Below are 142,149 nucleotides of genomic sequence, written 5' to 3'. Positions count from 1 at the left end.
GATTAGTTAAACCACAAACAATTCTATGTAAACATCCATTCAAAATTAAAGCTGCTTTTATTTTAGTCAATGTTATTTTATTCTGAAAGCGAGTTAATTTAAATCAAATTGCAGCCAGTTCTGTTGTGAATAAGAGCATGCAAACTGAGTTTCAATACAGTTCACAGACACTTTTAATTTACACCTTTTGTTAATTAAATTAATTGTCCTGAATGTCTGAGCTCACATAGGAAGTGTGCCAAGGTACAAAGAGTTAAGGATGCGGCGCTCAGCTGCAGGGTTTGTCCTCTCCAGCTGCCCTTCCTTGGGGTGCTGTTCAATCACGCTCGTTATCACCAGACAGTGGGAGCCAGAGGAGGTGTTCTGTCTTTCTGTGTCACCTACAATGTAGTGACAGCTCTCAGGGAGAGCATTTCATGCTCTGGACAAACACGCAGCACCTATTGACTAGGGGCCAGGAGGAAGCACTCGACCCAGGAGGGTGCATTCATTGACCCCTGTAGGCACTGAAAACAGAGAAGCAGTGTGACACACTGCAGGAGATGCAGAGTTACATTTTCTGTCATCAGCCTAAAATCCCAATAGTCAGCTTCACTACTTGACCAAGATCAGATTTGTGGAGGTGTAGCTCAGTGATAAACATTAAAAGTTGTTACTTAGAAAGGTCTATAAATACTCACTGCATCTTCCTTCCTACGTTTTTTTCCTCCATCATCTTTAGCTTAAAATTTATTGTAGCAAGTCTTTGTGCACTTTTTATCCTTCCCAAAACTGAAGTGATCTACTGGAGTGATTGCATCCATCTCAGGGAATTGCAATTTTAGCAGTATCTGTGGGGTTATTGTACTACCACAGGAATCACCTGTGGATCAGGCCCTACTGTGATCCATTGGCAAAAATCCTACACCCCAGCTAATAGTCAAATGCTCTTACACAATACAGACCTGCATGGAATGTCATGCATCCACTTCCACCTGTGTGTAGCCACTGTCTAAGCAAAGCCACGTTTTAAAGACTTTTTTTTTTGAGCATTATTTCATTCAGCTGTCACACGTGGTTTACTCAGCTCTCTGCTCTTTCTTCAGTCTGTCCATCCCACCTTGGTATGAATGTGGCCAGAAACCATTTTAATCATCTATTTACAATCACATCAGGGAAAAAAAATCAAGGAGGCATTTTCTCTTGTTTTCCTGGCAGTTAGTGATGAGTCCATCAAGAAAAAAAAAATAAAAGCCAAAAAAAACCCCCAAAAAAACCCAACAAAGCCAGTATCATGGTCCACAGTCCATGAATGGGAATTGCATTTCTCTCCTGTTCTCAAGAGTTTCCTAATAGAGAAAGAAACTTAAAAGTAGTAGAACAGCTATCCCCAAGAGGCTGCTTACTGAGCGAAGGATGCAAATGGCTTTTTAAGAAGGAGACAGTAAAGTTTAAAAAAAAATCCTCAAAGACTTGGAGTCCGAGTACCTACCGTGTTCAGTAAAGAAACTCGGGACGATCTTGAGTCCCCTCGAAGAGAGCTGCTGAACAAAACTTCAGCTCCTTCAGAAGGCCATGCACATTTTAAAAATAGTCTCTGAACTCCCTACTTAATCCTAAACGGCTCACAGAGACGTGTAAAATCCTGAAATCTCGGGGATAGGAAATTTCATTTTCGGGAACGGAGCAGAAGAGAGTCACTTCCCCACGGGAGCCGGCTCTCTAGACGTAGCGAGAAATGTAGTGCTTTGCTTACTTGGCAAGCCGGCTCTGGGAGCGCCCCCACGGCTCAGCGCCTGTCGGGGCCGGGGCGCCGGGCCGGCCTCGTGTGACCCACCAGGCCCCGCAGGCACCGCCAGCACCACGAGAGTAAAAACAAACAAACAAAACCCCCAAACAACAAACCCACAAGAAAGCAGGAAGGAGGGAGGGAGAGAGAGGGAGCTGCTCGGCCTCCCCCCGACGCCCCCCGGCCGGGACAGGAAGCCTGCGGGCCGGGGAGCCCTCACCGCGGAGCCGCCGGCCGGGGCCTCCTCTCCCGGGAAACGCTGCCGGGAGATCCGGGAGCGAGGGGGGCCTGCAGGGAGAGCTGCCTGGCGTGGGTGGTGGGTGAAGGCAGGGGCTGTCCCGCGGCCTCCAGGCTGGCGGGAAGCGGCGAGTCCGCCCGGCTTTTTCCCTTTGGAGGGAAAAGCAACGGGGAACGGCGAAAGATGCGTTTCTCTGCGCTTCGACTGCGCGGCTGTCAGCGCTGCGTGCTGCAGCTGAGCGGGCAATGCCGCCGCAGCGAGGATTCCCGGGATCCTCGCTGCGGCCACTGGAGAAAGAGACACGTGTGCCATACAGCCAGCACCAAAGCACACCAAGAGGCTTGGCCCGTGGGTCGCGGTGCTGGTGCCGCGCCACGGAGCCCCTGCCTGTCGCAGCGCACCTGCCGCAGGGAGAGCCTGACACCGGGCAGAGGTGCAAGGGCGTGCCTTCCTCGCTGCCACCCGGGAAAGGCCGAAATTTCTCACCCAAGGAGCAGGCAGATCTCTCAAAAATAATTAAAAACAAAACAAACAAACGAAATCCCTTATCTGGGCAAGAATAAAAAAGAAGTTTCCCGGAGGAGGGCCCTTAGCGAGGCTGCCAGGAGGATTTAGCAGCCGGATCGACGACGCTGACATAAGCTCTGCTCGGGGAGGTTACCATAGGATAGCTCAGGTTTCTGTAGGAAAACAGCATGCGGGAGTTGTGCCCCAGGGGAAAAAAATACCATAAAGCAGCAGGAGCTATTTCCAGAGTGAGCAGAAATTACAAATCCAGCGGCACCGACGCGTGACATGAAAGATTTCTGTGCAAAGCCCCGAGACAGCTCGGAAACGCACCAACATCCCCGGGTGATCCGCGTGCTTTAGCGGCGATTCGGACACCCACGCTCGAGCCTGTGTCCCCCCTCCCTCCCCGTGTGTGCAGGCGTCTCTCGAGCAGCTGCAGCCCAGGCCGGGTAACTCGGGCTCAAAGTCAGACCTGCCAAACCTCGCCCTGCACTGAACGGCGATGTCTGAGGAGGCAGGGCAGCAGTTCCCGGCCGCTCCCGGGGCGCCCAGCACGGGGGTCCCGACGGGAGCAGGCCCTGCTCTCTCAGGTCTCCCTGTGTCGTTACAGCACAGACAACGAAATATAATTTGGGGTGGTAATTTTTTTTGTTGTTTATTGGGATTTTTAAAATATTCTAGAAACTCCGACGTCGAGCACTGAAACTGCTGAGCCTAATCCCAGATTCCTAAAGCGTTTGTGCTTCAGATTGCAATCGGGCGCCACAGGCTGCTCCTGCTAGTCCACTTCTCCCGAGAGATCCCGATACATTTTAGGGTTGTTTGTTCCTGGGGATTTATTTCGTGGGTTTGGGTTTTTTTTTTTTTTTTTGTTTTTGTTTTTTGGGTTTTTTTGTGTGTGGTTTTTTTTTGTTTGTTTGTTTGGTTTTTTTTGAGGGTGAGGTTTGTATTTTAGTTTGGTTTGGTTTTTTGTTCAGATCCCATCAAAGGGGCCATTGTGGGGAATGCGTCCCAAGTTCCCTGGAGCTGTCTTCGCCATTCCCGCAGACGCTCTCTTCTGTTGCGAGTGAGCAGCCGCGGAGCTTTTAGTAACTCTGCAAATACGGGCATGAAAAGGATGTCCCGGTAGGGCAATGAGGCATGAAATCCCGCTGTTCCTTTACATAGTAGCAACATCCACATGAAAGGGCAAACACCCGACGTGCCACCAAATATAATTGCGGAGATGGCGGATGTCGGCGTACAAAAGAGCTGGCGCGGGTTTCTCATTCGCAACGGCCCTGTGCCGCACGCACACCCGCGAACGAACCAAACCACCTGTACCTTCCACGGGATTTAACCGAGTGGAAAACTGAGTCACTGGTACCGTCGGCTGCTAAATATAAAGCAGCCGGGGCAAACTCCGCCCGCAGGCAGAAGCGGCACGGGCGCTGCCGCGCGGGTCCGCGCCGGGAAGGTGCCCGCTCCCTCCGGCCCATCGAGCTCGCAGCCTGCCCCGCAAGGAAAGCCGGAGTCATCGGCCCCTCCGGCCTTTCTTCCCTCCCTCCCTCTGTCCGGAGCAGCGTCGTGCTGTCGCCGCCTGGAAACCCGGAGAGGCGAGAGCAGTGCGGCCACGGTGAGGGTGGCGGGGCCACGCCGCGCTGAAAGGGAGACTCTTGGCCGCTCTGTCATTTTGCGGCGACGCCGGCAGCTCCTGCCCGCGTCTCTCTCTCCGGCAGGTGCTGCTTGCCGGAGCCCCGAGCGGCCAGGCGGGGCGGCGAGGGGGCTGCCCCTGTCCCGACAAGGCACCGAGTCATAGCAAGGGCAGCTCCCTCGCCGCTAGCCTTCAAGTCCTCCGGGCTGCTGAACGACCGCCGCTCCGTGTGCCGCCGAGAGCCAGGATAAGGCTGAGGTGCCCAAGCTGGTGCCGAACCCTCCCGCCCCGTCCCGGCCCCTCTCGGCCAGCGTCCGACAGCACGGGCGGGAGAAAAACGTTCCTAGGAAGGTGGCAAAGGGGATGCAGGGGGGAACAGGCAGGCAGGGGCAGTCGCCGCAGTTGAAAGATTAAATTTCTGCGGAGAACATACTACTCCGAATGTATTTTGTCAGGAATCCGGAATTTGAAAACACAAACAAACGGGGTGGGGAAATCCCAAACAAAAGCAAAATAAAACCCGCCTGCTGCAGATCCTCCCGTAAACGAGACGCTAAACTTCCTCCCAAGTCGTTCCCAGCAGGGATTATCGCTGTGCTTGGCTCCCGGCCCTGCAAGCGCCCGCTAGCCCTCGGCGCGCCCGTGGAACCCAGCGGGACGGGGCGGCCGGGGAGGCGCGCCCAGCCCGGGGGGATTTATACATTTCCCGGGACTTACACAACTCTCGAACGCACTCCCGTGTGCCCGATAACACAACTCGCGGCACCGCAAGAAAGGAGACCGGGGCTGCTGCCACCGCCGGGGGCTCTGGAGCACTGGGCAGGGGGCTGGTCCGGCTCGTGTGCTACGGGTGGAGGGGAGCAGGATCGTCCCAAATGCCCGGTGAGAGACAGACAGCGGGGCGACACCGGCCACCCTTCTTCTTCCGGCAGCATCGGACAATCCCGTACTGCTCCTTCTCCCCGCAGGGCGAGCTCTGAGGATGCTCGGAACCCCGCACCCCTCCCTCCCCGGCCCCGTGCCGGCTCCGCTCCCCGCCTGCCGTGAGCCGAGGGCGGCGGGGCCCCCGCCGGGCGGCCGCCGCTCCTCCGCACGCCTCCGCGCCCCGGCGGTGGGCGGCCCCCGCCCGTCACCCTCGGCAGGGCGGGCCTTGCCGGGGGCGGGCCGTCGGGCTTGAGGCTGTGCCGCGGCGTGGGAAAGCGCCTCAGAGAGGGTTTGCTCTGCTGGCGGTGCGGAGTCGTGCTGTGCCGAGCTGTGCCGTGCCCGCAGCCCCCCCGGATTTATTTATCTTTGCCTCCGCGCCGTGCGCACGATGAAGCGACCTTGCGAGGAAACTACCTCAGACAGCGATATGGACGAGACTATAGACGTGGGGAGCGAGAACAACTATTCGGGGTAAGTGGGGCACACCGGGGGCCGCCGTCTCCGTCGGGGGCGCGGGCCGGGGTGCGCCCCGAGCTGGGGCAGGGCGAGGGGGAGACCCGGACACCCCCTTGGGATGGGAGTGGGGGCAGCGGCCCCCCGAGCTCAGAGGTGTTGTGTCCCCCTCCAGGTCAGCTGGCAGCTCGCTCGTAGCCCACCAAAAATTAGCCCCGCGCTTGGAGTGCCCGAGCCTCGAAATTACGCGCAGCGCTCCAGTAGCTGTATGAGCCACCGGGCTGCGGTTCATTAGCTCCGCTTAATTTGCCATTTGCAATCAGACCTTTTCCAAAATCGTTCCTGATCAGGCCGAACAACCTCATTTCCCACGGCGCCAGTGGGAAATGAGCCGTAGAAAGTAAGCAGGGATCCTGAGCAGCTGAACTTCAGCAAACCCGCCGTGCGAGCCGAGGGCGGGCAGTGTTTGCCCAGGGAGGGTCGGGCTGGGCGCTGCGGGGACGCTGAGGGGCTTCAGGGCTCCTCCTGCCAATTTAGAGGTTCATGACCAGAGCCCTATCTCTTCCTCATCGATGGCTAAATAAGTATTAAAAGATACTGATTTTTTTTTTTTTTTGCGCGCTCATGATGAAATAAGAGCACCTTTGTACTCGTGGGTAGTGTAGTTTTAAAAGCAGATTTTGAATTCTGCTCCTGGACAATGCAGCAGAGCCAGGCTGGGCACCTGGCATCGTACTGACCATCTACTGACTGTGTAGCAATGGGCAGCAATGTCGAAACCCAGCAGGCCTGGCAGAGGTTGTGTCATCGGGTATGTCCCCTCACCACTGCTGTTGCCATACAGAGATGGTTCATGTGGATTTGGGCCTGGTTCTTCAGCCTCTGCTTGGTAGGCAGGACTTTATATGCGAAGAAAATGAAATCTGCACTGGATAGTAAACTGTCTACAGAAAAGGACTTTATTTCCTACAGTGTTGGAAAATTCAAAACGTCACTTCAAAATGTATGCTGGGGTAGTCAAAACTGAAATGTATTGCTGCCTTCAAAAACACTGTGCAACAAGGCACTTCTTAAAAGCACTGAAAATGGCATTAGAGGGACTATGCATACGTAATATGGTGACCTAAGGTGTCTTCAAAGAGCGGTGTCAAGTTGAGCAACACCTGATGTGCTTTTATTGTTTCACAGGCAAAGTAATAGTTCTGTCATTCGATCAAATTCCCCAACAACAACATCTCAGATCATGGCCAGAAAGAAAAGAAGAGGGGTATGTTTCATTTAATTATTTTTGCATTTGACAATTTGTATGTTGTATATTGTGATTTTGCCCTTCATTTTTATAAACTTAATGTGTTTTGTTTTTTTGGGAATAGATTATAGAGAAAAGGCGCCGTGATCGTATAAATAACAGTTTATCAGAGCTGAGGCGGCTTGTGCCAACTGCTTTTGAAAAACAAGTAAGCTTTTTTTTTTTTTTAATATAAATTCTGTATCTCATCTGGCAATGTTAGTTCTCTTGTAAATCTCATTAAAATAATACTGTATGTGTCCTGATCTGGCACAAAGCAGGCATTTCAATAAAATGCTTTGTTGTGGCATAACTATTAGAAACATAATTCATTATAAGGCTGAAAAACATTTCCATTCTTTGGCTTGTTTTTCCCTTAAGGGTAACTGTGTTCATGTTGCCTCTGTTCTTTCGATGAATTCCAGTAGTGGTTTTGTTAAAAATGTGCTTTACTCCATATTAAATAAAAAATAAAGATACACAAACCCAACACAAGTCCCTAAACCTGTATGTAAATTAGCTTTCTGTCTAAATCTTTAAATATAATTTACTTTGTCACTACTTTAACAGACCTTTTTTTCTCAAATCTTTACTTTCCATTGCAAGCAAATCAGTCCAATTTCCTGAAAAGGGAGCAGACAGTCTGGATTATTCATGTTTTAAGATTACTCTTTAGAACTAGTGCATTAGGAGGTGGAATAGGCCCGTGTTTGTCAGCTAGTGAAGTCAGTGATATATTCAGACTTTCAGTGAGAAAGTATTTAGTAGGAAGTCTGAAAGGATCCAGTTAACTTCAACTCAGCTCCTTGGTCAAGAAATTACAGACCAAGAGATTGGAATACAATGTTTCATTAAAAAAAAAAAGGCTTTTTGGTTTTTCCATTCAAATTTTTTTTTCCATATCTTGAATTTTATTTTTTGGGCTTTGATTCAATATTCAGCCTTGTTCCTGTTTTGCTAGAAGTGTCTGAAGATTGCTGGATATATGCAAGTGACACTATGTTTCAATAAAAATGAAACATATGAAAATAAATAACCTGACTTCCTTGTAATAGTAAAAAAAGCCCAGAAAGTAAAATCTGAGAGCAGGATTGGGAGGTGCTGAATATAAGTAGTAACTACGTGGCAAACACCGCACCGTGTTAGGCCTGTTTCATCCCTGGCCTGAGCAAAAGCTGGCTGAAAAAAATAAATTTGAAGTGTTGGTTGAGAGCATCTCTTGTGTCACCTGCAATATGATTTTTAGTAACTGGTAGTTGTCACTATGCCCTTGCGTTGGTTCTGGCAAAACAGTGACAGGGATATTTTCAGCTAGATAAACAGGGGCAAGAGACAACAGTTGTTTGTCCCATTTTATTGTTTATTTCTTGAAAACCACAAACATTCTAAAACAAGTCCTACAGAGCCTTTGGAAATTACCCAGCACCATGCAGTTTTCAGCTATTAGTCACTCTCACTGAGACGGCTTGTACTGTGTCTATGGAAAAGATGAAGTCTGAGAAAGTTACAGGATGTAGCTGCATGTAAAACGGGGAATTCTGACCAAAAATTCACACGCACATCAACGTTGGTATGTTGAGAGCAATAAGCAGATTGAAAAAAAGGCACTGCCATAAAAATGAGATGTGCTGTGTTTGAATCAGAAAGTCCCACCATTTTCCCGCAATATGCCAAGGACAAAGTCATCAGTCCTTGCCCAGCTCCTTGACATTCAGCTCACTGAAGTTTCCAAGTTGGAGGTTTAGTTTCGCTTCCGCCTCCCTCCCTTCCCAAGCCACCGTGCTGCTCCCGAGTGTGGCAGAGATGAGCGCTCTGAAGCACGGCTGCACAGCGCCGGGTAAGCTTTGCCCAGCTCAAAAATGGGCAACCTGGGAGAAGCTGGCTGAGACAGTGAGGTGGCCCAGGTGATAACTAAGAGAAAAAAAATTGGCTGGTAGGATGTGATGCGCTGGTGGCTGCAGCTTGCGCGGCCCTGATTTTAACTGATGCCAAGGGATGATCTCTTGCACTGGAATAGCATTTGTGTTGTCTGGGTGTGTTCCAGATATCCAAGGGAATGCTACCAAGCAAAATAGTTTTATTTATACATTGATCTATCAATACTACCTTTTGAGTTCTATTTTGTACTTTTCCAGTATCTCTTGTAGCTCTGTGAGCCACTCTTAGTGTCAGAAAATATTTTTACTGACAGAGGAGCTACACTCTTTCCCAGTATTTAGTCTTTGCAAAGTAGGCCTCTCACTAACTTAAAATACTGTGGACTGCGTGGCAGTTTTTTAATTTAAAAAATAAGAATGGAATATTCAACAACCAAATGACACATTGCAAATTAACAGGCCATGAAGAGAGGGACAGTGCTGGGTGTGTGTCCGCAGGGACACCTACCGGTAATAGCACAAAAAGTAACCTTGCAGCAGGGTCCTAACCTGTGGCCACACATACCCTCCTGCCAGCTCTCCCCTTGTGTTTGTTGTTAAAAGGGAAGTCCAGAAAGTTGCGTATTTCTCTCATTTCTTGAAGATGTCATCTCTACACTGCCTTCAAGGCCAGAGCTGTGCTGAGGTATAGCCCTAATAAAGGGAAATTAGGGAGACGGTATTAGTCCTTAGACCAAGTCTGGGAAGCAGATGCTCACGAAAGAATTAAGCAGAGAATGTCCTAATGATAGGGGAAATTGAAACCATAAGGCTGAGCTCAGTGGAAAGTATATCAAATTGAAGTTTCTAGTACTCGTAAGCCTTTATTTATATGTTTCTCTTATCTCAAAGGGATCAGCCAAATTAGAAAAAGCGGAAATACTGCAAATGACAGTGGATCATCTGAAGATGCTGCAGGCAACAGGAGGGAAAGGTAAGGAGCCAACAATTTTTTTTTCTAATATTTGGGGAAATCTCATAAAAAAAAGTGCTTTGAGGAGCTGTGATAGGCGTTTCCAGATTAAAGGAGTGGAAATCAATGCTAATGGCAGGATTGAACTCGTGGGAAAGAGCTACTGGGACAAAAGAAGCACTTGACCCTGGGCTTGTGTTTGCTTTCATAACACTGTGGGAGTAAAGGCTTCATTCACAGGCAGCCCAGTCAGAGATTTGTTTGGGGTTTCCAAAGAGCACTGAAATCTGCACAGGGAGACAAAACAAATACACAAACACCAAACATAAACAGGAGGTTTGTGGCAACAATTGTGTAGCAGAAAACCTGACGCTAAACCTCATTATTGAGCTGCTATACTGAAGTAAGTGAACGAAGAAGAACTTTAATTTATGTTTAAATATTTTCTTTGTTCTGGAAAGACTTTTCAGTTCCAGGTTAGACCATCTCATTCACCTGAACAAAACCCAGTCTTGCTCTGTGCATCTCCAGGTATCTGATGAAGTGGGTAGGCAGGCAATGCTCTCTGCACTCCCATTTCTATGCTATATTTGTGTGTCAGAGGCTGGCATAGCTCCCTGTTAATGGGTGCTGGCGTGACGCAGTGGCTGCACTCGCTGACCCATTAGATCAGCCGAGCGCCGGGAGTCGAGCGTACCTCGCTTGTGCAAGCTGACAGTCCCAAGGCTGGAGGCCAGATGGTTTCAGCCACCCACGAGGTGTTCTGTGTAGTCATGATTTTGGAACTTATTTGGAGCGAAAAACTTGCTGGCATTCCATAAGCATGGTCCCGTGCCATCAACCATGATCATGCTTTGAATTGTTGTAATGGGAGCCAGCTGATTCTTCACTCACCCACTATACCATATAGGTAAAGGCTAGAAAAGAAACTGCTGCTGTCTCTCTTACTTGTTTTTTGACCAAAGTTTTTAGTGTATGACTGAATTATGCTCCTCTCCGTACCTTGCAGCAATTAAAAACTCAGCTCAGAGTCAGTGCGTGCCTAACAGCAGATGGCTATAGGAAAGCATGTTAAAAGCTGGTGTTTTGTTATTTGTGAAAATTAACGCCAAGCTGACACACCTTTTCGGTAGGTGTTAAGGAGTTTTTTCTAGGAGTCTATTTAAGCTTAAAAGTTATGGGAAACTTGTTTGATAAGAGATGAAAGGAATTTTATTGCCCATCAGGTAACAGACATGTCTCTTGATTCCTCAGGAAATGTACTAAATTTAAAGAAGGTTGACATATATGTAAAAAGTCCTTGAGAAAGCACTGTAGTTGCTAAAGATACACTCTTGAAAGTTATGAAATGCCAGAATTGATCATGGCTGTGCAGTCTGTGTTCAGGTGATTCGGATCCTCTGTGTGTCCGAGTGATGGTGCCTTCTCTGAGTGTGTGGCTGTGTGCTGGTTCCACAAGCTCTGTCTCCCTTGCTGCAGGGAGCACAGAGTGCTTGGCTGCTGAGGGAAGTGGTGGCTGTTTCGTTTCACCCTCCCCATGCGATGTGTGGCTCAGCTATCCCAGCCTGACCCCCGCGTCACGCTGCACATTGTTCCTCTGAGGAGCTGCAGCAGCTCCCAGCCCTCCAATGTTTGCACCGACAACGGGACAGCCAGGAGGTGAACCCAAATGGAGACCTCAACTATCAGGAAGCTTCCTTCCCCAGCTTCCCTGCCCAAAAAAAGTATGCAGAGGATTTTTATATAAATGGGTCAGGTCAGGTGGCCAAGTGGAGCAGGGGATGAAATGCCTGGGATGGGAGCTGTGGGACAGAGAGACGTGTTGGTGGAGCCCAGCCTCTGGCTCCAGTTGGACAAACTGCATGTTGCTAGCAGTCCCAGGCCTTGCAGTCTCTTCTCTTCCTTGGTTGGTCTCTGCTCCATGTCCCTCCTGCCCCAGCTGACACTGGCATAGCTGTGGCAGTGCGGGAAAGGATGAATGTTGTGGTGCAGGGAGAGGCAATACAGGCTTATTTCTGCTACTGCCTTTCACACCACGATCCACAGTGGGTGGCCCATCACAATAATACCTGATCACTTCACAAATACTACAACTTTATCTGCTCCTTCTGTCCTAGAGATAAGAGTAATCTCACTGCACAGATTAAGAAACTGTAAGAAAAAGAGGTTTGAGAATGAGTACTGGGTAAAGTTTAAGCCTGCATTTCCTGCTTTCTTAGTGTTTTACTTGGCAATCTAACAGTTTTAAATATAATTTCTAAGAGTATTTTTAAAGTAGATATTTGTTTTATTTGTATTGATTTCCCTCTTTGTAATTCATCTTGTGTGCCAGAGGATTTTTTTTTGTATCAGCAAAAAAATTAGTTTCTTCATTTTTACCAGGGACAATCACTTCTTTCTGAGGAAAGGAGAAATGGGTCCTGATACCCATTTGCTGCCCTGCATTAAGGACTGTCCTCTTCCTCACACAGAAAGGAGGACATCCATGATGGGGAGTGGGTGGGACTGGGCAAGTTGGGATGGGCTTGGCCACCACTCAGCACACTGATCCCGAGGTGGGCAGTGCAGGTGAGAAACCCAACACTGCTTCTGCCCCTTCTTTTCAGAGCTGCCTGGGCAGGCAGGCAGGCAGGCAGATGCCTCTCAGGTCCTGTGCAGGCTCCGTGTTTCTGCCACCCTGACGCAGGTGTGGACAGTTCTGTGGACAGTCTTCTATTCACATTGAGCTATTATTTTGGCCAAAGGCCAGGGCTTTTTGCTGGTGGTGCAAGCAAGCACAGGGGAGGAGTGATTTATCAATAGTGAGTTGCTTGCAGAGAACTCAGTGTGGTTTTATTGAAGCTTCACTACAAATTTATCTTGAGTGAATGACACCTGGGTTCATGTAGCTTAAGTGACCTGTGTGCAGCAGGTGGGTTACCAGGACAGATGAGGTAAAAACAAGAGTTCCTGTTCACTGCAAAACACTGGCATGTGCACACCGTGGAGGATGTTTGTGGGTTGGGAAAGAAATGAGAAACAACATTTTTAAGTCTCTCTCAGAAGGGGGAAGCTGATGAAGGGGAAACCGGGAAAAGATAACCATCAAAATATAATGGAGCCTGGGAGTCCCAGATCTCATCTAGCCTCTGTTTTCATGCCTCGGCCACCATAGGAGACTGAAAGGGAGCCAGGATCGCCAGGGCTTTGGGATGGCTTGTCACAGAGCCAGCAGCTCAGACTCAGGGGAGGCTGGTGACAACCACATCCCCCACATCTCTTCCAGTCCAGGAGGGAGGGAGGCCGGGAAGCCCTGGCTTGAGCCGAGGGCTCTCAGGACTCCCAGGCTGGCTGACTCGTGGCCAGGGCTGGGAAGTGGTTCTGGCTCTGCGTCAGCCCCTCTGAAGCTGCTGGAGTCCTGGAGCCTCCGGCACAGCAGCAGTCCCCACACCAGGCTGACTGGCAGCTGAGAAGGTGCCCTGCTATCTATCTCACTGCTGCTGGCACGCCTGGCCACGTTTCTCAGGAGCTCGCTCAAACCTTTGGTCGCAGTGGACCCGGCAGGAAGAAAGCTGTGAGGAGTCAGCACTTGAGGACAGGAGTCCTCAACTCCTCACGCTCGCTGATCTGCTGGCTGCGCCAGAGTTTCACTCAGGTTCAGATGAGCAAGTAGGCTTGCAGCAAAAGCACCGTCGTGATTTGGCTAGAGGGAGTGTATAGCGGGCAGGGGATTTGGAGCAACATGGATAAATGTGCCTGAGTTAATTCTATAATGTGGGCATGCAGTGGTGGAAGTGCTTCTTTCTAGCCTGAAAATTGATTAAAATGAAAAAAGCCATCTAAAGTGCTAGAATTTTTCAGAAAGGCCGAGATTATTTCATGACAGAGTACAAGGCATTGCTGCCACGTTCCACCGTAAGAGGGGCACTTGATCTTTATATACTGACACACATCACATACCAAAAAATTTTTGTTGAAAGTGAGAGGAAAAACACCATGCCAACTTGGGAATGGATAGGATATGATTCCCCCAAGGAGACAACATTTAAACTAAAATAGGAAAATTCTAAAAAGTGGAATAGGTTTTTGTGGTTCAAGAGCTGCAAGTTAAACGCAAGATTTTATGCTCAACCCTTTATCCTTTCATGTGCATTTAATAAAACTTTTTTTTTTTCAAATGCTTTTTTGTCCCAAGCCTATGGAGCTCCAGTTGCTGTTTGTTGAAATACCTCATGGGCCATATGACTGTCAGTCTTCCATCTCCAAATTAGCAATGGCATTACATAAAACGTTTTCTCAGTAAAGCTTTTTATTGTGTGTGTGCAGAGTCATCACAAGATGTTTTTTGTTTGTAGTTAAGCAACACCGTATGTCATATTGTCTTAATGACTCTGTGAAGTAGATGGGACCCCAGCAGCAGCGACAACAACTACCTCACCATGTCAAGAAATAGTTTGAAAGCATTAGGATGAATGCCAGTGTAGGGAAGAAAAGGCAGGGTAGTACATGCAAGCTCTCTGATCTCCAGCCTGTTTCTTTGTGTGGATAAGCATCTCATTCACACATACAGGATCAACATTGCACTGCAGCAGCTTGCTGAGGAATTTCAGGAGAGGCATCATGTATCTTTTTAAGTGTCTTATGGACTTACTTCTTTTCATTTGTATATGGTCTGCATAAACAACTGCAGCCTATTACATTACAGGGATGGTCACAGAGATCATTTTACAGACCAGAGAACAAACTTCTGTTGCACATCTTAACCCACAAATGGCAAACGGGAAATGCGGTGGCTGAGCCAGGGTTCGGTTGGCCAGATCCATATTCAACACGTATTTTGCCCTCCCCTTGCAGGTTATTTTGACGCCCATTCCCTGGCCATGGATTTCATGAGCATCGGCTTCCGGGAGTGCTTGACAGAAGTGGCGAGGTACCTGACCTCGGTGGAAGGCCTCGACACATCCGACCCTCTGCGCGTTAGACTCGTGTCCCACCTGAGCACCTGCGCCTCTCAGAGGGAAGCTGCTGCCATGACCTCCTCCATGGTCCACCACCACCACCACCCCTTGCACCCTCACCACTGGGCCGCCGCCTTCCACCACCTGCCGGCCGCTCTGCTGCAGCCGAACGGACTCCACCACGCCTCCGACGCCGGCCCGTGCAGACTCTCCTCGGACGTGCCCCCTCACGGCTCCGCCCTGCTCACGGCCACCTTCGCCCACGCCGATGCCGCCCTCAGAGTCCCCTCCGCCGGCAGCATCGCTCCCTGTGTCCCTCCTCTCTCTACCTCCCTCTTGTCCCTGTCGGCCACTGTTCACGCCGCGGCAGCAGCAGCCACAGCCGCGGCCCAGAGCTTCCCCCTCTCCTTCACCGGCACCTTCCCCATGCTGCCCCCCAGCGCGGCCGCCGCCGCCGTGGCCGCGGCCACCGCCATCACCCCTCCGCTGGCCGTGTCAGCCTCTGCCAGCCCTCAGCAGGCTGGCACCGGCGGCGGCACGAAACCCTACCGACCCTGGGGGACTGAAGTTGGAGCCTTTTAAGTCCCCCCCACCCCGGCCACACACAGCTCTTCCCACTGCAGCTCCCTCCTCTCCCTGTCAGCACGCGTGCATGTGCTCACAGCCACGAGCCGCCATCCCCGCACCCAGCCCCGGCGCTGCCGCGTCCTCCCTGCTCAGCCTCACCCGAGGGGCCTGAGCGGTGCCGGCGGGCCCACCGAGGAACGGCGATTACCCATCCTCACTGCCGGTGTCGGAGAGGACATGGGGAGACGCCTTCTTCTTCTTCTCCGTTTCACTTGCTGGAGGCACCTTGAGGGAGCAGCAATGGCTTTCATAACAGTGTGACCATGTCGGCATGTAGAGGTTTCCTGCAACATACGTAGGAATACGTAGACATTAGAACTAATAGTTCTCCAGCTATGCATCCTTGTTTGGCAGAGAGGTGAGGGTTGCATCTACCAGATCTCCCCAGGCTAGAAAAGGAGTTCCAGTTTCATAAGTGCCTGACATTGAAAAAATAATAAATAAATATATATATATGTGTGTGTGTGTTCTGCTAAAACAAATAACATTGCACAGGTATGAATATGGTATGGGAGAGAGGGGAAGTTTTGCGTTCAGCTCCAGAACTAGGATACTTTTCCAGGGCAGATTGTGCTCTTGAAGGAGAAAGGTTTTTTTAGCCAAAAGAATGCCGAGGAAGAATGTTTAGTTTGACAGGCCTAGTTCTCGCTTAGTTCACTTTCTTTGTACAGACTTGCCAAATTGTGACGTCTAGCATAGCATTGGCAAAAGCAATTATCTTATCAGTGCTGGGATTAATGAACGTTTCAGTACTGCCTGTGAGCCCTGAGGCACCCATTTTTATGGCTTAAACTTGGTGCTAGCTCCTATCTGCACAAACAGTGAATTTGTCATGCACCCAGAAGTAGCCACCTATTGAAAGTGTGCACACTTGGATAGAGTTGATTCATGCCAATACAAGAGATTCAGTGTTGTAAGAGTTCAACTTAACTTATTTAGCTGTATTTGGACATTCACTTATAGCCGATTCAGTGCAAGATCCCTCTTCTTTTCACTATCAACTTCTGGGAGAATGATCACTCTGGGTATGAATGAAGTTATGGTAGGGACGACTTTTAAATTGGCTACTAACATGCCAACATTGTAATGTGGGTTTGATTCCAAACCAAAATGAATGTATTAATGGGATGTGAGTAAATTATTTTGTCAATACCCAGATAACTAGTGCTGCATAAAATGGTTTGCGTTCATTTTTATTACAGTGACTTAAAATAACCTAAGTATTTTAATACAACCAGTCAAGAACTAGAGATTTTATGTAAAAAAAAGAAAAGAAAATAAAAATAAAACACAGCATGTATTATTATGCACTTGATTTCTCTGCTGTGTGGAGAAAGCAATAAGCATTGAAAATGTTAAACATTATGCAAAATATACTTTAAAATATTTGTTTTAAAAATACTGTACCTAGTCGGTCTTTTATGCATTACTTTGTTAACCTTTTTTCTATGCAAAAGTCTTTACATATCACTAATTAAATGAAGTCCTTTTTGACTGCGTTTTATGGATGATTTGTTGCAGTATTTGTTTGCTTTTGAAGAATACTTGTGGACTCAGAGTTGTTTTCTGCCCCTGGTAACAAGCCTGTTGGCTGCTCTGTACTCTTCTGCTCCCCTTGCTCGGCCAAGAAACCCACCTTCTCCAGCGTTCTCTGGAATAGGCAGGGGAAAACAGCAAAGCAGCATTGGTTTTCAGGCTTGCAAACTGGCCCTGCATTGATGGTATGCTTAATGATGCAAGCATATCTGTTCATCCTGGAGAGCCCCAAAAATCATTGAGGTTTCTAGATGCAGTTTTCCGCAGGGTTTAGAAGGTGAAAATGTTAACCCAATGACATCATTAATCCATAAATATATGGAATGAGAGGAGGTAATTTTTACAAGTTCTGGTCTTCTAATTTGACACTTCTCACTGAGGCAAGGGTTTGTTATTGTTTCATCAGACCTGCTAAGCCCCTCTGTGGAAAGTGTGGAAAGCTCTGTTTATAAGGATGAGGACACAGTCTTACATGTCTGAATGCCAAAATAACAGCTGGCAAGACTGAGACACAGAAAAAGGGGATCACACCACAGCCAGCCAGACGCTTCACTCGTCACCAAAAGACTCAGCAGCCTCAGCTCAGTGGCTCACTCTCCTGTCATCCTTTCTCCCAAATATTAAACCTGGAACTCATCCCTGCCTCAATTAGCTGGTCTCTGGCACTTAAGTGAGGAGAGGTTGTCATTCACCTGAAAAAATGAACAAAAGAGGGGGAAGAAGTCTTGTAACCCCTACACAACCTTGATATTATTTGAAATAGTGTTGTTTGGGGGAAATATGACTTTTTTTTTGTTAAGGGCAGAAATGCTGTGCTGCTGTTCTGGCATATTTAGCAGCATACAGATGAGGTATCATTCACTTTCTAAATGTGTATTTTCAAGAAAATAGAGGGCATTAATGGCTGGTAGATAAAAAGTGGGGTTTATTTGCATGAAAGAGCAGGTTGCAGCCCTGCTTCACAGTAAGCTATTATCTTGCTCTCAAAGAGCCTGGTAGGAGGTCTCTCAGGCATGTATCACCTTAAAAATAGGCACCCACTGACTTGGTTCCACCTAAGGTCTTCAGTCTAATTGATGTGCCTCAAAACATCATTTGTTTCCCAAAATGCAATATTCTGCCTTGTTCTAAAAAAATGTCAGTTTGAAAGACACTGATTAGGTACACGGCACTGACAGATTTGTGCAGCCTGTTTGTGCTTATCCCGTTTTCACTTTCAAAAAAAACCAGTTGCTGATGCATCCTCTATTGTTTTTTTGTGTGGGCTTTTGGTCTCTACTCTTTTTTGTTGTGTTGTCTTTTGGTTTGCTTTGAATCAAATCACATAGAAGACATGAGGAGCTGATCCTTCATGCCTGCTTTTTCCTAGGCTGTTGGGAATGTTACCTCTTTGAGAGTGGATGAAGATTTCCCAAGTGAGAAATTAACGATGAAGACACATATTTGGTGTGTGCTGTTGGAAAGACATGAGAGGGTAATAGCTTCTGGTGGCTTTGGCTGTAGCTGTGCTAACAGGTCAGAGCTGAAGGCATCTATGCAGTCTTTAAGGAGCAAGGGAAAGCTCTTTCCTTGGCATAACCAAGATGCAAAAGTTAGGACCCATGACTGTGCACATGCAACCTTACTTCAGCCTTTTTCTATCTTTATTGTGCATTCAATGAGGAGTGGACCTGGATGAAGGATAGTAAGAGTAATTTATATAATTTAAGAGTAGATCATGGCACATACTACAAGAACACAATTCAGGCTGCTTGTTCAACTGTCAGCAGTTGGCTTTGACTAACTTTTCAATGGGTGGGTTTGCAACTTTAAATTCCAATTATCAGGAGGATCAAAGCAGGTTATGCAATTTCCTAGAATGTTTTTCTTAAAAGGAAAAAACTAAAAACCAATTCTGTCACTCAGCATTAGCAGGCTCAAAACCTTAGCCCTCAGCAATGCAAATAAAAAGCACTTAGACTGCTGAGAGAAGATTATTACCCTAGAGAGGAGACAGGCAACTGAGAGGCAGTGCTGCCTCTCCTTCCTTTGCTGTGATTGCAAGGGGAGGAAATCCGGCATTAGGTATTGCCTAGAAGAAAAACCGGCTACTGTGGCCGAGGGCTGAATGCATATATTCAAAGCAGAATAATTGTCTGCGACTACCTCTGCCTGAACAACTGCCAGGAGGTGCCAGCTTATGCTGCTGCCTCCATAGTGTGAACCTTGAAAATGTTTGCAGAATTTTGCAAAATGTTTTGAAAGATGGTACTTCAATCAGGATGCCATGAGAGAAGTCTGCGACATGGATTTTGGCAAATTCTTATGGCTATTGTAAATGAGGAATGTGTGCTTTACAACAGGAAAAGGTCACAGGCCCCTTTTAGTCAAAAGATAAAACATAAGAAAATACTGATATGTGAAGTGGATTTTACCAGCTCTGTAGTCACCAGCCTCATTTCTCATCTGCTTCTGCGGGCAGATAGCCTGAGATCACACAACTGAGGACCTGAGGGATTGAACTGGTAGTTTTGCTCAGAACTAGAAAAGATGAAGGCCTTGATATAGGTTTGTTCACAAGCTTCATGTGTCCAAGCTTCATTTGTGTGAGGCCACTGCATGAACCTGAGTTAATTTTACTCAACACTGAGTTTTCTACTGTGCACTGTTACTCTGCTTCATCATTTGATCCAGCAAATACTTAAACACTAGTGTGTAAAAATCTCAAAGGAATGAGTGCAGCAACACGTCTGATCATAAATAGAAATTATAAGTAGAGGAGCACTAGGCAGGTGCTAGAAATGCTGAGATCTCCACTAAAGGGTAAACCAAACCTCTCGTGGTTTATAAATGAAATAACATTTTGACAGATAATTGACAGATAATTTCCATAAAATACACGTGATTTTCTTTTTTGGGAAAAGGTGTGTTTGATTTTGATTTGGTTTTTTATCCTGGTAATTGCTTTTACTGGAAGTTGTAAAGCGCTATGAATGTGCAAACACAATCACTTAGTCATCATTCAGTTGTCTAAATGTTTGCCATGTCCAAAGTTTGGCTCCAGCTGTCACTTTGGAGGGGGTAGGTCTCCCTTGTGTACTGTGTCACCTCTGCCAGTCCTGTGCAGATGCCTGGGAAGTACAAGTTGCTATGTGTTAGGCCAGGCAACTGAATTTCTCTCTGTCTTGCATCATCTTTGGAGATACAGGACTTGAAGCTTAATAATATTTTCACATATGATCTAATTTTTTCAAAGAATCAGACACCTCACCAGAAGAAACAATAGAATAGTATCAAAATCATCTGGTGATAACGCATTATCATCTGTCACTCCCATAGAACTAAGAGCAGTCAACACCTCAATCAGCATTAATTTTAGAACTTCTCTTAGTGCTCTGACTTCAGCAGTGGTGATGACTGTAAGATGACATCAATATAATTTGTTTGTAAAGGCATATTTTTCTGCATTCATAGTGGCAATGTAAATCTGGGACACATGATTTAGTGTTGTACCCTAGATACTCAAATACCAGAAGCAAAAGGAAGTGATTATGGGAAATAAAATGAAATATGTCTGGTTGAATTATTTTCAAGGTCTGAAGAGGCAGATTCCTTTTCTACAGATATACAACTGCCAATATTGAATTCAAGCAAAGCTAATTGTTTTAGACAATGTTTTAACAGTGCTATTACTTATTCTACAGGAAAGTCTTCTGAGTTAGTGCCTGAATTTTGCTTTCCACTCAGTTCATTTTCAGGATTTTTCTCTTCTACAAAGAAAGTTTTCAGGATGAAAAAATTCCTGGATGCAACACTGAAATTGTGGTTGCAAGGAAATTTTCAACACTGCCTATGTGAACTGCAAGACCTCTGCACCCACTCCAGGAAACAGTGTCCAGTGTCCCAATGGAAGATGTAAAGGAAATGGTTTTACCTGTAAAGAATACCCATAGATATTACTACATGGGAAGTGAAAATCTAACAAATTAATACAAGGCAATATATAAACCCAAGGAGACAAAACTGTAGTTATATAAAGGCCTACATACACTTTTCCCCCCTTACTTTTGATTTAACTCAGAATGCTGTATTTTTTTCATATCTCAGGGAAAAGTGACTTTAATTTTCTTGAGAAAAAGGACTTTCTTCCTCGATGAGTTTAAAAGAAAAGTTAAGCATTTAAGGTGCACTTTCACAACTTGATTAACAGGACAAGGTCTGTTGTGTGTGGATTGTTCACGTAGCTCTTAATGTTACTTGCCAGCACAGCCCTTGGTTTTTTAATACAAGCCCTAAAATAAAATAACATTGTTTTTCTCCCCACCCCCTCTCCCTCTGTTGCTTTCAAAATGTATTTTGGTGGAGGAGAAGGAAGTTTATTTTTCTTGGCTTTTCTGGGGTTTGTTTTTCTGAAGAGGCACCAGGGTGGCAAGGGGGAGTGGTGGTGGGGACTCTGGCTCCTTGGGCACCAACAGCATCTCTTTCCCTCTACCAGGCAAAGCTGCTTCCTCTCCTTTTCCCTCCCCTGCCCTCTTTTTGGGCAGCTGTCCCACTGGTTGTCCCCCTCCCTCCTTTCCCAGCAGAAAGGGGATGCAACCTTTGCAAACCAGGCAGCCACCCCAGCAGGGGCTGGTGGCGAGGACCAGCTGCCAGCCTGCGGTTTCATGAGGCTGTTTCAGTCCCTCTTACCACACTTTGTCATTTTGTCCATCATACAAGCTGAAGTGAATGTTTTCTGATCATTATCTCAGACCTTCAGCCACAATCTACTGTGGCCAATGTCTGTCTGCTTCCTTCCCTCCTCATGTTATCAAGAATCTGATACCTGCCCTGCTACAATGACTTTGACCCTTCAATTTATTATTGCATTTAGTGAATCAAAATGCTCCCAACAGGAATCTCAAAACAAAACAAATAAAACCATTTCTTGATGCTGCTGAAAACTGACCTTCATGTGTCACCCTGTCCTCCTTCAAGGCCTGCTAAACCGACAAAAAAGATTCCCGTTAGTAAATCACTATTGGATCATTAAACCTTTTTAAGGCAGTGTGTGCCTTACCAAGAGAATGAGGATTACGACACAGCAGTGGCTGCTGCCCACCAATGATCATGGGAACCGACCTCAGTAATAAATCCATTAATTATCTGCCTCACTTTGACTGGTTCTCACGCCAGAGCCGCTCCTTTGATGTGACCGTCAAAACCCAAGGATGCCCGATAGCAGTAGCCACCAACAAAACAAAAGAGAAGTAATAATTCAATATAAATATGTAAGACCTGCTTGCCCATATGCCCAGCTTTTGCAGTGGAGTGTTTCTGTGCCTGTGGTTCAAACTGGAGGCAAAAAAAAAGGGGAAATAAAGCTCTTTTTCTCCTTTACATAACCTTTAAAGTAAAGAAGAAGTAGGCATGTTAGAGAGATTTTTTAGGTATTGTTGACATGAGTGACTTTTTCCCTGTTGCTTTTCAAAATCAGTGTAACAGTTCATCACCAATATGACTTATCCTGCGAAGGAACTAAGGATGTCCTTCTGAGGGAAACAGGGGAACTCTTCCTCTTCAGTGTGATTATTTGTGTGAACAAAATTCTTTATGCTTTTAAGCCCCCTGCAGGACCAAAACTTTATAGAGGATGAATTTTTGTCCAATTTTTAAAAGTTTTGGGTGTCAAGCTACTTTTTCAGGGTTTAAATACATAGGAAATACAACTTGTTTGTTAATTCCCTTCTTGGCTACTCACCTGTAAAGTGGGAATAGTGTTAATTAATATTTGTCCTTGATCTTGTCTAATTAGACCACAGACCCCAGGGGAAGGACTAGTTCCTAACTCATCATCACCTTAGGAGCACTTTTAACTCAAGTTTCTATCCCTTACCATAAGCCTTTGATTAATAGAAGATAGTAACTCTCCTGGAGCCCGGGTGCTACTGAGGGAGGCAAATTTCTGATGGCATAATGAATGACTTGGAAGGAAAGCCCCTTGGAATGTATGACCAGAAGAGAAGTAGAATTCATGCAATTGCATTTAATCATTTGGCTTTTTTTTTGTTTGTTTTTGAGGATCAGCTAACTGTAATAAGCAGTAGTTACATGAGATTTTAAGATACCTGGTTTATCTTTAAGATACCTGGAATTTGCCTTCATCCACAGCAGAAGCACCAGCCACTCCTTTCCCACCAAAGACACACTTAAGGGGATCATGATGGTAAACCCAAGAGAGACCACTTCAGAACTGAGTTTGGCATGTGCACAGAGGCTCCCTGTGAGCCTTGTAGCAGGCAGGGGGAGTCATGGTGACAGAAGCTCAGGAGCTCATATTCATCTTCTCATGTGCTTCACACTCTTCTTCAGCCTGGTAACTTAAGGGAAGATGAGTGCAGTGTGGTAGGAGGGATGAAAGCCCTTGCAGGCTACAGCAAGGAGCTCCATTTTGATTGAACCAAGGCCACAGTCCCGACAAATCTGAAACTGAGACTTACTACCTGGCTTGGGGTAGAGAATGAACAAACTGCAAAACGTCATCCTGATAGAATTAGGCAGGTGGTTTCTTATCTGAGCAGACAGGGAGATCATTCCTGTTTTTTCATTTATGTTGCTGGTTCTCTTGTGCAGAACTGCAGGTTACACAACACAAATTATGCCAGTTATGGAATACAAAGTTTTAATTTCTGTAAAAAAATCCCTTGCAAAGGGTGCAGGGGCAGTTTGGGTGGACAGCCAGAAAGGCACCCTGCTGTGGCCACCCTCCATCAGCCCAGCTGCCTTGTCCTTGTCTGGGTTGCTGCTATTCCCAGCTACATGCAGCAGACAGCACCACCAGCCAGAGCATGTGTTGTAATACCAATTTATAGTCTGTTATTATTTTCCTGCTTTGGGGGGAAAACTGGAATCTCCCAGCTCTGTTTTCCTGCTAGCAAGACAAAAATTAGGCACAGCATAATAACGTTGTCAATATAGTTTACTAAAGTGTGATTATTCAAAAGAGCACATGGGAAACAAAGCATGGAAAGGCAGAAGGTAATGATTGACTGTAGCCACAAGGCAGTATAAAAAGGATCTAGAAAGCAGATTTGCAGCATGCAAGAGAAAAACTCAGACTTTTAAAAGGATCAGAGCTTTCATAATTTCATGATCAGAGTACTTCTTAATAGGACATGGCAACTGCTCCTGTAAAAGGACTTGCTGGAAAATAGTCCTTGGACAGTATTATCTAGATCTGGGAGTGGTAATTAAATCTGTATTGGACTTTCAATAACATTACCTTAAATAAACTGCCTTGGCTTGCATAAAATAGTTTCTCTTTAAACATAATTTAGAGTAAATTTTCCAACTGTAGTTCTCAAGGAACAGTCCTGGCAGGATGTGCAGTGAGATTGTAATATTTTTTTTATCTTATTGTCTAGAACGTGTTTCGAAGTGATTCTGTAGCTTGGGAAGAAATTTACAGTTGTGTTTTATGACATCAATATTATATAGAAAGAATATTGGGATAGATAACAGGACGGGGGGAAAAAAGCCCGGAAAAAGGATTGTGTGCCTGAAAGCATCTTTTGGGTTTGTTTTTCCTTCCACTCCACCAGTTTAATAAACACTTTGTCTTGTTTGTGTCCTTTGACTGCCATGGTGACAGCACTAATATTATAGCACAGACTGCTCCCATGGCTCACCAGCCTTGTGAATCCGTGCAGAAGGGAAGGGAATGAAACCTTATCTTGTGTCCTTGGGCAGCTGATGCCCCGGTATCCTGACCTGGGATGCAGAAATTGTGGTTCCCTTCTTCACCTTGGCACAAACTTTGTGCATGACCTTCAGTTCAAAACCTACAGGTGAAAAGCAGAGGTGCTGCTGTGGGGGTGAAAAACAGAGTGGCTCTGGGGGTGAACATGTTCAGGGACACATGGTCTTTGTCACTCTGGTAATGGTATGTGTCCTCACTGTATTACTGCCACAGACAGGATGAGGTGATGGAGTCCGAGTCACACTCCTGATTATACTTTGTGACCTTGTTTTGTTTTTTTTTTAATGTTCTATTGACTGTTTAAAGACAGCTTGTAAAGTTTCCATATACAGCATTCGACTCAGAAACTATGCCGTGATTTGCCTTAATAAAAGCTTCATTTGTACGTGAAATTTGCTTCATCAGCAAATACAAGTCCTACATTGCTCTGTAGCTCGTTGGAATGAAACGGGCACAAGGTTAACTTAGGGAGCTGGCTCTGAAACCTCCCGAGGAGGGGCTGCTCTGGGAACCGCGGGCGGGGGGCGGCAGACAAAGGACCGGGATGCCACCTCGTGGCGTGTTCCTACAATATTTACATCGCTAGGCAGAGAAAGGCTCCTTGCCTCGGGGAGGATACCACGGAGCTGCACTTGTTTATATACACAGTAAAACAGACAAAAAGGCGATAAGTGGCCAAGAGAATGTCCTGGGAACAGAATAAATGTAACGACTGCATGACTCTATGCCCTTCAAACAGAAGTGAAATATGACGGCAAGTAGAAAATACGACTATAAAAAAAGAGTGGGAACTTCCATTTTCTAAAGAATTGCTAGTTGTAAAACTCATGCAAAATTTTATGTTCACTCACAGCCAAGATACTTCAATATAAGATTGGAAAAAACTTACAAAGTGGAACTAATGTAGGACTATAACTTAAAGGAGGTAGCAAGAAAGAAAAGTTGACTCAGCTGCTGGTTTAAGTTGATCTACAGTTCAGGTATTTTCCTTATGTTCTTATTTCTTCTGCAGTTCATTTCCATACCTTTGCAGTTCATTTCCAACCCTTCCACAACTTTGCTGTGACATGGAAAGCACTTTGTCACCCTTATGATGAAGAACAGACATGAAAGTGAAAATATTTGCGAGCCAGTATCTCAAAATCTACCACAGTGAGAAGCAAATTCAGCTACACTTTGAAAATGTGTTATTCATAATCTTATATTTGTTTGAAATACCTCTGCTATTGCCAGATCACTTCTGTCATGTGCTTTTGATGGCTCTGCCAGTCCTGGGTGCGCAAATGTCCTACTACAAAATGAGTTAAAGCAAAAGGAAATGCTTATATTGTTCCTATTCTGTAAAGCCAAATATATGCCTTTTCTGGGAAGGTAGTCAACACCTGAAGTTCATTTTAGCTGCTTCTAAATTGCCCATTATTTTCTGACATAGAAAGCAGCAACTTCTTCCACCAACTTGATAAGGCATTTCACTGAGATCAAAGAGGGAGAGAAGAATCTCAGAGCTCTACACGGTTCTAATGAGCAGGTAAACTGTTAATTATAGGGGAAAGTGCAGGATGAAATAATATAATTGTGACTTTCAGGATCTTAGGAGATCCACTGAGCCATTCCCCTTGCCCAGTCTGAGAGACTTGATAACTTGTCCAGCCCACTCTCAAGAACCTCCAGCCATAGGAATGCAATAATTCCTCAGGTGACAACCTGTGGACCTGGTGTTTAACTATAATTTGGTGGCACATTTTCTTTATATCTTAAGGATGACAATAGCCCTTTTGACTGTTTGCTTTCTGCCTTAGAGCAAAGGTGATCCCTTCCCTTTGAATCACCTTGAAGATTCTTTTTCATAAAAAATATAGTGGAGAATCTTTCCCAGGAGACACTCCTGTCTGCAGTGGAGGGCAGCCTAGGCTCTGGCACGCCCTGGGAAAGGCAGCCAAAGCCATTATTTCCAGTGGTCCTTTTGCATCAGGCACCCTAAGGAGAGCCTGGCTCTATCCCCTTGGCACCTCACTTCAGGTACTTGCAGACATTGATGAGGTCCTGTCTCAGCTGTCTCGGTCAAGGCTGAACAGGCTCAGCCTCCTCATCCTTTCCTCATAAGAGAGATGTTCCAGCCCCTACTAGGTCCCTGCTGCTGTGGCTCAAAGATTCATGATAGCACTAAGCGACCATTCAGCTCTGGGGAAGGGGGGGGGGGGTGGGGTAAGGTGTGGGAGCACCCTAAGCTGTTAGAGAAGTCAAAAAAAAAAAAAAAAAAAAAAAAAAAAAAAGGAGTTATATTATTTCTAAATGCATGTGGCCCTCTAGGCAGGCCTCTGCTGACTTCCAGAATCCGTGTGGGTGGGCATGGGGTGTCTATAGGCAGTGCTGTGACTGACTGAAAGATTTCCAGGCACTTGCTAATGCTACACCTTCCCCTGCCCACCAGCACAGGGCGCTGACACTTCCGGCACGATTTGTGCACGGTTGCTCCAGGCTGTCAGGTGCGACCTGCTACCCCCGCGCCTCGGGCTCGCACAGCAGCCGGCCGATGGTGCCAGAATTGTAACAGCAGAAGGAGAGGACCGGAGAGAGTCTTAAAATAAAACAGAGATGAAAGAGGGGTGGTGGTAAAGGTAGGAAAAATGGGTGGTGGTGGTAAAGGTAAGAAAAGTAAGTCTTCCCTGACCGGGAATCGAACCCGGGCCGCGGCGGTGAGAGCGCCGAATCCTAACCACTAGACCACCAGGGATCCTTGACACACTCCCTACACTTTTTTGTAAAGAAGCAGTGATAGTCCACTCTCCTTTCAATTACCTTCTGCCTCTGCTTTCTTCTTGTGCTCCTACCTTCCAGGCAGTACCAAGTCCTGGAAGCAGGTAGATATGGAGAAGGACGTTGTATTCCACCCCACGGAAGAGAATAGCGGCGGCATGCTGGGGAGGAGAGGGGGCCGCCCAGGCGAGGCTGGTGAAGGGCCCTGGCCGTGGGCGGAAGGCGGGATGGTGGAGGGGCAGCGGGCAGGACGGAGCCTCGGGCGGGAAGGAGCGGCCAGCCCGGCGGTCCCGCAGCGGGAGCGGGGGCGGCTCCCACAGCGCCACAGGCAAGAGCTGCGCGGCCGCGGCAGGGCCGGGGGGGCTCGCAGGAGGGCGCCGGTGGCCACTGACGGGTCTCCGTCTCTTCTTCCGCCAGCGCTCTTCCCGTGCCCCCAACCGGCGCGGGCTTCGCGCGGTTGTTTTCCCTCATTTCGCGTTGCCTTTACAAGCCGGTCGTGACACCGTCGTCTGTGTACGGGGTGTCGTTGTCGCGGCTGTCAGCCGAGCGCTCTGCGCCGCACATCCCGGCGGCGGCTGCCGGGAGCGGAGGAACGCGGCGCTTCCCTCCGCGCCGGCCTGGTCGCTGCACGGGCAGGCTGTGGGAACACCTCAGCTTGTCCGGGTTTGCTGCTCGGCCAGCAGGGAAAAGCGGCTCCAAAGGCCTCTCTCAGCTGGGATCCACAGAGGGGATCGAAGTTGGTGTTTGCTGGCCTTGCTCTGCCGCGGCCTCCTCACACGATATTTATTAATTTGTGAGCTTGGTTTTTTTGGTAAGGTCTGTGTGAGTGGAATCAAAGTGGCCAGTGCTGTGGATGACCTCTGTGTAAAAGCTCTTTCCTCTGGCATGTTGTTTTCATGAACATAGAAGATCTAGGAGCTGAACTAGCAAAAATAATATTCCCTATTTAGGCAGTGTCCAACGATACAGGAGGGCTGGCTCTGCCCGAGCAAATTTCGCTAGTTCTGAAACCCTTTGCCTCTAAAATGCAAAAACCTTTCTGTGTTACGATAGATAAGCTTCAGACTGTATGCTTGTCAACTGTGCAAATATGCATTAGCTGATCTTCAAAAGCTTCAGAGTCTGAAAACAAATTTAGAGGATAATTTTCTTCTGGGAGAAGCGAAGGAGGTGGAAGGTGTTTGGTTTCCATCTCATCAACATCCCTGTTAAGCTGATGGTTCGTTTCATCACAAAACATTTACTGTAGCAGTCTAGAACAAAATGGATGTCTTCATTGTGATGAAGCTTTCTTTGGTCTAAATTCAGCAATTTTACTGTGCAGTGAGAGAGATAACAAAATAGGAGGTGAAAAATGTCTTATATATGCAGGAACAGCTTTTCTCATAAGATTGACAGCATCCCCTTTGGTAAGACAAAAGCATTTCAGACCCTGAGGAGCCAAAGCTGTGTGGGGCTGGAGGCTGAGGTATCACTGTGGCCTGAGGCCACTTCACAGAGGTGGGTCTGCTTAGGTGAGAGAGGTCAGCTGGTCCCAGCAGGTAATCTGTGCCCATTGCTGAAGAGAAAGTGAAGTGGGACCTGGTTTCCTACAGAGTGAACCTGCCAGGAACACCAGCCAGATATTGAGGTGGTTATACTGCAGAAACTGAGTTAGCCTTAAGAATTTGTATACTCCACTAAGTCCACAGTGTTGTGTTTAAAAGCATAGGCTTCTCCACTTGCTGTGCATCTCAGGTGGGTTTTGGAGGGGTACTTACTTCTGTGGCTGTGATGTTAGCAGCACTGCAGACAGCTAGGTTAGAACAATTCAAGGCCCACAGCAGCTGCATTGGCAGGATTGAAGATAAATGTAACAGAGTGGTCATTGCCACCCCTAAGAGTGTCTCTGTTATGTGACACCACAGGGGAAGGCAGGGGTGAGTCCCTTGGTTCTTAAGGTGCCTCAATGATGGAGACAAAATACTCCCCCTGACGATTTCAGAAAAGTCGCTGAGCCTATGAAAAATGTGATCTTGTGCCGATGGCAGGGTGGGCAAATGTGTTTTGCCCATGCCCTAGGTAGCTGTTAGATGTAGAAGCAAAGCAATCTTGCTCTGTTGTGCTTGACAGTTAGCAAACCACTTTCCAAATGAGTAATATATCGTACTAAATTTCTCTTGAGTAGTGGAAGGGTTGTTAATTACAGCCACAGGAGCAGTGAGAACTAAGGTATGTACAAGAGAAATTTACTGAAATAGCAAATATTTTCCTTGATGTTAACCTCAGAGGTGAGGGCTGACCACTAGACCATCAGGAAAATAGCACTGAGAGTCATATGCTGCCTAGTTATTTTTAGAAATGGCTTTCTTTGCTGTACAAGTCATGTGCACTGACAAAAAAGATTGTGCCTCTCCTCTGGCTTCCTGCATCCGATAGAGAAGTGCATCAGTGAAACTGACAGCGATTCAGCCTCCTGCCAGCACAGAAGCAGCCAGTGCCTGTGCCTGCATCCCTGAGATGGTAGCTGGAGAAGAATGATCTTCCCAAAGGCACTAGGAAAGGAATGTCAGAGGCCCATGTTTCTTTTCACCTAACGCTGGTGTGCCTGTGAAACCGAGTGAGTAGCATTCAGTGTTAGAGGTGCTGGAGCACAGCTGTCACATTTTGGTCAATAAGGCTGAATTTTGGAACCTGAAAAATCAGGGCAATTCCTTTAAATGCAAGTGGTACAGCAGCGTGCAATTAACTTGTCTGTTCCATGTGAATACATTGCATATTATTATAACTTTAATTTGACATGCTGATTGATGTGTGACAGTAGGCTTACGGTGTAAAAATGAGTAAGAATAACATCAAAGTAATATGCTAAGTTATGGAAAGTATATAATTTGAGTATGTATGTAATATATAATGGTAAGTACAAATTTTCTTTAGTACCTGGGGTACATTCTTTAGCTATAGTGAAAACCCTTGATCTGCATAGAAACTGCATTTATCAGTCCTCTCTTTCCTCAATTGTGTGTTTCATATGTAAAGTCTTGGTATCAGATTTTCATCTGTAAGTTCGCCTGACTTGTAATTGTACATCATCCCAGTTTGAAGGAAGTGGAAAGGAGAAGGAAGGAAGAGATGATGCACAGTCTTTTGCTATTTTATGTTTAATTTCCATGTATGGCCAGATTGGTGACCTAACTGTTGGATTATAACAATTTTCTGGAGGAAAATGCTATTGTACTTCGTATCTTATTATATCTGTTTTAACCGCAGTAGTGTTTTGATGGAAATGAAGTGAGGAGAACCTGCAGAGGCGTTGTGCAGAGGTCCCAGCTCCAAGAGCAGATTCCCGGCCGTGCGGTGCCTGCTCCCTGTGCCTGCAGTGTGGCGCTCGCCGCGCCAGGGGATGCGACGCGGGGACGGGCAGCGCCACGGCTCGGGGCCGGCAGGGCGCGGCAGTCCCGCTCCTGGGGCATATTTTAATGGTCCTGAACAACGAGACGGGGAGCAACCAGCAATATTTTACAGGACTTACTTTACAGAAGTACTTTCACACGTTCTTGTATTCTTTTTCTTCAGCTGCCGTTCTTCCCCTGGCACTATATTTCATCTAGTAAAGCCTGGGCCAGCTTCTTTTCCCTTTTAGCCCATGTTAAAAAATGCACGTGATTCTGGGGTTTGGGATAAAGTGTGGCAGTGAGGTGCTTCATGCAGTGTCCACTGAGCTACCTTAGCTGAAACAAATAGGACTTTTTTGTCATCTCCTCTTGTATTGCAGCAAATTCTATTTCTTTTTATAGTCTTTCTTCGGTTGAGCATTTTGGGAGCTACTTCTGGTTTGCTCTTCTAGACAGAGAAATAGGTGCACAGAATCAGTTATTAGGGGAGAATTTATTATAAAAGTTTCAAGCTATGGTCTCTTTCTCAGTTTTTGTAAAACTTGTGGAAAATTTCAATACCTCAGTCACATTGAGTTATATCTAGACAATCAATTCAAAGTTAAAGGGTGAGTTGGGGACACTCTGAAAATTCATCATTACATAAACCAAAGAAACCAGGCTAAGAATAGCCCTCAGTGCAGAAGGATCAAGCAGAGCCTCAATTATGTATGCATAAAAGTCTGTCTGTAAGAAACCTATTTTGTGACTACTTCATGGTGAATAATGGTAGGAGTAATGGGCAAAAACAGAAGGGATAATGGAAATAAAAAGGAAGATTGGTGTCACCTTTATGTTTGTATTCTTTCAAAACTGGACTGTTATAACAGTCGAGGTTGTCAGTGTAATTTTTTATGGCAGGTTGTCTTTCTTAAATAAATGAGCTGTAAGCTAACAATTGCAGATGTAAAAAAAGAAACAAAAACTACATGAACTACACGGCAGTACAGTATTTTTTCTGCTATTAGTGTAAGCTGATCTGAATGCAGGCCACATACAGTATGTTTACTGTACCTCTAGCAATTTTTTCTCTTGAATGTAACTCTGTTAATGTACACTGAAGCAGAAGATCAAAACCCATACAAATGTAGTATTTCAGTATCCCAAATCTATTCTGTCTGTCATGTGTGGTTATACACGTGTGTTTGTGTGAGAAATATTTTTCTAGGATAAAAATTCACAATTTGGAAGTGATGAAAATAGCAAATTTACATTTTGTCTCCATCAAAATAATGCAAACAGTGATAAAACAAATGTGCCCAAAACTGAAAACATGAGCAACTGATTTTTACTGAGCAACATGAATTTAAGATTTTCTCTGGTAAAGATATTCTAAGCATTGATACCATGAAGTAAATGAATCAAATGGTGTTAGAGCACTTGTATTCAAATGAATTGGCAAGGAACATATTGCCATGGGAAAGAGCAAACTATTCAGACTGTCTGCTATACTGCAGTGAGACTAAAACTAAATTTTATTTCAAAGGTGATGTGTGTGTGTCTAATTTACCTATTATCTGCCTATGTCATGTTCATCATTGCAACAGAGAGGCAGGCATTACTGAGTACTTCAGAGTCAGTAAAATAAAAGAGTGTGTGACGTGTCACTCACATAATGACTTCTTCCAGTGACATGAAGTCTGTGGGTTTGAGCCACAGGCAATGACCTACAGTGCCAAAACCAGAACTTGTACAGTGCTTCTGTACCAGTCCTAGCCTGCTTATCCTGCTGCTCTGACAGGAATTTGACTGATTTCTCACCCATGCCATCAGTCTAGAATGTGTATTTGATATGCTCAGGGTAACATAACTACTCTAGAAATGCACAATTTCTTTGCTCTATGGAGTTCATGCATTGTCTTCATAGAGCTTTCTACACTGTACAATAGAGGTGACTGAGCTGGAATGATGATGGACAGCAGACTGGTACATTAGGACAGGGATAGCTTTTCTGGAGCTAAAACAAGCTGTTAGTCACTGTCACTGTTGTGCAAGTGCAGCTAAGAGATAAATAGGGCTTCCACCACTTTGATGGATAGGGCTTCATAGCTCCTGCAATTTGGCAGAGGTGGTTGGGTAAACAGTATTACTATTCTTTCTTTTTTTTCCCATTTTTGTTATCTAAGCGCTGCTAGAAGAGTAACTGAGAGCAGGGCCCCTTTCTTCTGTGTTGTGGTAGAGAATCCTTGTGCCAGTGAAGTCTTTGAGATTTTAACCAAAGTAACTTTGGGTTTGTCCATCTTTTGCTGGGAAATAATAAGATGTACTAACTTCAGTGTATTACCAGAATGTATCCTTTAAGCAGCAGACTGTGTTTTAAAGAAAATCTGTCCCTTGTAAAAGAAGCTGGTTTGGTAAAAAAAAAAATGAGATGGAAACTTCAATTTTAGCTAAAAATGCAGCAGCAAATTTAGTGGAGGAGTTGAGACAGTTGCTGTTCCAGTAGTGACACTGAGTGGTAGCAAGCACATGCTACAAATAGGATAATGGCAATGGTGGGAGATGGCTGTGTCTGTATTGAGATGTATTTGGCCCTGAAAATGACACGTTTTTGAATTGAGTCTTCTAAGCAGCTGTTAAGTTAAAAAAAAAAACAAAAACCAAAAAACAAAAAAAACCCCAAAAAACAAGCCTCTGACAAATCTCTTACTTAAAACTTGTTGGATTCATAACATTGTAACTACTAAAAATATTATTCTTGAGACCCCTGTGCACCATTTGTTATTTTGACACACTCTCTTAGCATCTCTGTATATATGTGTACCCGTTGTGTATGCTTTTCATTTATGCAGCTATCTGCTTGACATTTTGTCTTGCAGAGTTTGGAATTTAATGGTGTTATAATGCCTTTGTTCAAATGCTCGAAAGACAATGCCCGAAATCAGTCTTTCAGAGCTGATTACTAACCTGAGGAAGAAAAAAAAGAAACTAGATGTTGTTTAGGCTAGCCACAAGCATCTGGAAGGGTTACCTGCAGTTATCTCGGGTAAAGCAGTGGAGTTTCTGGTAAATGTAGCGGCTGTTGTTTTCTGGGATTGGGTGAAGAAGCCTACTGGCGGACAGTGTAGAAACAGCGGATGAGGTATCTAGGCTTTTCAGTTTCCCACGGATCTGAAGGCTTTGGTTAACCTCAATTTCCAAAACTGACTGTTTTGTTTTTAGCGCCCGCCCTTGAGATAACTGCCATGCAGAGGAAGATGCCGGCGCTTGGACTCTACGACTCGTAGGAGTTCAGGCTCCGCAGACCGCCCCCTTTGCCCAGGACAGGGCTTAGAGCGCCAGGAGCGCGGCCGCCGCCCCCGGCCCCGGGGCCACCGCGATCCGGCGGGGCCAGGGCGGCCGGGCGGGGCCGAGGGGAGGCGGGGCCGCCGGGCGGGGCGGGGCGGGGCGCGGCGGGGCCGGCGCCGCTGTGGCCGAGCGGAGAGCAGCGCAGAGCGGTGGAGGCGGCGGCGGCGGCGCTCCCGGAGAGCGCTCGGGGCGCGGCGCCGGGCCGGGCCCGCCATGCCGCCCGCCCGCAGGTCTGTCTGTCTGTCTGTCCGTCTGTCTGTGTGTGCGCGCCGGGCCGCGGGGCGGGCGGGGCTGCTCGGGCGCGGCCTGGTGCCCCGGCCGGGGGACGCGGAGCCCGGCGGGGCGGGGACGGGGCCGCGGCCGGCGCTGTGGGGGCAGAGGAGCGCTTCGGCCGCTCGCTGTGCGCGGAGCCAGCCCGGCAGCGCGGCCCCGAGGCGGGGGCGGCCCCGCGGGCGCGCTGTGTCCGTGCGGGCGCGGCCGGGGGGCGGGCGGCTCCGGGGACCTGCCCGCCCGCCCCGGGTGCTGCTCCTGGGCACCCGCGGCGTGCTCCCGCTACCCAGCCGGTGTCGCCGAGATGGCTTTCGCGGCTTCGAACCTCGTTTATTTCCTCCCTCTCAGAGTCTTGGATGAATTACTGGAATGTTCCAGACCCTCTCTCTCTATAATAATTTGTATAGCCTTTAGTTGTCATGATTGCGAAGTGCTGCCGGGTTCCAAAGGTGTGTCAGTAATTGATTTTTGTGTCTTTAATCAGTGCAATGGACTTTCCTCTCTGTCCTTCATCATACACTGCTTCAGAGTTGGTTTACGGGTGGAGTGGCGTACTTGTATCTTGGGTGATGTGTGTGCAGCATCGTGGTGCTAAAGGATGTAGTAACTGTTCATCCCCTAGGTGATGAAATGAGATGATGAACGCTTCGACTCAGTAACAGGCTTTTAGCGTGTGTTTACTTTACATGCTACAATTGCTGTTCTCCCATTAAGTAGTCATACATTTCTTGTATTAATGCGCAGTGGTGGACTTTTAAGATGGGTAGGTGCCCATTAATCGATTATGGTTTGCTTAAAATGCTATGACCCAGCCTAAGGGCCTGTGTTTGTGTGATACTTAAAATGTGTGTTGATGAACTCTGCCAGCCTATTGTATCAGCCAGTGTTTACACAGTATGGAAATAATAATTTCCTGATATTGTTCCATCTGACACTTATGTGTACACACACAGACTTTCAGAAAATTAATGGAGAGGGCGGTAGAAAATGCCAAGAATATATGTATAAGTATGCGTGAATATATACTTTCTGAATGAAAATTACTTTATCAGGAATATATTTTTAAATGTAAACCATGATGAAAAATATGTAAGTTGTAGTGCTTTTTAGACTGCCTTCTCTTTCATCTTTTTACCTGGAGAATGTCCATAAAGGTACGCAAAATCTTTTAAGCACCTAAGTAGTCAAGTAATGTTGATCCTTTGAAGAGTTGTATTGAAGTACATGCCTGTAGGCAAAATGCTGTCTGATGGCTTTCTGGCTTTTTTTTTTGTTGTTGTTTTGTTTTGATTTTTTGTTTTTTTTTGTTTGTTTGTTTGGGGTTTTTTTGGGGTTTTTTGCTTTTTTTAAAGTAGTGGATCAAAATCTTGGGCTCGGAGGGAAATTCTGTGTCTTTTGCTTTGCTTTTTTTTTCCTTGTTGCATATTATGTTATGGGAAATAAACACTACTGGAATACCTGATTTGTCCAAGTTGTTTATCAGGCAGTCTCTGGATTTCATTCCTTGGCTTTGCCCAATGCCCTGTTCTTACTGCAGCAGTAGCCATGCTCACATTTGGACGCGTCACATCTGCTGCTGAAATGATAAGTGATTCCCTTTGGAGATGAAGTGAGTTAGAATTGATTGGAACAGTCCTTGTCTTGTTAGGAATATGGCTTTGTTGCTTTGTGTATCCATGATTTTGAAAGAGAAGGTTGAAATTGGTTGGAGGCTGACTCTAGTAGATATTTGGCTACCTTATGGTCCTGACTTCAGGGGACAGCTGGCAAATCTCTTTTAAGTGTTAATGAATAAGCCCCTCTATTCAAAAAGAAGTGAATTCCCTTGAGAGTGATTTGGATGGGAGGATAACGTGTCTTCAGAAAGGTAATTGAAGAAATTGTGGTGATCCTGTGGCTATTTACTGCAGCCAGAGTGAGTCTGCAGTCACCCTTTTGGGTGAGTGTTTCAAAGGTGAGAACATAGTGTGAGCCTCTGCAGCGGGATCTGACACCAGAAATTGCTGTTCTAGGCAGCTGGAGCTGCTCACAAACAATAATTATGGAAATGAAGGACAAAGGGACTCAGTTTCCCTTTGCTATCCAGCAGGCGTGAAAGGAAAGTTGGAACATGACCAATGCTGAGAAAAGTAAAGCTCTCTGTCCAGCACCTGCCTTGTGCCCTCTGTGTCTCAGCGGGTGCCCAGTTCAGCAGCAGGCAGTCGTGGTCCTTGGCTCATCTGGCAGAAGAAATTCAGTGTCATCACCCAAAAAGCAGCTGACTGATAAACCTTTTCTTTGTCATGATCAATAAGCCAAAATAGTCAAAGGCTTTATAGGTGTAACTTTTGTTTTAGTGAGGTGGTGCTGGTGGAGTTACTGATGGTGGGGGTGGCTGCCTGCCACAAAGTTGATGGCTTCTCACTCCCTCTTGTGAGGGATCTGCACCCTCATGGCAGGAGATGCCCAAGTCATGTTGCTGCCACTTCTGCGCTGAGTTTGTCCTGGGGGTTAAGATTGCTTTCCCATAAAAAACAAAATGTAATGCTGCATTTGATGACTGAAGTCAGCAGTAAGCATGCTCACTCAAGTGACCTCCTTTGACTAGGAAAGAAAGCAGAGTAGGAGAAACAAGTCTTCAGTTCTTCTTCTCCTCCTTGTTTTCCTTTTAGAAATCTTATTCCGTTGTCATTTTTCCCTAGCCAGATTTATGAGTTATTGACAAAATTCACAGCAGGCTAGAGGAATTATATTTCCCTCCCCAAACAAAATGTTTCAGATTGATATATTCAACACATACAGAGGAGTATTTTCTCTTTCTCCCTGCTTTTCTTTGCAAACCCTTCTGTTGTAGGTGGAAATCCGTATGTCATTGTTCCTGGTCAAAATGTCAGGTGGGTGTGAGTGGTTGTGCTGGTGCTGGAAGTTGTATGTGTGTTGGGAACTGTTTGCTCAGTTTTGGGGTGGGCAGCACCCTGCAGCCTTGCATGGGACTGTGGCTGTGTATCTGCAGTGTCTGTGCAGAAGGTTGTACTAAGTGCCCACAACCAGGCGCAGTGCTTTGCTCTTGCACCTGCGCCCCTCCCAGTCTCTGACCCAGCTGGGAGAAAGGGTACCAATATTTCAGCTCAGTGCCATATAGCATCCTCCTGACCTTCCTGTACTTACCTGAGAATTGATGGCTTGTCATGGAACCACAAAGGTTCGAGCCTTTGAGAAGACTTCTGGATTAGACTTGAATTTGTCAATGTGTTGAGTACTCATCATAATCTCAGTCAGCCTTTCTGATTGCTGTTTGTCATAAGAGGTGGACTGTGCTTTCAGTTGCATGCCTCAAATTCCTGGTGCTGTGTGGTCCAATGCCCCTGTCAGAGCTCAGTGAGGCTGTTCCTGCTCAGTCATTCTGTGCCCTGTAGTACTCCTGAGCTGTAACTAAGCATTTGGCCTTCTCTTTGGTATGCTATGTGTAGAGCCCACCAAGGTGCCATTTCTTCCATGTTTCTGCTTTTCTTATGGCTACTCTGTTTGTTTTTCAAGGGGCTTTTTCAACATCCTACTTGAAATGTGGGTTGTATGAGTACCCATGTTTAAGCAATGGTCGTATGAAGCTGATTTACAGGAGCAGAAAGCATACAGGCTTAGCAGGGAAATTATACTTGTTTATACAGGCAGGATATGTGTTTATCTTTTGGTCACAGTGTCAAAATAGTACTGTTTATGTTTCATTTTATGTTCGCTTTAGGATTTAAAAGCTTTTTGTTAGAATTATTTCTAGAAAGGAAATTTTCTTATTGTCATCCATTAGTGACTGATTTTGGGATCTTCTCATAGCTTCTGAAGAGAACTGAGGGCCATTTCCTCAGAATCTAGGATACTGCAGGCAAGGATTGGTTCCAGTGCACCAGATAGAGGAAATCACAGCTTTGTTTTAGAGAAGTTCACAGTGAGAGCTGTTGCTTCCTTGAACTCAGCCTTATCTTAAGAAAAGGTAATATATTCCCTGACTCATTTTTTTTCAAATAAATTTAACCTTTTCTAGCAGCACTCTCTCTAGCTGCTGTTACTCCAGTCTGTTTTTTTCTGCTTTCTGCCCCACATGCCATCTGTCAGTTTGTTTTCTTTTTAAGTATTCTAAGGTAATGCAGTGGATAAAAAAGAAGTATGAATATTCACAAAGCATCACTGCCATTTTGATTCAGAGGGGAAGAGGTGTGCATGGCTTTCTGCCAGATCAGGTGATGCTGTGATTGCAGAAAATCCTTGGGTCTGCCTAGGTTGTTACTTTGGAGGAGATGCTGTGTGGAATAACTTGATGTTGTCAGTGGCTTGGCACTGCTTCTGTGCTGTGTCAGTGGGCTTCTGCTGTAGTTAACTGTCTCATGGTTAAGCAGTGCCCCAGTCTGGTGGCAAGGGCTTTATTTTACTCTCAAGTATAATTTTTAGAATGCTTTTTAAGCAGCTGTAGTGATACCAAAGACACGAGTACTTGTGATAAAGCTGGGTTTAATCTGTATGCAGATTTTTGGTAGCTGCAGCAAACTCAACAAAACTTTGTAGGCCAGAGAGTGTCTTGACTTCTTCTTTCATGCTTTCTCACAAAGGTTCAGACAATTCAGGGAAGCATTGAAGTGTATAATAATTTTACACATGAAGATTTTTGCATGATATTTAGAATTTATATTAAAAATAAATTCTTCTCTTATATAAGCAGTGTTTGACATTTTGTAGTCCCTTTTTTCCATCCTGGTTGCTGATCAGGCCTTTTGTAGTGAAGCTGCTGAAGACTCCTAAAGGTAGGAGCTGTGGTAATCCGTGATATAAAATCTGGTCTGTACCTTCTGTCCCAACTCTGAAAACTTCTGAAATGCAGGTATTGTGTGGTAGCTGTGTCATGTAAGCAGTAATATCTTGGTGACAATAGGCGAAGAACCAAGGAGATGAAACTTTTACTTTGTTACAGAACAGTGTGCTGAAATGTGGCCAAGTATTTGGTGACAGATGGACTTTGCCTGCTGTGAGCCAGTCACTTGTGCAGATCTGGCCCAAATGATTAACAGCTGACGAGCATGAGAGTCCTTTTGCCACCCAAATATGGGGGTCAAGTCACAAGCAGCCTGGGTCATCGTCAGACCAGTTAGGAAACAAATTGAGAACCACAAAGGAGTGACAGGGGTGGCTTTCTGCCAGTGCCATGAGTTGTTCTCCAGTCCTCGTGGTTAGGTATCAACTGAAGAAATTTCATTTGATTTACAGGTAATTTGGTTTTGTTCTGTGGTATTGGGTCTTTTTTTAGTGTATGGTGGTGGGCGGTGTTGGTTAGGTGTGCCTTTTAGTTGGGGTGAATAGAGGGTAGTGTCACATCAGTGTGCAGAGGCTAGGCAAGAACTTCTGTGACATCTGCATTTGTGTCCTACTACAGTCATGCTTACAGAATGGAAAGGAAAATCTCCTTTGTTGGGCTTGTGCTAATGTGATTGCTCATGTCACACCTCATCAAATGTCCATTTGTTTCCTTCTATCTGGAATTCTAAATTCCTTAAAAAGGGTCTCTGCTGCTAACTGATCCCTCAGTGGACAGATTTTTCATTTGTGGGTTGTTTGTTTTGAAAACTGGATTCTGTTTGTAGTGCATCATTTCTGTTAGTACAAGTAACACACTGGTTGTCATGAAAAGAGATTAAGAAGATGAAGATTAGTTTTCTTTTCTCCTGCCCTGTTGACACTGTGCACCTGACCTATTGTGTCAGGAGGAAGTTTCAGTGTTTTGTCAACAACTTGTGTCCTTTTCTAAGCCCTGCTCTGGTGGTTCCTAGTCCCAGGCTGAGCCTGGAATATAATAGGCAGATTTTAGGGTAGGGGACTAGAGACTGATCTTGAAATCAAAATGGTACAGCAAAACCAGGAGATAATGAATCTTCTACAGGGAGGTTGGAAAGAGCAAGGAAGGTGAACCCTAGGGATGAACCAGACCTTACACACTGCCATGTGTTGGAGGATTCTCCTGGCCTCCGTGGGTGCTGAGCTGTGGGATAACAGTGCATCCAGGAGAGCAGTCCCTAGCCCTTCTGCTCAACTAGGAACACAGTTCAGGTTGTGTTTATGGGACGAGCAAGGCAGGTGCGTTCATTTCCTTGTTTTCCTCCAGGGGAGCAGATGTAGGCTCAGACCTGGCAGAGCAGAGCGATGCTGCTCCTTGCAGAGTGGCACCTGCTCCATTAGAAATGAGCCATGCCTGAAGGGTGCTGTGGGTGGTGTGTGCAAATGCAAGCAGAAAGCCAAGGAGGTTTGCAAAAGGAAAGGTGGTGCAGCTGAAGGAGCTGCTTGTAGCGCCTGATTTTTGAGGTGCTTCTGAGGAGACATGTATTTATTTTTGCTTGGTAGCTGTTACATGTTCATTTTGTTTTGGACCAGTGTAGAGTTTGGGATGTAAAGGCTTCAAGTTACAAAATGCATTTCTTGGGAAAAACTGCCATCCCTTAGTAAATGGCAACAGTCCTTTAAAAGTTTCTCCTCTGATTATGTTTTTTTGTTGTTGTTGTTTTCTTTGTTTGGGTTTTTGTGGTTTTTATTTTCTTTTTTGTTTGTTTGCTTTGGTTTGGTTGAGTTTTGTTTGTTTTTTTTTTTTTTTTTTTAATCTAGAAGCTTTGTAAAGAAGCAGACTTGTGTGGCTGTAACTGGAATCAGGACTTCACTGAGTACAGTTTTCAAATCTTAACTGCTTTGCTGTCAGCATTATATTGCAATTAAAGTAAAAATTTCTACAGTACTGTGTTTTACATCTGTTGTTCAGGTTTTGGTTTCTTCTTAATGCCATGTACTGTTTTTTGTGAATTCTGTGATGCGAGACCTGTGAATGATTTTCTCACTGAAAGGCTCCAGGATGACAGAATCCCATTATAAATTGGAATTTATTTCATCTGGTCTTGAAACATATCTCTCTTCCTGCTTCTTTTCACTTATTTTTTGCCCCTTCTTTTTACTTCCCTAAGTCCAGCGTGCAGATATCTCAGAAAAGTAATTTTGACTTGTGGAAGCTAGACCTGTTCAAGAGGTTAGCCTGGCCATATGTTTGGGGTTAGATGTATGAGTTTTAATCCTTGGTCCTGTCATAATTATTGGCAAGAACATGAGTAGGTTTATGGTTAAACTTGATGACCTTAAAGGTCTTTTTCAACCTAAATGGTTCTTGATTCTATGAATCTAGCTCTGAGGTAATACCCTTTTCACAGGTAATGAGTCAGTGTTTTTTAACCACTACCTTTTGGGGTAGCTGCAAACTGATTTTTGTATTATTTTTAAAGTGTAGGTCTCTGCCCAGTTTTAACAGATTTTCAAAGACAAATTTTAACACCAAAAATGGAAGGACTACGGCCCCTCAAAAATAAGTGCTTTAACATGGAAAAAAGCAAGGCCAAATCTAAAACTTGTTAATGCATTTACTAATTTGGCTGGCTTCAACTTGAGAAGAGGCAAGCAATTACACTGATGTAGCTGTAAACAAGCAAATACAAAGTTTTGTTTGAAATGTGAGCAGCCATGTCAGGTATAACCTGTGGTGAACAGAAATTTGGCAACTTTCATCTTTGGGCCCTATGTTTGCTTACATGTCACAAGGATAACCTGTGTGAGAAGTCCCTCTGAGTGCACTTGGTATGGGAGTAGAGAGCTCAGAGTCTCTGCTGTGGCACCTGGTTAATGTCACTGAGATGGATGGCTTTCCTGAAAATGCAACACTGGAGGAATTGAAGCTGTTTGTCATTTTTCTGACTTCATGGTGTTTGGTACCCTCTAGCAAAAGGAGATATCTAGCTTCAGAATGCTGAGTTACGTTGTTGATGTTATCAGTGTAAGAAGTTTGAATTTTACTTTCAAAATTAGTCAGTTCTATAAGAATGTTTAAAACAACTTGAGTATTCTGAAAGTAGAATATATACTGCTACTGCTACCAGAAAACTTCTACACAACTCTTTTTTATCCATCAGTACTCAAGCTTAATTCAGGTGTATTTTTATTTTTTTTTGTTGTTCAGTTAAGCCCTGAACCATCTCACTGATTGAATGCATGCAGAGTTGAGCAAGTAAAAGCCCAATCAGATATGCTGAAGGAAGGATGGCGTATGACACTTTTGCATGAATCAAGACATTGTTCCATCTTTTCTGTGTACATAGACATAGGTAACTTTACTTACCTGAATAATTTTAAAGAGTTAATTGTCCACACATTGTTAGAACACACAAAACTATAAAGAACTTTTCTGTTTCTGGTTCTGAAGAAGGAAGCAGCTCTTCAAAGAGTTGCTCCCTAATTAGTAGGTACATGTGATGTGGTCTGGTGTATAGCGAGGGGAATTCCTTTTGAGAGGGGAGTTTCTGCACTGCATATAGTGCAGGGTGACTTGGTACAAGGTCAGCAACTGTGTGTAGTGTTTACAAAAATCTGGAGGTGGAGGAAGGAAAAAAGGTAAGATAATAGAGGTTTTCAGGATGTTTCAGAAGGACAAGACAACTAAGTAGTTATCTTGTGTTACACAATGCCCAAAGGGGATTTTGCAAGGAAGAAGGAAATAATTAGAAATATTGCTGCTTTTAAAAACAGGATTCAGTCTATGCAGTGTAAAGAGAGTTTGATTTGTTGTTGATCACTGTAATTTTGATGCACCTTACACTGCCAGCATTGGAACACCTGTAAAGCTGCGTAGGTGTAATACAAGGTCACACTGAACAGACTGCAATAAATTTTGCAGGTTAAGCAATTGAAAAATAAATAGTGAAGGTTTCCAGTGTTAATTTTTTACATTACAAATGTACAGGATTTTGTATTACAATTAAACTGTTCAATGTTGCTTAGTATACAGTGTAAGCATTGACACAGTTCAGGTTGCTATGGAAACCTGGCATTTTGGTTCTGTTAGCAGTGTTTCAGATAGGAAAAGATTTGCATTGCATTACTGCTAGACTCCTTTCTGCCCCCACTCTTCAGCTTCTTTGCTTCTCAGTTGGGAGGTAGATGATAGAGAAGCGGCGATGACCTGGAATTTGCATGAATCAGGGTCAATTATAAAAAGAGGTGTTGAGCTGAAACTCAAAAATAATAATTTTATCTTAAAGTAGCTCTTGTGTCTAGTTAGTTTTTTGAAGTAATAACGTAATTTAATACTTATCATTCACAATGTTGTGTCTCTAGGTTGATTTGAGGTTCTGGTGATTTGAGGTTCTTTTTCCAAACACCTGAAAATGATGGGGTACTTTATAAAGAGACATTTCCAATAATTTTCCCAGCATGATTATGTATATTGCTGGGAATGTGCTTGATGTAAAAACCTGACCATTTCTAGTGCTTTCTGTTAAACTGACAGATTTGTTCCTCATGGGTTTCTTGTTGCTTGGTCTTGTCTTGTAAAACTTTAGGACCATGTTAATCAAGTCTCATTGATTACAATGGGAATATAAATCTTTGGACCTAAACTAAATAATACTTGTAAACAGAAAGTGATTAATGGTACCTGTGGTTGACAATATAGATACTTGTGCCAAGCATCAAGCCACATCTTTGTGGTTTAAGAACCTTCACACACCAGTGTCTTTCTGCTGTACCTCAGTTTTATTTACATTTCATATAAATGCCCTTCTTGTGTTGATGAGAAAAGAGCTGAGAAAAGAGCAAGTTTGCTGTGAAGCTGAGGTCAGGTGTTTGTCTCTTGTAGTCTGTCATCTCATGAATGTTGGCACTCATCTTTCCACATGTGTGCTTGGCTAGTGCCCACAGAGCAGCGTCTCTGCTCAGGGAGTCACACTGATGGTTTTCTGTCCAAGCTTTCTGCCCCAGGTCTGTCTGATGTTGTGCTTGTAATTCAGCTGTGTGCAGCAAAGGCTGCTGGAAGGGGGTGTGAGCTGGCCTGGTGGGATATAAACTGAAATGCAGATACAGAGCCACTTCTGCTGAGTCTGCTACGAGTCATTGGTGTGGTAATTTTGGGTGGAGGAGTGTTATCAGGCAGCTGAAGTGGGCAAAAGGGAGAAAGGCAAAGGGCAGTAATACTTGGAACTGGCAGCTGCTTGCTCCAAGGACAGATTCTAACATCCTGAGACAAGGGAATGCCCAAATTCTTTGGCTTGGCATTTTGACTGGTCGCGGTCGCCTTAATCACCAAAGGATGTTTGCTATTCATCTGTCTACTGTGATGCTGCTGTTTTGCCAGTGTGAATCCCACTCTGTGGCCTGTGTAGTCTAATTCATAGAAACAACTCTGGAGTGTGGCCAGGCCTGCAATGTGTGACACTGTGGATCCAGTGGCCTTTAGCAGAATTCTGAGTGTGGTAAGAGGGGAATCTAAGGAGGACTTGATCATGGCCCTTATAAACCTGGTAGAGAACCTGTAATTCATTGGGTCTGGGTGTGATGTGGTTGCTTGTATGTATCTTTCTTGATCTTATCAAAACAGATGTGCAAGGCTTTCTTTGAAATACTAAACAATTAGTGAAATCAGTTTTTATGAGCAAGGAACATGATAGTGTCGACTAACAAAACAGCCAGGTAGTGCTAAGAGTGTTGTCTAAATGCTAGTTGATGTGTTGAATGTTCACCAGTTTTTTGAATTTTAGAAAATTGCAAGTACATGGGATTTTAGTGGGGAGCACATCCATGAAGAGCCTTTTGTGTATATGCCTACATGCTCCAGGCAGAGGTAAGGAAACAGTGATCTCCATCTTACCCTCTCTGGGTATGGTTAACTTCGTCCTTCTGTGGTTGATATACTCACAGAGTCATTAAGGTTGAAAAAGACCTCTAGAATCGTCAAATCCAATCTTTGACCAAATCCATATTGTAAGGTGCTATGTGTGCTCAATTTTTGAACACTTCCAGGAATGGTGACTCCACCACTTCCTTGGGTAATACAACCCAATCCTTAACCACTATTCCAGTGAAGAAATATTTCCTAATATCTACCCTGAACCTCCCCTGGCACAGCTGAAGTCCTTTCCTTGTGTTCTATTACTAGTTGCCTGGGAGAAGAGGCTGATTGCCACCTCCCCAGCTCTTTCTTTCCAGTACTTGTGGGGGCAAACACTGTGTATACCTGTGCAATGTGAGTGTGAAAAACTGAGGGGGCAGAGGGCTTGGACTTGAGGCTTAATTGAATTGGGGTAGGTTGAAACAGGAGATACAGTAAGATGAAGGTACTAATTATTTTAAAACATCTACAGCAATGTTCTTGTTGACCTAAAAATGAAAATCTTCCCAGGTGGCCTGATTTTCAACAGCACTGCACTTTCACATTTGGCATAGCATAGCACTCTGCCTGTTAATAGTTTATACTGTGTTTTGTAACCAGTTTCTGTCTAGAAGCTGAGTTAAACAGTAAAATGCATTGTTGTGAATGGAAAATGCATCTGGTGATATTCAGCTGCCAATGACGGAAGATTAAATCTCAATGTTTTTGTCTCGTGAAAACATGACTGGTGATGTGGAATTCCTGGTAGCGTGTTTGCTTCCTCTTGCTCTGTGTGAAACATGGCAGCCTGAGTTAGTGGGTTAAAGCCTCTTCCCGAGTAAAACAGGAATCATTTGTCTGGAGAACTCTTTGGAGCTGAATCGGCTTTCAATAACAATAACATCAAGTTATAACAAACATAATAATCAAACATCAAGTTTTGTTATTCTTCTGTTTCTGAATCAGAAATGTTTCTGCTACATTGATTGTCATTTATTTTATTTGGACTTTGTTCATGTGGACAGACTGTTGGAAATCCAGTAGGGGCACTGGAGGTGAGCTAGGCTTAGCCTTTTCTTACTTTATTAGTAGGGAGTGAAAATGCTTGACCTTTTAGTTTACTGCACCATTGTAGGGGGAATAATAACCTCCTAAACATTGTACCCCGTTCCTCAAGAGCGAGGGTGTTTGTTTTCTTTGCCTGTCTTATCTCTAGGTCTTATCTTCACTGTCCTTGAGATCCCACAGCATGCAAATAGCCACATTGAATCTCTTTGTTTCTCTCTATTTGTAGACACAGAAATTGTGACTGTTCTGTATTTAATATGAACAAGAAGTCTAGAAATTGCTTCTGCTTACACACTTATTTTCCCATCTCTTATTTTTCGTATTTTTATTTTTTGTGTATTTTAAGAGTGCACCCTTGTCACAAGAAACATGGCAGATGGAATACTTCAAAGATGAGAGGCATAAAGAAGGGCTATTCGCCTCACCAAGGTTGAGTGAACCTCAGGTGGAGTAGCTCTCCTGGGCTAGTTTAGTGTCCTCCAGTGATGTGTAATGGACTGGAACTTCTTTACAGAGTTTCTTCATGTTTTAGAATTAACAGTACACTATATATCATAACTGTAATGTAACTATATAATTGTATTAAAATAATGCCATATTTCAGATAGCTTTAGAGTAAACATTCTTTTGTCCATTGTATTGAATGTATTAAGTTGGTGCTATGTTTTACTTTCTTTGCTAGGTACTTTTCTGAAAGCTTCCAATCTCACTTTTTCCTAGGTCATTCTGCCTAAAGACAAGACTAAATAAAATTGTAGCTTATTCTCCTCTTTGCTGGCTGTGCATTTCTGTTACATTTCATCTTGAGATGCTGTAGTGTTTATACAGAAACTTTTATCTTTTCTATTACACCAAGTAACATATACTAGCAGAACCTAAAAACAGTAGAACCCAGCCTGCTTAGTCCAGTCAGTGATGCTTTAATGAAAGGCTGCAACGTTTAGCATTTCTCATAAAGTGCGAGTGGGCATTCACTTTCCTAGTTTTAAAAATGGGAGGTCTATGGAAATGAATGCAAGGGTTATTGTTAGTGTTCTGGCTTTTGAAGCTTAATAATAGGCATTTATATGACCAGTAGCAAATTACTCTCCTCTTCCATGTTAAACTGTTTCTGTTGCCTTATGTTTAAAGATGGAGTGTGTGTTTATTTACTTGAATCTGCACAGTGCTCTGGTAACTGCTTTGGGCTCATCAGAGGCACAACTAGCAACCCCCAAGGGTTCAATTTCAGATCTAATACACTGAAACCCTTTCCCTTCTATCTGTGATTTGTTCTACAATTTCTTACTCTTCCCACTTGAGAGATATTTTTAGTATTGCTCTTTAGGTAGTACAAACATACCTTTTCTGTTTTTTTGTCTTAGTAGTGGCTTATTGGTGTAACCCTTGTCATCTCTCATGCTGCATCTTTTAGAGGTCAGAATTGGCACACGTACCCAGAAGACTTGTTATTCGTAAGAAGACACTGTTGCAGAGTTGCAGACCTAAGCCAGATCATTAGTAATGCTTGGTGTCTGATATGACCAGTTTTGAATGTTGTTATTACAGCAGGTGATTGGAAGCGTGCCCTGCTGTGAGCAGATGTGTGTGGTGTTTGTAATCTCAGGGGCAGAGGTATAATAGAGAAGCAAAAATAAAAAATTACTGTTGTGTGGGACACCGTGCCAGAGAGCAGATGAGAGCTGCGTGGTGTGTCTGGGCAGCATCCTGTTCCCTCAGCACAGTGGGGTCTCCCTGTTGCATCCTTGCTGTGGCCATGTCTGCTTGGCTGTCTCGCTGGGAGTCTTGTACCTTCATCTACTCTGCCTTCCCAAGTGGAAAATTTGTGTGTAGGCTGTAGACCTTCCCTGCTTGCTGTTCACAGTGTGATTGCTGCCACTGTCTCTTGCATTTTGAGGGTCCTGCTAAGTTATGGAGTACACTACCCTTTACTTGGTTTTCCTGAAGCCAGTTAATTGCTTTTTTCTACATGCTTGCTCCTTGCTGAAGGGGCTGAGCGAGCCTGGATCCTCAGAGGAGTTAGAGTTAGGCTTTTTTCCTTTTGAACTATTATTCTTATGTATATGCCCACAGAGCCAGATAAAATCGAGATTGTGCTATTGGTTTCCAAAGTCAGTCAGTTTAAATTTCACAGAAAATAATAACTATCTCCTTGTCAAAGCAATCTTCTCCCATGTTCTCATTGTTAAGGCTGGATTAAAGCTACTGAGAGGGCACTTGCACACATTGCTCTTCTGCTCTCATTGGAGCGTGTGGAGGTAATTCTTACAGTTCAGCTCCCCGTTTGCAAAGCAGGGAATTACATACTTTTCCTACCGCATGAGAGGTTGGGAAATACTGACTCTACAGGGTCATCAAAAATGTGTCTAGAGAATCGCATGATCTTGAATGTTTCTTTTTCTCCATATGTTTTTCCAGGACTTGCAGTGGACACAGATGGCCAAGAGAAAAGCTATCAAGTCCACTGAATGTTGTAAAAATAGTCAGATGCTTCACTGGTTTCTGCATTGCTGTGCTGTTGGATGTACTGTTGTTCACATGCACAGTTTTGGAAAGTAATGCCCATGACTAAAGGATTGCTTGTTGATGCTTTAGGGCAGCAGACAGGATTTCTGGGTGCTTACTCCTGAGCACAGCAAGCAGGACTTTTTCTCGTTTCATGAAAATGTGAACTACTTAAACTGCAAGTAGCAAGGTACATCATTCTTCATGCATGAGATGGGAAGGAAAAGGGAGAAAAAATAATTTTGAAAAATTGGTAAATTTATCAGTCTTTAAAGAGTGCTCTATTCACATGCTAAGTTACTTTTAATCTTCTGTTCCCTTTTTTTATCCCTGCACTTAGAGCATCTTCTGCTGCTACTTTGAATGTACCAGTGCAGGAAGCTGCTGTCCTGCAGTGCCAGGTTGCAGGGAGGGCAGCAGGACCTGGAAGCAGTTCCTGGAGGTCTTGAGAGTGTGGTGACAGTAGAAGGGGTGCGGATATCCATGGTTAGGAGTTCAGTCTGTTCCTGTGATTATAACATTTAAAAAACAATATTTTGTTTGGCCTCGTTGGAGTATTCCCATTCTAATTACAAATTTTCAGTAAACTCCCCAGAATTCCCTGGCAGCAACACTAGAGCGACACAGCAAGTATCCAGAAATGAGTAAATATAAATAAAATATTCAGAGCAGTAGGGCTAAATCAGGGAGGAACAGTCTATGTATTTTGTTCTTTTCTTTATATAATTATCAGGTGCTGACACTGGCTAAATTTGGAGAGTGGCAGTTTTTTAACAGGCTCCTTACTGAAATGCATTGTTTGGTTTGCCTTGAAAATGCCTAATTAAAGAATTAGCACTGCTGTAAACATATAATAGAAGATTTTCACAGTCTGCTTCTGTTCAGGGTGTAGAAAAGGTTAAACTGAGCCTGAAATTTATATAAAATCAGCTTTGTCATCCTTTGAGTTTGGACCGAACTCATGATATATAAGTTGTCTGTTTCTCAGCATATAAATATCCCCAAATACGTACATTTTTAATGGCATGCTGATTCAGTATTCATCTGTACCAGAAAGGAGCTGCCAGGAAACCAAGATTCATTTGAATCATATAGCCTTAATAGCATTTTATGCAGATGATAAAGATTACCTTGAATTTTTTTTTCTTGTAAAATATCAAAGGACAAATAAGGGAGAAGTGTGGAGTAGGTTTGCCTATTTTGATGTCACTTTAAATTGTCAGTGACATCCTGTAAAGTAAATGTGACTTTTGTGCTGTAACTGCTTAAAAAACTAAAATTGAAAAGGACCTCTCAGAAATACTAAATACTAGTTTTCTGTAGCAATTACTGCAGGCTGTGCTGTGTTCCTCCTAGCTGTCAGATTTTCTCTTTTTTTTTCCTTTGAGGCAACTAGTGCAAAATTCCCAACAACACAGGTAAACTCAGCAGTTAAGAAGTCAGTATTCCTAATCAGTTTGGTAATCCTAGCACTATGTTTTCAAAGTATAATTTTCAGACCTTAATATGCCTTTCTAGAACAACACTGCTGTTTCTTCTAAGAAGGTAAACTAAGTTAGTTTTAAGTCAACAGAGTGGGATCTGACATTGAATTATGCTATTATGAAAATTTACTTGGTTTGGTGACTGGATATGTGTTGCTGGGTATTTTTATTAGTGAAAGAAAAAAAAAAAGCCTGAATGCCTTTGCTGTGTCTGCTCTGTGGATAACATTCCAATTTTCTCAGTGCCCATCTGTTATGAATACAATTATTTAATTTTTTTGAATTCTTGCTTTATTCCTCCTCGCCATGTGAAAGGAATTGGAGTTGGATTGATTCGATATGAGAAGAACAGGCTCCATACCCATGTTGGCATTGCTGGCTTTGTTTAGCACTGATGGAAGCAAACAGCACAGCTCACACATGGGGAGCTGAGCAGTGCCTCTCTGGTTTGGTGCTGGCAGCTCCTGTGGTTAGGTGCAGGCTTAACCTCCTCTCTCCTTTTTTGTGCCCCTTTTTGCTGCAGCAGGGGTGGCTGCTCTGGCCCTGGGCCTGGCAGGGCTGTGGGCAGGCAGGGGTTTCTAATCCTGGCTCCCTGGGCAGTAGAGCTCTCTGTCTGCCAGCCTGGAGCTGGGCAGTGACTTCCCTGGCTGGGGATGTCAGATCATGGGAGAGGAAGAGAATGACTGGAAAGAGCATACCAGTGACCCTTGCATGGGATTAGGCAGTGAGGATAGGTCTCTCTTGCCTCTGTTCATCTCAACTGATCTTGCTTCAGTGAGATGAAGGACTCTTCCTCTTCCCGTTCCCATGGGTCCTGCTGTCCTTGTGGTCATGGGTTTAACACTATTTTGATGCTTTGGGGTTATTTGATAGTTCTTGGTGTCATTGTGAGATTCAGCTCTGGCCTGTCAGTGCCCTCATGGCACATCACAGTGTAGTGAAGGCAAAGCAGGTGAAGGGGGAAAAGTGGTTCCTCCTTTGAACTCTTGTAATTCGCTGTAGAGATTGTAGCTGAACACTTGGGAAGACTTACTGTAACTCTAAAGGCAGTGCTAGTGAAGCCACCAGTTCTGATCCTCTGAAGATCCAAGAACCTTCCCCAACAGGGAACATAGAGATGCATCAGAATTCTCAGGAACTTTGTGGTGTCTTCATACAGGCTGAACATCTGAGCTGGCCAGCTTGTTCTAATGCTGCTGTTATGCTTCTGTCATGGAGGTTTAGGTGTCCAGCTGTGTCCTCCATCATGTGTTACCTTGCAGAGGTAGAATTGTATTCTCTTCATAAAGCTAGAGATGTCAGGTATTTGCCATTTAAAGACTACCCATTACTGTAAGACTACCTGATGTGTAAAAATGAGAGCAATTTGATTCTTTCTGATGCACTGGATTAATTCAAAACTAATGAGTTAGAAAAAGTGCATTTTGAAGCGATGGGCTTCATATGCTGTGGACTAATCATCCATCAGTAAGGAGAGAAAATTGTGGCAAGGATTTCTAGCATGATTTGTTCTTGGGCTTTTCAAGTAGATTAGTCTGTCTTTGCTGCATCATCTCTTTTGTTGACATCTGGCAGTCTTGTAGCTTGTGATCTTTTAATGCAGGGGAAAATAATGGAAACTGATTAGGTCCCAGAGGATTTTTTCTTCTTTTGCTATGAATCATAATTATGTGGCTTCTATTTCTTTGTTATACAGCCCATTAGACTAAAATGTTTAATAGCAACTAATGATTTGAGTTTATTCTGAAATACTGATAAAAAACTCTAAAGTTAACTTACTTTGTGCATGTGCACAAGCCATCAGGGTAGGTTAAGCGTATGTTGAGGAGAGGAAAATGATAAAACATCTTGGCAGGGATCTTGGGCAGCAGTTTATGTGGCATGTTGTTAATTACAGTAATTATAAAGCAGTTTGGAAATTCTCAGCTTCTGTTTTCCAAGGATCTTGGTGCAGCATTCCACCAAGAGGTGGTGATTTTCATGTCAAAAAACAGTGCTACTGGTCTCCTTTTTTCTTTTTTAAAGTTCTCAGATAACCTAGATAACCTTTCCTAGTCATGCCTGTTTCAAGGTGACTACACTTCATTGGGAGAACCAGAGGTCCACCTTGTTTCTCTCTGTATGGTTGTTTGAGCTTGTGTGTTGGTCACAAATACAAAGTCAAACCTTGTACAGAATGTAGATCACTCTTTTTTCTTTTACATTGTTTTTAAAACTTTCAGATCTCTCAAAATCTTATAGTATTTTTAGTAATTTAAAATGTAAATTCAAAGTAAGCATTGTGTGTCTTACTGGTTATTCTGTTTGTACTATATATTTCCAAATTTCTCTTGATCTACCTGTCTAGGAAACACATGAGACCTGGAAGATTTTTTTTGTACTTGAAAGTAGTTTAATCTTTCCGGAGTTTTAAAACTTGATGCTGCCCTTTGAGTTACCTGCTTTGCAAAATGTCTTCCACTGCTGAGAAACTGGCCTGAATGCATTTATTGCTTTGTCTCATTGTATACTTGATGGGCACTTCACAGCAAACACTGGTTAAAGTTTTACTTTGCTTTGTCTCTGGGTCAGTTGTATTTCCACAACCTGTTGGGTTTTGTAGGTGTTGTTGGCATGTTGATTTATGAACTTCCTGTTTTTAACTGTTATATACAGGAGACTCTGCCTGGTTATGAGGTGCTGAGGGGAGAAGGAGCATCACGCGTGGCTGCTCACCTTGCCCACTGCGCTGTGAATGATGGAGACCAGGGAGGAGAAGAAGGAACGGCGACAGGGCTATTTTGCTCGGTAAGCTCGCAGGGCTTATTTCAGTGTTGACTAAAATGCAGAACTCCTTATTCTGCCTTTTTGATAAGGCTTTGTGATTTTTCAAGTATGTGTAAAAATTAAACCCGTGCTGCAGTATGTATCCAGAAAGTGCTTTCCATGCTATACAGCATGCCCTGATATTTAAGTGGAGATTTTTTTCTTTTGAGTAGTAGAGGATACTTGAATTATAATTCTGATTTGTAATATTTAACTGTTCTTGGCTGTTCAGTTGTAAATTGCACTGTATTTGAGCTTCTGGCATCCAGTTCCTGGACAGTGTTGATGAAACCAAGCATATCTGAAACATATGTGTGTCTAAACCTGAAGTTTGTTTTCACATAAAGCACAGATTAAGTAATATTATCTCATTAGGTGAGGCTACTTAAGAAAAAATAAGCTGGCTAAATCATATCATCTTTATAAATAAAAGCAATGTTTTTTCAATCATTTTTATCAATTTGAATTCATGATTGGTGATTTTTAAGAAATAAAAGATGATGGTTTCCTAATAACTTGTCTTTAATTGGGCAAGTCTCTAATCATCTCTGAGCTCTGATATACAAGAAGAGCCAAAGCTCACTTACTCTTGTGAGGGGATAGGAAATAGGTTTAAAAAGCATCTTTGCCTCAAGGATGTTTTCTGTTGTATTGAAGAGGAGAATTGTATCCTGTCTCCACTCAGTACTAAATAACTGCAGCCTTAGTGCATTGCAGTCTAGATCTAGAGACATGCCTGTCACAACATTTGGAAGTCGTGTGGGGAGAAGTTGCTGCTGCTTTATTGCTATTCAGGTTCTATGTAATGGTGGCTGAAGACTGGAGGAAGTTTTGGTCATGTGTTAGTGTCTGGTGACTTGCTTTCTATTTGGAGAAGTGCAGTTATGTTGATGTTGGCAGAATGCTGCAGTTTGGGATTCTGAGAAGGGGAAGTGGATAGTGGCACCTAAAACAGAGGAGGCTTATGAAGGATAAAGCAGAAGTAGCTAAAGGGATTGTACTAAGGAACAAGAAATTTTCTGTTAAAGAAGACTCAGGCTTTGAGATGGATGTCTGAGTAAGATGCTTTAGTGTTGAGAATGTTTTGTGTTCCTTCTAAGTGCTGTCTGCTAAACAAGTGGAAATCCTCAAGAGGCTTTCAGGAGGGTCCTTGACAATTATATTTAATCTGCTTTCCTCTGTCATCTTGTGAGTGTTCTCTTTTAAAAGTTCACAGGGGCAGCATGTCTTGTATGGGCATAGGACATTGAGCAAGGTTCAAAAAGATGGGAAATCAATTCGTAGTATTAGCACTTAGCTGCTGTGTAACTTTGGAGAGGTTACCTCTTTCCCTCCCAGCTTGCTTCTTTTTTCTTTATATAGGTTGCAGGTCTTGGCTGTTCTTGTACGTCAGAGCTCAGAGATGATTAGAGACTTGCTAAATTAACAAAGACAAGTTATGAGGAAAGCAACATCCTTTATTTTTTAAAAATCACCAATCATGGAGTCCAAATTATAAAAATTATTGAAAAAGCTTTGCTTTTATTTACAAAGATGATATAGTTTAGCCAGCTTGTTCTTTCTTAGCTAGCTAGGGGTGGTGCTCAGTGTCAGAGTGGTTGTGCTTGCAATTGTTGGAGGGGAAGCTTGAGAATCCCAAAATATATGCTGACAAACCAGCTCCTGAATTGCAAGATTAAGATGAACATGAAATTGTCTGCATCTCTGTCCCCCAAATTTAGCATTGCTTACACATTTGTCCTTTAAAATATTTGAAATTGCTCTGTTGAAGACGCCCACTCAGCCATCATATTTTTCTACTACAGATACAGAGCCTCAGTCTTCCCAGGTCTTCTCTCCTCCCTGTGGCAAGTGAAGCTGAAATAAAACTTTCCCCATCCATTTTTGCTTCTTACCAAATGCAATTTTACCCACTGTGTTTTGGGGTAAAGGGCTTATTTTTTGCCTTGGTTCTCAGGAAACCAAAAAAGTGATTTTTTCCAAACAAAACAGAAATGTCTTCAAAACTTTTTAAAGAGTGATTTAGATTCCATGTGTAGATAAAATGTTACAGCTTGTAGGAGTTTAACAGGCAAGAAGTGAAAGTTTAAGAGTAACATGAGCATAAATTTCTCTTATGCAATATGTCCCTATTTAACTGCTACTCCTACTTAACTACACAGAATAGTCTTTTTTTTTTGGCCTTTTTTTCCCAATCATGTTTTTAGGCATTTCTGTTGCCTTCTGTGTCACTGGCTCCCAAATGGACCAGGATCTGTGCTGGTATTCAGCAAGTCCAAAACCAGATGGCACAGTGTAATGCATGTGCAGTGGCACATTTCTGTGTAATGGCTCTACTGTGGCTTTTGGTGCTTTTTATTGGGATTATGTGCCATGAACCCAAATAAAACCTCCTATTTCCCTCTGCCTGTGCATCTTCCCTCTCACAGGATGTAGAGCCTCGTTTCCCTTGGCCATTTATGTAGGTTTGAGTTTAGGGGTATTTCACCTCATAAAATGAGTAGCCATTAAATTTTCAACTTAATTTAGGAAGAAACTACCAGAATGAGTGCTGTGTATCACATGGAAAGAATTGCCTTGGATATAAATTGGTAGTCTGGAAGGCTGTATGTACAGCTTGAAAGTGGAATTGTTTTGCATGTGCTGGATATATTTTGCATGTGCTATTGTGTGATACTGGATATCTTTGGACAAGCAGTTAAAGGATATGAGAAATCATAAAGGAAGAGTTTGAATAGTTTTTTGGAAGAATGAGAAAAGGAGCTGTTTCAGGTTCAGATTTTCTGGGTCTCAGCATTCATCGCAGTGAGCTGCTGAGCATTTTCCATGCTTTGTACAATCCTGTGTTAAGTAGCTGTCTCCTACTGTCTTAGGGAAAAGAAATGTGTACTTTATATGAAAAATTGCTGCTTTTCAACAAGTTGACCAAAATACTTACATTAATTTTATTAATTGCTGTGTCTTCAACTTGTGGTGACTTAATCTGAACAATCTGTGTGGAGATGAACTGTAAAAGCCATACTTCTGTTGAATGATTTCTTAATAGTTTCCAGGGGAATTATGAATTTTAGTTTTCAGTTTCTTTTTGGTCACTACTGAGAACCATATTTCTGAAGCCAAAAACGAAGCACTTGTACTAGGGAAAATATTCTCACTGGGATTTGGGTGCCTTTGTGTTTATTGAGTTTACATTGGTCTTGCTACCATCATTCTACTGAGAAAACCACACAAAGGTCTAGGACATGCTCCAAAGACCATCCCAGTAGGCAGAGACTCCTTTTAGCTCCAGGTTTTTAATACTTTTTTAGAACCTGAAGCTAGTTGTATAGCTTGATGCTCACCTCCTCTTTCCTTATGATGCCAATATCTAAGGGAAATAAAGGAATTCACAGCATGTTTTAACTTGATTTAGGTTCTTGGCTTAGATACCTATATTTACATCCACACAGGTGAAGGTTTATACATTAAACCCAAGATTTAAAAAAGATAAATATAAGTGTTTACTGCAGTTGTTGTTTACTTCTTACCAGCTCCAATTTACAGATTTTTTCTCCTTCCAATTATTTTTGATACTTAAAAATAAATAAAACCATACAACAAATGGTTTTCAGTTTTTCAGTCCCATAGCTGGTTATAACCTAACCATAGCTTTCCTTTTAAGTATTCACAACAATTCCAACGGTAGGAATAATTGATACATAACTACTGAGCTGTTAGCAGCTAGATTCTGGAAAGCTGTGCTGGGGAAGGCATTATATGTAATTGTCATGTTATTGTTTTTCCCTGATCCTTGCTCTTGGCAGCTGTTGGAGGCAGGATGTTGGCTTGCACAGACCCTTGGTCTGACAGGCTGTGGTCACTCCCTTGGTCAGTCTTTTGCATATTGCAGGCTGTCAGATTTGTAAGCATCTCATTTGGACTTTTCCTGTCTTCTGTTTTTTTCCCATATTCACTAATTCTGCAGTTCATATTTTTTATTCCTGTGGCTGTAAAGGCACAGTAGGATGATGAAATAAAAACACACTGAGCACAGAGGGGCTGTGTGGAAAAAGGGCATCAGTGGTGGCTAGGAGAGAGGAAAACCTAGATAAGATATATATGTACAAAGTTACTTCCTGGAGGGCATCTCATGTATGTGAGACCTTTTAATAAGTTTTCTGTTAGGTGTGGTTCTTGTTGGCCAGGCTCATTATATCTATGTAACAGACTTAAGTATTGGCTGTTCCTCAGCTCAGTATTCCTCCAGCAGTTGCCTCCTTGCAATTGTTCTCATTCTCCTGAGCCAATGTGTTGATGTTTATTCTGGTTTCCTGTAGCACCCATATTTTATTTGTTGCTTTTAGGAGGAAAAGTTTTCCACACATTGTTTTTAAACCATCATGGAGGTTTATCTTGGGTGTGAAGACTAGTCAAGCCAAGATCCTGGAGATGCTTAAATATTTTTAAATGGCTCTAGGAAATAATACATCATTTCAGTTCATCTGTACAATGAAAATATCTTAGCTCTGCTTCCAGATATATAAACATTACCTCATAATTGAGTTACTGAAACTGAATAACAGTATTGCATTTTATTCATATTGTTTCAGGCAATATCATGTATGCCTGAGGCATTCTATTTTGTAAAAAAGGCTGAATATATCACTACTTCAAATTTATGGGGCACACTGGTTATTATTTGCTCTGTTATTTAGGGTGTGTGTGTGCAGGATAGTTGATTTGCTATGGTGGATAGCTGAAAAAAACCCCATAAAATATTTTCTGAAACACACAGTGTTATGATTTCCCTGCCAGGTACTTATGCTTGAGTGGTTTCAATGTTTTTAGCAAACATTCTGTCTTTTGTGCTGCAGGTCAGTATTTTAGCTGCCCTTTGCAAATGTTGTGTAAGAAGTTGAAAAATGTCTAGAATTTCACTGACAGCATCCCTGGGACCTGTTAGGTGGGGCTTTGGGAGGTTGGTCAGGTCCTTCAGATACTTGAGAGACACTGGCTAGTCATTGCTTACAAACTTTTTTGTGTGTATATATATGTGTGTGTGTATATATGTATAGATGTGTATATATATATATATATATATATAAAGTTTTCTTTTTATCATAGTGTAAATCTGGAGAATGAGAGTTGGGAGGGAAATTGAAAATTGAACCTGCTTTTTCTGAAGTGTTGCCTGGGAGAAGTTGAACAGCTGTTTATCTTGGGAACTGTTTCCTCATCTCACATTGGAGTTGCTTTCTGGATGCTGAGGTTTCTGGGTTAGCAGTCTTGTAATTCTAGGGTGCAGGACAGAATTCAGCAAAAGAGCATGAATCACCATTTTCTGTTTAGTCTTTAAATCACAGAATTATTCCCAATGTGAGTGCTTCCTCTGGGATACATAAACAAGATAGTGGTTTCTGTAGTCTTAGTTCTTTCCAGTGCTTTCATCCTCAAGAGTAGTGGAGTCATTTAGGATTGAGGAAGAATTTTGTTACTGCTAACAGAATTAGTGAAAGTATTTAATGGGGCCCTGAGGCTTTCCTCAGGCTTCTTTGAAACTTTCCAGTACCAGAAATGCTGTTCATGGAGATACAAAGCTTGTGTAAGACAGGAAGCGTGGTTAACCTCCTCACCCATTCACTTCCCCCTGCATGTGAAGTGAGTCTTGGGTAACAGTGTGGCCTCTGAAGGAAGAGGCTTTTTTTAGGACAGAGAAGAAAGGTGGAGTTTTGTGTTATTCTTGATTTCTTTGAGAGCAGACTAGGCAGAGTTTAGTTAATCTCCAAATGTACTGTGTCACACCAGTAATATCATAATTTTTCACCTTGCAAGATTCTTGTAAGGTTGGATTGTTAGAGAGAAGCACTCAATAACCTTAAATTTGCTTTTCCCAAAGGGACCTTTGGATGTCTCTTAATCAGCCTTTGAGAAGAAACTTATTTAGCCTTCTTTATAGAACATAAATAGTTACACCATGGGTCTTTTAATGTAGACATCTGTGCAGTTTGGATAACAATGGCTATTAACATAGTTGCAATGTAATTTGTCTTCCTCTACTTCCCTTTCCTGCAGCCTGTAGCTGGGAATGCCAGGCACTGAGGGCTGTGCTGGACATTCCTGGTCCAGCCATTCCTGGACATTCCTGGGCGATGCCATTTACCCTTTTGCTCTTGGAAGGATTTAAAGACTTATCTTAAAAATGATGAAATTTGTAGGCTTTACAAAGTGGATTTCTGGATAGGTGAGATACAGACTTCTTACTGTATCTGATATAATTACATTTTTAAATTGTTGTACTGTTTCTGTAGTGTCTGTAGATATGGTCTTGTCCTTTCAGCCTCCCAGGTGTTCTCTTCTGTTCTTAGGCAGTTGATGTATCTACTGCATAAAATTCTGTTTAACCCCAGTGAACTGTTTTAAAATTAGGTCTAGCTTAAACACTGGTGGAAATGTAGCATAATACTTGGCAGAAGTGTGGTGTCATGGTTGATTTTGAAGTGATGCTGTGTAAGATGCTGCTGGAAGGAAGTGGTCACACTCAGCCTTCTGGTTTTGCCATGTCTTTATGGATGACAGAGCTGCCATCACTGAGCTGCCCCAGCATGAAGGCACCTTCCAGAAGCAGCCACCTAAAGAGATGCCTAATGGTACTGACTTTTTAGTGGTGCTGTTAATCAGCTTCTGCTCATGCTCTGATAAATAGCAGCTGTCTTACCTCCTTTTGGCAGCAGTCCTGGTCAACTCTCCTGTGCTTTGTACCACGGGGAGTAGGGAGTGGGCTGTACAGTATTTTGAGAAGGAGAACAGTCAGCATTGTGAGCTAAGTTAGAGTTTGCTGGATTGAAGAAAACACAGGTTGATAAGAAGACAGACATGTATCCTCAGGGAAAGCGTTTCTGGCTCATGAATAAAATTGCTTGCCTTTGTATCTACCATCATTTGAGGCTTTTGCCTGTATGGTTTTGCCATATGCCATGCTACATTATATAGTCTATTTTTGCTAAGAGTGCTGCATGTTTAAGGGGAAAGGGATGAATGATACCTGCAGGAACATGCTTTTGGAAGGGGGCAGTGTTCCCCCTCTGTATGAGAGACTGGAAAGCACTATATAGCTAACTAAGGGAATTCTGTTGGTAAGAGGGGAAATACTGTGGGTACACCTGTCTGCTTGCACTGCATCTGAACTACTAGATGCACGTTCTGAAGTTTTTGCTGCATGCCTTTAGGCATTGGGCTCCCCACTCTTGCCTCCCCAAGGAAATGAAGCTTTTTGCCTCTGCTCTGGAGCTTTCAAAGGGTAAGAGGCTGTGTGCATATTCCTGGTGGCCTTAGGCTCCCCATGGTAAACTCTCATGCCCTCAGTGTTAATCCAGCTGCCAGACAGTGTTTGGAAGGGATTTCTTCCACCCCACCCTGCGCCTCCCAATCTGATTATCTGGAGGTGACTTGTTAAGTGTAGGTTTTTGGTGGTTTTTTCTGTCCTACTCTGTAGTCTGAGCAAGGAGAGTTTCCTAGGATCATCTGAAATTTGAAGATGTATGTTACCTATGCTTTAAGTCTCTTATGTTAGTCCACCAAGATCTGTGGGATTCCTCCTATTGATTTATGTGAGAGAATATCCCAAGGAGAGCAGCAGGAGTGGTTAGGAATTTGGGGAGGAGGGAGATAATTGTCCCTATACTGGAAAACCTTTGTAATGTAAATAAGCCATAAAATCAGCCCTCTGGATGTCTTAATACACTGAGTATTTTCCTGTGAGGCAGCAGTTTCTGGCACAGAGAACTTGTCTTGTGAAACACTTAATATACTGCTAATAACTTCAGGCTTTTGCTACTATTTTTCTGGACTGGCTATTTTTATTTCAGTAGGTGTAAGCTTAACAGCTAGCCAATCATGGGTAAGCTTAGTTTAAATTATATTATGGTTTTGGCATAACAATGCATTTCTATAATGGATTTTTACTTTCAGTACTGCTTCTATAAATAAATGGTTTGAAGGTGTCAATCACATGTTTCAATCAGACAATCTTTAAAAGTCAAATCTCCTCAGGCAGAAGATTTATCTGTATGTTCCCTATCTGTTAGGGAGCTAAATGTTAAAAAGATGATGCTGCTCTTTCCACCTGGACCGCAGCAGGTGCTGCATGTTGCAGTTCTGCTTGCACGAGGCTAAGAAGGATTTTTTTGTTGTTGCAAATACTGCCAAAACCATTTTTTTCTTTTTTTTTTTTTTTTCCTGGCAATCCAAAACTACAGCATATGACTCTGGTCCCATGAACAGATGCATCCGAGCAATTTTATGCGTGTGAGGAACCAGACTGTTAGGTGTTACAGAACAGTGAAAGCTGCTTGTAGGAGCTGAGCTGTGCAGGCACGAGGGGTGGGAGCAGGTCCAAAGCACTGTGGCTGCAGGGAGAGGTGCCAGAGCACCAGAGGGGAGGGGAGGGAATGCCAGCAGCTCCTTACCCACCTGCCATAGCCGGGGTAGGAGCCAGCATGCCAGAAAGCTTCCCTTCCCAGCCCAGAAGGGAATAATGGCAGGCAGCAGGACACAATGTCACAGAGCACCTTCTTTATCTGGCGTGGGCTGGCTGGGTTTGATAGGAGGTTATTGTCCTTGAAAGTACCAGGAGAGCTGAAGATAGCTCCTGGCCTGCTTGTCCTCACCACCCTCCTGCTCTGCATGTGCAGGGAGGGGACAGCAGCACTCGGCCTCCTGGGTGTGCTGCTGCAAGGAGCAGAAGGGCTCCCTCTCAGAATTACATTCCTCTTTTCCTCAGCTTATTATTCTAGTTCAGCTACTGCCTCAAGTGCAGTGAGGCCTCATGGGCTTAGAGAGTCCAGAGAACATGGAGATAGAGCAGAGCCTCTTGTGTCTTCCCATCTTCCATCACGCTGACAGAGGGCAAGGTTTACTTTTGGCTTTTTCATTTTCCCTGAAGTCATTGCTTCTTCCCCTCCCAGCCATATACATTTTGACTGCAGGTTAAAAGTTTCAGTTGAAGAGAAAATGAAAAAATGCAAATATTCTTCAGGCAAAAATAAATTAAAAAGAATATAATATTTGATATAAAACCCACACAGGAGTTTTAAGAAGTAGTAATTAATACACATTTTATCTCTGATGAGTGTAATTGAGGACCGACTACACTGATGTAAATGGTATGGCTGCTGAAAAATATCAGACCATGTCAAATTCTCATTTTAAGGTATATGCTTGTTAGAAGTTACATTTGTACATGCCTGCCATGTGACTGTTCCATGTAGGCAAGCTCTCCCTGTCTTGTCATTTTTATACCTGTCGTTAATGGCCTTTTCACTACAATATTAAAAAGGTGATGCCATATTATTTTGTACAGATATGATGCAGACACCTGTTCAGGGTGTAGATTGATTATGATTCTCACTTATGAAATATCTCACTTATGAAATTCTCACTTATGAAATATTGTATGAGACAATATCAGCCATTATTCTAAACACTGAAACTACAGATTCCTTTTTATTCCTCCATGATAACATGGCTGTGTGTCTTTTCAGAACTTTAATCCATGTTACAATATCCTAAATTAACTTGGACATTTCTTCTGTGCTGCATGCCAGTTCATGGGAAGTCTGTCAGGAAAGCCATCAAACTGCTCAACATGCAAAATAGGTTGCAAGTTGAGGACAATGAATGCAGGTTGTTTGAGGACAATGTTGAGAAATGAGATATGCATTTGGTTGGTTGACATTGGTTTTAGCAATTACTCTAAAATACTTTAAATAAAGCCTTTTTCCACTCACATTGCTGTGTTTTTTGCTGAAATTTGTTCCTGAATAGATAAGTTTACAACCTGTTTGTAGGCCTGTGCACAGCATCTCTTATACTGTGATATCCAGCTGTTACTAACAGAATCCTTGAGAAATATGTGGTGACATTTGGATAATTTTGGTGTTATTATGAAAGTTAGCATTTAAAGCCATTGGTTTGGCTTCCATTTAGGGAGGTTTTTTTTAAAGAAAAAACCTTGGCCTTGTCTATTAATGATATAAAGGAGAAAGTGTATTTTTTTCCTTCATGTTTTTCTTTTTTAAGCTGTATTAAATCTTATAGTTTGATGCCATAGAGCTTGATGCAGTGATGCAGAGCACTTTGAAATTTAAATGGTAATTTGCAAAGTAACTTTCTTAAGAAAAGCAAAGGCTAATGCAAAAACAGGTACTTCAAGTCCTCTCCCTCTCTAAGCTATCTCTATTATTGGTTATTTAAATAAGAAAACTGTTGAATTTTTGACTTTATTTTGGTCACTGACTTCTCAACCACAGCAACTTTTGGATCACCCCAACCCTTTTGGTCAGCAAACACTGACAGGTGACTTCACTTACTGAGTTGTATCAACTTACTCAACATTAAGATGCTTTTTATGGAGAAAACAACACTTTCTTCTCTCTCTGCTGCTGTTGGAGAAGCAGGAACAAAGTCACTGTTTCCTTTTTGCAGCAGGGGAAGCTGCCCATCTTTCAGCCCTTGGAGTGCCAATGTTTATGAAAATTTCCCATCATCAAAGCACCTTTTCTGGATAAGTGGGAAGAATCTGCCATGACCACTTCAGTGCTCCAGTCCAGAGGTCTGTTGGGCATGGTGTGGTGTGTGCCTGGTTTGGCTTTCTGGCATCCTCTTTTTACTGGTCTCAAGTAACCTAGCAGAGGCTGTTGCTTGACAAACCCTTCCATCTCAGCCAGATCCCTGCTTGGAGGAGCAGTCTTGCCTCTGCTTACAAAAGGCTGCCTCCTTTTGTGTTGGCACCAATGCTAGCACAGCCAGGTGGGATCTAATGGGGGATCCAATTTTGAAAAATTAATTCATGTGTTGGTATTTTTGCTGGATTACCTTTAACCTACACAGTTTCCCAGGTCTGATCCCTGTGCAGCTGCAACAAATGGGTTTGTGCAAGAATGGGGACAGCTCCTGGGGCCAGAATCAGTGGTGAGCAGAGAGAGAGGGAGGCACCACCTTTTGCTAATAGAAGTGGCTTAAAGTGCTGCTTTGAGCTACAGGCTTTGAGACAAGTCTCCTTTTCCTCAAATAGTGTGTAGCTCTGGAGGTTTGCTGCTTTTTGCCTCCTTACTGTTGCACTCACCATTCTTGATTTCTGCTGGGGTCCAGGCACCCATGCTCTAGAATGAGGGGTGGGAAAAAGAAAGGGAGTGCCTGCAGGTATCCTTAAAGAGTCTGCCCACGTGTGTACTGCCTTCTAACAGTTTGCCATGTAGTGTCCTTCTGAGAAAGAAAAAAACAAACAAGCCCCTAGAACCAAAACAAACCAACCAAATCACCAAAACTGAAAGACTGTATCCCTGTCACTGTGTTCTCCATGGCCCTGCCATGATGAATTTTCATATTGGCTCTTTGTACCTTTTTACATCTTTGGCAAACAACATGCCTAAGCTATTTATTTTTGTCTGGATTTCACTTTTATCTGAATGTAATTCTTGAAAGAATTTAATTTGGTATCTTTGGTACTTCTCATATAAGAGATACTAAGATAGCACCCCTGGAGATATTTTTCCTGGAGGTGGTTTCCAGCTACATTGCTGCTGCATGATGTGTGGCACATTTCCTGTGGGTTTTCTGTAAATGACCATTGATTTTCACCTACTGTTTTATTGCTTCCTTGCGGATGTTTATTGCCATTTGAGTTACTGAGCACTAAATTTCTTTCTGTTTTCAGGCAGTTTAATCAATACTAAAACTGCTTTCTGTTATCAGGAAATTTTGTTACATGGGTGGTCTGAGAAAGTGGATGTGGAGCAACAACTGTATGGAGTAGCACACGTCCCCCCGGAGCTTTCCATGTACTCTGTTGTTGCCTTTGGGATTGGTCTCAATTCTTGCATCTTGTTTCCCTATGTTAATTAAATATATATGTTAAAGGGCCTTACTCTTTTTTTCATGGAATTTGAGTTTTATGAAGAGTGTTCAGTCGAGGCAGGGAGTGAGGAGTTTACCAAAGCTTTGGAGGAACTTGAGATGCGTCAGCCAGCTTGATGAGCTTACTGTCCTCATCAAAATAGAAAAGTTTACTATGGTGTGACTCCTGTGCAGCTTCTCTGTAAGATCCTCCCTTGCTGTGTGACTGCAGTTGCAGTTTCCTTGCAGTTTCCCTCAGCTGGTGTGGAGGGGAGTGCTGGCTCCAGGGGCTGGCATTAAGTGGGGGAGAGCAGCTGGGAGCCAGCCAGGGTGACAGGAGGTGACAGGGCAGGGCCATCCCTCCCTTGCCAGGCCTTCAGTGCAGGGAGAATGTCTAGTTGAGCTACTTTCAGAAGAATTCCTGGCATGTGTAGGAGCCCTTTGGGGTGATGAATGAGCACCACAGTAGGAGAGAGTGTCTGGCACTGTCAGCAGACGAAAGCAGGAGGAGCACCATGGGAATGTGTTAAAAATCAATTTGGTATTTGTGACAAAATAGTTCTGTGGTGCTGCTCTGACTGAATAAGCCTATTAAGTCAACTTCTGGCAAAGTTAAAGGAGTCATCTGAAGGGAACGACTTCTTCATTTTGCCTTCTGCCTAAGGCTGGTCTTTGAGAGCTTGCAGTAACTAAGGTTATAAGGGAGAGAATCAAATAGATGTCTAAAGGAAGCAAAATAGCTTTCCAGAATCCTTTTCCTATGGAAAAGATTTTATTAAATTGTTGTCATGGCAACCGAGTGCTGAATACATCATAACCTCTTTTGCTAAGTAAACAGAAAAGATGGGGATACTTTTGCTTTTGAAAATGAAAAGTTTGTTAGGGTGTATGGGAGCACTATGGTCTTAAATTTAGGACAACAAAAACTTCCAGACAGCTCAAAACCCTCTTTGAGTTTTACCCAGGGAAACAGAGATTATTTCCACTCCTAAAATAAACATAAAATACGTTGGATGAGATATTTAAAATTCCCTGATCTAAGTCAGAAAACTGGGAGGGGAGATGAACATATTTTACTTAATCTAAGAATTCATCAGAAAGTGTAGTGTCTTTAAAATTCCAGAACAACTTTACTGCAAATCCTCCCCTCCACACTGCAGCTGATGAAACGCATGTAGTGACTTGGTTTTTAAGCTAATGGCAATATTGGGAAGAAAATAGACATACCCTGGATTGTCAGTACAGCACTTCACTCTCTGGAGCATGCCAGCTTTCTTGAGCATTGCTGCTGGCTGACCATCTGTGAAGCCTGGTCCTGGTACTTGCTGTCAATCAGTAACAGGAGCTCCAATAAAAGTGGAAATTTCCAGCTTTGACCTGTGCTACTAACATCAGAGCTCTCAGGAGTTGTTTTTTGGCCTTTGGAATGACCAGGTTATGGACACTTTTGAGTGTCTGCAACCACCATACTGTAACCACATGGTTGTCCTTGATAACTTTTTCAGACTTGATTTTTTGTAGTTTTTTCCCCTCTGTGGAAGTTATAAAGATATAAATATATAAAGGTATTTTTTAAATATCTGCCAAAAGATGTGTTCTCTCCCTTACATTTGCCTTAATAGTCTGTTTTGATGGTAAACACACAGCCTTGTGGCTTGCTTGTTTCCAAAACAGGACATGTGCCAGCCTAAAATAGCTGGTGTTCCATGGAGTGTGCTTCCTTGTGGGGTGGATGCTGTTCAGTTTTAGGAAGATTTCTGAGGGTGAATGGCTTTGTATTTGTTTCTATGCTGAAGTGAAAGTAGCTGCACTGGGAAGGTCTGGGTTAATTGTTATGGTTTGCCAAGCAGTCTGACTTCGTTTGGCTTTGCAAGCAGCAATGATTTATTTTGTCTGAGATTTGCTTATTCCTCAGGTTCAAAGGGTGGGATGAGAGCAGGGCCATGCCTGGAGCTGGCTGAGTCGTGCTGGCACTGAGCTGGGTAAAAGGGAGAGGGGTGATCTCTGCAGGCTGGGAGAGAAGGCCTGATTAAGATCAGACCAGTGGGTGACTAATGGAGATTTGTACTGTCAGATTGCTGTAGGTAGGTAGGGTTTGTTTTTTGGTTTTTTTTGACATGACATTTGATTTATTTAGCTCTTCCAGATGGGTGGAGAAATGCATGGAGGGTAGAAAGAAACTAGTATATATTATAATCAATGCAGATATTTAAATTAAGATTAAAATAATTAATTCTGAAGTAAATAATTGGGATACAAATAATTTTTATATAAAGGAATCTTAATGGGAACAAAACAGATTAAGGTGTTTGAAGTGTTTTAAAGGGTTTTTTTGTAATCTTATTGTTTGTATGCATAAATAGATTTTTAAAAATTATATTTGAGAAACATGATCTGTTTGTGCTCTGCAGGATGTTAACATGATTATATGCCAGATATCAAGGCACATTTTAGAGGATGCACATTGTGGAAAATATCCAAAAAGGAAAACTTTGGCTTGTCAGCCAAAAGATAAAAAGATTTCTTCTCCCTTCCCCCTTCTTTTGTTTATATTTTTGGAGGGCCACTTTATTAGATGCTTTTGTTTCTAAAGCAAGTGTTGTTCATGGTGTATGATCTTTATTAATCTAATACATCATAAAAAACATGCCTTACTATCACAGAAGTTTTTTAGATCATCCTATGATAAGGACCTAGGGCTCTTTGACTGTGCCATTATGTACTGAATGAGGTCCTATTGAATTGTCCTATTGAATGTTAAGCAAAGCAAAATGGAATTTCTAGGAAAGAAGTTACTGTTGGATTTCCATGTCTTTATTGTCACAGTGTCGGAGTTGCTTTACTGGTTGCTTGTAGTTTGTAGTGGAAGTTAGCAGATAAAATCACCCCTCTTTTCTCTGAGCAGTTATTTTTATCCTAACCACCTGCCTTGTAAGTATAATGGGAAATTCAGGCTGTTTTATTCTAAAAATTAGTTATTTGACTTTCATAGGCAGACAAATAGAGTTGGGTCTGGAAGATGAAGTAGGCTATTTCTTGGAATGCTTCCTAGCTGTTTTCCTGTAAGTCAGTGCCCAAGATATTAAACAGCTGCAAATTAATTTAAGTAAGCGCTGCTAACCTTGCATTTTTACCTGCCTACTCTGAGATTGTGCCCATTTCAGATCATTAGTCTTTATTAAATTAGATTATCTTTGTCTTGTAGTAAGTTTTGCTTTTACTGGCAAACTTTGTATTTGGACAAACTTCAAAAATGCCTCACTGGTTGTTGTTCAGAAAGCACTAGAGGAGCTGGAAACGGATCCCCCTCTGTATAAACTCAGAAGAAATGTTTTGCCTGTCAGAATCAACTAGCTTGAAAAATGTTATCTTGTTTCTAAATGAAAGTACAGATGTGTAAGACTTTCTTCATAAACAGGAGTGTTTTTGCAGATAAGATGCTTGTTTATACTGACCTCCCTGCTTCTTTCTTTTTCTTTTTTCCCCCAGCAGCTTTCTTTGTGGAACACAACATATCCATCAATTGATACTGAAAACCAAGCATTTTCTGCAGCAACACTTTATGAATTCACTGTTTGCATCTTGTTTTGCCTGAAAGGCAGGTTTAATTGCAGAACAAGATCAAACTGGGGGGGTTTCAATTTTTTGTTGTTGTTCAGATCCCTTTTACTTTTATAACTATTAGGACAAAACTGAATGTTAGATTTGTTCACAGGTATCCCCTTAGAAACTGAACAAACCCACTCAAAATCTTCCAAAATAGTTGAAAAAAGAAATAATTCAACAAATTATGTTCTTAAAACCATCGTTCATATCAGCTCTTGTCATGAAGGTTAGCAAATACCTGAGACCTGAGAGAAGAGTAGATTAGACTTTCAGCCCCTACCTTCTTTAGGGAGTGATGGGTTTGAACTCTGAGCTGTGGAAGTACTGGCAGCTTGTGTGGGATGTAGAGGTCAGTGTGAGAGAAGGGTGAGTGGAGGCTGAAGGAGGTGCCTCAAGGGAATGCAGTTTAAGATGCAGTAAACCAAACCCTTCATCCGTGCTCTTCACAGCCCAGTCTCTGCTGCCCTGTACCAGAGTACATTAATGATGAATTGCCTTGTGTGTATACAGGGCTTTGCTTTACTAAGAGGCTGCATACTGTCAAAAAGCATAGTAGGTTTGAGGCTGCCATTATGGCTTTAAATGCTGTATCTTGTTTTCCTTGATATATTACAGGCAAGGCTTTTCAGGAGCGCTGAATTGGAGCACTGAATCGGTAATTTTTACCAGGCTTTAGGAACCTCAGGAAGAATCATCTTGCAAGCAGAGATCATAACCCTAGACAGAGTTGCAGTTACTCTGAGTCCTGCCTGGAATGTCATGGATAATTGGTCTTAATTTCATCTTTTTTCCTAGTGCCAAGATGAGCACTTTTGGAGTTGGATGGTCATGGCCTTGAAAGAGAGCAATGGGCAGGAGTAAGCCTGGCACCATCTGAAAATCTGGTAGCTGCCATGGTGATGGAATAGAAATTATAGAGTCCCCAGACCCTTGATCACTTTTACCTGAAGTACCAGTGACACTGCCCATTCACAGCAGCAGCAGCAGCTGTGTGCTGGGGATGCTGTGCATTGTGTAGTGAGCCCCCAGTGTGCTGTAGGAGTGGGAGTGTGCTGCAGGATTAAACACTGAGGACAAGAACCAGTCAATTGCATTGCAGTGAGTCAGTTCAGACTCTCCTTTCTGCTTTTCTTTTTTCTATCACTAATGGGCCAGTTCTGTTTTAGCTCTTCATTCTAAAAGTTGCTAGGGACATCTTTGAAAACTCCAGTTAAAATGGAGTTTTAAGGAAAGTCCTGACAGAAGCTGTTGGTATTGTCAGAAGGACTGTTGACCTCTAGAGAGGTTTTACTCTTTATTCTTTTTTTGCCCCTGCCAGAAAGGGTTCTGTGTTTCCACTAGGGGCTCTCCTCTTGTTTTGAGATACTACATTCATACTACATAAAGCTTACTAAACAGTTTGTGATCAAAACAAGTAGACTGTGAATCTGAAGACAGAAGTCTCTGCTGCAGTGTGAGTAGAACTGGGGTGCCACTGGATGCTTGCTAGTTCTCATCTGCTGAAGCAGGTGATTTGGGTGTCCTGTGATATGCACCCACACAGGAAGGTCATTGAGTCACTGGAGTCAAAAGTCAGGAATGTGGTTCATTTAGAAGTCTGTAATTGGGTATAACCATGGTAGGAATATGCCATTTTAGCATAGAGGGCTGCATTGCCAAGATTTACACCAGAGCTAAATATACACGTTGTGCATGCAAAGTGTTTGTAATGTTTTGTGATTGCTACAGCAGCCTTTTAGAAGGGCTGTGGCTTACGAGTTAAAATTGAGCCTCATTTGCATATGCAAATTTTAATTAGTCTAGTTTAACACTTAGTCAGTTTAAACACTTCATTTGTTAAATAGATGTAGTCACTTTTATCTTTTCTAAAACACGCTCTGTGGTATTTTCATATGTAGTCAGGACTGAATCCATAAATTTAATATACAGTAACTGTCTCTTGCTGGGCAGAGCATGAGCTACTACTGCAAGTTATCTTACAGATCTGTGAATTTAAGTGAATGGGGAACACAGCATCCTCGCTGGATTGGCTGCAGGATGTGAATCTTCTTATTTTGGGACGCATGAAAGCAATATGTATACATATGTGCGTGATAGAGACCAATTGTAACACAAACAATACAATAATACTGTCGTGTTTTGAAGTGTCTCACTGGAAAGTGTTGGTCACATGTACTCTGAGAAGCTGACCCTTCTCAGTCTAAGCATTCTGAACTTGGAACTGGTTTTAGTATTTTATTTTTAAAAAAAGGTATGTAGCCTGAAATGTCTTTCTGAAATCTGCAGTTGCTCTATGTATTTTTATGTTGTAGTCTAAAAGAATACATGAAAAGGATATAAATGTAAAAGGTGGAAGAAAGAATCTCTGAAACTCCTGCATTATATTAATAACTTACTGTATTACGTAAGCTACTGCTGTGAGCTCATGAGACCTTTTCCCATTTGTGGTGACTCACTGGTTGTCTGTATTTTCTATGCATAATTCTTCCTGTGCACAAAGCAAAGCTTTTGGCATCAACAAGATAAATGTACTACTCGCTCCCTTAGGTACCTTGTAACCAATAAGTTAATGTACTGAAGAGAAGGAGCATTAGATAGATTAGTTTTTCATTTTGGATGGTATGAGTCAGTGATTAATTGGGAACTATTTTAGTGACAGTGACCCTCAACCCATAAAGTCAGTCTTCGCTCTCACTAAGCAAATTCAGTGCTATAGATGGTGATTTAGCAGAAAATTCTGTTTTAGGATTCCTGAAGCATCTTTCTCATTTGATTTGTGCTTTAAGGAGTCTTCTAAAAAGAAAGTACTCGTGTTGCTATAGTGATAAGTTGGAAGATCTATAGGTAGCTTAAGATTTCTCTCAGAAGAAATCTAGGCAGCTGGAGAATGTTTTGGCAGAAGCAGTTTGTGGCCACGTTGATAATGTTGCAGAAGGAGCTCCTGGGTGACACTTGGAATACCAGCTAGTGTGGGTTGTGCCGGAACAGCTGTGGACTAGCATGAGTGGCCTCTAGGAAATAACCTTGGACAAAATGGAAAAAAACAACAAGTTTATATGAGAACAGATGGTTTTATAAAGCAGGAGCAGTCGACTGTGGAATTGTTGTTAGCTGTTGTGTTATAGTACATTGTGATCTGAGGTTTTATTTTATACCAAGCTTAATCTTGAAAACATTAATTCAGTAGCTTGTTTTTTACGTTTAGATGTATGGTCCTTTTAAAAACCCACAGTTTTTCAATGGTTTGTTTGTTTGTTTGTTCCTTCTCCTCAGTAAACAACAGTAAAAACTTTTTAGTTATTCTTGAGAAAGTATCTTTAAGATTATGATATAATGGAAAAAATAGTATTAGGTAAGACTGAGTTACCAAGTTACTGATGCCAAGTGTGTGATTTTTAAAGGGTTGTAAGGAATTCTGATATTAAATTAAGTTTTTAAAAGATAATTTAGAAAATGAGTTTACTTGTCTCTAGAGGTTGGCTGAATCTTAATGTGGGTTTCTTTTCTTTATGCACAGTTTGAAAAAGAAAAGGCAAGTCAAACAAACCAGTGAGACTGTCTCTGCCAATTCCCCTGGATCTCCTGTTTCCAAAACACCTTCTGAGAAAGATGATGAAAGTAAAGTTATTTTGGAGCAAATCAGTTCCTCTGAAGACAACTGTAAATTTCCTGGGGAAAAGGAAACTGCTCCAGACAAGGAAAAGAAAAAGAAAAAGTACAATCAACTGAAAGACATCAGACGCACAGAACTTAAAAGATACTATAGTACTGGTGAGTTTTATTAATGCTATAGTATTTTAAAATGTGTTTGTTTTGGTAGTTTGCTAATGTATTTCTCCCATATTCTGTAGGCCTTTCTTAAAAGGATAATTAACTTTGGATATCCTTCCTATAAAAGCAAATAGAATTATATAGTTCAAAATATCTGGTACTAACTTAAACCTTGCATTCTCACAAAAATACCTATATCTTGTTTCTCAGTTCCAAAAGTCAGTGTTGTTATAGGCAGCAGTTAGTTTATTTTTGCATTTGTTTTAGTTATTTTTAAGATTAGTCTTCAATGTTTTATGGGATTCAGTTTTTCTTTTGGCAGGGCTGTTTCTTTCATAAATTGATGTATACTGTTCAAGGCTTCAGTCTTAATTCATATTCATGTTTGTCTGTTGAAGTGCAAGGAAGTAAGTAAATTAACTACATATTTTTAAACAAGATGCCAAAGGGCTTGTGTGATGGCTTGTTCCCCCCCAGCTGTCGAAGTAACTCAATTAATTATAAATTCCTTTTTAGATTTTTTTTGCAAGTACTTGAGAAAAAAATTTTTTGTACATTGATATATGAGGTGAGTCATATACACATCTGTATTTCTGGATTGTAATTTGTTAGATACTCTTAAATGATTTTAGATATGATTTATATGATATGATTTAGATATAGATATATGATTTAGATGTGATTTATATGATATGATTTAGATATAGATATATTATATTATTTACTTCTCATTCCAGATTTTGTCTTGGTATTTTGTTGGAATGAATTCTTAGATTTGGAGAACTCTGGTTCCATCTTGTAAGGAATCCTTTTCCAAAGAGAAGGAATGGAACAGAAAACTCTAGCTATCCTCAAAGCAGACTTTTTTACTGCTCACAGAGTGTATGCATGGATGGCTGACTTCTAAGGAGGAGTCTTATTTTAGGACAAAAAAAGGAAATCTGCAGTGAAAATGTTGTGTTGAGTGGTCGTGCAGACTAGCCCACAACCGAAAAGCGCCTTTTATGAGGCAGTATGGCCTTGCCATAGGGAAGATAAACCCTGGAGTAATGCTTCCTGGGGTTTGCAGTGATTTATTGGTCAGGCTATAACTTTTGGCAGATGTGAATGTCATGAGATAATTATTTGAGAACTAAAAGAACTTCTCTCTGTCTGAAGTTCTGACTGCACTGTTCTGCAAATAAGATCTGTAAAAGGAAAACTGTCAAACTGTTAATGAACAAACCCGTAAATTCTTTCTGCTTTGGTAGTATGCTGATATAAAAAACCCCAAACACACCAAAATATAAGCTTCTGCTACATTCCTAGGAAAGTGCTTCTTCTAGAAGCACTTATTTCTTTGTATCTAGGGTAATTTAGGTGTTTGTGAGGTAGCTGAATTTTTTTCTCAAGTTTTTCAGGAATTAAATTTAAAAATTCTGCAATATTTGGCATTTGGTGTGGTGAGATAGGGGGCAATGGGATCACTCTCTGTCTCTGAAGAATGCAGCAGTGCTAGCTAAGGAGAATGTAAAGGTGTCTTTGATGTCTTTGAGCTGTCTTTTACTTGTGATCCAACAGTCAGTACAAACTCAGGTTGTACTTACGTCTGTTTCGTAAGCGTTCCCTGGTTTCACGTGGATTGGCATCATTACAGGGTGACTTGAAATGCTACTTATCATCATGTAGGTGTGCAGAGTTTCTGGGTTCTGCAGAAATACAGAATTTCTGTTGAGAAACAATTTAATGCTGTTGTTGAGCTGAGCACAGACTCAACTGGCAAAATCCGGAGAGATAAAAACTTCCTCCTTGTGTAAATGCCTTCTTTCCAGTTGTGCCTAAAGGCTTTTACCCAGCTGGAGCACCAAATTGCAGAAGTGAAAGTGTAAATAGAGGCAGAAAAGAGTTGATTGTGAAACAAGTGCCGTGGCTCCATGTGCAAGTTTCCAAATGAAGTCTTTTTAGTAGAATTGTTAGTTGCCATGGCACTGGACTACATGGCTTACACTGCCTTCACCCACTGCAGCTGTAGCTCACAGGGTTACCTGCTCAGCTGTTTGTCACTGCTGCTCTCCAGAAAGCTGCCCCCTTTGCCAACATCCTGAGTAGTTTCTGAGAGCTGTCTGCGCACCCACAGCAATCTGAAAGAACTGGACTTGTATAAGTAGTTTGCCTTTTAGCTGCACATGGCGTGGCAGAGGTCAAACCCATCTGTCTTGCTCAGCTGAGTTCTGTCAGGTGTACATTCAGCAATTCTCTGCTGGAAGATGTGTCAGCTGCAGTGGTGGGAAGGCACTGACTAATCTGTAAAGACTTTATCTTTTCATCGTTGATATGCTTTCATATGAAAGTGTATGAGAGGGATTATCCATGTATATATGTGTGTCTTAATTATTTAATGTCAGGGATACATGTACCTCAAGGTACTTAATGTCAGGGATACATATACCTCAATTATTTAATATCAGGGATATATATGTCTCATTTCCCTATCCCCCCTTCCCTTCTTTTTTTCCCCTCTGACTTGTCCCATTATTGATGTTTTGGAAGTGTTCTGACTAAAAAGCATGCACTGTCTCTCTGTTAACCATTTTTCTATTTATGTTTTCTGAAGGGTTTGGGACTTTTGGTGTCTGTTCCTGCCCAACTAGCCAGCTTTGACTAATGTCTAGAACATGGTAGGGGGGTTGGAGCTAGATGATCTTTAAGGTCCCTTTCAACTTAAACAGCTCTATAATTATAACTTTATGAAAATCTGACACAGTAATTACTTCTTTTCTCCTTAAATGCTTTCTGCACTTTATCAAAATGTTTAACTTTACTCAGAAGAAAAATTTATTAAATGTAGCAACAGCCTTGCATATTGCCATGATACAACCAGGCTTTGTGGATTAATGGAGGTTCTGTCATTAGATGATTTGAGTCCAGAGGGCTTGTGTCTGTCAGTCTAACAGAATGAAGACCACTGTCCTCTGAATAATATTCCTTTCATATTTTACAGGACAATAAATCCTTCTTTCATTATTGTTCTAAAAGTTGGGGGAAGGAACGTAACATCTCATTATAACTTGTTCCTTGCACACCACAATCCCTTCATTAGAGGCTCGTGAATGTGTTTGCCTTTTTGAATTTGCAAATGCAGTGCCATCCTGACTCTCACTTTGAATGCTGAGCTTTTTAATAGATTTTAATAGCTTTTTAATAGATTCCTGCAGGCACCAATGCTGTCAGGGGAGTTTTGTTGACTCAGTAAATTCCTCTTCTCTGGTGGAAGAGCTAGCACAGCTTCTGAAGGCTGTGCAGAACTTGGTTATCCTTGGCAAGCTTCGTACAAGAGACAGTGGTTAAAAGGCTTGGATTATCTGGGGAAGGGTTCGGGTTAGTGGTTAAAAGGCTTGGATTATCTGGGGAAGGGTTCGGGTTGGGTGGTTAAAAGGCTGGGATTATTTGGGGAAGGGTTCGGGTTGGGTGGTTAAAAGGCTGGGATTATTTGGGGAAGGTGGAAGCCCGGCAGCGCAGCCGGGAGCTCCTGTCCCGCATGCAGGTGTGGCGTTGTGTCAATGCCGGCAGCCGGCGGGTGGCACTGCCGGGCCGAGGAGGAGGAGGGAGGAGGAAGGAGGCGGTGCGACTGGGGCATCCTCTAGGAAGGGATCTTCCAGCATCCCTCTCGCAGCCAAGACTGTTCAGTGCAGCACATCGGCTTACACTGTACAAATAACCTGATGGTATACGGGAATGATATTTCCCTTGAGGCACTGCTAAGTGGCTGCATAGGTCCTACTGCTAGAAAGTTTCTCCAGTGTAGTCTCATAGCTTCCTTTTCTCTTAGCACTTGCACTGTTCTTCAGTGGGTCTGTAGTTCTGTAATAATTTGCAACATTCAGTCTCCAAATCTCATCCTGTAAGACACTGCCTTGCAGATACAGCCCTTGCTCTTTTGCTCTCAGGCAAAAGAGGTACTAATACTGCATGTTGTTTTTCCTGAAGATCAATGAAAACAACAATCCTTTCTCTATACTTTTATATTTTATAATCTTTTGGTTTATGTGGCAGTCTGCTTTGTAACTTTGTCTCACTCTGTCTGCTGTTGTTGCTGCTGTAAACAGCGTTCAGACTTCTGGGGGATTTGTCTGTCTGGCACAGTACAGTGTTTGCTGTACTTGGTGCCCAGGATGCTCTCCCCTTCTTCTTGGGATAACCCAGCTGACCTACTTTTGCAGCTTGGCTTCTTGGTTTTGATGTGCTATCTCTGGGAAGCCTGTTTTTATTGAAAGATTAGGAAACCACAACTTCCTGTCACGAGTTGCTGAACTGGATGAAAGCATTTACCTGCCACTGAAGACACTGAGGCAGGTAAAAGTGTGAGCTTCTGAAAACAAGCAGTGTAACAGTGGTCAAAAACAACACTGAATTTCATCCATGTATTTATTCCAGCGTGATATAATGTGTCTTTATATCAGATGTGCATAATATTCCTAGATTCCACTGATTTTGCTTGAAAACCTAAGCAGGCAACATACGTGAGGAATTGGTCTCCATTAAAGAATATGCCATAAAGAAAAGTTTGATTTAGGGAGTTTGTCCCATATCACAGAGTTACTTTTGTTAACAACTTAAAATCCAGCTGACTAGCTTATCATTCTGCTCTGTTATCATAAAGCCATCCTTTCCCATTCATTGCAGGGTGTTCATTTTCTGCAGGAGTGGGAGGTGAGAGTAACAAAACCCTCTCTTAGTGTAGCTCTGATTTACATCAAAACAAGCAGGATTCCTAAACACCATGAGAAGGAAAGTAGTGTATGTCCATTTAATGAGAGAGTATATCACACATTGAGCAGGAGGTGCCAGAGTATCTCCCTAGAGGCAGAAAGCGGATGCCTTTTATTTACTTTTCCTCCCTGGCATCCCTTAGCAGGGAGTGATGGAGGAGCAGTGCAGTGTGTGTGCAGTTACCAAGCCTCTGAATGTTCTGGATAAATGACCAAGAACAAATTTTAGTAAGCAAAGCAGAGAGGGCATAACAATTTTCCTTATGCATTATGTGGTGAGACTGGCCCTGACTGGCACAAAAACAGCAGAGGCAGCTCCCATGATACCAGAGGTACTTTGTTTCAAAGATGAAAGTTGCTTGCAATGCGTTGAAAATGTATAGAGAATTAAATGTAATGAAATGGTGGGATACTTCCTGAATGCACATTGCAATGTGCGTTGCAATGTTAGGTCATCTGCTAAGCAGGCTTAATCTGAAGTGGACTTTTCAATACTTATTGAGTTAAAAATGGAAATTTCCTTCTGCTTATGAGTCCTGGTTTTGTCTTTCGTATTACTTGGTGCAGAACAGTAAGATGCAGTTGAGGACCTAATTCTGGTGCTACTCATAAAAGAAGAAAGAATTAAAAAATAAAAGAGAAAATCCTTATAAAATATTGCTTGTAGCTAGCTAACTATAATCAGCTCTAATTTCTGGGGGCGTGATTTGGTCAGCCCTATTCATGTAGTAAAGTACTTTCTATTCTAAGTGATCCAACTGATTTACAAAGTGGACTACTCAGTGTTGTCTTAAGTTGTTTAATACAGCAGTAAGAACAGGGTCTAAATTTCTTCAGGTTCTGAGACCTTGCCTTAGTGTTTGTGCTTCAGCCCAGAAATGACTGTGGATATAAGGAGGGGTGAAAATGTAAAGAATTGTTTGTTTTACATAGAAGATCTCAAATAAAATTGAAGCAGCATAAGAAACAGTAATTTTGCTTATAATTGCCTGTGTAGAATACCAAGGGGATTGGAATAACTTGCATATGAGGGGAAAATGAAAGTACTGACTGGGCAGTGGCTGGTTGGGAAGTTTCAGGAATTATTAGCACTGGTCATGGAAACCATGTGGAAACAATAAAATGGACAATGACTGAAAGGCAGCTGTTTTCAGGTGACTTGTTTTGGAATGAGAACAAATGGTCTTGAATCCTGGAGGATCAGTGTTAAGGCCACCAGGTTATATGGAAGCTGTGCTGTTAACAGATGTTTGCTAGAAACAGTTGCACAGAGAAGGGATTCCTTGTCCATAGGCAGGAGAATTCAATCTAAGCAGTAAGTACCAGTAATAATGTTGTTAGCATTTAAGTTCTGAAAATTTGTATGGAAATCTTAACACTGGACAAGCTCCCCATGGATGGTGTCCACTTCAAATTCTCATCTTGGATAAGCTTTTATTTGTTGTTAACTAAGTAAAAGATTCAAATAGTTGAAAGTTGATGTTTTGTATGTAATAACTAGGTATTGCTCATCAACACAACCTTGGCATTATTTGCACCATGCTCAGAGGAAATGAGTGGCACACATGGCACCTAATCTCGAGATGGGAGACTGAGCTGGTTTTAAGACTGCTGTTAGAAGGAAACGAAGCCATATGGATGTATAAAACCAACTTGTAAATTCACCTGTTGATAGTAATCTAATGTATATTTCAAGTAGGAAGCAAGGGAATTGAATGGGAAAGTGAAAGAAGAACATGAAAACTGTCCCAGAACATAAAAAATAAGAGATTTCTTAACTGTGTTAAGAACAAAAGAGAAACTAAAAATAATTTTAAGCAGTTGAATTTTCAGTAATTTTCTAGTGCTTCTGACAGCAAGGAAGATGAAAGGACATAGAAAAAGAATTGATCTATTTATATGCTGTGGTGTGATTTTCTCCACTCAGTTAGAAAGGGAGGTAAACAGTAGCGTAATAGACACAAATTGGTTTTTTTTAAATTGACAGAGCTGTTTTTCACATACAAGTCTTGAGAGTTTATTGATGAATTCATGATAACTGATGTGGTTTTTTTCAGTAAACCTTTAAAAAAGGTTGATACAAAATTTTTATGTTCCTGCCTTCATTTTCAAATAGTCAATCAAGGCAAATTTCATTTGTAAGCATTACGTTGCTGATGTCATGTACTAGTATTTTGTGAGTTTATATTCTAGAATGTCTCAAGTTTAAGATTTGGATGGTAGGTCACTCTGGTAGGATGACCAAGTGCGTTTAGCTCTGAAGGGGTCAGTAGCTTTCTGGGTGAGGGGGGAAAGTGCCCATCACAGGTTACCAATGCTGAATTGTGTGAATTGAGTGGTAACTTGAGTACAGGCAGATTACATGTTTTAAGGTAGGTTGTAGAACAGAGCTTTCCAGGATGAATGGCCTGTTAACTGTGAAAAATTACTTGGAGTGCTTCATGTGCCTATTTACCTGACTGTCAACTTGGAAAACATCATTTTGGAGGCAGAAAAATCCTACAGTACTTGGAAGTTTTATGCAGGTGAGTAAAAGAAATTACAGTGTGGCCACTCTACAATGCTACTGAACCTCTGTGTCCAAGCCTGGAGGTGTGTGTGATTCCAGGGGGAAGAAGTGCAAGAGGGGCATTAGGAGAGCCCATCCCATTCCAGACCAGAGCCCATTTAGGGTAGCATATGTTCTCCCACAAGAGCCACACCTGGATGTCTGGGGAAGATTATGAACACAGTGAATTTTGTAAAGGCATCCACAGTACTGTCCTCTTCTGAGCTGCTCATATTTCATGCATTTAGAGTGCTCTACCATGTGCTTTTCTTGCCTCTCCCTGGGCCTGTGCAGGTTTCTGCAGGATCTTTTGGTGAAGTGTACACAGGTTTGCTGCCATTTTCTTAAAGAGCAAATCTTGCTTCTGCTGGCTTTGTTGGGTGCCCATGGGTTCTTGTATAAGAAACTGAACTGTCAATCACCATCTCCAAGACTCTTATCATTTTTCTTGTGTGTTTCTTTGTTGTTTTCTGACTGCTTGGTTGGGTTTTTGTTTGTTCTTTTCTCTCTATAAAATATCCTTCTTACTTAGTTTCCTTTCCAGGCTGAAGATCTTCAGCATTCTTTACATGTATGCTCTTTCATGGCTTTGCTTGTCCTTGTTAGTCTTCTCTGGACCTCCAGGACCCAGGATACTGGAACAGGGGATGTTTTTACTCTTAATTCAGGTTCTATGACTTGTTTTACTGTGAGTTCTGTTCAGCACAGCTCAGGGAAGAAGGAAAATGTTGGAGACTAGAGGGAGTTGTGAGAGACTACCTTGGTTATAACTCTTCTTGAGGGAGAAAAAACCCAAGACCCTTATCCTAAATTAATTGTGTAATTGAAATATCATAGCAAAGAGCTTTGACGGGCTCAGCAGACCAGGACATAGAGAGAAACAAGTGGAGATTAGAAATCAGGGATACCTTTTTAACAGTGGCATAAATTATTGAGGCAGAAAATTAAAAAGTGGTGTTTCTGTCCTGGGGGAAAAAAAATCAGGATTTGCTATTTTACAAAGTTAATTCCACTATAGCAATTACTCAAAGTAAGACTGACATCTTGTCAGTCAATGACATCTTGTGATCTATTCTGGAAAGGTCAGGCTGTGGAATGACAGGCTGGTGTTTAGTTAGCTAAAACTGATCTCACTGCTGAAAGACCCAGGTGTGTTTCCAAGGGCTGCCTGTTTTCCCATGGCCTGAGTTTTCAGAAAGAGGGAGCACTTAGGTTCTTAATTATATTTAAACTCAGATGCACTTAACATCTCTGAAAAGTGGTCCCAGAGGAAGAGAGGAAGGCTGTGGAGCAGTTGGTCCCATAGCCCAGGGTGAGGCTGTGACAGGTGTGTGTGTGCAGGAGGTGAAAAGGAAGTGTGTCAGGAGAATTAATAAAGAGATTTGTCATATTTCTGCCAGGGATAATGAAGGGAAATAAGTCTTTGTGGTTAGCAAGTTCATCACTTCCAGGATCCACTGGCTCATCATGCCTGGGGTAGTCTGGCTTTTCTAGGTTGTGCCAGCTGCCTGCTGAGGCTTGTGCTTGCTGAGCACGAGTGCCCTGTGGAGTTAGCCTTGAGTACCTGCAAGGCACAAGCAGCTCTTCAGTGGTGTGTCCTGTGCTGGGATAAAGAGTTGGACTTTCACAGGTCTTTCTCTTCCATGTTTCCTGGAGGGCTGTCAAGCAGGCAGATTGCATCCTTTGCCTCTTGCCCTACCCAGGCTTCAGAGTCTGCACCGTGAGTGCCTGCGGAGCAGTGCTCTGCAGCGCCCATGTGTGTCAGCTCTCTCCCCTGCCCAGTGACTCACCGTAGCTCTCTTGGGATTTCTGCCCCCAGGGAATAGGCAGAATATTCTCATTTTGGTTTCAGACATTCTTCTCCAAGACAGGAATATTCATAAGCCAAGTATGTTAAAAGCACAATATAGTGCATTTGAAATCATGTTGCAAATCTTGGTCTCCAAGCAGAGGCAGAGGCAGTCATTTTTAGGGTGTCTGCATAACTGAGGCATGGAATCCTCAAGGCAGGCTTTTAATTTCTCTTCTCCACCAAGTTCTCATATTGTGCTTGAAATGCACTGTTGAAAGTGAATATAAATGCTCTGAAAAGCAGCACTCTCTTCATGTGCATTTAAATAATAATACAAAGTTAAGCCAGATTTTTTTGATTGTAACGTCCTCACTCCCAGCCTTCTCTACTGACATTTCCTGATATCTTCTCAATCTGTTGCGACATCTCTGTTGCAACTTGTTGGGTCATGCTTGGGATCCAGCAGCAGCTTGTATAAACTGAGTTGCTCTATTCTATGGCTTCTGAGCATCTGCATGATGAAGTGATGACAGTCAGCAGCACATCAGATGCTGGTGTCATCTCCAGATGCAAAAAGAGAGCATGTGTCCTGTATCTTTAGAATCTTTGTGATTTTCATCTCTATTTTTAGCCTCTGACCTTGTGAATACCATTCAGTAGACAGGACAGTACCTTGCTTGATTTTAGGAGACTCTGTCCTGGTTGACTTACATGGCATAGCCTTCCTTCCCAGGCAAGCTATGCTGTGTTCAAGCAGCAAAGTAAATGAAGAAAGCCAGCATGTGTAGTGTTAACCGTTTTCTAAAATGTCTATATTTTCTCTTGTGATACCTAAGTGTTCCTTCCCTCAGCCCTTACTTTGTTGACAGGTTAATTTTCCTCGCTCTGTATTGTCCTTAAGTACCTAATGTAGTGGATAGCCAGAAATTTTATGGTGATACTTTAGTGAAAGATGTGTTTAGATGCTGACGTGTTCCTGAATAGGATTCACAAGTAATGCTGTCAGACCACAAAGGAGCTAAAGCCCTTTCTTGGGGATGAAGTAAATAAAGAGGAAAATTAAGTTCCTTAAATATTTGCAGTTTTTTGTGTAGAAGCTGCAGTATGTGAATATTGCATGAATATCAGTAGTAAAATTTTTACTGAAGTGTGCCTAAAAATGCCTAATAGCAGAAGGAGTTACTACTTTTTTTATCACTTCTTTGAACTGATTGTCATTTTCCCTTGAGGCTCAGTAATTTCTGGTGATCTCTTTACTCCTTTGAAAGAATTGCTTGGAAAATAATTAGTGGACAGTCAGTTTTTATTGAGAGTGGAGAAAAGTTGTTCAAGGCATGGCTATTTCAGGGTCATGTGTCTGGATTTGTGCTGCTCAGGGAATTGCTATGTTCCTGTATCAGGAGAAGTCCCACTGATGAAGGAGCACAAGTGTGATCGTGGTAGGTGACAGCTGCCCTTTTGTTTCATGTGACTTCAACAGCAGCAAAGGAGAAAACCAACTGATAGGATTCAGTAGAGTAAAAATATGCAGAAATAAGGTGAGGGCTTTTCAGGAGATTGGAGAAAGCAGGAAGCAGAAAAGAAAAGCAGACACCTGAATTGGTGAGAAAGTGTTGGGATTTTTTTGTTTCTCATTTAACATGGTAGCAGTACACTACCCAAATCTGGGTAGGGAATATGTCTGCCTAACTTGCTGGTTTTCTTCAGGGAGATAGGTCTGATGAGATGGCTAAAAAACTTTTTTATATGCCTGCCCCCTAACTGCTGCAGCTGGCTGAAGCAGGGGCTGGGTCTCTTTTCTCAGAGGCTGCTGCAGCTGAAACATCAGAGTGGGTGGAAGGTGTCCCAAACCAGGAATCTGGCCCCTGTGGTGGTGGGGTTCACCCACGCTTGACAGGAGCTAAAAGAAAGATTTTTTTTTTATTTAAAACTAGTAATTTTAATGTGAATGCTGTTCAGTTCATCACTTTGAGAGTCATGAGAAAAGCCAGAAAGATGTTTTAAATCACAATTACATCATTCTGTGCACAAATTGGTGCATAGCAGAATTGCTGAAAGTTATTAAAATCTTAGGGGAGAAGGAATGGAAAGAATTGCTTAGATAAACTGATTTGTCTTCCCCCTCTATCATCCCAAGTAGGTCTTTCATGTTCTTGAGATCTCTGTGTGTAGAGTCACTTAAGTGATACTGTATTCCATCTCTGTCACCATAATTGGTATCAGGCCTCATTCATTGATAAGGAAGCTACCCAGGAAGCTTTGTTTGCTTAATTTCTTATCACTACCCTGATTAGGTTACTCTGAGGGATAACTGCTCTCCCCTGAATTTATTGTGTTTCAGATTCTTTTAAGCTACCTGTAAGTTTTCACTCCTTTGTCCTGGTGCTTGGCTAGACTATAGTAATATAATTTTATTGCTTCTAACAAATCTGTAATAGAGATGTGGGACTGGACTGGAGTGTCCTGAAACAGCAGTGACATACTGAACAGCATGGAAAAATTATTTGTATATGATATGGAAAAATTACTAGTATCATACATGCTTAAGGAAACCCTCTTTTCTGTCACCATCACATATTATTGGTTTTCTCATAGCTTAAAACCTGTGTTTGGTTTTACTTCCTCCAACTCAAAAAGGAGGTAGTAGGAGAAGAAAAACTAGCAAAAAGGGCATCCTGTGTGATCAGAGAAATGGGGGAGTCCAAAGTATCGCAGTATTAGTCACTTGGAAAAAGTTAAGTAACTGAGAAAAGATGCTGGAAATCTGTGACATCATGAGTGGTATGCAGAAGGTGAATAATGACTATTTATTTTTTCACCCTTAAAATAGCATTAATTAGGATGTTCAGGCAAGTATGAGGTACAAGAAGGGAAGCACTGCTTTATGAGCACATGTTAGCGTGGGGTTCATGGGCACAGAAGTGGTGTGGAGCTCTTGAAAGAGCAGAACAGCTCAGTGAATGGTGTTACTCTGGGAAATCTGGGATTTTGGGGCTAATCAGGGGAAAGATTTCCCTACTGACAGGCGGCCTAAATCTTTGGTAAGACAGAAATTAATGAGTAAAATGGACTTTTGCACCAAGTGTGCCATTGCCTCTGTCCTCTCAGGCTGCTGAGTTTGTTTGCCAGGTGTGGAAAGCGGTCAGTCCTGTGTCCCCTGTTTGCTTGGGCATTCCTGCCAGCAGTGCCAGGCCTGGGGCTGGCGGTGGCTCAGGAGCTGCCCGGCGGGTTCAGCTGTCACTGCCAGCACTGCCTCACCTCACACTCATCGGGGCTGGGCAGCAGCAGTGCTGATGGCATCATCCTGCATGGGGATGGCCCGTGCTCCATCTGGGCAGCCCAGGAGACTCCTGAAGCTCCTTGACCTGTTCTATCTACTTACAGAGCTATTTACACAGTTGCAGAGGTGTAATTCTCCTATCATGCGTCAAGGTCTTCTGGGTGATAAACTGATTGACCTCTTTATCATACTCCTTCCATAGCTGGTTTCCAAATTACTCTTAGGTAGCTCTTTTTTGTAAGGTTTCCTGTAACACTGCTAAATGAAATGTCAAGAGTCTGCTAGGAAACTGAGATGCAAATATATCATTACAGGCAGAAAAATTCCCATTCTAGACCTGCCTGTTTTCAGTAAGCCTGTATTTTCTTGCCTGTTCTCACTTGGCATTCTTCTTCTCCCTGCTTATTATTTTACTATTTTTACATAATTCTCAATTTCCAAGTTTCCCAAAACCACAGAGAGGTTCAGTCCACCCACTCTGCCTTTTGCCTAAAAATGTGGTGTGATCCAATTTGCATTAACACCTAGTCACTTCTCATGGTGTGCAATCCCATCTCCAGCATACAGCAGTGTAGGAAAATTTGGGACTCAGAACCGTGAGTCATTTCACCACTAAGCAAGTGTTCAAGTTCAAAAAGTAGCCAAAGGCAGTTGTTTAAAGCCTGTGGAGTTCTTTATGGAGTTCTGACTGAAAGAAACGTGGTTCCTGAGGCTTCCATCATGCCTGCGTGTGCTCTGGGTGCCTCTGTGGCTATACAAGAGCTGTCTGCCTTCAGATCATGTCAGAAAACATTTGGCTTCCTGGAGGAGAAATGGGAAAAGATCAGGGGAACTGGAGAGACAGTATATTGTGTGTGTTTAAGTATATTAAGTGCGCTGCTTTGGCTGGCTTGCCAGTCACTCTGCTGTGAACCATTCATCTTGAGCACGATTTTGTGACCTTGGCCTCAGCACATGAGGGTATGTGGGCTTAGCAGTTCTGTCAGGTTTAATGGGATTCATTGCAGTCTTTTCTTCTGGAGGTCTGAATTTTTAATTCATTATTTTAAATCTTTATATGCACAATTAAAAACATAGGCTAGTTAAGAATTCACACTATTCAAGTAATTAGGATGTTATTTTGAATTGCCCAGGCCTGTCTAGTAGTTAGGCATAATGTATGGACAGTGTTCTCAACCCTTTGTTACTGGGATAGAAAAAAAACCAGGGAGCAGTAGGGGTAGAAGAAAACAGTATCCAAACACAAAATGTCAGATTTTGTTTCAGGAGACAAATAAATTCACAGACTGTGACTGTGACTTCTTTTAGCCTGCAGCTAAACAGGCTATACAACATGTATTCTTGCACATAGGTGTGAAAGAAAATTGCCTAACTGTTCAACTTATTTAGGATTTATTAACATTTATTGACAAAAAAGCACAGTATCTTCTTTAATCTAAACTCAGTTTGCCTTTCAAACTTCTCTTTTTCTTGTCCTGCAGTTAGGTTCTTAACTATGTGTGCCTGCTTAGTTCTCAATTGTACTACACTTGTGTTCAGGATCCTACTAAACAAACAGGTTCACAGTCTTGTCAGCCAAGAACTAGAGCATATTACATGTCTCCTGTGAATACAGTATATATAGGTAATGTAAATGTTATACAGGTTATAGCCTTTTCCTGGATAGTATTTCTTATCTCCAAACTTAGCAGGCAATGCAATTAGGAGGACCTGGAAAATACTGATATTTCACAGGGTGAGACAGAGGTGTCTTGCCTCCCAGGTAGGAAGCTGCAGGGGAAAAATTGTCTGTATTGCTGTTTTATGGTCTTTTTGTGCCACAGGGGCATAGTGGTTGCTGTTGTGGTCAGCTCTCCATTTTTAAACACAAAACTTTGAAACAAAAATGTTCAGCTCATAGCAAATATTATAAGCTCTTCAGAGAAACTGCTTTTATTGCATATTGTTATTCCTGCCATCTACATGCAGACTTAAACTTTTTCCCGTTCAGCAGGTGCAAAATCTCTTTCTCTCTCTACGTCTCTCTGGCCTACTTTTATTTTTATTCCAACTCTTCCAGGGTTTTACTGGTATGTGTCTAGTTACTGTGAAATTGTTGCTCTTAACTGTTTCCTACCTTGTGTACTGTTTCAGAGATAAGTAAGGGTAAAAGATCTGAAAACTTGTCTGCTTTTTTCACCTAGAACAAGTCTAGCTGAAAGATCTACCTTTCTTGTCTTTCTCCAGGGAAAGGTCACAAAAAGTTCAGGTAGTTTGCCTTCATGTGTGCTATGTAGTTGTAATTACAGTTATCCTGGACTAGTTGAAGTGGTTTCTCCTGGTAGCACAAAACAGTGTGAACTCAGTAGTTGGCAGGGTTTCTTCAGGCAGGATTGTGCTATATTGGCAGTTTTATGCAGGTAATGGATAAAGAAAACATCCAGTATTTGTCAGATTTTTTGTCATGTTGTCATTGTGTTTCTGATGGTTTAATACTCTGCCCTGCTGATGCTGCCATTACCTGCTTTTCCACACACTTTCACTTTGATCAGCAGAAGGTGGTGTGACAATGGTGAAAACACAAATGGCCAGAAAAACACAGTAAGAAAGCTAATTTAAAAAGTTTCAATGTGGGTGTCCAGTCTCTGAGGTGAAGTGTCTGAGATCATTGAGTGATGCTGTGTTTCAAAATGCTGTCAGGGAAAAGCCAGCATCATCCTGATCTTCCCGTTCCTCCCGCTGTCCTTCATGCCATGTACACCATATGCATGTACTTAAACTGAGTTTGGTTTCTACACCAAAGAGGCTTCCTGCCTCTTTTGCCTTATTGCAGTGTCTCTAACCAGTGCACTTCTCATGATGCATCCCTGGCAGCTGGTGGGTGGGATATGCCAGCAGTAACACCTGGAGGCATGTCCCGGTGTGAGTCTCTCCCGACAGAGGGAGCAGCCCCACACTAAGGCAGCCCCACAGCATTCATCTTGCTGTGGCCATGGGCCAGCAGAAGGCTCAGTCCTGCACACTGGGCCCCTCCTTGTTTCTTGTGTACATTACAGTGTGGCAGGCGAGTCCTCGCCCTTCCTTTTACTATCGGCCTCTTGCTCCCTGGAAATAGCAAAGGTTGCAGCAAAGCCTGAATGCAAGTCAGAAGCCCTGCACTGCCATTTCCAGTCCTTTCCTCCCTGATCTTCCAGAGCTGCTGGCTTGGACCACAGGAGGAGTTCACCCTGGACAGCGTGTCCCTGCTCCTGGTCCCGGCTGCTGGTTTTGCTGGGCCCAGCCTTGCCTGATCTTCTTGGCTCTCCCCGCTTCATCCAGGCAGCAGCATCCTGCTGGAGGCAGTGGGAGCTTTCTGAGGGCTTGGGGGCAGTGAGGCAGGGAGAGCCATGAATTGCCTCCTGGCACCCCATCCCCACTCCTGGAGCTGGGGCTGCATGCTGCCCTCGCTCCCCCCAGGTACGTGGGGCTGGGCTCTGGGTTTGGAGGGAAGCCTGGGGCTGGGGCTGGCTGGGCAGCTCCATCTTCCCTGAGCCTTGGCTTTCCTCACCCACTGCTGTTGTAAGAACTGGAAATCTCTGCCCTGCTCTGGTGCTCACAGCTCACGAGTGCCTTTTGGGTCCTGCAAGGGTTTGGGTTCTGCTGCTGTAGTGGGTTCTGTGTGTTGCAGCTGATAGAAAAACCATTCTGGACAAACTTTCTGCTTTCTCTTACTTGGCTGTATACATGCATGCTTTGCAGGACTCTTGGCACATTTTTACCTTCAGAGATTAAAGCAGTGTTTAAACATATTGTACTTATGAAGTGGTGACTAACCAGTATTTGTTGTGGTTGTACCAAGGCAGTAGATATGAGTATATTCACCTGATGGTACAAAGTACTTGTATCCAGAGCTGAACTGTGTAGGAATCACCAAGAAACCATGGGAGCAGTTGTGAATTGCTATGGTATCATATATACATTACACCTGCAGAGTTCCTGAATGATTACTAAACCTGCTGTACTTGATGAAGTTTTCTTGCCTTACAATTTAATCTTAAGGCCTAATAGGTATTTTAATGTGTCCTTTTGTTCTTCTTCACAGCTGCAGTTTGCACATAATGTAGATTTCTTTCAAAACCTGCTGAAAGGTAACCATGTTGACAGTCACTTGAATTTTTTTTCTCTTTAGATGATAATCAAAACAAAAGCAATGAAAAGAAAGAGAAGAAGATGGTTTCTCAGAAGCCCCATGGTACCATAGAATATATAGTAAGTGCTGGTGTGTGGTATGTTCATGCCTGCCTTTTGAAAGTGGAGTTGTTGAGGTTGAGAGGGGGGCAGTGGCACAAAACTGTGAGCACTAATTCCTTCTCAGTTTGCACTTATCTCAATAGGGATTGCTTCTCTTGTTACCATTCAAATACCACCATAATGAGGAGAGCTAGGGTCACATCCTGAATCTCTGCTCAACCCAGGATCTCTGCCTCTTTCAGCTGCCAGTTCCATTTTTACTTCTGCATTATGGATCTCTAATAGAGCAGTGGTTTTGTTATTCTGAAAAATACTCCCATTCTACAGCTGACCTGTGCTGGATGAGATGTGTTCCTCTAAGCTGGAGCAGGGCAGCAGTGTGCTAGCTCTGCTCTGTGTGTGAGCCCTCAGGTCGCTCAGTGCATTCCCCTCTACCACGCAGAGCCTCTGTGTGAGGTGGTGTCCCAGCTGGGAGCTGCAGAAATGCTGACGTGCTGTCGCTGCTGGAGATGTAGTGAACTTTGCAGTGTATGACCTCTTACCCCTTGCCAGACCAGTTGTAAATACAGATGTGCTAATTTAAAGTTTTAAGAGAAAAGGAGAGGGACATCTGTAACACCTCTACGTTTTTTCTACTGTATATTGTGAAAGAATATTTCTGTCCTTTTTTTTTTTTTTGATACTGGCTTATCACCTAAGCTATTAAATAGATGTCTGTCAAGTCTATCCCTGCAAACAGTCTGCTAAATGGGTTTAGTTCATGTGTGGTGCTGTGTTCAATATGGTATCTTAGTCACCAACTCTTTCTTCAGGCTGGAAATCAGGACACCATAAACAGCATAGCATTAAAGTTCAACGTCACCCCAAACAAGCTGGTGGAGCTCAATAAGCTTTTCACACAGACAATTGTGCCAGGCCAGGTAAATCTTTTATTTATTTGGGTTTTTTTTAATATCTGAAACATAACTATTTGCTATGTATTTAGAAGTTTTTTACTACTTACATGTATATTTTAGGTACTTGGATACAAGGATAATGGATGCTAATTTAAAGCCCTCCCTTAAAGGGAAACTCAGTAGATTATTTCTTGGAATTGGTGTGATGGGAAATCTTTGTAATTGCCATATCTGACTTGTTATTTATGTACTGTCACTATAGCCTAAAGATGACTCTGAAGCTCAAGAAGATAATACAGCTGTTGTGAAGGAGTTGGATTATTGGGAAGTCTGGATAAATGCAATCTATAATGCATTAAAGAATTAGAGAGAGACAGAAATTGAAATGCCTTTGTGCCATTATGTTGGGTATGAGTCAGTCTCCTGTAAGATGAGAAATAAATGAAGTGAGACTTTTTAGGAGAGTCCTAAATCCTGAAATTTCCGGGACTGGAAATGCAAGAGTGGAGAATAACACTTGGTTCATAAACAGCAGGTCTCTACTTCTGCTTCACAGCCATGCAGAGGTTGAAGTGTCTTGATTTGCAGATAAGGAAACTGAGGCACAGAGAGATGGTGTGACTTGCCTAAGAATACCCAGCAGACAAAAGCTGGAATAAGGAAATTAGCTTAATTTTTCTGAATGTTTTTAAGGTGTACATTGCAGATATGAGTGATCAGTATTGTGTTGTCTTTCTAATATAACATAGTTAATAACCTTTTAAAGCTTTTGCCTCACTGTTTTGAAATGCCTGTTTGTATTTAGATTCTCTTTGTGCCAGATACAAGTGCTGGGAGGCTGTCTTCTAGTCCTGGTGCTCCTGTTTCTCCTTCATCATCAGATGCTGAATATGATAAACTCCCTGTAAGTCAGACATGCTTCACTGGTCTTAAACTCTCAAAATATTTTCTGATTCTGAAGCTGAGAATCAAGGCTGTGTTTTTTGAGTTTACAGGCATTTCTTGCATTAAATTAGTTTGCTGTACTACAAAATTTACCATTGTCTTAAAAATACTCCATATTAAGGGAATTCTGCTTGTGGAAACGCATTACAGGTTCAGTTGGGCCCTAAGTCTATCAAAACTACTAAAATAGTGTAGTACACAATCTTTAAAGAATGGAAAGCTAAATATGAAACATTATGTAGTGTTTCCTACTGGAGATTTTTATGCTGCTCTGTAGTCCAGATCCTTGATCCTGCACTGGCATCCTTGAACAGGGAGGCTGTTGGTTTAGTCTGAGCAATCAGTTTCTTTCTAGTTAAATTGTAGTGGTACCCATATACAAACTTGTCTTTAGACAAGACTGCTGGATTTAATTTTTGTAAAAGGTCTTGGCATAGCTGATCTTTCATTTTCTTTAGAAGGGTGATTGGCCATGATGATTTTTAGATAGTACCTTTAGGCAGTTTAGCTGCCTTCAACATATTTAACATCTGCTGAGATGAAAGTGATTAGTCATAGATGAAAGTAATTAGTCATTTCAAATACATCACTAATCCAAAGTGGAGAGAAGCTTGGAGTGAATAATTGTGTTTAACCTTACCCCTGTGCCATCTGCATGGGGAATCACACCAGTGCTCTGTGAGCAGAGGTCTTCAGTGTAGATGATGTGTCAGGGCAGGCCCTCTCCTACTGAGATGTGTAATTGAATTTTGGTGAGTTGACCTGCCTTGATGTTTTTTAATTTCTTGCCTGTTATTTGTATGGAGTTTCTTGTAAGGTTACAAGGATGGGTTTGTTGGTTTTTTTTCAATACAGGACACTGTAGGAAGTGTACATATATACTTACATACATGACCATTGTTTTTATTCCTTACGCAAACAGAAAATAATTGTTTAAACCTGGCCTTTTAGTTTTCAAAAATCTACAAGTATGTGATTCTTGTCCTGTTGCTCTGCACTGAACTTTTTCTTTTCTAAGGATGCTGATTTGGCAAGAAAGGCTTTCAAACCAGTGGAGAGAGTCCTTTCCTCTACTTCAGAAGAGGATGAGCCTGTGGTTGTCAAATTTTTAAAAATGAATTGTCGTTACTTCACAGATGGTAAGGTAGGTGGAACCTGATTTTTGGGCATTGTTTGAGATTATCTTTGGATAAGTGAGAGATGAATACTGGGGGAGTCAAATCTGCTTAATGTTTTTAAAGAATGTAAAAGTGATGTTGGCTTTATCTATTACTGTTGCGTTTGTTGGTACTGTGATAATATGCTGTATAATTTTGTTCTTTTGCTTGTGTGTTGCTAGATACACAGAGAGAACTGCACTTCCGAGTTAAGACATGTCTGGATTAGTTGTCCAGTTCCATCAAATTGAGCAACAGCTTTATAAAATGAGTACATGCCAGTCTATTTCATTTATGACATGAAGATAAATTTTAACTGTTTCCAGAGCAGCGTTTCCAAATATGTTTATTAGGCTTCTGCACTTGTGTTGTGCAAGCCTAATAAAAGAATGAATATTCCATTATACAGTCTTTTCTTTCTGTTTCTTGTAACATAGGCCAGGACTGTAATCTTAAATTACAGCAAGTGTTGTAGAAGCACAGAGCTTGGGTAGTATTTTAGCCCTTTTCTCAAGGTTGCAAGACACTTCTTCCTGAACTGCCTACTTTGACATATCTGTCCCTGTTGACTCTGGTTTCAGTTAGCTGTCTGCGTGTTTGGGTTTTCAAGTTCTCTGGAATTTATAACACTGGAGATGCTAATCATTGTAGTTGCAGCATTTTTTTCCCCCTAGCCCTGACTTTTGTAAGATGGATGTGTTTATACCTAGGGTTTCTGGCTTCTTTTGCATTGAGTGGATGTAGGCTGTATTTATCAACTGCAGTTTTACAGTCTGCATTTTGTAGAATGTAATAGAGGACTACCTGATGTCTGGCATGTAAATTAGGGCAGTACTGTCACTTGCTATGTGATGCTTGTTAGATGCAGGGGATACAGATTGCCAATTACAGATTTATGGCTGCAGGATGAAAAAAGTAATTTTCAGCCAGAGCAGTCAAAAATGAGATGGCTTCTTCGCCAGTTTAGCTGAAATCTCTTGTTGCCTGGCTTCCTGCAGTGGCTGAGTGTGAAGTACATCCTGCTGATGTATTCTATTGTGACTTCTGGGAGAAGCCTCTGCACTTGTTTTCATTCTGTCATCCAAACACAAACCAAGCTTGAGGAGCGAGTCATACAGGAGAAGTGAATGGGAATACAAATAGACTTTGCTTTATAAAGGAGCAGGCATTCATGTGCTCATTTGCCACTGCCAAGCCATCAGCTTGATATCTTAACTGCTTTAAACAAAGCCCCACAAACCAAGCTTGTGGTCTTTTACCTGTGTATTTATGAGCCTTCCTTGGCTTGCCTTGCAGATGACCTCATATAATTAATAGTACCTGCAGTGTGGGCCATTCCAGTTGATCTCTGTCTCTCATTTGTCAGATGTCATGATTTACAAACAGATTCTGAGTTAGTCTGGTGAATTTTTTACTTCATGTGGAGGAGAGGGTGCAGAAGCGAGACAGTGGCAATCTTTCTTCTAAACCTTGGAAGATGGTCAGTTGCCATGGATTGATGATGAGTAATGGCTGATGCAGCAGCATTTTATCAAATCCATTGCTAGAGCATATTTTGAAAAATTAAATGAGTCCTCTGCAGCTGTGCAGAATATGCCTGGACCAATCATAGCAGCTGTTTCTAGGTTGTTTCTAGCTTCTGTGGGAAGAAGCTTCATACCAGATCCCTGTATGGAGAAGCTTTTTGGGTGTACCTCTGGGAAAGTAGATCAGGGGGACCTCTGATGTTAGCTTGGCATAGTAACCTGGATTTTTCCATGAGTAAAACTGCATGCTAGTGTGTTGGTTGCATGTAAATTCATGGATCAAATGAAAGTAGCTGCATCCAGAATAAAATGCCATGTAGCTTTTAAAAAATAAATACACTAATCTGTTTTGAGATTGATTAACAATCACATTTTTAGCTTATAGCAGTCAGCACTGAAAGTTGAATAGGTCAGATGTTCTTCCTCCTCAGCCAGGAACTTGGATGTTACTAAGAATTTTTTTTTCTCTCCTTATAATGTCTGACTTGATGCAAAGTATTGGAAAGCAAAGTATTTTGCTATCAAACACTACACGACACAATATAAAGAAGCAGGGAAGTGGTTTTGCTTTTGAGGATAGTAGCCTAAAGTCCAGCACCCAGTGATAAGTGCATTACATGTGATGTGCTGACTCTTTCTTCTCCTGTTTCAGGGCGTCGTTGGAGGAGTCATGATAGTAACTCCAAACAATATCATGTTTGACCCACATAAGTCTGATCCTCTGGTGATTGAGAATGGCTGTGAGGAGTATGGGCTCATCTGCCCCATGGAGGAGGTTGTCTCCATAGCTCTCTACAATGACATCTCTCACATGAAGATTAAAGATGCATTGCCATCGTAAGGAGTGTTGTTCCCTGAACTTACATTTGCAGATTTTCAGTAAGGGTCATGGAAAAGGGCTGGGGAATGGGGGAATGGAGGGGAAGAGTTTCAGTGCAACAGTGTGAAGTGCTGGCTAAGGAATGATTCACTTGTGTTGTTCTTCGGAACAACTCTCTCTTTAGAACGCTAAAGCGGCATTAAACACAAATGGGTGACAGACATGAGAACCCAAGTGCAAAGACTCCTTTGCAGTAATTAATAAAAGCATTCGTAATATGCCACACTCGGCTGTGGCACTGACCTGTCTCTGGGGCCCTTTCAGTGGATGTGAAGAGGTTTAGATTTTGACCATTACTGTGTTACCAGGACTGTTCTCAGAGGAGTATTTGAAACTTTTGAAGGTAACACCACCATAGCTACCATCTTCAGGACTTACAGAAACACCATACTGTGGAATACTTCTATCTCAGAACCAGAAATGCATTGATAGTTATAATCTATAATACATTATAGACTTTCTAGGGTGGGCTGCTTTCATTTATGCACAAACAAGGCACTTCTTATCTATTTGTTCTAAGCAGGATTTTGTTCTTACAGGCAATACCTGTTTGAACAGTGAAATTCATTAAATTTCTCATTTCAAGAAAAACTTTCCAGATACTTGGTACACTCATTTCTGGAATATTTAATAACTTCTTAGTAATTTTTAAGTGATGAGGATCTTGTCTGATTCTCCTCAGAGTTTTAGCAGCAACAAAGAGCTGAAGTTTTATGAAGAGCTGATACGTTTATTCAGAATTTTTCATTTTGAAATATTTTATTATTGTCCTGCTTTAAAAAGAAATGTTTAGGGAAGCCTGCATTCAAACAGTATGTTTGAATAATGGAGACAAATAGAAGAAAGCTAATAACTGTGTTGCCTGTTACTGTTCTGCAGTAAATGTGTTCAAACAGGACACAGCTTATCTCCGATTTTTTTCTTCTCAAAAATACATTGTACTGACAGGGAAGCATGGATAGTTGTAGATGTTGACTCATTGTCAGGTATGGGAAATTACAATATTAACAGGATTTGAATTAAATGCCAGCAGCTAAATACATGTCCTGTGTTTTTTTGTTATGGACCTTCTGATGACTTGCACATTCTTATTACATGTGTTACATTTCTTCACCCACGTGGCATATTCTGCCAAGTGCTTTACTCATTTTATTTTGGTATTACACTTTCAGCATTTTCCTCCATTGTCTTTAAAGTCATTTATTTCCAGTACTGTATGTTTATTTTGGAGAAAGTTATTTTTCAATGAGTTTCATGGTTTAAGTTAATTTGATGTTTAGTTTTTATTTTCATATTTTTTTCCATTTCCATTTTGCTTTTAACATCGTATGTACATCCATCATTTCCCCTGACAGTGACATACCAAAGGATCTTTGTCCTCTGTACAGGCCAGGAGAATGGGAAGACCTGTCCTCTGAGAAAGATATCAATCCTTTCAGCAAATTCAAATCCCTTAGCAAGGAAAAGAGGCAGCAGAGTGGGGATGCATCTGTTGCTCTGGGTGCCAAACAGATAAAGCCTTCAGATAAGGAAAAGTCTGCTGATTTTGAAGTTCTTCAGTCATCGGAGAGTACGGGCTCAATCAAATCAAAGTCTCTGGAGTTTCCCAACAACATCACTGCCAGTGACCATTTGGAAAAGTTTGATGCAGATGCATGTACCAAGGACCCTTCCAGGGGAAAAAATGCTTCAGATACCAAAACCAAAGAAAAATCCCTTCTAGGAAAAGGAGAAGATGAGTTCACTGACCTGGAAAAGACATCATCTCATATGGATAGAGGGTTGGACAGGAAAATCTCAGTAATGGAAGGCTTGCTGGCTGACCCCAGGGACTTGGGGAGAACTAAGCAGCAGGTAACCAAACCTACTACAGAAGTCCAGGAGCACTTGACAGTTGATTCCTTGGAAAAAAAGGACAGTGTTGAACCTAAAGCTGACTTAGACTTAGAGCTGTGTGAAAAGCAAGATGTTATTCCAGAAGTAAACAAATGTGTCAGTACCCCAACAGGTAAGGTGGAGACTGAATTGGACACAAAGAAAGAGCTAGAGAAAGATAAACTTATTGAATTTTACCTCAATAAAGATGGAAATGGGTCTCAGTCATCTGAAGACTTACACAAGGCTGAAATCCAGAAAGGTGAAAACAATAAAGCAATTGGCATAGACCTTACACTTAGCTGTTCAAAGTCCCAAGCTAATGAAGTCCATACAGTTAAAAGTATGGAGCTTGGTTCCTGCTGTGTTGAAAGGAAAGGACCTTCATTAGAAATCAGCTCAGCAGCAGCAGAGGAAAAGGATCTGAAAGAGTCTGTGGACTCTTCATTAGTACCAGCTGTAGACAAGACCTGTCAAGAAACACAGTTAGACAATCAATCAGAAATCAGACTGTGGCTGCTGCAGAAAATTCAAGTGCCAATTGAAGGTAGGTCTATGGTTATCCTTGTTTCCTCTGAGACTTGGACAGCATTATGACGGTAACCTTTGAATTGACAGCCTTCTCTAAATTTCTTCTTTCTGTAATACCTGGTCTCTTTTTACTCCTTGTGTATTTCAATTTTATATAACCTGCTATTTTCAAGTTCTCAATGCTTGTTGTTTGATAAGTAGCTTGTGTGCTCTCTCCACATTCAGTGATCACTGCTTATACCATCTGTAATTCTGTTTGCTGGCTTTAAGAAGGATAGTGGAATGTCATCTAGTTTCAGTATTGGCAGGGACACTTCATGGCCTAGGAATTGTCACTGTTGGTATTGGTAAGCACTGTTGGCTCATTGAAGTCTGTCAGTTTTGTTTCCGATAGTATCCAGGGTAGTAGAGCATTGCTGTGAAGGGGGGCACTGAAGTATTCTTGACAATATTTGCATGTGTCTGGTGTCTCTCATGCTATGGAAACCCTTAAAAAAGTGATAAATAGGAATACATGTATAGTCCTACTGAGTGATCAGTTTTCTCCTGATTGATCACTGCATTATCAGAAATAATTCAGGCTGTTCCAGGAGAGGAGATACCAGAATGCAATCTCTGTTCAGAGCATGTGCACACATATTAGCCATTTCTGTGGCATCCCAGTGCCTCTGAGCAGTAGTCTGTCCTGGAGCATTGATGCTCCTCTCTGGGTAATTTAATGAACTAGTGGACATACCCTTGAGTCAGATGAGGTGGTGGGGGATGAATAAAGTGGAAGTCTCTATTTTAAGAATAGTTGGTCTTAAAATGATTTTTTCTTTTTTTTTTTCATAAGGGTTTCTGCTGGTGGTATTTGGCTGTATGTGTACTGCTGAAACAAGGAAACTTCAGTGTGACTGAAGCTGTACTTAATTAAGCAAGTTTTTTTTTATCACACTAGCAATTTAAGGAGCCTGAACTGCTTCTAGGCTTGGCCTTGTCTTGTGCAGATAAAAGGTGCTGGTATGGCTGTGTGACTGACAGAGTTGAGAAACTGATTGAGCTTTTTGTGTGCGTGCGTGTGTGCATGCAGGATTGCCCTTCAGCCTGGATAGGTTTTCTGGACCCTGACATGTCCCCTTTGCCTGCCTTGTGTTGCAGGCAGCACTCGGCCTGGTCATCTTACCCATTTCTTTACAGGGCTGTTCTGTACACAGCTGTACAGCTGAGGGGGATACAGACTGTGAAAAAGTGGGAATAAATGGCCTCAGTTTAGGATGAATGTGGTTTTACTAAACCAGCTGTGCTGTTGAAGTCAGGTGTAATTCTGTGGATGGTGCCTCTGAGTGTTCCTTTGCACAAGATTGTTAATCTTTGTCAGTGTTTTATCAGCTGCAGCATTTGTGCTTTCACATAAGCAGACTGTTTGTTTTGTGTCTTGTTCAGATATGCTTCCTTCAAAAGAGGAGAAGAGCAAGACTCCTCCAATGTTTCTGTGCATTAAAGTAGGCAAGCCCATGAGAAAGTCCTTTGTGTCTCAGAGCACAACCATGTCTCAGCAGTACAGCAAAAAGATAAAGCAACCTGAGTACTGGTTTGCTGTTCCTCGGGAAAGGTAAGCTGCACTCCTGTCAGCACAGAAATGTCTGTTTGTTACTTTTTAAATGTGAAGTGCTTTCTAGAGCTGAATTTTACATTGCCTACATGGCCCAAGTTGTGAAGTGCAGCAGGGATGCTGAAGGGTGCCCTCATTTCATTGCATGCCAGTGACATAAAGCAATGTTTCTTGCTAATATAGTCTAATATGGCTCTCAGTGGGAATGAAAAAGGCCTCAGGTGCCACTGGAAGATGGAAAGAGGGATATGTATGCAGCTAACATGTGAAAAGAAGTGGGAGATGATCAGGGTTTCTGCTGTAGTCTAGGAAATGGGGGAAAGGGAGCAGTGGCTGGAGGGGCGTGGAATCTACTGAGGTGTCACTGCTAAAAAAAATAAGTATTTCACATGAGCAAAGGGAATCATGTGGGAAAAGGGAGACACTCCTAACTAAACAGGTGTGAGGATTTCTGTCTTTTGTCCCATTAAAAATAGTCCCTTTGCAGTAAAATTGAGGAACACAAATGTTTTCCTATAGGTATGTATTAATGCATAAATAGTACTTTAGAAAAAACAAACCAACAAACTAGAGAAGTGGAAGTCTATGATCTTCGACATAAATCACCCAAGAATTTTCACAGGCTGTGAAGAATCAAATGTGATTCTTTTGTTGACAGAAGGCAACTAGAGCAATTCTCTGATCTGTTGAACCAAAATCAGTGATTCTGGTAAATTAGAAGCCAGGAAGGAGGAATCTGAACTTGTGGTCTGTCTCAGAGATGTCTCTTTCAGATGCAGTCAATTTTTTCAAAATAATTTTTACTTAATAATTTTAATTCCAAATGTGTATCATGTGTGTTGATTTAAGTGTTTATATTTTTTGTGGTTTGAAAAGGAGTGTTTTGATTGTCTGTAGTAGTGTGGAAGTTGCTGTCTTGGAACTCTTCCTGGAGGAGAGGGAGAGTTTAATCCAGCTGGAATGTGGTCCTTGGGAGAGGAGCTGGATGGCTTTTGGTGTGCTTGCTATCTGTGGATCCCAGTCCGTGGCTTCTGAGGGATTGCAAAAGGGTGGGTTCAGAAAATTCTGGGTTGAAGTTTGAGTAAATACTTCAGGGAGCTGGAATGATGAGTTGGAGTGATGCTGTAATACAACACAAGGTCAGTTAGTGCTTTGGGGATAGTGCAGCTAACAGTGAATAAAGCTGCTGAGCTGCCTGAGATCATCTCTAATCACTGCTGTGTGTAACAGGTAAGTCTGTCAAGCTTCTAACCACAGACTTGGAAAACAGCTTTGCTGCTTGTCCTTTTATGAGCAGAAACTTTCTGAATGGGGAGTAGACCTAATCCATTTATAAACTGAAGTGTTGACAACTGGTTTGTACTTCAGTTTTTATAATGAGAAAAAAGTAACTTCTGCAGTGAGCTGCTGCAGCAGCACCTGGCCATGCTGGCTGACATACCAGATCTTTGATGTCAGGGCTGCTGTTTGGATCTTGATGAAAAGTAGTGGTGAATGGTGGGTTGTAAGTTTGAGTCTTTTTAGTGCTATTCATGCCTGTTTTAACACCCCAGATTTGCATGACAGATCAAGTAGAACTTGGAACAGAAATTAATTGTGAGACCCACACCTTTGTGTTAATGCCAGGCATGTCTGTGCCTCTGGAACAAGATGGTGTTTTCTCCAAGCCCTTGGATGCTTTCCCAAAGCAAAACGCAACACTTCCTACCTTCTGGGAATATTCTTGAATCAGTATTGTGTAGAATATAAACCTAAGTGTTGCATCTTGGGAGTGCCATGAACAGTAGGTTGTTTGGGATAGCTTTGCCATGTATTTTGGACAAAATAGGAGATAGTGAACTAAGTCTAAAACTACTTGAAATGCAGTTTATATTCATGTGTGAAAATATCACGAATCTTGTTGGCCACAAGGCAGCCATAAATAAAACACCTTCTCCAGTCTAGTCACAGTAGCTTGTGCAGCATCTTAATGTTTTGTAGTAATTAAAAAAAAAACCAACAAAGCAAAATAAAAAAAAAAAAAAGTCCAAATTTGGAGTGAAATTCTGAAAAAATTGTTCTGTATGCCGATATTTAGTGTAAGTTAAATCTTCCTCTGATTTGCTTTTAGTTACATTTTTTCCATGGTCATGGTGTTTGCTGTTAAAGCAGCTTCTGTCATCAGTTGTGAAAATGGCTCCAACTTCAGCCTGGTCCCACAGCCACAGCTCCCAGCAGAGCTGCTCTTCCATGTGCCAGCTCCAGCTACTTTCTGGGCCCAGTATTTTTATATTTATTTTTTTGTTGGAAGCCTCTGGAAACTTTATGAATACAGAAAGAAGACTTTTAGGCTGGTATTCTTTATAAAGGCACTAAATCTTCTGTCTCATTTGCTGTAGGTGCTCTCTCTCCATGTGTGGCTTCCCAGGCACCGAGTGTGTCCCGGCACACGTCGGCCCATGGCCAGCACGCTGTGGCTGAGTTAATCAGTGTCTGCAGCTCTGCTTTGTGCTGCCTGCTTGGTGACAGCAGGGCTCACCACAGCATGCAGAGGGGATGCTGGGCATCTTGAGTTGCCTTATATACAGATTACTCAGCCTAGGGCAGCTTCTGGCCAGGTTCAGCTGAGCAGAGGGGCACCCATGCTTTTGGACACAAATAGAGATTGACTGTTTTGCTGGGAAGTTTTGCAATGGGTATAGCTTACAGCATTAGAGGGTAAGTCTGTGTGTGCTCTTACTATGTGGATTTATGTTTAAGTGGTGTGTGGTTTCCCACCCTAATGAATTTTGAGTAGCAGTAGCTAGCTCAGTAATTAGGTCACACATTTCCTGAAGACCTTTTACAAGAAAATGCCTTGCACAGAGACACAGATAGTAATGTAGAATTTCTTTGCATGTAAATAATAGCATTAACTAGTTCCTCATTCAAGAAGTAAATCTGTTTAATTTTCCAGTGTAAATTCTGCAAACATGTTTGTTTTATGAATGTATAATTTGCACTGAAGTTGATATAAAAGACACTGCACTGAGATCGTGCTGCTGAGAGGGCATCCACTTTTTTGCTAGACATAGAATCCCTTTAAATTAGCCTTTTATAAGGAGAATACTGCTAGACTCCTGATAATAAGATATCAAACTGTACAGAGAAAATTTATGAAAACTTGTTTGTATCTATAGTTTAATGTCTTAGAATGAGGACTCATAGAAGTCTCTATAAGCTCATAAAAGCATATGAGGGCTTACAATACCTCAGTGCTTAAGATTTGAGAAGAATCATCATTTAGTCAAGCACATTTATAAAAAAGTCATAGAATACTTCTGGATTATTGTCTTTCTCTGGGTCTGGAGCAGTGGCTGGACTTAGAGCCTTTTGAGTATTTTCTTTCTGGAGTTACTAACTTCAGGTTTCTATAGTAGTCTCTTTCTAAGTACTTTGTTTTATTGATGTCTCTTTTAGTGCATGATTCACGCGTAAGCATGTGATCCCCAAAACAGCTATTGAGTTCTAGGATAAATTTTCTCACAGCTGTCTAGTTGACTGTAAGAAAGTTCCTCAAGAAGTGGCTTTTCAATTTAAAAATTGGATCAAGTGTTTTACATTTGGTAGCTTGGAAATACCACTGTAGCATAATGTTAGGATTTTATTAGCAGAGCATCCCTTTTCAGAAGGACATCACCTCTGTAATCACCTACTTCTATTTCATGCTGCTGCTTTTTAAATCTGGACTGTCTGGATTTATCAACTGTCCGTTGCAGAGGAAAACTTAACTATGTACTACTTAAATAAACTGAGCATATACAAGTCCATGGGGCCTAACAGGAAACGTTCTGAGTATATTGAGGAAGTTGGTTGGTGTTATTACAAAGCTGCTTTCTATCATCTTTTGAAAGGTTGTGTTGAGGGGGAGTGTTCCTTAATAATTGGAAAGACAAACACTGCAACCATTGTCAGAAAAATCAAGGAAGTATCTGTGGGAGCACAGGGCAGTCAGCTTTATCTCAGTCCCTGGGAAGCAAGTCCTTACAGACACCATTTCCAAGCACACAGAGGGAAAGAAGTGATCAGGATCAGCTGTCATATATTTACCAAGGGCAGATTGCTTTTCTACTGGATAAATAACTTTTCTGTTTGAGATTGCTAGCTCCTTGAGCAAGGAGAGAGCAAGGGATTGATACCATCACGTTAGTAAGGCTTTCAACACAATCTTCCATAGTATCCTTGTAGCTAAAGTGGTAAGATATGACCTGGACAGGCAGGTTACAGGTGGTTGTAAAATTGACTGGACCATTGGGCTCAAAGGTAATTGGTCTGAGTGGCAATGAGGTACAAGTGGTATTCTTGGGGACTGATACTGTTTAATGTCTTCAGTGGTGACATGGATGTTGAGACAGAACACGCCTCTGTGATTTTAGGGAATGACACAAAATTTGGAGAGTGCTCATAATTGGAGGGCAGGGCTGCTATTCAGAGAGGCCTCAACACAACAGGCTGACAGAAATGTCAGGAAGTTCAGAAAAGGCAAATGGAAAAGTTGTGCACCTGGGATGGAGCAGTTGCTGCAGCAGTAGGTGGGGAAAGGCAGCCTGGGGAGTAGCTCTGCTGAAAAGGAGTTGGGAAAGTTGAGAGCAAGCTCAACATGTCAGTGGTGTGTCCTTGCAGTAACAAAGGCTTCGCTTCTTGCTGACTCAAGTAAGAAAGTACAGCCAAACAATTTATGTAGTCATTAATCCCCTCTTCCTTTTAGGCAATTGGTTAAAAAATGGAGGGGAGGGGACAAGAAACAGAAAATGTTGGATGGCGCCATACTCTTCTCAGATCATGTGCTGCATGCTTCAGAGAAAATAGTGATGAGATAAAAGAAAAAAAAAAAAACAGAAGACATGGAGAACTTGTAGAATCATTGTTGGAGATTTTCCAACTCAAATAGACAAGAATTTGCAACCTCCTCTAAATAGTTAGCTCTGCTATAAGCAGAAGCTGGCCTAGATGATTTCCAGAGATGGCTTAAAACATAAATACATTCTGTGATTCTGAGATATGAATATGCTACTCTCCTTCATCCACCTGCATAAATGTGCTTTCAAACTGATCTTACCCAGACAGCAGAAACCACTACTTTTATTGTCCTTTCTTAGGGATTTGTAGGAATTAAGTAGATGGCTTTCCAGAGTAGGACTACTGCATATAAAATACACAGTGCTCAAGTCAGTTGTCTCTTTCAATTAAAGCTCAAATTAATTAGCAAAGAGCTAATCAGACTGCTTTTTCTGAAACCTCTGTGAGCAATGCTATTTTTTTCCTTTTTCATTATTTCCATGGTGAAGCAAAGTAAATTCTTTATTCTTTTTGTAGACTTATTTGAAAAAGTCTGGAATTATACTAGTGACCCTAACAAATTGTAATAGTGCTGAAAGGGTATTTTAAGATTATTTGTGCATACATATAAATCCAAGTTACTTGAAATACGGTGGTGGGGGGGAAATGTCTATTTCTAAAAGGTTTTTCCTGTTTTCTGTTGATCTAAGAGTTGCTGGATGTAACTTCCTAGTGAAAAGCTGAAGGAAGGTCTGATGTCATAAGCACTTACTGTCTTTCTATCTGCCCTCTTTGCTGTGGGTCTGATTTTTTTGTTGGCAATTTAGCTCCTTGTATAGTGGATCCACTGTTGTATTCCTGTTTGAAATTGCATGTGGTCATTTTAACTTAATACATAAATTCCTTCTTCAGAAATTGTTTTGTGGTTTGTTATGGAAGTTGTCAAGGAATATCTTTTTAAAAACAGTGGCTGAGAGCTGACTACTTTTATGGAAGGGCATATGCTGCTGGTACTATATCATTAGCAAAGCTGTCAGTAACAGCTTATTTTCATAATGCTAAGAGAATGAAGATTGTTTTGTGGCTAGCCTCTATAACTTTTAAAGGGCAGCTAAAACTGTAGTGTAGATTTCACTGGTGATCTCATTGCTGGTTTCATGCTGGAAGTCAAACTAAATGGGTAAAGTGAATGTTTTACAGAATTAACTTTAATGACTATGACCTAATATCAATCAATTTGACTTCTTAATATGAATTGTGTGGGACTGGACAAGCTATATTGCTTTACCATGATTCTTTGGCTTTGCATATAGCAAAGGGAGGAGGAAAATACAAGCAGAGAAACCTTGAAGTGGTTCAGGCTGCCAGGTGGAGAGAGCTGTTGCCTTGTGTGGTATGGGAGGGTGGAGGTACATGGATATCCTGTTTGTGTAGTTGTCCCTGCTTTGGCATTGGGCAAAACCTCTGTGCTACGTGACAGTGTTGGGTTCATGGACTACTAAACAATGGCTGTCTCCTCCTCTTCTCTTCACAGGGTGGATCACTTGTACACATTTTTTGTTCAGTGGTCACCAGAAATATATGGGAAAGATGCCAAAGAGCAAGGTTTTGTTGTGGTGGAAAAGGAGGAGCTTGACATGATTGACAACTTCTTTAGTGAGCCCACTACTAAAAGCTGGGAGGTGAGTGCCTTCTGCCTTTGCCTGAAGCGTGTGCGTATCAAGTGTGGATCCTCTGCTAAGAATCTCAGCAGTTGTTCTTTTGAGGATTTTATGGTGTTTCCTTAAGGCTTCTATCTGTCTCACAAATGTATTCATATTCCTTCAGTCTTCATTTCCTCTCTCCCTAGAAAGAGCAGGTAAACAACTGGGAGCTCTCTGGTGTGCAACCAGCAGAAGTTGTGTAAATAATTTGACCATGTGATATTAGTCTTTTGCAAAGCTACACAGGAATATGTGGTCAGCATTGCTAAATTCCTAATGTATTTCCTAATGTATTTATATGCTACAAATAAATTCTTCAAAATGTATAATGCATCTAAACATCAACCCAGGCTCCTGTGTGCTGGTTGAAATGGATTGGTGTGTGGTGATAGGCCAGACCCTTGCTTCTAGGGTGCACACAGCAGTTCTGTTTGAATATTGGGTGTAAGTGGGATAAATTTATCATTGGACTTTGGCTTTTTCATGTGTGGTCTTCTGCAATCTGTTTTAACCACTTGGCATGCCTATGCTTGTTATCTCCTCCTTCTATATACAAAGCCTAGTTTCTAAGGGAAATAAGCTTACACACAGTTTTAAAAGTCATATTTCTCAATGCTCACTTTCTGTGCTAAGAATATGGAATAAATGAAACAGACACATACATTCCAAAGTGAGAAATATCTTGATGGTGATTAAATAAGTTATCTGATGATTCATCCTAAACATAAACTTGTTTTCTTTAAATTCTACTACCCTCTTTTTTGTTTGTTTCAGCATTTTGATCTTCACAGTATGTTCTGTTGAAAAATGGAGCTTGGAAGGGAGGCCTGTCATTTTAAATGTAGCAACCTCTATTCCCAAGGAACTAATATTTTTACAGTTTTGTAGCTTCTCAATGTTAGTGCTTTTTGAGCTGAAATATAAAAAACCTGTCTTCCTTGTTTTGCTTAGAGCTGAGTGCAGTCATACATTGCTCTAGATTTTACTGTTCAGTTATTTGCGTGCCATTTTCATAAAACCACAGTGAAGGAGAGTCAGTGATCTAAAGACAGATGTAGGAGAGATCTGGCCACACTGGGAGCTTGTCTCTCATTGTTCTTTTTAGATATTTATTGAAAGGAAGAAAAGCTGGAAACTGCTTTTAAAGGTGTGTCTTTTTATTTGTAATATATTCCAGCTTCACCAATTTAAAGTAGGTTTGCCAGGAAATCTCTATTGAATAAAGTCCAAATTCGGGCATGATGACTGTGAAATGATGAGAGTGAAAGTTTCACTCTCCCTTGCGGGGAAACAGAAACTGTAAATGTAGAGCAGTATATAAGCAGTTTTATCACAGCATGCCATGGCCAGTAGCTGTCTGTCACTCTTGGGGCTGAGAACTCTTGCCACTAGAACAAGGATAGAATAGTGGGTATTGAAAATAAACTGCTAGATGATGAAACAGAGACAAATGCCTTTGAATATTCAAATTGTTTACTGTGCCAGACCGGACCAGGAGGAACCTTTTGTAGAGGTATGTTGAATTATTTCCCATTTGAACAGTGTGGTTCTGATGATGGAACTTCTGTCCTGGTAATAAACGTGCTCTGTACTCAGGTGAGGGGCATTTTCACCTCAGGTGGCTTCCTTTCTCAGCCCCATAAAATCTTTGAAATACTTTGTAGATCCAGTTTCTGTAGTGGTCAGTTCTTTTCATCCATTTCTGCCTTTGTGTGGTCTGTAAATACCTGATCTTGCAGATGCCTCTTTCTGCAGTTTTTGACTGAACTTCATTCACATAGTCAGTTCAGAGACTGAATAAATGTGTATGCAGAGAAGAGGGGGGCTTGTCTGTCTCTGGACCCAGTTTGCAATTTACAATTGTTAATAGATTTTCTCTGGTTCCCTAAGTGACTTGAGTTGTATTTTGCTACAGATACCTCTTGGTTGATTTGCTGTTGTCTGGTACTTTTCCCCCACTCCTGGAGTGGGGGGAGACTATTCCTAAAAGAAAGTCCTCAAAAGGAAAGTTGTGTATTTTTGATTTAATGTCTAAAAGGTGTTAATTAAAAAATATACAATCATGTTCTGGGAGATGCGGAGCGAAGGCAAACCAGTCTGAAGGTGAAAAAAAAAGAACAACGATACAAGTAGAAAGATTGTTTTTTCTGAGCAGTTTGTTGTGGGCAGATTTTTGTTTTGTTTTGTTTTAATTACTCTAATTTTGCAGTGCAAACCTTTCCTGAAATTGACCATATGAAAAATTTCCCAGCACAGGATTATCTGCAGTCTCAGAAGGAGAGACTAGAGGGTCAGGATGAAGCTGTAGAGCTCTTGCTGTCATGGGCAGGAATACCTGTAACTGCTCAGGTGTGCAGGGACACATAGCAGTGTTTGTTCTGCAGGCTGGATTTTGCCTTGTGATCTGCCTTCCTCTCTTTTCCTGACCCTGCACTGGAGTGCCAGAGCCCATGTGCCCTGCTCAGCTCCAGGCACCTGCAGGGGAGCATGGACTGGATATGAGTGCATGCAGTAGATGTGTAGCTCTCATCCCACTGGGGATGCCCGTGTGACTGAGGGTATTAGGGCTGTGAGAGCTCCTCACCAGCCCTGGTCCTCATGCAAAACTTGTGTGCTTTGATGTGTGGTTCAGTCCACACCTGGAGTCAGTCTATTGCATTTGCTTTCTCGCCTGAGGGCCAGGTGTGTGTAGGACCTCCGGGCATCTCTTCCCAGTTGTCTTGACTGTTGACAGCTTCTGCAAGTTCCAGCAGTGATCATGAAGGTGTGGAGGAATTATGCAAAACTTGATCTGTGTGTAACATGAAAGCCATTTGGAAGCCTTATTGGCAGCGAGGTGCATAGCAGAGCACAGTGGGCTCTGCAGCTGCATCCTGAAATTCCTGCTCCCAGATAAGACCACTGTGGTGATACACTCACGGAAGGAAAAGACAGTTTAAGGTTTCCTGTTTGTTTTGTAGCTAGGCTTCATTGCTTCCCCTTCCCTTTCTCATCAGCTCCATTTCAGAGCTTTTGCTGTTGCTTGCTATTTGCCATGGTGGCACTGAGCCCCAGCTAAAGATTTTCCCCATTTGCTTAAGGGTACCTGTGCTTGATAGAATTATCCCATATGGTGTTTTTTCTCCAAACAGTGTGACAGCTGAGGAGTAAGTTTTAGATGAATTGGCTTCAACAGAGGATTGATGGTGTAAGAGCTGTGCTTTAGGTTGGACACTTGTTCTCTTGCCACAGATCATTACTGTAGAAGAAGCTAAACGACGAAAGAGCGTTTGCAGTTACTATGAAGAAGAAGAAGACGACGATACCTTGCCTATCCTAAAGCATCACAGCGCTCTTCTGGAGAACATGCACATAGAGCAGGTATGGCTGAAAGCCCTCAGGTTTCCTTCTGAGATGTGGTGCTGCCTCTGTCGAGTGTGAAGAAGAGGCTGGGGCACTGGCTGTGCTGCTTGTGTAACCATTTCCCTCATTGCCTACCCCTGCCCAGCTGGCCCGGCGCCTGCCCGCACGGGTGCAGGGCTACCCGTGGCGCCTGGCGTACAGCACGCTGGAGCACGGCACCAGCCTCAAGACTCTGTACCGCAAATCGGCCGCTCTCGACAGCCCCGTTCTCCTCGTCATCAAGGATATGGACAACCAGGTCAGGAGCGCTTCTTCGGGGTGGGGCAGGAAGGGCAGCACTTTGTACAGTGATCAGTATGAAATGCTAGTCATGCTGTGAAGTCATGTCATACCAAAATGAGACATTGGTGTATTCTTTTATATTTTCTACTGCCTAAACTAGAGTTACCAGAGGAAAGAACTTCAGCACTAGTAAAAGTTTTAGAATTGCAGTGCGTGCAGTAGTGCCTTTGGAAATACCTTTCTTAGGTATCTCAGTTAAGGAGCTGTCACAAGCAATGCCTCTCTGGAGGGTCTCATTCTTCAGTAGCTGCTAGTCAGCAATGCTGCTGCCATGGTTGTCATCTGCTTCAACTTGCAGGATACAGAAGATGTGGAGGAATACCTGCGCATCTGATGCGCTTCACTAGTTGGTTCTTCTAACATGAAGATCAACTTAGTTGTTATTAGAAAGCATTTTGACATCTTTGGGGGTTTTTCTCTTGAATTCTGCACTTTCCCTTAAAGTCGTGTAATCATTTTATTCTGACAGATATTTGGAGCGTATGCTACTCATCCCTTCAGGTTTAGTGACCATTACTATGGCACCGGTGAAACATTCCTCTACACTTTCAGTCCACATTTCAAGGTAAGTGAGTGTCCACTTTCTGAAATAAGATTTTTGGGTTCCACTTCAGAAACATGTATGAGATTTTGAGTGTACAGGAGGTGCCAGATGTTGATGAATGAAGTTAATCATTCATTGCTTCAACGCAATACTTCAAGCAAAAGTGTCTGTAATTATCTGAAGAGAGGACAGTCTGTAAGTGTGAGGAGAGAGTTTTAAATGAGTTGAAGGGTGAAGCAGGAAGGACTTAAAGAGTGTCAAAGACTCACCTTAGAAGGCAATGATATCAAGAACAGGATATAATGTCATGCATTCTTAGGATCACAGTGACCAGAAAAAAGAGAAATAAGAGTGCTAAGAAATAAGAGTGCTACTGAAATACCCCTTGATGCTCATAGCTTATGCACTTTTTCCATATTGAACACATTATTCCTTTTTAACAGGGTACCACTTGATTTAGAGAGGGAAGCAGCATTTAAAATAAGGATTGGGATGCTTTGTTCATAGTTTTAAATATGTATTGATCTTTTACTTTCTACCTTACCTTTTCCATGACCAAACCTCTTAGCTGCTAAGAGTAGGTACCCAGTAGTTTGAAATTGCAAGAATCCTCAGTCCAAATATGTTCATGTTTTTTCCCCTCTCAGGTATTTAAATGGAGTGGAGAAAACACTTACTTCATCAATGGAGACACTACCTCTCTGGAGCTTGGAGGTGGAGGGTGAGTGTGTGTTTGGTTTTCAAATCATATTGCCAACTTTTTTTTTTTTAATTTTAAATGGAAATAGGGACAGTGGTAGGTGCAAGAAAAACTTTGCAGTAAAAAGAACAATGAACTTAATTTTAGTAAGCTGTTAGTAAGCTGTTTAGCAGAGATACCTCAGCAATCTAATTTCGGTTACAGACTGAAAGCAATTTTGTTTGCTTAGAGTGACTGATGTTAGGCAAGTAGGGTTTGTTGCAGAGTTTGGGTTGCTTTTAGCCAGGAAAAAAAGCAGATGTTTTGGGTAGATACATCACTCCTTGCTGAAGCAGTTTGTCACTGGAAGATAATCCCTAATGGCAATTTTGCCATCAGTTTCTAGGGTTTATCAAGCGGTCCTTACTAAGCTGTTGTTTTTCTGTTGATGCACAGAGCAAGGATACAGACAGGGCATAATCAGTTCATGAGTTTCAAAGGTCAGTAGGTATAAAATCAAGGGCTAAGACTGTACAACCGACTAAAGCTTACTTGGGGGTTGCACCATGGGACAGCTGGGCATGGTTTGCATTGGGAGTGGATAACCAGGAGATGCTCTGCCCACATCCAAGCAGCCAGGGAAGGGACCCCAAGGTCTGTCCACATCCAAGCAGCCAGAGAAGGGACCCCAAGGCTTGTGCCCTGGTATAGCCACAGCTGGCAGTGTGAGCAGCTGGGTGTGTCCCAGGGCTGTGGGCACTCACAGAGTCCTGCATGCTGCCCGCTCACTGCTGCAAACAAAAGCAAGGGAACAGCTCCATGAGCCTCTTGGAGAGTGCTTTGCCAGTACTGAGCTCTTCACATTTGGCCTCAGAGTCACCTAGATTCCTCTGTATCACTTCTTTGTTTATACAGCTTCCAGTGCTTTTACTGTTCCATCTAACACCACATCTGTTCTGTATTTCCCTTTAGTGGCCGCTTTGGTTTATGGTTAGATGCAGATTTGTATCATGGGCGAAGCAACTCCTGCAGCACCTTCAATAATGACATCTTAACTAAGAAAGAAGATTTCATAATACAAGATGTAGAAGTATGGACATTTGAGTGAAACACTGACTGCCTTAAGGACTGGATCCATTAGGCACTTAAAGCTATCCAGAAGGTGCAGGCTGCCTCACAATGTTACACGCTTTTTCCTCAAGTTTGTACCAGAGCATGACTGTGCAAAAAATCCAACCAAACAACTCAAGAATGAAAGAATTGGTTTTGAGAGGCAGTAAGAGACAGAACAGTGAGAGATCACTCTGAAGTGTTTTTTACTTCCTCTTCAGCACTCTTCCATTGAAGATGCAATGCTTATGAAAATGTTCATGATGTATAAGTTGAAAACTTCTTATGTAACTGTGAAAAAGATCCTGTGGAAGAACTTTAACTGTCTAGTACATTCCATGTGTATTTATGTTCAACATGCAAATGCTGACCAAAAATAAAAGGTTACTTTACCAAAATCTACAGTATAATGTTTGCCATGGAAAAGAATCAGAAATAGGTGTACACAGCACTTAAGGGAACATGTTTTTTAAAATTATTTTATTTATTTTTACTGTATAGTAGATTTTTTTTGTAAATGTATTACCTATGAGTTTTTTGTTCAATGTTTCAAATCTCATTTTGATAATTACTGTTGAGGTGGGTTTCTTATGCATTGGCATTTATTCTGAATCAATTTATTTGATTTCTGAAGTTAATTTTTATATTTTTATTTTGTAAATGAGATTAGGTTTTCATTATACCCTAATTAGAGGGTTTGTTTTCCTGGCAGAAACACTTGAGTGCATAATTCTGTTTCATTTTCTTTTCCTGAAATGAGGGAGAAGGTGGATAGTGCTTCTTCTTAACTCTGCCGTCACATTCCTGTTAATAGATAACTGTTTTGGCAGTGTATGGAGACACTGGGCAAGTGCCCCCTGGTGTAGACTTTATCAGTTCAGCTGCAGTCCACAGAATTGGGATAGCATGCTCTGAGCACCTGCCTCAGTGTTATTTGACTGATTATGAAGGAGATTTCTAAGAGAACTATTTTTCTGTATCACCACAAAATGGTTCAAAATAAGCCACCCACTATGCTTTTATGAGCATTTCTCTACAAACTGAAGAATTTGTTAAGGACAAAATACAATTGAGATTTAGAGAAGAAAGTTCTTTTCCTAACAGACCAGGTCACATTAGTGTAAAACTTGTTTTCCTAATAATTACACATATAATTTCCTTTAAAAGAATACTTCAAGCAGCAGTCTGGTTTAGGATTTGACAGTCAACTAATTATTCTTGTTTGTTTTTAATGAAATTATCAGATACTTCCCCCCCCCCAAAAGCTGAAAAGACTCTATATTACAAAATTTGTAAAATTTATTTTATGAATAAAATATATTACAAATTATAAAACATCTGGTGAATGGAGAGAGTGTGAGAGAGGACTGGCAGTCTTCACTGTTTGCTAGGGAATTCAGCATTGCCATTAAGCTGTGGTTTCGTTTACACAATCCAGGCCTAACTAATATTAGGATGCTGTCCTGCCCTTAGACTTGAGTGTTTCATTGTCCTGAGAAAGGCAGGTTTTAGAGACAGTAGTGTGCATTAAAGCAGTACAATCTAATGTTGGAATGTTACTAACTGAGTAATACAACTCAATTTAGTTACTGCTCTTTCCTTTTTGACTAGATTAAATAATAATTAAAAAAAAGCCAATTGCTTTTCCTTCAAAAGCATTTCTAAATCTTAATCTTGCACAGAAGTTTCACAGTCTAATAAAACAATGCTACACACAGTAAGCCTGTAACACGCTGCACATGAGCTTTTCACACTTCCTTTATTTGTGGTCCACTAAAACCATAAATAAAGTTCTTACTGGTAATGCTTTAAAATATTTTGGAAGTTGTTAACAGTATAATGCTTTGAAGATACCCAGAATATCTACCACACTGTTCTTTTAAATGGTGGCAGAAGGCCACTTAATAATTTCAAAAAACCCAACCAAACAAACACCCAACAAAAAATCCTCACAACAAACAAAATGAAACCAAGTTCAACATTTTGCATACATTTCACTCTTGCTACCTACAACTTACTCCATTATATTATCCTTGTCAAAGCATATCTAAATGCTGTGGTCTATATTCAAAACAGTGTTGTTCAATCAGAATTCTGTGACCCTTGAAACTATGAATATTGAATATATGTAATGCAGTGCTATCACAATATTTTCAATAAAGGAATTTATGCATTCAGAAACTTGTTACAGATGCTTTCTCTTTTATTCACAAACTTTAGACTGTTTTAAAGATGAAAGGATGCAGCTTAAGTTACAGGTTATGCTGACAAATACCTGTGCCACCTCATAAAAAAGAGGATTTCAGCTATAATGTATTTTACAAAAACAGATAAGGAGGTTGAAGATTTTGGTGGGGTTGGATTTGGGGCTTAGGTTTTTTGTGTGTGTAGTATGTTGTGTCCTTAAAGAGAGCTGTGTTTTGAATTCACCCTGAGACAGACTCTGACAAAGGGCTGAGAAATGCTAGTAAACAGCAGTTTACCTGGTAGTTCCTGCTGCTGCTCTCAGCTGCAGTGAATGACATATATCCCCTTTTTGACCAACCTCTTCCCAGAATTCAAAAGTCCCGTGTGCATCATTTTTGTATGCACCCTTTTCAAAGTGCTCACATATATTTTTATGTCCAGCCAAGCAAAGCAAAGATGTCTTAAAAGTACCTAGTTCTTGGGGTTTATTGGTTTTCATTGTATACAATATACAACAGTGGCATTAAAAGAAAACAAACTACAATTACATGTGAAACGGAACAAGTGTGCTATCCATGAGCCTTGCTCTGAGTGAAATGGCAGTAACAACTTTGCTAAAGTAACTGGAAAATTATGGTCACTAGTCATTTTTCTCTCAGAAAGAACAAGATCTTGTTCTTGCAACATGAAATATGTGTTCCTTCAGTGGTACTTGGGTACAGATTTTTGATTAAGGACTGTGTTCAAACACAGGCTCACAAATCAGGCTTGTCAGTACCCAGGGAACTGCAGATGTTTTATTTGGTGCTGGTTTAAGTGCAGGTTTTATGTTGGATGTTTTGCACTAAGGCTGGCTTTAGAGCAAAGGAAGGTCTAGTTATATTTAGAATAATCCTCATTTGTAAACCCTAAAGATTTGATTTGCCTGTTTGTAACAGAGAAAGGAGCAGGTGAGGCCATTGCAAAGGGACTGCCTAGCACTCTGCAGGTTGGCACATCTGGCAAGTGAGCTGCTTCAGGTAGAATAGCAAACCATGTCCTGTTTGTAGTGGCACAGCTTGCTTTTTTTCTATTTTTTTTTTTGAGCATTTTTGAAAATCTGAGTCCTAATTTTTCATCTCACTCTTTGTCACCTGTGGGACAAGCACTTTGTGCCTTTTGAGCTGCATGAAGAATACACTTAAGTTGCAGGGTCAGTGATTCTGCAGCTCTAGTCTAATGAACAGTGCAAATGATTTAAAATGCAAACTATTAAGAAAACATTTTTAGAACTTGAAGGCTAACTACCAGTTACCCTTTATTAGCTTCAGAAGTAGTTGATAGAAGGAGGGTGGTGAGGCACTGGAATGGATTGCCCAGAGAAGCTGTGGATGCCCCATTCCAGGAAGTGTTCAAGGCCAGGCTGGATGGAGCCTTGAGCACCCTGGTCTAGTGGAAGGTGTTGCTGGAACAAGATAATCTTCAAGATCCTTTCCAACCCAAACCATTCTGTGATTTTAGCTGTCAATTAGCATAGCTGTCATGCACAGGCAACAATTTCAGGGCTGTCAGCTTATGCAGTTAGAACTAACATCAGATTTTAGCCCTCGCTGCTGGGAGTGTCAAAGAAAAAATGTAGACTCATTTGGAAAAATCTCTGGAATTCTATTAGTGACAAACTGCAACAGTGCTGAAATGGTGTTTTAAGATTATTTGTGCACATATAAAAATCCAAGTAACTTGAACTATAGGGGCAAAATGTCTAAATTTTTCTTGGTTTGGATCGACCAATGAATTGCGGGACATAACTTTCTGGTGAGGAACGAGAAAGATCCAGCATCATAAGCACTTATTATCCTTTTTTCCGCCCTCTTTACTGCATGTTTGATATTTTTTTTCCCCCCTGCGGCAATTTGACTTTTAAGAGTGCATTCACATGGCTTTATTCCCCTAACTTTTTGTTGTTGTTGTTGGTTGGTTGGTTTGGTTTTTGGTTTCGTTTTCTTGTGAGAAACTCACGGGTAGCCCCAGTTCCGCTCGGCGTGTGTCCGGCGGGCGGAGCCGGGCGGTGCCAGCGGTGCTCCCCGGCCCGGACGCTCCTCCTTCGGCGGGCGGAGCGCCGGCACCGGCAGCGGGAGGGGCCGGCAGCGGGACCGGGACCGGGAGCGCGGCCATGGCCGGGCCTGAGGCCGCGGGTGCCGCCGCCGCCGCCGCTGAGGGTAGCGAAGCCGGGAATGGCGGCGGCGATGGCTACGACGGGAAGTGCGTGTTCTGCAGGATCGCCCGCCGGCAGGAGCCGGGCACGGCCCTGCTCCCCTGCGAGGTGCGTGAGGCGCCTCCTTCCCCGCCCTCCTTCCGCGCTCCCTCACGGGCCGGCCCCGGGATCGCGGCTGGGGCTGGGCGGGGGCGCGGCGGCTCTGAGGGCCCTCGGCGCCGGCATGGGCAATGCGGGGAAACATCGCTGGCACAGAAAGCAGCTTAAAGCCTTCCGAAAGTGCTGGCCCAGCAGCCGGCAGCCTGAGAGCTGGCGCCGAGGAAGGCTGACTGCCGAAGGTCAGCAGCGGACGCGCACCGTGCCTGGAGGCTGCCTCCGAAACACCCTCAGCTTTCCTTGCTGGTCGCGTCAAATATGACATTTGATATCGCATCCATATGGGGGATGTAGACATTGTTACCTACTCTGTGCCAGTGTCCTCGTCCTAATCCATTTTAAAACGTTTGCATCCTTTTCTAGGATGAAGACCTTGTTTGCTTTAGAGATATAAAACCTGGTGCTCCCCACCACTACCTGGTGGTGCCCGTGAAGCACATGGGAAACTGCAAAACACTGAAGACAGAGCACATACCTCTAGGTAAGGCTGCAAGTGTGTGCTTAACCTCAAGGAAAATCGTTTTTCACAGCCTGAAACGGGGTTGTCAAGTAAATTACAACTTTGGACACCATTTGTAAACGTGGAAATAGCTGATGTGAGTGAGTGTAGGTAGGGACTTTCTGGGAGCTTCTATGTGCTGGTCTAGAATGGCACTTTTTTTGTGCAGTTCTGGAAAAACATTGCAGTTTGCATGGAGTATAGATGCTTCTGCACTTTTTTGGATGTACAGCTTTATTTTTAAAGCAATTATGTGCTGCTTCATTGCATTTTCTTAGATATGCATGTGCAATTCTAAAAGCTTACAGAAGAATTTTATTATGTGTATTCTGTATTTTACAAACACAGATAAGGAGGTCGGAGATTTTGGTGGGGTTGGATTCGGGTTATACTTTCAGATAAGTGCTGCGTTATTTGTCAGGAAAAAGGGAATGACAGATGAAAAAGGGAGATGGTGTTTCAATTAGCTTTAAGAAAAAATTGAAAAAACAAAATTCTGAAATGTTGAAGCCATTATTTAATGTTGCTAGGCTTATTTTGTGTTTTTTTTTCTCTTAAGAGGACATTGTCCTGCAATTTGTTTCACAAGGTATGGCTAGCTAAGTGTGTTGAGTAACAGAAGAAATTGCAGCTATGAAGAAATTCCCCCTTAGGGAATGTATCACCACAGGTGACGCAAGAAAATAGTTTAAATAGCATTTTGCAAAGTTTGCATTGCTGTATTTCCCTTGTAAACATAGGGTGGTTTTCTCCAGAGAAAAAACTTCTGTATGTGTTTGGCTTCAAAGCAATTCCTCTAACTTGTGCTTTGATTTTTTTAATTTGAGTTACTACATTGATCAGTGATAATGAAACTGTGTACTAGTAATAAGAAATACTGACAATTTAATTTAAATTTATGTGCTGTCTCTAAAATGTACTCCAGGTTCTGGAGATCAAAGTCCTGCAGCTGTGCAGAGATACAACACTGGAATTAGTGTAAAGCCATCATTCTGACCAATCAGTACTTGTTGGGTTTTTTTAATAAGGGTGTGGTGATGGCATGGCTTTGGCCAAAGTCCTTACAATAATATCCCACTGGAAAGCATTGAAGGTGTGGAAGTTGGTATCAGTGGCAGTTTTCAAGTAAATCATACCACACACTCTCTTGATTGTCTTTTCTTTGACTAGGAGTACTTACAGTGTTTATATTTTGAAAAACCCATGTCTGTGATCTCAATGTAGGTTAGTCTCTTGAAGTTAATATTCTGAAGAATATCTTTTTAAAATGAAATTTATTTGTGTTTTAATAGTGAAGAGAATGATGGAAGTGGGAAAAGCTGTTCTCCAGAGCAATAATTTTAGTGACTTGAATGATGTAAGGTATGTAATAGAAACCTTCCATCTTTCTATTGATTGTGTATTTTACTTTTCAGGATGTTACTTTAGAGATGGTGGCAGAACCTGTACTGTGATCTATGGAAGAAGTCAGGTCTGCCTTTCACTTACTGCATGAATTCTCAATTAAAACCTGCTGGCATTGAATAGAAACTTTTTTTTCTGATGAAATTCTGGCACAAATTGGGTTCTGTCTCTGAGGTTCCTTCTTGAACACATCTTGGAGTAGGGAGAGGACTTCAAACAACTTACCAAAGAGGCTGCTCTTTCATTATGTGCTGCAAATATGCTGTAAATCCTAGCTGCCAGAAGAGAGGTAAACTTTGGCTATTGAAGCAGGATATGACATTGTGTTTCAGTCATACCAGAATTCACTGGATTTTGGTGCTGGACCCTTCAGTTTAAGGCCCTTGATAGCTGAAATAAACTGTAGCATAATTTGAGCATGGTAGAGAAACAGGCAGCTGGCTCTTCATGATGAAAATTGATAGTTGGCTTTCCAGCTCATAACTAGGTAGGATACATTTAAGATACTTTTAACTCCTTTTAAAAATGTTTCTTACATACAGTGATGTGAAGGAGAAGATGAAGGAACTTTTGAAGAGCTTTCTGTGGTATAATGAAAGGGCATGGTTTTGTTCCTGCTTCTATGTACATCAAAAATGCAATGAGTTGTTAGTTCTGTGGATTATGGTAAATAACCTGCAATGAATTGCAGGTAAATAACTGCAACGAATTTGTTCCTGAATTAACTTCTTCCTGAATTAACACCACCACTATCTTGTGCTTCTTCTCCTTTTCTGAAGAATGGGTTTTCACTGGCCACCGTTCTGCTCCATAGCCCACTTGCATCTGCACGTCCTGGCCCCAGCCAGCCAGCTGGGCTTCTTATCCAGGATCTACTACAGACTCAATTCCTACTGGTTTATCACGGTAAGTGTAAGGCAGGTGAGCTTTGCCACAGGTTTTCAGTTGGGAGCCATGTCTTTCTAACCTTCTAACAGTGTCCAAAAATTCTCTGACCAATTATTTTTGTGCTTGCTTTAATTCTCAGTTATGTACATTTTGTATTAACTGAGAAAAAATAAAGGTTAAAAACTTAATGTTTATGCTTATATACATTAAGGAATGGAGTGGAGGGGGATAGAATGTAAGAAAAGTAGTGCAGAAGGTAATCTCACCCCTGATGAGTTGCAGCTGTGCTAATCACCAAAGATTAGGAACAGGCCTGCCCTTAACAGGCCACAGCTGTGTCCAGTGAGGATGAGTGCTACAAAAGAGTGGGTTAGCTGGTCAAGAAGGGAGCTGGAGTTTGTTGGTTGTGTAGTGAAGGAGTCAGTGCTGTGAGGATATGCCCATGAGAAATCAACAAGAAGCTATGGAACTTTTGCAATAAGATGACAACAGTGGAATGCTAATAACTAACAGCAAACAGTACAATGGTTCTGGATCTTGCTCGAGGCTGAGGCTCTGTGATGTGCTTCTGTGGACACTTTGTAAATATTTGGGTTTTAATATAAAGGACTGTATTCAAATGTGATGGATTGTTTTGCATATAACCTGGTTAATCCCATGTAGGTGAAAACAAATCCACCTAATGACTGCATTTATTACTTCATGTGGTTTTTCTCATCTGGTCATTTTTAGACTAAACCTAGTGCCTACTTTGCAAAAACATTGTTGGTACTGATTTATGTCAGTAGAGATCAGCAATGAGACTGAACTGACACTGACTAAAGCACTTAGAAAATCTCTCTCTAGAGACCTAAACCTCACTCTCATTGCTTTGATGCAGCAAAGCACCTGTCCTTGCAAGGTAACTGTAGCACCCTAGTCTCATTGCACATCCCCACATCAAAGCTGTTAAAAAAGGTCTGTCTCATCTAAAGAGTATAGACAGTTTCTTACTTAAAGAGAAGAAACACAGCTTCTTTAGGCACCTTGCTGGAGTTCAGTCCTAGCTCAAAAGAAGTGGATGTGTCTGCTGTGTTATTGAGCATCTCAGAAATATTTGTCCCTGAAGTACATATAGCTGTGTAGTTTTACTGCTTAAGTCTGGTTATCCAGTATGGCTGCCCTGGGGTATTTTGCCCTGCTGTCAGGTTGGAAAATGTTCTTGGGTTGGTGGTGGTTCTGGTTTGTTTTTTTTTTTTTTTCACATTATAGTGTCCTGAATGTGATACTTGTTTAAGGATGCAAAACAGGATTCAGATAATATAATTTTCATTTGCTGCATACTTTATGTAGCTTTATTTTTAAATTAACTGCAGTAATTACTGAACTCTGTTGAGTTGCTCCTACCTGAAGTATATGATTGCATTTTTATCATATGCATTTAAAAAACTTGAGCTTTTCACCTTAATATAGTTCCTTTGGAGATTTTAACAAAGCCTCAAGCACTAGATCAAGTTAAAAGATGAATTCAGTAGGACTGGCAAAAAAAGCAAAGGCTGACAGTAAACTGATCAGTTTCAGAAGTGCCCCTGTTGGCCTCCACGTGCCCAGTCTGGCCTGCTTGTTGGCAGACTCCCTCCTGCCCTGAGCCTGTGAGCTGGTGCTGTTATGTGTACAAAGTACAGCTGCCCCAGTCCTGCCCATGATGCGTAAATAGCCGTGTATGATGACAAAAGTCAGTGTTGGTGCAGTGATGTGACCAAACCATGAGGCAGTAACTCGTGACAGGAGCCACACACTTGAATGCCCTCTGTCCCTCAGCAGTGTTCGTGGCTGGTGGTGCAGTGAGAGGTCGCAACACACAGTTCTGGAGTGGCTCACAGAGAATCCCAGCTCCCACCACTGGGTTGCTCCAAGCACTGCTGTCTTCTGAGGTCTCTGCAGTCACAGTGCTTTAACAGATCTGCTGTTCATTTGCTCAAACCTCTGACCACCACATCATGATCACCTCTTGAGTGTTTGTTGGAAACTGAGTCTGTTGTTGAAAGGAATTGTTGTATTCTGCTTCTCCTATAGACTTAATCTGTAAAAGTGAAAAGCAAATTCTCTGTTAGTGTCAGTGTTTTTGAAATGGAATTTTCAGTAAAATGAAGGCCCACAGTGGAGTTATGTGGGCCTTCATTTTTGTAATGCATTGCTTTCTCTCTTTCATAGGCTGAACAACTGATCGAGAGACTGCAGACTGAAAATGCTGCCAGCTGAAAGCTTGTGTTGTCAGCCAGTTTGGTCTTTGAGCTCTGATTTAAGGTTGCACAGTTTGATGTTGCCAATAATATCCCAGGATAAAAAAAGCTTTAGTTCCTTATGAGGAAATACACACAGAATTTGTAGCTGCTAACCTAATTCTTCCATTTGGATATGTCAATCTGTATACTTCCCTGGCAATAGCGTGATATATTTTAGTTAAAATTTTAATTTAATTTGTGTAGATCCATACATAATACACACACACATGCACACAGGCAGAGAACTCTTGCTAGTAAAAGGCAAAGTGTAGCAGCAGAATGTATTGCAACCAAGGCAGTGAGTTACAACTAACAGCATATGAATGGTACCAAAGGGAGTATTTGCTGCAGAATCAAGCTTTCATTTTTAAAGATGCATTGTTCTGGGACTGCAGGTAACATTTCAAGCATTTGTTCCCACCTCCATTTGTATAATATGTTACTTATGCCTAGTGATGGGAAGGTACATTGCTGAAAGTACAGTACTGACTTTCTGGTGCAAAACTACTTCAATGTTACCTGACTTGTTTGCATTACAGTGACACAGTAAACATGAATACAGTATGTGCCCAATGCTGTATAACATAGGATACAGTTTATGTAAATAGACCTAAAGATTTTTTTCCCTCTTATGTGCACAATATTTGAAGTTATTATATGTTTACAAAGAATGTGAAAAGTTCAAAAGAATTGATTTAATATACTGCTCTTCTACATGGCAGTAGGTAGAAAAGTCCAGATTTTCTGGTCTTATTTTCACTGCAAGTCCCTTGCAGATTACTAATGCCTTGGCCAAATTTGGATTCTAAATGAAGTCATGAGAGAAGCTGGTCTGAAATGCTGTGTCTGTGTGTGTGGCAGACTTACATAAGAGCAATGTGATTTGACTTTGGGATAGCAGGGACTCAGCCCAAAATTGGAACATGCCAAGTTGCTTAAGGAACCTGTTGAACATTTGCCTTTGCAGCATGACTCTAATCAGGAATGCTAGCACTTGTTTTTCAGTACCATAATAAGGCAGACTGTTTGGCAAGTGAAAACTCCAGAACACATGGAGTGGATTTTCTCTGTTCACAGAGCCTGTCTTGGTGCCGAGCTAACCAAGTGCCCTTGCCTGATGCATTCAGATGCAGCTGAGGTGAGAACATCTGTTGTACCTGCAAACTTCCCTGAACATAATAGTCTGTGTTTTCCATGGATCCAGCACCTGTTGCCTTAGTGATACAATGTGCTGTAATATTCTTACAGTACTTCAGAGTCCACACCCTTCTGAAGAACTGCATTTTTTCCTGGCAGAGTTTACGCATCTCTGTCTGTAAGATCTTCTTCCTAATGTCTTGTTATATGTGTTAGTGGGCACTTGCATGTTATTTGCAGCCCTTTAGGGTTTTAATTTATTACATTTGGTAGGAAAAGTTTGACTTAAAGCCACTGAACTTTGACTGTGCAATAGATGAAGAGGTTTGAGCTGGCTCCTGACTTAGTGAAATACCTGTACATTAAGGACTTTTAAGAGTGAATATGTATGTGTTCTGATCTGCAATTGATTTATGTAAATGTACTGAACTGTGACATGTAATATTTAAAATATCAACATGAACTGTTGTCAAAAAGGATTAATAAATGCTAATCTTGGGATGATTTTCCAGTGCAATGGAATAGCTGACTGTGAGGGTTGACCCTAGATAGCTCTTTGCTTGCTCTTCATCCCTTAACCCAGCGGGGTGGGAGAACAGAAAGAACAAAATGAAAAAACTTATGGGTTGAGATAAAGATAGTTTAATATGTGAAAGAAAGAGGAAGAAAAAAGCAAAGGTAATCACTCAAGACCTCCCATAGGCCGGCCAATAGCAACAGCCCCCACACCCCAAAAAATAGCCCTCTCTTCAGCTTTTATTCCAGACATTATTTGTCATGGACTATCCCTGCTGGCCAGTCTGTGTCAGGTGTGCAGGTTGTGCTCTCTCTAAGCTTTTTGCCCATTGAGGCAGGGGGCAGAGCAGGAGAAAGAACGCCCTGATACTGTCCATGCATTGCTCATGCACAGCAATCACCAGAACTGCTGTGTTACCAGCACTTCCAGTCACACCCAAACCTGGGATGCTCTGAAGGAAGTTACTCCATCCCAGCCAGACTCTCTATCTTGCCAAATGTACATGAAACCACAAAGGCCAACTTTGATGTATATGAAATGTATATGAAACCACAAAGGCCAACTTTGATGTCTTAATTTTGGAGAATGACCCCACTAATGGCAAGACTGAAAAGGTAAAAATCTGGGTATAATGTCACTTCCAGAGTTTTGCTGATGAGAAAGATGGGGATATCCTGTGTTCCCTGACAGCAAGAGGCAGACATCTGAACAGCTGAAACAGCAAAGCATTAAACAGAGGCACACTAATTACTGAGAGGAATTCTCAGCCTCTTGTTAGTGTTTTTCTGCACAGAGCTGTGTTCTGTTTTCCTTCTGCATTGACAAGCATTCTTCGACTCTGAAGATAATTGTTTTAATTAGGTGAAGAAATACTTTCTGAAAAACCTAATACTTCAATATGCTACTGAATTACTGGCTAGTCCCTGGAAGAGACAGTGGGCAGATCCTATTAACTCTGTCACTGTCTTCTGTAGAAGCTTTTAGAAATTTTAAAACTTCCAAAATCATCTGTAGAGCTTTCTAAGGAGCAAAGATCAATAAGGAGCATGAACTCAGCAGCTCTTACTCTCCAAAGAGCCTGAAGAAGCAAAGGAAAGTTGTTTAGCCACTGCTGCTGGCTCTGTTCTTTGATCCAGTATTAGCAGTCTTGAGAAAAGCTGCTTTTTTGACCTCATGTTTAGGAATGACAAAGCTTTATTTGTACTGGTTTGCTCAATTGTCTTACATAAACTCCCAACCTAACACGAACCCAGGGAATAATGCTTTTGTGCTGAAAGGATGAAGCAGGTACACATAACATGCTGTTAAAAATAAAAAGAAATTGTGGTTAAATTGGTAATAACACCTCAGAATATTCCAAAGTCTTTTTAAGTGTGAGTTGTAAATAAAAGTAGGAGAATGAGAGCAAACCAATGAAAATTGTATTTGAAATGTGAGAAAATTGTAAACAATTAAATGCTGCATAAAAACTCTTGTCATTTCAAACTAATGTGCAACATTTATTGAAATGGTGACAGTGCGTTCAGTGTTTAACAAAACGAACCACAGATAGTCTTGTATATGATATACAGTCCAAAACACATGCAGAGTTTACAGACTTCAAGTGGAAGGAGGGCAAAGACCACTGAGGTAATATGTCACAAAGTGAAGTTTAGGAGAGATTTAAACAGCTAAAAGATGCTTATTAGGGCAAGAACACCTTTTAAAAAGGTTGGGGTTTACTTACTACTCCAAATCTGTAATACTAAAACCCCTTACGTGCTACAATTTTTGCAAAAACAATTTAATAAATTCTGTTCCATTTACTCTAATGGGAGCCTGCTGAAAAAAACCAAGTTGCCATGTTGAAAAGTTTAAATTCCTATTTCATCTGTAGATGTTTATTTAATCACAGATGAAGCATAATTTTGTAAAACTTGTAGCTGAACTGAGTCATGTGCATTAGATATAATACATTCATTACCAAACAGGCTTCAGGAGTAATTTTTTATTCTAGAGTGTACCAGTGGGCAAGCTGACCATTTCTATTATCTATCTTTTAGTCTTTTTTTGAAATGCTATTGCTGGAAGCACAAGACTGGATTTGTCAACCTGTGTGCTGAGCCAGTTTGGCAGCTCAGTGTTTATAATCATTGCATGGGCACACAAAAAGATTTCAGTCACGTTTTCCAGAATGCTCATCTAAAGCTTGCAGGTTGACTCTGTAATTGTTTAAAAAAAATCCCTCTATAAATAATAGTTTTGTTATATAGTAATCCTTGGTTCTATTAAAAATATAATAATAGAGCAAGCTTTTTTTAGTCACTTACAAAGTAGGTAAGACCATGTCATTAAGGGTTTGCTCTGCTTCTGTTTTGATCAGAGGTGTACTTTAAAAGTGCTTGTAGATGTGCTAAAGCATCTACCACTTACATGGCAGTGACAGCCTACATTGCTGATATTTAACTATTTGAGCCAGCCTTAATTAAAAAGTAGTAAATTTATGTGAGCTGGACTTGCATCTTATGGTGCTCAGGCTACATACTGCCTCACGTGTGTGTCTTGCAATGAATTATTTGTACAATGTCCAGCAACGTGTTGTTTTTCCTTATTGCATCCCATTAATCAGCTGATGACACTTGAAGTGCCTGATGCTGCTTCCTGCAAGTTGTGAACTGACACTACAGCAGAACTGAGTGGATTTCAGAATTGTTAGAATTAAACAAAACTCATTCCACAGCTGCACTATAAAATGTTTAATTTGCGTTGAAATCTGAATGCATGTAAAGACTTCCTCTAATAGGAGCGGAAAAATGAGGCTGTGATCATGTCATTTGGCAAGAAATGCTTTTTCAAAAAGAACATTTTAAGTATGTTAAGCTAACAAACTACATCTACTTCTTTTCAGCTGCAAGGTATAGACCTGTTTAGAAAGAAGCAGTAGGTTTGAAAGCTAAGGGAGCACACCAACAGTGCCTGGTGCAGCACATATTCCCCCTTTTCCAGTGTGTTAAAATTATGTGGTGGTTAAAATCCGTTCTCTACCTGCATCTGACTGCCCTGTTCCCCAAATATACTCATTTCAGCACATTAATTTATTCCCTTTTTTCCCCTCTCTTTTCATTGTCCTTTCACCAGAAAAACAAAAAAGGAGGGAGGAAAATAATGAAATCCTCAGCCAAAGACTTAGTTTGGTGCAAATCCCCACTGGATGAAAACATCAAAACAAAACCCCATTCTTTTAGGCTTTTTGCAACAGAAGTTCTTTTATATAAATAGCATAAAATTACACATCACTTTTACCAAGTTCCTAATTTATATTAAATTTTAATATTCTTTTGATGCAAGAACAGTATCTTACTTTAAAGACCCATCAAGTAGTGTAGTTAACACCACACAGAAGCTTCTATTTGCGCTGCTAAAAAATATAACTTTAGATTTCTAATTATATAGTTTTATTGGTGGTAACTATTGTAAATACAGCTCCTGATTATTTTTCATAGCACTATTACAACTATGTTATATAACCAATCCTTTATTTTTCTTTCTGAGGAGCTCACAACTGTGCTCTGAAAGCAGTTAAATGAGCTGTGGGACTGCTGCTATACTTTCATTTATGCATTTGGTACTACAGTATCTCTACTCTCCTCTTGTAAAAAACATTGCTACATTTTGGTGAAATAAGAGGGTTTTTTTTTTCCTTATGAATGCACAGATGCCCAAATACAGAGTTTCTGCTGACTTTTGCATCTTTACATTGTGGCACCCTACCTTCTCTGAAGGGGTATAGCTGAATTCACCGAAACGGCTGCAGAGCTTTGTGGACTTCTTCTGAAGCAACAGAAGAACAGGAAAAAAAATTGTGTGAGATAAAAAACAAAAAGAACAAGAGACACAGAAGTTTTGGAGAAGATATGACTATAAGATTAGACTGTTAAATACCACAACCAGTGCAGCTGTCCAAAATCCAAGCAAGATGCAACTAATTTAAGAACCATCAAGTATCCTTGCTGTGATATTTTTGTAAGCTTGGGAATTTCTATCTACTCCATGAAAATAACTTCCATTTATTCAGCTTAACCATGTGAGATTGAACCTAAAATTTTGCTATATATACCAGGCTCTTTGTTTGAAGAAGTATATGAATTCCCACAAGAGTTTTCAATTCCATGTTTTACAAATCCCATCCTCCCACACAGTAAGTATTTCACAACCTGCAGGAATCAGTGGTGTAGGATAGCCAGTTAGTAATCTATACTTTCAGTAACCTAAAAGCAGTAGGCCAGCACAGTCATTTAAAGAGCTCTCATATACTTGCTAGTAGATGATAATAAGGACAATCTAATGTCAGCGTGATGGAGTAGCTCATAATCTGCAATTTCCATCCAAATCTCTGCCATTTTTACAAAAATATCCTTCTTGCCTATTTCCTCTCCTGCTTGTGTCCCAGTAGGTAGCTGAGTTGAAATTCTGTAACCAAAACCTGTGAAGATGGTATCTAGTTATGTTTTTCCAAATGGAACCGTGCAGCAAAGTTCATTCCAGGACAAAGCCTTATTGTAGTAAAGTGATGACCACATCATCATCTTTTCCTTGCCAAAGCATTTCACCTTCAAAGTGCACCAGACCGTGTTTTCTGGCTCTTAACAAGATTCCCACTACTTTATTGGAAATAGTCACGTATGTTTCAAACAGCTGCCCGAATGTCACTGTCACGTGTCCATCTTCTCCCACCTTTCCAGTTCTTCTGATGATCGAGCACAGCTCTTCTACTTCCCTACCCACGTGTGAGTGAGCATCTCTCCCTCTCTGCTCTGTCCGAGAGCCTTCCGGGGGTCTCCCGTAGGTGGGATCTCCTCTGTGAGTGTGTGCAGGTCCAGACGCAAGCCTGTCATCGCTGCTGAACGGATTCTTCCTCTGATACTCAATGTGATCCTCTGCCCAGGTCTGCCAACTTTTCCTCAGGTCACCCACTGCACTGGTAGCTTTAGCACTTTGCTCTTTTTCTCCTTCCATTTCTGAAAATGTTTTATGGCACTCAAGCAGAAAGGGAATCAATGACTGGCTGTAACTGTGGTTCCTGTGTGCACCGTCAGCTGTGAAGGAAAAACAACAAATCAGCCTGATATTTTTTGGAAGAGTTTTGCCTGAGTGAGAGGCAAGGCTGCTGAAAAAGAGGCTAAATATCTGAAGATTTTAAGTCCACTCATAATTCTACAGCAATGAAGAACGTAAAAGTGATTCAGGTGACATTCAGAAGTAATTTAAGAACACAGGGCAGTAAATTACGTTTACAAGATTACACGGTGCTCCACCGATCCCGCAGTTACCGAACAAACCCCGCAGCCTCCGTGCAACACACAGTGCAGTACTCACTCCTCTCGCAATGACGCCTTTCCAAGAACTTTATCCTGGTACCCGGCAGCCCCGCTGACTTCCCAAACAATCTGATGCAGTGCTGGCTGAGCCGCGGAGAGAGCAAACCATTCCCGAGCGGCAGCACCAACCCATGCACAGGGGTGGGAAGCCGCTCTCCGCCTGAACGCTGAGTAAAGGTGGACGAATTCACGCCGTGCCGACAAGGTTCCCTCAGGCTGCGCTAGGTATAATGCACATAAAATATTATCTGGAGCCGAAACGCCAATACGCGGTGGGAGCAGGGGGATTTTCCTCATCAGGCACTGCAAGGAGAAGTAAAAGTGCAGTTAGCGAGCGCGTCTCTGTCCGCAACACCCTATTTAGCGTGGAAGACAAAGGCAGAATAGATTGTTCTCCCTTAAAAGGCCGCGCTGCACGGCCATGGCCGCCGGCGTCAGCCCGCGGGCAGGGCGGGGAGCAGCGAGCGCCTCTCCGCTCCCGGTGCCACCTGCGGCATTCCCTGCGCCTGCTGCACGCACCGGCTCTGCGGGACGTGGGCAGCGGGTGAATTAGAGACAGGCTTTAAATCCCCACCGAGACCTGACTGTGCTACAGGCGTGTCTTTGCTGGGTCGTATCGTTCACCTGTCGGAATACGCAAGCCGGAGTTTCCAGGTAGCACATGAGTAGAGCTGATACTTCTACCGACATTTGAAGTTAAAACACAGGATCAGTGCTGGATTTCAACAGACAGAAATGCAAATTCTGAACAGTTTAACAGCTGAATTACAGATTGGGTATTTCTGTATTTTGAAACTATTGTTGTTTTAAAAGTAAGTTTTCATGGGCATTTGCCCACACGCATATGTTGGTGCTGTTGCGCGTGAACCCATGAGCAGGGACAGGACTCCTGAAATTCCCCAGCAGAACCTCCAGGTCACTCAAAAAACACTTGTGTTGCCTCTGGGTCTAGAAGAGTGCCTGAGGTGAGCACAGAGTGGCAACACAATCACCAGAGAAGGGAATTGGGAATAATAAGCAACAGCACACATGAAATAATGGCTTTTCATTCATGGTCTCTCACTTTTAAATTGAAACTCATGATTGTTGTATATTACCATTTTTTATTACATAATTTTTTGTGAGAGGAAGGTGGTTCATTCTAGCTCCCTGGATAAATTTCAAGTTGAATAATTACACTTTGTGTATATAATATTCCCCTGAAGGCTGAAAAGTGTAAATTCTCTTTCTTTCCCTCCCTAGAAGAGTTAAGAGGTTTGTAATGTTTTTAAGATGACTCCCCACATCCACACTAACAAACTGCTTGATTCTCCTCGCTGACATTACAGGAATGTACGTTCTCTTTCCAAACACAGCATCTGAAAAGCATTTTGTTTTTATGTGAGAATCAAATACTCTGTAAATCTTAGTAATGTACATTCACTTTCAAACTAAGTAGAGCAACATGTATGCACTGCCAGAGATTATGCATGGATCCTCAAGTCAAAAGCAAGAAAAAACTCCAGGCTTTTGTTAAAGTCTTCTGTAGGAAACAGTATCAGTGAAAAATAGGTATTCACCTTGAGAGAACAGGCAGCAATGCCCCGAAGGTAAAGCAGTGCAGATAAAGTAAGCAAAAGCCAGTTTCAAAGAGATTAAGCTTAAAAATAATACCAACAACCCCTTCTAAGGAGTTTCTAAAATGGAAGCCATACAGCTAAGAAATTTAAAGTGAGACAGATTGGAAAAATAAAAGCAGACTTTTCCCACTAAAGCTCTCTCAGCAATTCCAAGATTTTATAAGCAATCCCAGGCTCGCAGGGCTTGTCTGCAGTTCAGCAATGTGTTTATTGCTGGGTCTCAGCATTCAGCTACTGAGGTGAACCAGCCGGACCCACATGTACCTCTTCCCTTTCTCTTCTAGGAAAGCTCACGTTTAGGTGCCAGGTCGCTTTAGGTGGCTTTCTTGTCAATCATCAGGGATAAAGCTTCACAGTGACCTCAGTTTTGGTTACTGCAGGAAAGGATAACTGGAGAAGCTGCAGGATGAGATTATGGAGATGCATCAAGGAGCTGTCCCGTGCAGTGCTCACAGGTCATGAGCAAAATCTTAGCTATCTAGAAAAAAAACCCAAAAAATGAAAAAAAAAAAATCCAAACAAGCCCAACAACTTTAGCACATAAAACACAGAACATAAGTTCAGTGCTGAGCTGGCCTGGTCCTAATAAACAGCTTACCAAAATCTGGATAAGATGAACCTTTCAGATCAACACAACAGCGAGACCAGTGAGTACGGCATTACAATTATTAAGACTAGATATTAAAACAAAACATAACCCGCAAGACAAACCCTTTTTGCCCCTCTGCCGGACCGTCACACCTCTCTCTGCCCCTTTCCTGGGAATGTGTTTCTCTACCTGCTGCGACACCCACGCCGCCGGCGCTGACCTCCTTCCCACGGAAAAAGGAATGCGACTCCTTTGGCATCTGTTAATTCTTAATGTTATTTAATGCTCCAGATCCTTAAGTGTGGCCGGGAGAGGCCTCGGCGGGCCCCTGACAGTGAAACACCCCTGAGCGAGCGTGTCCCCAGTGTACACGGAGTTATTTATAAGCCACACGCAGGCACTGCTGCAGTGACACGTGGCGTGCGTGATAAAGCACACTCAAAATTTAACTACCAGGAGGATGGGAAGGAGATGAAGTGAGCACTGATTCCTGAAGAGTTCGCACAGCCCCGTGTCCCGCTCCGGGCGCTGCAGGGGCCGCGGGGGTCTCTCCGCCACACGCCCCTTCCCGGGCTCCTCCCGCCGCTCCCGCCCTTCCCTGCCGGCGGCGCATGCGGGAGGCGGGGGATGGCCGGACATGGCGCTGGCGGCCCCGGCGCTACGGCGCTATTTGCTGCTGCTGGCGCAGGAGCATCTCGAGTTCCGCCTGCCGGTGAGCGCTGCGCGGGACCGGGACCGGGACCGGGGCTGGGACTGGGACTGGGACTGCGACCGCGGCCGAGTGAGGCGCTCTTCGCCTCCGGGGCGCTCCCGGGCAGCGCGGGCCCGGGTGTGCCGGAGGAGCCGGACCCAGCCGGGGTCCCCTCTCTCCGGGAGAGCCGGGGGCTCGCAGCACACGGCGCCTCTTCCCTCGCCCCTTCCCGCGTCCGACCCCCAGGCTCCCTTTTCCCCCTCCTGCCCCAGGCTCATGGGGAGCCTCCGCGTGGTGGCTTTAAGGCAGCGCTTTACTTGCCGCTCGCTTTTCCACAGCCTCTGGCGCTAGGAGAGGTTGCCAGCAGAGTACCCGGGGCTCCATGAGAGAAGCGGAAGCTGGGGTTACAAAAATGCTTTCAAGTCTTGGCTTTGGTGACTAATTTAGAAGTTTAAGTTATCCGTCAGCTCCCGGCAGCGTGCCCTGGGTGCAGGAGCGGCTGGAGCTGCTCTGGGCACATGCCAGGGCCTCTCTGCATGCTCTGCCCGGGCGCTGGTGGAGTCACCGTCCCTGCCGTGTGCAGGGGAAGACTCAGTGCCATGGTCCGCTTCACAGGGTGATGTTCCCTCGTCCATTGGACTGTCACATGTTACAAAACGTTTAACTTGTCTTGAAGTTTTTATTTTTCTTGTTGTCATTAAGGTTCTCTTTCCTATTTGCTTTGTGGGACTGGAACCTGAGTTCCATTCGCGATCATCCTGATTTTTCTTTAGGCCAGGTCGTCGGATGAAGTAAAAAGAAGATGATACATGTGTAACACAGAACGTTTTTCTTTTTATCACCAAGGTTTGGTGACACTTGGTGATACAGCTGCTGAAGGAAGCAGAGCCATTTCTCCTTTATTTTGGTGACTGCTCAGCTGGTTTGGTTTTGTGGTGAGCAATGCAAGGAACTTGATTTTCGAAAACTTAATGGAACAAGCAGGGACAGATTTTTTTAGTCAGATGATCTGCTGATCCTGGCCGTGAGTCAGTGTTACTACTGAAATACCACTTTTATGTGAACTAGTCAGAAAAATATTTCAAGAAGAGAGTGGATAATGTTGTGAGAGTGTAGGATTGAACAGTAAAGATTCTGATGAAGGAGAATATATGAAATGGTGGGGTTTAATTACTGAAATTTTCCTGACATTTGCCAATGAATTTTGAGAAAACTGTTTTTATAGCAGGGAGGTCTTAATGTTCAATTAATGAACAGTGCGTACAGTCTGAATTTATTTGTGAATGTGTGCCCTATCCACCATCTTATTAGAGTTAGAATTTATGTCATGCTGCTTCTTCTCTTTTCTCTTTTTTCCCGTTTCCTTTTCTTCTTTATAAGATTCTAAATCCTGGCCTGTATGTTTTCACTGTAGGAAATAACATCATTGCTCTCCCTTTGTGGCGGACAATTCAGTGGTGAGCAGGAAATTCGTGTAAATGTAAGTGAGGACCAACTATTTTACTCGAGTGTGTGTATGGTCTGCAAGTATGTTCTTTGCAGTATTTTTGTTAATTGTAGGCATCTGAATAAATATTGAAGTTTCTTAGGAAATTCGGGAATCTTCCCAAAACTGACTTCTCAGTTTCAGTAAAGAGTCAGAACTCTTTACTGAAAGATGCACAAAACAGAACTCTTTAGTAAAAAGATGCACAAAATGCACCTCAGGTTGTCTTCATTTACCAGCAGGAAAAGAAGCAGTGCCACCTGCTGGGAGGCTCTCCTTGCTTTCTAGGATAGCTAAACCCTGAGAACACTCAGCAGCAGTTTGGAGTTGGTGTTTGTCTCTAAATCAGTGAGACACTGGAGGAGCGCAGTTAGGAAGCCATATGATTCAGGTCTCAGTGCTTGGCTAGAGAATGTTATTGAGATTTAGTTACTGCTAAACAGTAAACCTGTTACGAGGTATTTCCAATCTTTAGTGGATGAATAATCAAGGGAAGTGCAAATAATATTTTACCAAGTCAGTTATGTTGGAAAAATTAAATGCCTAACAGAATTTCTCAGACATTCAAGCTGAGTAAACAGTTTTTTCTCAGATTAATTATTTTACCCCCACATTCTCTGTATGATTAAAGGTAATATGTATTTTTTATTAATTTTTTTAATCTTCTGTATGCGTGTTCTGTTTTTATAGAACAGAACTGTGTAGTTTTGTAATTCATGTGACATCCTAGGTATTTGCGTGACTTACCTTCTCTTGATTGCAGTCTCCCTTTTGGATTCTCAATATTCCTTCAGAAGAGATGGCAAGGGGACTAATGAAGCGGACCGTATGTGCAAAGTAAGAGATTAACAATGTTGTAAATAATAACACAAGCAGTGGAATTTTGTTCTAATATGGCAAATAAATTTTGTATGGAGTCATAAAATAGTCTCCGATTCCCTCTAGAATTGAGAAGGTGCTACTGGAGCCTGTAGGACTCCTGTAGGACTGATTATGTAGCATCCCTGTCTGTCCTCTTTACTCAGTGTATGATCAATTCAGGGTCTCAAAATGGTGTTCTTCACTCCAGAGACAGCACTTGTAGTGTCACTCATGTTTTATGTGCCTTGTATAATGTTGAGTTAGTGGCTTTTTCTAAAATATGTATGGAATTGAAAGATAAAACCAGTGATTCATGGAAACTGACAATCATGGAAGGGAAAGGTTGTGTCACCCTCCCTCATCTGAGTCTTCAGCCCTGACTGCTGCAGCAGAGTCCCTTCTAGGAAATTCAAGAGCACAGGGATATGCTGGAGAGTAATTGTTCCAGCTGGTGATTTTTAGAGGTGTCCGAATAGCATGCAGGTATTTCCAGTGAGGTGTGTGAGAGAGGCCTTGAAGTATGGTTCAGGATGAGAAGCAGCCTAGGTGTGTTATGTCCCTCTGACCATACTAAATTTGGGGTGCCTGTGCTGTGTTCTTCAGAGCTTGGTCTTCTCTGCAGAACGTTGCACAGTCCCTGTTAAGTGCTTGATGTCTAAGCTATTCAGTTTTACCTAGAATGACTTGGGCTCTCCACTCTTGCCTAAAGAGTGGAGCACTGCACTTCAAAAAGCAGCTGCAGGGAGCTCGGGGAGTAAAATGTGACCAAACAGCTTTCAGATGTTCTGCACACTGTGCACTCTCAGCTAATGTATGCTAATTCTATGTGCAAAGCATAACTAACCCATGGCTTATTTTTCTGTCCTACTGCTGGTTGTGGGGAGATGTGTTAGTTTTAGAATAAGATCACTGGAGTACCTCCATTGCACTGCTAATCAATATGAAAGGCTTTGATGCCTTTGGTACATGTTACCAACCAAAGAAAAACATCAGTGAAATATCAGCCTGTAATTAAAAAGACTTGTTACAAACAAAAATTAAAACATTTATATAGAATTAAATGCCACACTTCAATACTCCATGAATTAAATTAAATTCAATACATTGGCCAAGCAGGTTAAAAGGAATAAGTATCTGTAAGGCATTTTCCCTACTCTATGTGATTAACTTGCAAAAACTTTGTAATTTCAGGTCTATATTTGAACTGTGGGGCCATGGAAAATCTGCAGGGGAGCTCTATGCATCCTTGAAGAACTATCCAACAGACAAGATGGTATAAAAATAAAGAATCTGGATACTATGGTTCCTTAAGCCCAGTGAATAGCCCTGCATCTGTACTAATTAAATGTCTTTGCCTTTTATTTTTTTCAGCTTCCATATCTACAGTCAGACTCTACTTACAAAGTACACATTCATACATTTAATAAAACACTGACCCAAGCACAGAAAATAAAAAAGATTGACGTAAGTAGATGGTTAAGAAATCTTTGTTTAGTTTAATCTGTTCATGTTGTTCTTATTCCTTGCTATCAGTGTATTTAGGTTTCTTCAAGATCTTAAGGAAGTTTATGGCTTATGTCTTATCAGGTCTAAATGAGATTTTTGTGTCTGAATTAGCATTCTCTCAAAATTCACAGCTTTTTTTCTCCCCCTCTATAAACTGACTGTTTAAGGCATATACAATGCTAAACAAATAGCGCTGGGCGGAAATCTCAGCCCAGTGTCCTGGGGAAACCGAAGCTTGCTGCTGAGAACTATAAGATTCAAATGGCCAGAGTTAGGTTCTAAATTTTTGGAAAATCTGTTACTTGAGCTCTTTATTAGGGTTTTATTGTTGCAGAATGTGGAACAAGTGACTTCAGCTGCAAGCTGTGGATTGTGTGCTGATCTCCTGTTCTTATCTGTACTTATGCTCTCCTCCTAACTATATCAGTATTTCATTTAGGACATTTTTCCAAATTACTGTTTATTTCTGCACTTTCACATTCTATTTTGGCACCTGTTTATTCAATTTACTTCATTTACAGAGACTGAAATTATCTGTATAAGTAGTAGCTATTTTCCCTGTTTGTTCAGTTACTGTGTACACGAAATAATGCTAAGTATGTAAACAATTGTAGCTGCACATCACTGAAATTTCACATCCTATTGTTCATCATCATTGTTGTTTCTATCACTTGAAAATTGCATAATTAATATGCACAGTTAATTTCCTTGGAAGTTGAATTCTGTTCAGATTATAAAAGGTGTTGTGGTTCCCAATTTCTAAACCTTAATCATTTGAGATATTTTTGTTTAGAAGAAAGGCATTTCAAAAAACCAGTGGAAATTGAACTTTTAGTCCTAATATATCATTTCTCACAAGTGAAATTGTGAGGGTTTTGCTGATTGTTTTGTTTGTTTAGTGTTTTTTCTTGAGGGGGAAGGTATCTATTTAAAAACAATTGACCCTGTTTATTTTTGACTCTGTTTTTCTTTATTGTATAGGCTCTTGAGTTTCTACCATTCAAAGGAAAAGTAAATTTAAAGAATCCAGAACACGTATTTTGGATTTTGGAGGATTATGGAATGAACCCAAATGATGTTCCAGAAGAGCCCATTCATCTGTATTTTGGTAGATGGGTGCGTGAGCATGTTTGCTTCAGTTCTTGCAAGCTTGTATTTTCAGGAGGGCGTACTTCAGTTTAAATGTAAAAGTGTTTTGACTTTAATAGAAGGAGAAAATACCATTGTCTGAATTTGTCATTGCATAATACTCTGAAGCAAATCTTGGAAGTCCTTACTGTGACTAGGAAAAAGTGGCTTTAATGAACAATTTAGAGGTGTAAAAAATGAAGTTGTACCTGGAAACACACCTTTGTCTTGCCATCCCCTGAGAGGACTCAGCATAGCAGGGGTGGTGTGTTACATTTTTTTGGACCTGGCAGTAGCTGAAAGCCCCTGTTCCAAACATAGAAAGATGTACAGAACTGTAGATGGCTTGGGGCCCAGCTGAGTGGCATCAGCCTCACTGGAGCATTCTGTAAGTGCTTCAAGTGATCCTGGCAGGCACCTCCTTGGAAAGGTGCAGACTGATCCCTGAGGCTTTGGACATCAGTGAGTCCAGCCCACAGGCAGGCACCTGCCCGAGGGAGCACCAGCAGTGCAGAAGGAACCAAGTGGAAAAACCATCTGTGGTCTTCACTACGAATGTTCTTGCCTGCTGGCCATATGCACTCTAAACCTGCTGCATTATTAGGACATCCTGAGGAAATTTGATCTGGTCTTTTATGTTTCTGTGAGGGAAAAGTGGTTCCTCAAAGGATATCTCCCAGTATGACACTAGCCACTGGTGGGAATATCTGCTTGCAGTGCCCTGGGTGGAGGGCAGCTGCAAGGAGGGAGAACCACTGCAGAGGTTGTGCAGCTTGTGTTACAGCCACTGTTAGAGATTCAAGCTATCTGTTAGGGCCTGTGAATATCCTCCATGCCTGTGATTGATGTGAGAGCACCCTGGGTTGTGGTAATGCTGCGAAACATTGCAGCTGTTGTCCCATCTGTGCTGAATTCCTGAAGTGTTTAAAAATGAGCAAACCAACCTGAAGAAATAGGCAGGTGTATTTTGTTAACCCAGTAAGACTGATGCTGAGCGAGGTGGAGGGATAGTGTTGGATAGTGTTTGAATGTGTTTTGTTTCAGATTGCTTTGGTCTTCTCCAATGTACTTTGGAAGTCTGATGTAAAAATGCCAGCATTTGGTCTTTGTTTGCTTTTCCCTCAAATTCTCACCTGTCAATGCTATTCTAAATTTGGATTTTGAGTGGGACAGAAATGCCAGTGAAGAAGGAAATTCTGTCTGACTTTAAGCATCCCTGTGTGTGCATGCATGTCTTAACGTGCGTGTCTAGTCCTCATATTTTTGAAATCCTTTTAACTATGAATTGCCAGGAATTGTTTTTCTGATGCTTAGAATAATAGCAAAGTTACTCTAATTATAATTTCTTATAAAGAATTTTCTCTCTAAAATGTTTGTACATTTTTAACCTCTGTCTTGAAGAATTTACCCTGGTGTTGAAGCAAGATATCTGTTGTTCGAAAAGAAGTCTGTCATATTTTCAGACATCAGAAAGCAAGGTGATGTGTTACGAAGTGAAGTTACCTGGTTTTGGATGGTGTCACTAAAGAAAGTGTGTCAGTGTGTCTGTTTATACCTTGTATCCAGGATCTGACAGGGGTTTTAAATGTCTCAACAGATTGCAGATGGCCAAAGAGAACTCATTGAATCCTACAGTGTAAAGAAGAGACACTTCATTGGAAATACAAGCATGGATGCCTGCCTCTCTTTCATCATGGCAAACCATGGGAGAGTAAAACCCAATGACATCGTATATGATCCATTTGTTGGAACAGGTATATATATATATTTTTTTTTTTTTAGCTGGTGGGAAGAACTGGAATATTGTGTTAGTGCTTGCACTACTCTTTTACGTAGTGTCATGATTTCTGATGCTCAGCAGATATTTGAGATGATACCAAAGGCAAAATGGTGTTTATAAAATTATGGTTTGTTAACCTGAAAGGGATTTTGGAGGAAGGAGACCAAATTCCAAAGATGTAAACAGTTTATTTTGCGCTTTTAAAAGGTCTGTCTTCATTGTTGGGTTTTACACCACGTGGCCTAAGCACCAATCCATGTGTTTCATGGACTGCTTAAGATCAAAGTGACCAGGAATTGGAATTTGGCTAAGCACTTGCTGCAGTCACTTTTGGGACATTAAGAAGCAGCATTTTAGAGCTGGGTCTTTAGGGGAGTGCTGAGGGCATTTCTGGTCATACAACACAACATAGCAATAGTGAGGTCATGGCAGCATTCCACGAGGAACACTTGGTTGTGCACAGCCTGTGTTCCGGATATTATTGCTCACACAAGGTACCCTTCCCCAGCTGAGCTTTCCTTATCTTAGCCAGGAGGGGGAGCTTTTACTCCACATATTGCTGTGCATGGCACTGAAGTACTTTTTGCCTCAGGGAAACTCAGCTGTATGTGAAATAGCTGATTTAGTGTGTCAGCTTGTGCCATATAATTATAGCAGAGTATATTGTGTTAAGCTACCTAGAGTAGTTTCTTCCAAAATTTAGCAATGGGTGTTTCTGTCCTAGAATCCTAGAATCAAACTGTAGAGTATCCTGAGTTAAAGAGAACCTATAAGGATCATCAGAGTTCAACTCCTGGCCCTGCACAGAGCCATCCCCAAGAGTCACACCATGTGCCTGAGAGCATTGTCTAAATGTTTCTTGAACGCTGTCAGGCTGTGACCACTTTCCTTGGGAGCCTGCTCCAGTGCCCAGCCACCTCTGAGTATTTTTTAATATCCAACCTAAAACTTTCCAGACACAGCTTCAGGCCATTCCCTTGGGTCCTGTCACTGGTGACCACAGGGAAGAGATCAGTGCCTTCCCCTCCTCTTTCCCCAGCAAGGAGGCTGTAAATTGTACTGTGGTCTCCCCTCAGTCTCTCCTTCTCCAGGCTGAACAGACCAAGTGACCTCAGCTGCTCCCCATAAATCTTCCCCTCAAGGCCCTCATCTTCTTTGTTGCTCTCCTGTGGACACTCTCTAAGAATTTAATCTCTTTTTTTGTATTGTGGCACCCAGAACTGCCCCCAGCACTGGAGGTGAGGCCATCCCAGCTTACAGCAGAGCAGGACAATCCCCTCCCTTGCCCAGCTGCAATGCTGTGTCTGATGCCCCCAGGACAGGGTTGGCCCTCCTGGCTGCCAGGGCACTGCTGGCTCATGTTCAGCTTGCTAAACTTTAGTCAAGGTGACCACATGTGAAATGCATAAATTTAAAAATACTTATATTAATGGGAAGATGGAGAAAAATCTCTGCAGAGAAGTTAGGGAGAGAGAAGACTACACTGGTAGGATAAATTCTTATTAGTATCTGTCTTCTCTGTGCCATAGAAAAAGAGCATGCATATGATATTTTCAGAAACAGAAGTGTTTGGTGAACTCTGTGTTTTTATCTTAAATTTTATTCTTATAGGTCCTGATTTTTTTAACGCAGAATATCATCTTAGGAGATTTTCTCCTCTTTGTTGTGCTTGTCCTTTGAAAGGTTCAGGAAATCCCTCTATTTACCTCTTAGCAGTTGGTTTCATTTTGGCATCTGTGGCTTTTTGTCTTATAAAATCTGCTAACTTAAATCACAAAATAAAGTCTCTGAGAACATTTTTTCTCTTGGGAGTGAAAATTGAAGAAAAAAAGGAAGGGTAAAGACAGAAGAAGAAAAATCACATAAAAATGATAGAAAGCTATAGAAATTCAGGATAAATGTTGTGTTTCAGTTTGAAAGGTAACATACACAAAATCCTCCCCAAATTGCCTAGTAGTTTAAATTACAATTTCATTTTAATTTTTTTTTTTGTTAGACATTTGTTATATAAAGGGTAGAGATGCCGGAGATACTGGGTGGCATGCCATTTGTCAGTAGAGTGTATTTATGACTAAATAACAGTGGCTTTTGCACTTACTTCTTTTGAGTAAACCCCAGGAATTTTGGTTGTCTCTTCAGAAGATTTTGAGCTTGTCAGTACTATGGTGCCCTGTCACTGGAGTTTCTGGGAAGTGGTTTGGAATTGAGAGTGATGCAGTCATGTTGAGCTGATGGGTTTAGAAAAATATATATTCAGGATCTGAGGAGCATTTTGAAGAACTGCAGTTCAGATTTCTTTATTAGTGCAGCTTTGTTACCTGTCTGTGTTTCTGCCTGTTTTTTCACACTGATAAAGTGAAGAGTAAACCAGTAATAGACCAATAGAAGACCAAACCAGAACGGCCTTGCAAAATGGTTCTTGCTAGTTGCAAACAAACTGGTTTTTGCTGCATGAGCCAAACCATAAGTCTTTCACGTTAGTATAAGAATGGACAATTGGCAGTTTTCCTTGGAATATAAAGTGCTCTTTGAGCAGGCTGGCTTTTAGAAGACTTGATTCCCCTTTTTATTGTCAAGCAGAATTGAAGTGGCCAAGACTGTGTTTTTAACTTCCATCAATGTTTAGGTATTCTTTCCTCAGCATTGGGCAGAAGGAAGCCTGGAAGCTTCTAGAAGAATAAATCAGGTCTTTTACCTGACTGTTTTGTGCTTCCTCCTAGACAGTCAGTTCAGGTTATCTCATTAATCTCGTTGATTGTTCTTTTGGAAGATATTTGTGATACTGCATAGTTGTAAATGACAGGATGTTTTTCTTTGACATCCTGGAGGACCAGGCCTCGTCTGTGCTGAAGAGGTGGAGAATAGTGTGTGGTAGAAAGGCATGAAGCTCTGTGCCATCATCATTCTGCTACAGGTCACCAGGGACAGTGATTCCCTGATTAATCCTTTCATATACTGTTCAAAGGGCAGGCCATGTAAGAGTATGTAAGTATCTGTGCACCTTCTGTGTGAACACAATTGAACTAGTACAAGCTGCGATTTATTAAAAGCTGTAAATTCAGGATTTCCAAGCTTCTTTTTTTTTGCCTGTAATTAAAAATATTCTTAGATGGGCAAAGGACTCTCTTCTTACTTTTTTTGTAGGACTGGGTGGTATGCCATACTTGGGGTCAGGGCTAGCTAAATTTGTCTTGACCCTCTGGATGTACTACTGCCCATCTGTTCTGAGGGATTGCAGCCAAGAAGGGAAATGGGTGATTCCTTTGGGGTGAGTAACCTTGTTTTTCCCTGATCCATTTCATGAGAAAAAGCAGAGGAATATTAAAAGTTTTTTTTGTTCTTCCTCACCTTTGGTTTTGGTAGAGTTCATTACCATATGGTGCAGAATTCTCTGGTGCACACAGGGCACATTAGGGATTTGCTGGTGCTCAGGACAGTGCAGGCACCTGGAATGCCTCTTTCCATGCTCCTGGTGAATTGGAGAACTGGTGTCACCCCCTCAGCCAGCTTGCACATTGTCAGCCCTTCATCCTGCAGCAGTCATCCCCTTTATTTAGCAGGACTGTTGACATCAGTGGGGTTCGCAGCCTTGTTCTCAGTTCTGTTCTGTTCTAAACCATTCTGGTAGCCACAGAGTTTCTTAATTAATAAAGACTTGACCACACAGGTATCTGTCCATCTCCTGCAGTCTGTCCGTTGTTTCATTTGGAAGCTGTTAAAGAGTTAATGGCATTTATTCTTTTCTGTGGGCTGTTCAACTGTTGTCAATTTCAAGGGAAAATCACACTTTTGGTATGGTGTTCTTTTCTTTTTTAATTAGGGAGGCATGTTGCAATTGCAGTAATTAAAAAAACTGGTTTTATTACAAAATAAGTGCTACTGACAAAGCAGGCAGCCTACTCACAGACAAATGATATGTGTGTAGTTTTCACACATGAAAGCTATTGCAGAAATGTTTTTGATATTTATGTTTACAGTGGAGATATTTACATTTGTAAGGCTCTTCACCATTGTTTCTTACAATATGGCAATAGCCACCTTACAGAAGTTTGATTTTTGGACACGGTTAAAGAAACTGACTTTGAGAACAGACACAGTAGAACTGCCATTTGTGTGGTGATGATTTTTCCAATTGTTTGACAACAGTTTGAAATTCTGCTCCTTGCAAAGTAGAATCAAAAGTTTTGGTTCATGTAATGATTAAAGGATCTTACTGCTTAAAATACAGAAAGCCATAAACAAAGCTCCTGAACAATCTACAGAGATGAGGAGTGACATAGGGCACAGCAAGATAAAGAAAATCATCTAGAGCAGACAAAGGACCGTGTGTTATTATGTCTGACATAATTACATAGTGATTCTAACTGGTTGATAGTTCTACTTCTTTTTTTGGTGTTTGTTTTGGGTGTTTTTCTTTTCCTTGGGTCTAGTATGCTGCTGCTGTAGGCTCCTGAAGTTCCTGAGGAAAAAATCCTACTGCAGGTGACATTTATGACAGAAGTTTATATTTTGCCTTTTTTCTTCCCTGTCTAGGTGGCCTTCTGATCTCCTCAGCACATTTTGGGGCATATGTGTGTGGTACTGATATAGATTACAACACAATCCATGGATTAGGTATGTTACATATTTTGAAGCCACTGAAATCTTACCCCCTGTAATTTAAGAAGACTGATAGTAGCAGATGATGCTTAGTGGATTTTAAAGCAGCATTAATCTTTGCAGGATTTATTTGGTCATGCTTAGTTTTTATTCACCAATTTACATGTATGCTAGTTAAAATATTATCTTACTTTTAAGCTGAAAATATTTTTGAAAAAGAATAATGAAGACCAAAACAAAGTTCCAAATAATCATTACCACAGCTGTGTGCTCTTTTAACCCCTGATGTGGGAAGCTCTCTAAAACCTAAGCCAGGAGCCCTCATCTCATTTTTCTCCGCAAATATGCAAATTATATTTGACCTAGTGGGCAGGGTTGTGACTGGTGGATGGAGAGAGCATCTTGCAAACCAACATTTTTGTAAATGTATTCTTTGGCACTCTGTGCAGATGGTGCAGCAGAAATTTTCTCTTGTATTTTCAATTTTCGTTACTACTTGTGAAGTTTTGACAGGTTTTTTTGGTGACATTTGATTATTTTCCTTTAATTTAAATGGTAGAGTATATGAAAGCTCTTCTTATATAATAGTTTCTTGAGTATGCTTTTTTTTTACCCTTTCCATTCCCCTTCCCCTCCCAGGCAAGGCAAGCAGAAAAAACCAGAAATGGAGAGGGCCAGATGAAAATATCAGAGCAAACCTCCGACAGTATGGTTTAGAGAAATACTACCTCGATGCACTGGTTGCTGATTTTTCAAGGCCAGTATGGAGAACAGGGATGTTGTTTGATGCAATCATTACAG

General features: G+C 42.1%; 5 protein-coding genes and 1 non-coding gene across 9 annotated transcripts in view; 4 read left to right on the top strand and 2 right to left on the bottom strand.

Moving 5' to 3' along the window:
* Positions 1-5,341: 5,341 nt before the first annotated feature.
* Positions 5,342-16,715, top strand: HEY2 (hes related family bHLH transcription factor with YRPW motif 2). Its single transcript, XM_058020554.1, has 5 exons — positions 5,342-5,544; positions 6,715-6,793; positions 6,900-6,983; positions 9,583-9,664; positions 14,477-16,715. The coding sequence occupies exons 1-5, from the start codon at positions 5,462-5,464 to the stop codon at positions 15,160-15,162; spliced, it is 1,014 nt and encodes a 337-aa protein (XP_057876537.1). The 5' UTR covers positions 5,342-5,461; the 3' UTR covers positions 15,163-16,715.
* A 10,407-nt stretch (positions 16,716-27,122) lies between these two features.
* On the bottom strand, positions 27,123-27,194 carry TRNAE-CUC (transfer RNA glutamic acid (anticodon CUC)). The gene has a single exon. It is a non-coding gene; the product is annotated as a tRNA-Glu (tRNA).
* A 2,523-nt stretch (positions 27,195-29,717) lies between these two features.
* Positions 29,718-112,667, top strand: NCOA7 (nuclear receptor coactivator 7). Of its 4 annotated transcripts, none has more exons than XM_058020116.1 (16): positions 29,718-29,816; positions 52,591-52,722; positions 71,735-71,988; positions 88,504-88,583; positions 89,378-89,485; positions 90,267-90,365; positions 91,425-91,550; positions 93,742-93,926; positions 95,358-96,391; positions 97,801-97,969; positions 104,301-104,448; positions 107,701-107,829; positions 107,957-108,109; positions 108,623-108,718; positions 109,345-109,418; positions 110,349-112,667. In XM_058020116.1, exons 2-16 carry the CDS (start codon positions 52,670-52,672, stop codon positions 110,482-110,484), a joined length of 2,844 nt encoding a protein of 947 aa, XP_057876099.1. In that variant the 5' UTR covers positions 29,718-29,816; positions 52,591-52,669; the 3' UTR covers positions 110,485-112,667. The 4 variants fall into 4 exon arrangements, with proteins under 4 accessions (XP_057876099.1, XP_057876100.1, XP_057876098.1 ...); XM_058020117.1 differs by lacking the exon at positions 29,718-29,816 and adding an exon at positions 34,079-34,148 and having other exon boundaries at positions 95,358-95,977; XM_058020115.1 differs by lacking the exon at positions 29,718-29,816 and adding an exon at positions 34,079-34,148.
* Positions 112,668-114,807: 2,140 nt separating this feature from the next.
* HINT3 (histidine triad nucleotide binding protein 3) lies at positions 114,808-121,719 on the top strand. The gene is made up of 5 exons (XM_058020303.1): positions 114,808-114,975; positions 115,387-115,504; positions 116,815-116,884; positions 117,706-117,832; positions 120,008-121,719. The coding sequence occupies exons 1-5, from the start codon at positions 114,826-114,828 to the stop codon at positions 120,053-120,055; spliced, it is 513 nt and encodes a 170-aa protein (XP_057876286.1). The 5' UTR covers positions 114,808-114,825; the 3' UTR covers positions 120,056-121,719.
* A 3,574-nt stretch (positions 121,720-125,293) lies between these two features.
* On the bottom strand, positions 125,294-127,294 carry LOC131081151 (actin-binding Rho-activating protein-like). Its single transcript, XM_058020045.1, has 2 exons — positions 127,088-127,294; positions 125,294-126,807 (listed from the first exon to the last, which is right to left on the bottom strand). The coding sequence occupies exon 2, from the start codon at positions 126,725-126,727 to the stop codon at positions 126,266-126,268; it is 462 nt and encodes a 153-aa protein (XP_057876028.1). The 5' UTR covers positions 126,728-126,807; positions 127,088-127,294; the 3' UTR covers positions 125,294-126,265.
* Positions 127,295-129,894: 2,600 nt separating this feature from the next.
* The window catches only part of TRMT11 (tRNA methyltransferase 11 homolog), a 23,659-nt gene continuing 11,404 nt past the window's right edge, over positions 129,895-142,149 (top strand). The window contains exons 1-9 of the mRNA XM_058020044.1: positions 129,895-130,009; positions 131,403-131,468; positions 132,238-132,311; positions 133,527-133,608; positions 133,707-133,799; positions 134,823-134,957; positions 136,567-136,723; positions 141,283-141,363; positions 141,988-142,149. The exon at positions 141,988-142,149 is cut by the window's right edge and continues 3 nt beyond it. Of these exons, the coding sequence (XP_057876027.1) occupies positions 129,935-130,009; positions 131,403-131,468; positions 132,238-132,311; positions 133,527-133,608; positions 133,707-133,799; positions 134,823-134,957; positions 136,567-136,723; positions 141,283-141,363; positions 141,988-142,149 (925 nt within the window). The 5' untranslated portion in view covers positions 129,895-129,934. The remainder of the gene's footprint in view (positions 130,010-131,402; positions 131,469-132,237; positions 132,312-133,526; positions 133,609-133,706; positions 133,800-134,822; positions 134,958-136,566; positions 136,724-141,282; positions 141,364-141,987) is intronic.

This window comes from Melospiza georgiana, chromosome 3 (assembly GCF_028018845.1).
Source record: "Melospiza georgiana isolate bMelGeo1 chromosome 3, bMelGeo1.pri, whole genome shotgun sequence".
Classification (NCBI taxonomy): Eukaryota; Metazoa; Chordata; class Aves; order Passeriformes; family Passerellidae; genus Melospiza; species Melospiza georgiana.
The sequence above is the reverse complement of the archived record's forward strand: the minus strand, read 5'-3'. Positions and strand labels throughout refer to the sequence as shown.

Coding starts and splice junctions, on each gene's coding strand:
- NCOA7 (XM_058020116.1), top strand. CDS start 52,670: ATGATGGAGACCAGGGAGGAGAAGAAGGAACGGCGACAGGGCTATTTT. Junction 71,989..88,503: donor TAAAAGATACTATAGTACTG/GTGAGTTTTATT, acceptor TTTTCTCTTTAG/ATGATAATCAAAACAAAAGC. Junction 90,366..91,424: donor CTGAATATGATAAACTCCCT/GTAAGTCAGACA, acceptor TTCTTTTCTAAG/GATGCTGATTTGGCAAGAAA.
- LOC131081151 (XM_058020045.1), bottom strand. CDS start 126,727: ATGGAAGGAGAAAAAGAGCAAAGTGCTAAAGCTACCAGTGCAGTGGGT.
- HINT3 (XM_058020303.1), top strand. CDS start 114,826: ATGGCCGGGCCTGAGGCCGCGGGTGCCGCCGCCGCCGCCGCTGAGGGT. Junction 115,505..116,814: donor GACAGAGCACATACCTCTAG/GTAAGGCTGCAA, acceptor GTGTTTTAATAG/TGAAGAGAATGATGGAAGTG. Junction 117,833..120,007: donor ATTCCTACTGGTTTATCACG/GTAAGTGTAAGG, acceptor TCTCTTTCATAG/GCTGAACAACTGATCGAGAG.
- HEY2 (XM_058020554.1), top strand. CDS start 5,462: ATGAAGCGACCTTGCGAGGAAACTACCTCAGACAGCGATATGGACGAG. Junction 6,794..6,899: donor CCAGAAAGAAAAGAAGAGGG/GTATGTTTCATT, acceptor TTTTGGGAATAG/ATTATAGAGAAAAGGCGCCG. Junction 6,984..9,582: donor CAACTGCTTTTGAAAAACAA/GTAAGCTTTTTT, acceptor CTTATCTCAAAG/GGATCAGCCAAATTAGAAAA.